We start from the raw sequence: 115,959 nt of genomic DNA, 5'->3' as shown, positions 1-115,959 counted from the left end.
TGTGCCCTTCCCACCCCTCTGCACCATGCTCACCTCCCAGTCCCTGCAGTAGATTTGCTGAGCTGTTTGGTACTGTTTGGAGCACACTTGACAGGACAGCCCTCAAGGCTGCTCCTAGCCCTCTTGCTTCCCCATTTGTATCCAAACTGCTGTGTTTTTTTCAGCTTTCCTGTTCTTTTGGCAGCCCTTCTGCTCTCCAGCATCAACATTTTCCCTGTGCTTCCTATTCTTCTTTCCTATCAGCTGTGTGTGGGCTTTATAAAATTGACCTATCCAGCCTTTGTTCCATGTTTTAATGAAGCGTTTAATAAGGGTCTCCAGGCAGCTTGGAGGCCTCAGGCTGATAGGTTTGGGATGGACCTGGTTTTTACCTTTTTTGACACATTTCCTCACTTTTAAATAATCTCCTGTATTGAAATCAGCTAAAGGCTACTTATTCAGTCTGTTCTTTCTTACAGTAAAATTAAAACCCAGTGGTGCAGCAGCTGGCCTAGACCCTCCTAAGCTAAGCCCCATGTACTGTGCAAGAGCAAATCCAGAAAAGCATCTTCTCCCGGTGGTTCTCAGACTGCTTCTGGGATGATGGCACTGTGTACTACATTCAAGGGTTTTCTCTTTATGTCTTCTGCCCTGACACCTCAATTCAGTCCACAAGTGGCTAGCTGAAGTGTCCCCCTAAAATTCCAAAGTATCTGGCTTTAGGTGTCTGGAGTTGGTGTGGAATTGGTAGGTTTGTCCAGTTGCCCAGACATGTGCTGGGCTGCTTTCCTGGCACTGCAGGGGATCTGATTTGCCTTCCTTATTTATTGCAGTTACCCTCTTTTTCTTCCTGATAGCGTTTTCAGAAGTGCACTGAACCTCAGCTGCATTCCCCATGTCAGACCCACCAGGACAGACCAGGTGCTCTCCCCCAGCCACCTGTTTCTGGATTAAATATTCTCTGGCACTGGAGTTATCAGTGCCATCAGCCTCCTTCTGTTATGATGAATGAACAGAACCTCAATCCTGCAGGTGTCCCTAGCATCCCCAGTGGTGCTCCAAGTCTTACCATAGCTAAACACCCCATCTCTGACCCACTGTCTCATCACCACCCTCAGATTCTAGCTCTCTGCATGTTTCCTGAGTCTCACCCTTGGGACTGGCAGGGTTTCTAGAGCACCACAGGCAGGTCCTGGGCACCAGCATCTGGCCAAGCATCCTGGGTGTAGCTGCCAGGTCACCTTCCTTCCAGCTCACCTAAGACAGGGCATGGTACTATCAGCTTCTCTGCTGTAGCTGGAACATGTCCTTGGTAGTGTGTGAAGGCAGGGAGTGTCAGGGTATCCTGGTGGTCTTGCTTATGGCATACAAAGTAACTGCCACCAGATACTGCTTTTCCCAAAGAGCCTGACCTGCTGTGTAACCCTGGTGATGAGAAAACGAGCCTTTTCATCCCAGCACTTAAGAGCTGGCTTTGGCTCGTCTTCACTTGCTCAGCAAACGCCCCCGAACAGGTCAGCACTTTATTCACAGCAAAACTATGTAAGGAATTTCTCCTAAGGCAGCTGGACCTTTTCCAAAGAGGGTGAGCTGTTCGAATTCCCGCCCCCCTCCCCACCCCCCTCACCCCCCCCACCCAACCCAGGCAGAGATACAAGGTGCAAACTTGGAGCCTGAAGGCTTGCTGTGCACTTCCACTTCTGCCCCTGTGTCTGCTGGAGCTGGGGAAGGGGCCCTCGCCACTCCCTTCCCATGCCTGGGCTGAGTGCTTCAGGGAAGGATTGGTCCTGCCTTGCCTCTCCCGGAAAGACCTTTGGGTATCACAGCTCTCCTCAAATGCAGCAGCTGGAAGACACAGGTGTGGGTTTGCAGCTCTCCACACTCCCCTCTCTGTTCTCAAGTGGTGCCTGGCACTGCTGGGGGATGGGAGTGAGGAAGCTTCTGATGTGTAGGCTGCATTGGGGTTAGAGGATCCTTGTTGGTGTCACTGCCTCCTGTGATTTATTTTTCTTTTTAATCACAGAATCATGGAATGCCAGGATGGAAGGGAGCCCAAGGACCATCTGGTCCAACCCATCTAGGGGATAATGTCGTTTCAATGTCAAACTGAGTCTTGAAACTGACCAGTGTAGGGGAATCCACGACTTCTCTTGGGGGGTGATTCCAATGTCTAACTGTTCTCATTATGAAAAATTTTCTTGTAGATTCCAATCAGCATCTCCCCAGGAGCAGCTTGTACCCATTGGCCCTTGTCATTTCCTCCTCATAGAAAGAGAGCCTTCATCATCCTGGTAGCCACCCTTTATGTACTGGTAAGTGGTAATAAGGTCTTCCTTAAGCATTCTCTTTTCAAGGCTGAACAAACCCAGTTCTCTCAGCCTTTCCTCACATGGCAGACCTTCCAGTCCTCAGATCATTCTTGTGGTCCTTCTCTGGACACTTTCCAGCCTGTCTGCATCTTTTTGGTACAGTGGGGACCAAAACCGCACACAGTACTCCAGCTGTGGTCTGACTAGCACCGAGTAGAGTGGGACAATAACTTCTTTATCTCTGCTGGTAATGCCCTTGTTGATGCAAACCAGTATCCTATTGGCCTTCTTTGCTGCTGCAGCACACTGTTCATTCATGCAGAGTGTGTTATCTGCCACCAGGTCCCTCCTGACAGGGCTGCTCTCCAGCCAGCTGGATCCCAGTCTGAGCTGCATTCCTGGGTTACTTATTCCCAGGTACAGGACCCTACATTTGTCCCTGTTGAACTTTATCAAGTTCTTGCTATCCCACTCATTCAGCCTGTGCAGGTATTCCTGGCTCTCCCTTCTGGAGTGTCAACCTCCCCACTCACTTTGGTGTCATCTGCAGACATCGTCAGGGTGCTCTTGATCCAGACCCAGATCCCCGCATCTAGATGACTTGTGAAGATATTAAGCAGCATTGAGCCCAATAGCAATCCCTGGCAGACTCCACTTGTAACTGGCTGCCAGGTTGAGAAAGGACAATTGACTACCACCCTCTGTCAGCCAGTTCCCCACCCACCACACAGACCACCTATCTAGGCCATAATGTGTCTGTTTCTTTAGGAGAAGGCTGTGGGAGACCATGTCAAAAGCCTTGGACAAGTCCAGGTAGACAATGTCAACTGCTTGTCCTGCATCAACTGAGTTACTTTGTCATAGGAGGCAATCAGGTTTGCCAAGCACAGTTTGCCCCTGGTGAATCCATGAATTCCCAGTCACATGATTCAGCTGACCTGTGACAGTTCCCAGGAAGATTTGTTCCCTAACTGTTGTAGGGATTGAAATGAGGCTAATGGGTCTGTAATTACCTGGGTCCTCCTTGGAACCCTTCTTATGGATGGGGATGGCAAACCTTCTTTCAGTCTTCAGGCATATCTCCTGATCTCCGTGACTTCTCACAGACTATGGAGAGTGGTCTTGCAACAACATCAGCCAGCTCTCTTAGCATCCTCGGGTGGATGGCATCTGGGCCCACTGACTTGTACAGATCAAGCTCCTGTAATAGCTGACACCCCAGCTCCTCCTTCACTGAAGGCAGGTCTTTGTCTGCAACAACCTGCATTGTTGTTCCCATGGCCTGGGGCCCAATAGCATTGATAAAGACAGAGGTGAAGAAGGTGTTGAGGACCTCTGCCTTTTCAGCACTGTTGGTTATTCCACCTCCCCTGTTTAAGAGTGTGCCTATTGCCTTTTTCTATTTCTGCTTGTTAATGTATCTGAAGAACCTTTTCTTGAGGTTTGAGACATCTTTGACCAATTCCAGTTCAAGCTGAGCTTTTGCTCTCATAACTGCATTTCTGCATACCAAGCTAATGCCCTTGTAATCTTCAACAGATAATGTTCCACTTTTCCATCTCTAGTACATTTCACTTTTGGTTCTGAGCAGACCCAGAAGCTCAGAGTTAAGCCAAGGGAGTCTCTTTTTCCACCTAATTCCCTTGCCTTTAGAGGACATGAACTGGTTTTGTGTATCTAGGAGTGTATTCTTGACAAACTCCCAGCACTTGCTAGCTCCTTTATCATCCATGGAAGCTTCCCAGAAGATCCCTTCCAACTGAGCCCTGAGAACACTGATGTTTGATCTTCTAAAATCAAAACCCTTTGTTTTGGAACTAATCTTTATTGTGCTCTGCAGTATCCCAAATTCCACAGGCTTGTGATTGCTGCAGCTGAGTCTGTCACTAACCAAGATACTACAAAGCAGGTTTCCTTGGTTAGTGAGCAGCAGGTCCAGCAGCTCCTCATTCCTGGTTGGCCCATCTAACTTTTGTGTCAGGAAGGAGTCCTCTATGCATTCCAGAAACTTGTTGGATGACAGGTGAAGTGCTGTGTGGTTCTTCCAGCAAATGTCTGGGTAGTTCAAGTCTTGCATAAGAACCAAGTTTTGATGACCTGAAGCTTTCTTAAGTGACTTATTGGTTGTACCATCTTGGTTTGGGGGTCAGTAACAGATACCTACTGTAAGGTCTCCCTTGAAAACAACCCCTCTGATTTTGACCCAGAGGCATTTGACAGGGCTTCCACAGTTACCATAGTTGACTTCAATACTTTCAAGCTTCTCCTTAATATAGAGTGCAACTCTACCATCTCTTCTACCCTGCCTGTCTATGAAACATCTATCATCATCTTCTAGTCACGTGAGTTGTCCCACCAGTTTTGGTTATTCCTATGATATAACTTCCTGACAGGGCAGAGAGCTCTTATTTTTTTCCCAGGCTTTATGCATTAGCCATGCTTCAGGTGGTTGCCTTTTTGTTTTTCATTTAGGCAGACAGCTGAGGCATGTTTTACACTACTCTGGTTGGCTTGGTTAATTCCCTGATTGGTTGTAGTGGTAATGGCAGCTTGAACATTGCCATTTTGAAGCCCTTCCCCCAAGTCCTTCAGTTTAAAACCTGCCTCAACAGGTTGGCCAGCTTGCTGCCAAAGATTCCTCTGCCTCTTTTAGACAGGTGGATTCCATCCTTTCCTAGCAGGTTGTAGTCCTCACAGGAGGTCCCATTATCATAAAAGACAAACCCCTCACAGTGGCATGACACCAGCTGCGCAGCCAAAAGCTGATCTGCATTATGTGTATGTTTCTGTCTGCCCCCAATCCTTGAACTGGTAATATGGAAAGAAAGATGATTTGGGCAGCAAGATTCTTCACTTTCTCAATCTCAAATTGCTTCTCAAAGATCCAGCTGCTGTACTCATGCTCAAGCTTTCCCATAAAAGCCCATCCCTAACCCTCCCATCATGAGAGACACTTGCAGATGTGTCCCTCTCAGACTCTCCTTCCACCTGCTCCTGCTTGACGAGTCCTGGGGAGCTTTTTCCAGCAAGGCAGGGAGCTTTGTGGAGTGTGGCGAGCACCCTGGCCTGGCAGAGGACAGACATGCTTGGCAAGCTGGAGAAGAAACACACCCTCCAGGCATAGATACCAAACCACCCTCTGCGGGTGGCAAAACCAACTGCAGCTGAAATTGCTTATCTGAAACTTCCTGCTATTTATGAGCATGGCTGTGGGCTGTAGAAAGAAGCTTGCTTATCTGTGTTGTGCTGTGGAATCTTTTTCCTCTACTTGTCCCCCCCATCCTCCCCAAGGCCCCTGGAGAAGGTGCAGCTTCCCCCTTCCTGGCCCCAGCCCCTGAAGGTGGCTTTTTGCCACATCATCCTAGCAGCACAGCTGGACCTTCGTCATCTGCTTCGTTTCTCTGGCTGCAATTCATGGGTAGGAAAATTGGCCTTTTTCTGCTGCCCATCTGCAACTCCTCTGTGCATTCCCTAGAAGAGTGTTGAGGACCCTTGAAAGCCAAGCACCCAGGAGAGCAAATGAGCAAGTCAGCCTTGGCCACCTAATGACCTTTTCCAAAGCCTGGTGACCCAGATGCACCTGGGATTTCACAGGAGCAAAGATAGCAAGTGTTGGAGCTACAGCCTCACCTCTGACCCCCAGGCATGCACCCTCCAGCAGTGGGCCCTGTGCTCACTTTAGATCAGGCCTGAGCACCTAGTCGTGGCCTGAACTCTCTGAGGGTGCATTTATTGTTGCTCTCTCTCCAGACAGACCTTGGACCTTGGGAATACATAGCTTATCTCAGGGGCTGTTTCCTGTGTGGACCTCATACTTGTGTGGTAGAGAGCCTGTGTTTAGCCCATCTACAGGATAGTGCCTGGATAAATGTTGAAGGCAGCTGGTCTTTGTGTCTGGCTCCATATCCTGGATGGAGTCCTCAGGTCCACATTGCACTCTTGCTCCCAGGGCTGCCTCCAGCTCCCTGTCCTGCTGCTCCTGCCCACACCTCAGCCCAAGTCTATCCCTCTGCTGTGGCTGCTGCTAGAACCTGTTACCTGTACAGAGTAGTCCAGCTGGGAGCGAGCTGCTGCAAGGCTGCTGGAGAGGCACTGGCTCTGCTGACTCGCTTGCGGAGCCTGCAGGGCCATGTCAGGGCCAGCTGCCAGAGCAGGGCTGCCCTGCCTGCCTCTTGAGAGCCCCGCCCGGGCTGGATCCCGGCCCCGCAAAGGAGGAGGTTTTAAGAAGTGTCTCTGGCACCTTCGAGAACACTTTTGTTGGTGCTCTGCCTATTTGCTGGCAGGGGCTGGCTGCATTCTCCTGGAGGAGGAGGCTGGCCAGGCAGCCTGGCCTCTTCCTTGGCAGCGACCATCGATGGTGCCGCGGTGGCACTCCCTGGCTTCAGAGAGCTGCCCTCGGCCACCCTTTGGTGGGGCTACTCTGCCCTCTGCCGATCTCTGCAGCACCAAGCCAGGAACTGAACAACCAGGCCGCGGCCAGCAGCCGCTCTGGGCTCCCAGCCAGGGGATGGAGGGGAGAAAACCTCTATAGGAACCCCTGGGGGGTACATATTCTGGCAGAAAGCCAGCAAGATGCACTCCCAGCTGCTCGCCTGTGTGGCACAAGCTGTACAGGGCAGCCCTGTGCGAAAGCAGCAGGCCTCAGCTGGGACTCCTGTGCCCTGGCTTGCTGCCTTCCTGGGAAATCAGATGGGTTTGAATCTGGGGAGGCAAACAGCAACAGAACCTGGCTAGCAACAGAGAAGGGTTTCTGCTGTTGTGTCTGGGCTGCTAATGTCTGCCCAGGGGAGCACCTTGCCTCACAGGAGGTGCAAGAGGCTTTGGGGGTGACCTGGATTAGGAGCTGTTGCCTCTCCTGGCAGCACCATGCAAGGCTGCAGGGCAGCAAGGCTGAGTCCTGCCAGCTTCCAAGAGTGGTTAGATGTTTTCTCAAGACCTCCTGGGAAAAAATGGCTGCATAGGGCAGTTACCTGGTGGATAAATAGTGAAGCTATGGGCTCCTCCAATCCTTGAGTCGTTCAGGACAGATCTCCAGGAGAGGAGAGGCCACCTAGTAGAACTATGGTCTGAGAGCCAACATCTCCATGCAAGGACAGGCACTCTGCTGTGCCATGTGAAAATGAGCACCTGAGGGTGTACATAACATCCCTGACATGGCACCTACCTGGTGAGGGCTGAGCTCCTTCATCTGCTGGAGTATAACTCAGAAGCTCTGTACCTCTTCAGCAAGGCATCATCACTAGTGATGATGACAAAATTTGGGATCCTGTGGGCACAACTGTACTATGGTTTAGGAATCCCAGTCAGCAACTAAGTGCCATGCTGTCCTTTGCTCTCTCATCCCCCCAGGTAGGACAGGGAGAAGAAAATATAACCAGATGCTCGAGGATCATGGCAAGGTCAGGGAGAGGTCATTCACCACTAATCATGGGCAAAAGACAGCCTCAACTTGTAGAACAAACATCAATTTAATTTAAACACCATCACAAACTTCCCTCAGAATATGATAATGAGAAATACACCCAGGTCTTAAAGTCACCTTCCTGCCACCCCTCCCTGCTTCCTGTGTTCAGCTCTGCTGCCAGGAGGTAGAAGCTTCCTTGCTGCAAGTGGTGCAGGTAGGCAGGGAATGGAAGTTGCTCTCAGTTCACCATCTGTTGTCTTTGTTGCTCCTTCCGCCTCAAGGGGAGGGCTCTTCACACTCTTCCCCTATTCTGACATGGGGTCCCTCCCACAAGAGACAGTCCTCCACAAGCTTCTCTAGTGTGAATGTTTCCCATGGGGCTGCAGCTTTTTCACCAGCTGCTCCAGTGTGGATTCCTTTCAGTTGGCAGCAGGCTTGGGGCTCCCTTTCCATTTCCCCCACCTTGGAGGGCAACAGCCATCAACATCACTGCATGTCAGGACAGACTGCAAGGAAACCCCAGCAAACAGGACGACTGGCCTGCTGACAAGGTTATTCATAAAAAATGGAGTTTGTAACTGCCTCTGGCAGCTGTTTGCCCAGGGTTTATTATAGACAAAAGAGATTTGTCCATGTCACAGTTTATTAAGTACTGCACCTTGTTAAGTGATAGCCACTTCACTCCTGGCTGTTGCTAGAGTTGCTGTGCTGTTTGCGTTGCAAGCTGAAGCCTGTAGATTGCTGCCTTCAACACACTGGGACCAGTGTAGCAGGGAAGCTTGTGGGAAAGCTTTGAATGCTACTATTAGTTTTATGTCTTACTGCTCCTGAAAGTTTTTAGGTCACTCAGTGGAGGTGTTTTGAGGGCACATACTGACTATTTTTTATTCTTTTTTTAATGTGGAAGTACTGAGCACAGACATCCTGGTACAGATCAGGAAACCAAGGGTCAAAACCTCTCCAGCTGCCAACTCACTGCCAGTGACTGGGGGTGAGGACGCTCTGCCCACATGGGTAATGGTAGGAGTTTTAGGGACTCTCAGCATGGTCGACCCAAATGTAGACTGAAGCGAGACATGATGGCTATGTCATCACATCAGTGTAGGGATCTGCAAGGGGACCTGCATTTCCGTGGGCTGGGAACACCTCTCATTTTGAGAAAGCTCCACTGGCTTTCCCAAATGATAAGCAGCCTCTTGCTAGAGGCTGATGCTACAGGAAGAAACAGAGACCTTCTTGTGTGGAATGAACCCTTCAGTTCTCCCTGGATGGGTCCTTAAGAGATAAGGAGCTGCAGAACAGTTGCACGTAAGACACTGCATGAAATGACAGGGGACAGCAAATGCTGCATTCATATAGCTCCAGCCTCACCACAGTGCTGATCTTGCAGCAATGCAATAAAGGCCAAGGCCAGGACACAGCAGGTAAGTAGCTGTTTTAGAAACTTCTGCAACAATAGCAACAGGCCTTGCAATGTGCTGCATCCAGCCAGGCACAGACCACCTCAGCTGTACTAAGACACCTTCATCAGCCTATTCCATACATATTGCTCTTGGTCTGTGCCAGAAGAAACCTTATCACCAAAGCAAGTCCTGCCCTTAAAGGGAGGGGAAATATCATCTGGATGAAATGAAGAACAAACCCTGTGCTGCCCAGACACCTCCCTTGTAGACTGGGTTCCCCCAGGCAGACTGTCAGCTCAAATCCCGGATACTTGAAGTGAGTGGCTTGTAAGAGCTACGGCAGCTTCTCTGGCTCACAGGCTCAGTAACACAGAGGATGGATTGAAAGCCCCCATTTTTTCTGGTTCACATTGTCAATGGTATTATTCTCATGACATGACTTTCTTAGTGCACCCAAAGCATTTCCCAAGCCAGCATGTATTTCTCTTGTGCAAAACATTGGGCTTAGAAGCAGACACTACCTTTCTAGGGAGACAAAGTCACACATGGGAGATAACACCAAGACATTAAACCAAATGGAGAATCTGGGTGTGATGGGTTTACTCTTGCCAGTAATCAAGCACGTGGCCACCTTTTCCTCCCTCCTCTAGGACAGGAGGGAAATAAAAAGAAGGCAAGAAGAGTTGATGATTTAGGTTAGTAAGAGCTTAACAGGGGAAAAAAAAAGCAGACACTGCTTTGGAAGCAGGGCCTTAGCATAACAGTTGTTTGGGAAAACAAACATCATAACCATGAATATCTTCCTTTCCTCCTCCTTTCCCTCAGCTTTTATCTCTGAGCAGGACATTATACAATATGGAACATCTCTTTGGTCAGTTTGGGTCATCTGTCCCTGACTGAGCAGTCAAGTTCATATTGCCCATACACAAAGAGCTCCTGGGCCATTCTAGGTTACACACCATCCACTGGACAGTGAAATGGTTTTCCATTTATTCTATCATTCTGATTAACTTAGAAACACTCAGCTGGATTCACTGTTTCTTGAATTCAGAAGCATTTGCTCCTTGAGGTCATACTTGAGGTTGTGATGTTGTTAACTCATGCAGATCCTGTTTCTTCCACATAGTCAGCAGCAAAACTTGCACACACAATGAGTTCTCAGCAGCTGGACTGAAAGACCATCATCTTGCCTTTTTTTCCCCCTAGCCACTTTCAGATAGGCTGGGAGGGGGGAAGTGCCTTTACTTTTCAGATGGAGGCTTTAAGATATTTCCTTTTCCTATTAAAAAATATCTGTTTATTGCATCCACTAAGAACTTGTAGTTCTGAGGACTGTGCCTTCTACCTTAGCAGAGCAAAGTCCCTTCCCCTCAAAAAGAAGATAATTTTTAAAAAAAGTCAGCCTTCCCCTTCATGGCAAACTCCATAACTGCTATTGCACCATTTCATCTTCCTTCTCCATAGATTAATCATGTTTGCTTTCCCAGTATTTGCATGCAGCAAACAGCACGGCCCAGGTGAGCTGTTACCACCCTTTGGAGAGCAGGTCCTGGATCATAGCAGCTGACTCACAGCAACTGTCAAAACACACCAAGAAACTACCCCCAATGACCAGGATGATTAGGATAACCAGGAACAGCAAAGTCAAGGGGGTGCCTCAGTGCCTGCTGCTTAGTGGCATCACCAGACAATTGGTGAGCCTCTCCCTGATGGCAAGCAAGCTTCTACATGGATCCAAGAATGCCACAAGCCACTGATGCTCAGGATCCCGAAGGCCAGCTCCTCAACCCCGCCTCAGCAGAGAGAAGGAGGACGCCCTGGAGAAGCCAGACAGGGTGTAGCCACCTCCTCTGTGTTTTGCCCTTTTGCAAATTGACTCGCTCTGTGCCCTCTGCTCTGCTTAATTGATCCACTGCCCATTGCCAGCAAACAAATTGTTCTCCTGTCTCATTCATAATATGCTTCAAATAAAGTGTGCTTCTGCCTGAGCGAATGCCCTTCAGGGGTACTTTAAATTGTCACAGCGCATAAGGCTTTCCCTGAAATCTGCATTTTTACAGTGCTGGGTCTCCACAATGGCCCCTGGAGCCACACTTAATGTATTTCAAGGGATGTAGAGACTTATCCTGCTTAAACAACTTGGCTAGGAAGGCAAAGCTTGCTTTAAACCAAGTCCTTTCCATCCTCTGTTTTCCCCCAAACCAGCTGAGTTTTTGCTTGCTGAAAACAAAGAAAACCAAACTTCAAAAAGCAGTTTGTGATCCAGCTCTGAGGATACACTGAATCAAAGCATAATGCAGTTGAAACTGGACAAGGGTTCAAACCCTTATGGGCCATTCAGTGAGATGTGGACAGTCTGGAGAGCTGGGCAAGGCGGAACCTTATGAAGTTTAACAAGGATAAGTGTAGAGTCCTGCACCTCGGGAGGAGCACCACCATGCACCAGTACAGATCAGGGGTTGACCTGCTGGAAAGCAGCTCTGCAGAGAAGGATCTTAGCATCCTAGTGGACAATAAGATATCCATGGAACAGCAATGTGCCCTTGTGGCCCAGAATATCCTGTAGTAGATTAACAAGAGTGTCAAGGGAGATTCTCTTGCTCCTCCTCTACTCTGCCCTAGTGAGACCACATCTGGAGTATTGTGTCTAGTTTTGAACTGTCCAGTTCAAGAGGGACAGGGATATACCAAAGCGAGTCCAATGGAGGCCTGCAAGGATGATTAAGGGACTGGGACATTTGTCTTATGAGGAAAGGCTGAGACACCTGGGGCTGGTTTAACCTGGAGAAGAGAAGGCTGAGAGGGGATCTGAAGAATGCTCACAAATATCTGAAGGGTGGGTGTCAAGAAAAAGGAGCCAGTCTCTTTTCAGTGGTGCCCTGTGATAGGATGAGGAGCAATGGACACAAACTGGAACACAGGAAGTTCCACCTCAATGTGAGGAATAAACTTTTTTCCTGTGAGGGTGATGGAGCATTGGAACAGGCTGCCCAGAGAGGTTGTAGAATCAACTTCTCTGAAGACTTTCAAGACCCATCTGGATGCATTCCTGTGTGACCTGTCAGAGGCGATCCTGCTTTGGCAGGAGGGTTGGACTCAACCTCCAGAGGTCCCTTCCAACCCCTACCATTCTAAGGTTCCATGGCACAGACCAAAAGGCAGCAGAAGGTGCTGAAATGACACCCAGTCTGCATTTCTTCAGTGATGCCAGACCCCTCTGAAAAGCTTGTGTGTGAAGGGTCTCAGTGAAAGACATTGAGACAAGGGGGCTGGATTTTGCTTGTGCTCACACACATTCAGAAAATTAACCTTGTGCACCACTTACATTAACAGTACAAGACAGACCTAAAATACTGGGTTTTGTCTGTCAGTCCTGGCAAGAAGCATTTCCCATGACAAGAAGCTCCCATGTTTGTGCAGAACGACTTTGGGGAGTGAGGAACTTCTCAGCATCAAGAAGCATGGATGTAACTGATCCATTTCTGTCTTTGAATCTGCATATCATGGGAGGAAAAAAGGACCAAGGGTCCCACAGCTTGTCCCCAGGAGCTCTGAGAAGGGCAGCAAGGCACAAATGCACACCCACTAGCATGGAGGAGTGCAAAGGTCTTTCACCACGATTGATGCTGGCAGCTCCTCAGTGTGCAGTCTGCCTTGCTCAGAGCCAGTGAGAGCAGATTTGGAGCATGGGCTTGGCAGGATATTGCAAAAGCTGGGATCAGAGCTGCTTCCCAGCTGGAGTCTAAAATAACTACAAGATTACCTCCATAGGGGCACAGCCAGCATGTATTATGTTCAGCCTGTTCCTCTCCCAGCTTGCCATGGTATTGCCTGCTTTCCCTTCTACCTTCCTTCAAAGCTTTCTTCACTACAGGAACTTTTTTTCCTGCCAAGGGGAAAGTCGGGACTCAGCTTCTCCGCAGCTGCCCCATTCCCGTTCTCTCTCTCTGGTGTCTCACAGGAGGGTGCTTTGCAGGCAACCTCCAGAGGGCCCCTCTGCATGCCTGGATGTCTGGCTGCCAGCGGCTTCCCAGTCCCCTTTGCACCTTCCCTACTCTACCATGCTCCCGGAAGTGCTCCTTTCCTGCCTGCACCAGGAAAATGATCCCCAGGTCAGCTGCTGGCCAGCGCAGGGACACCTTGGGAAAATGACTCTGAAATTAACTGCAGACAAAATACATGAAGGCCAGAACCATAGAACGGTTTGGATTGGAAACAACCTTAAACATCATCTAGTTCCAACCCCCCCCTGCCATGGGCAGGGACACCTTTCACTAGACCAGCTGTAACCTGTAATCAAGTCTGTAAACCCCATATCAAACCCATAAACCCTCTTCCTTCTCCAGGTGCAGGAGAGGAGAAGCCTGTTTCTGCAGAGACTCCTAGTCCAAGGTAAAGTTGGCCTGGCAAAATGCAGCTATTCTCCCTTTGGGGATGAACTGAACTGCATAGACCACTGTAACTTGGAGAGCACCTCAGAAGAATCCATCATGTCTGTTACACTGCACAAGTTAGCTCAAATAACTCCATCCACTGACCCTACAAAGAAGCAAAGAGATTTGAGCAAAACCAAGGATCTTCCAGAGACACTATGCACTGCACTAACCTCACCAGTAGCAGGGATTATATGCTGTCACTTCTGTGTCTAGGGTCGATACAGAGGCCAATCTGCCTCTGAGCTCCTCCGCCCTGTGTGCAGACCCTGCCTTGTTTGTTTGCTCAGTCTTTACTGCTGGGCTCTGCTTCCCTGCAGAAATAATTCCAGCAATTTACTTTTGCAGAGGGCCAATGTGCAAATGGATTTTCTTCTCCCTTATGAGCTGCAGTTCCTTTTCCCTTGTGTGGCCAGGCCACCATCAGCTTGGGCTAGGATTTTTAACACTAATGCTCTTTCACACACAAGCCAAGGATTTTTCTGGCGTGAACCATCCTGTGAAAAGGCAGCCAGTACAGAGATGTAAGCTGTGCTTGGGCAAGTTTGTGAGAGCTGTTTCCTCCCCTGGAGAGCCAAAGCCACTAGAGATGGCTGGAACAACTGGGGCTGGAGACACTGCAAGGTGGAGATGGTACTTGGTCCAGCTCTTCAGTTTGGAAATCCTCTCAGATGCATTTCAGGGCTTAGCAACCACTGTTAATAGCTGGCCAGGAAGAAGGAAAATAATGATTTGGAGAGAAGAGAAGCAGGAATTCAAGACAGACATGGGACACCATGACAGCAACTGCCCTGGAATACCTCTCTGCTCAGTGGAAAGACATCTGGGAGACATCAGCAACAAAACAACAGTACATCTGTTAGCAAAGGCAGGAGCTTCTCACAGTTGCAGGACAACAGCAGGCTGTCCACATGTCAGGAGAAGGGGGGGGGGAGGACAGAAATACGTGGTTACAGCCAAAGCTGTGCTAAGTAACCAGGCACTGCTGACTGCAGCACCAACAGAGGTTAGAATCATAGAACTGTCAGGGTTGGAAGGGACCTCAAGGATCTTCTAGTTCCAGCTTCCCTGCCATGGGCAGGGACACCTCACACTAGATCAGGTTTCAGAGCCACATCCAGCCTAGCTTTGAAAACCTCCAGGGATGAGGCTTCCACCATCTCCCTGGGCAACCTGTTCCAGTGTCTCACCACCCTCATGGGGAAGAACTTCTTCCTAACATCCAATCTGAGTCTACCCATTTTTATTTTTGCTCCATTCCCCCTAGTCCTATCATTACCTGATTAAAAAGTCCCTCCTCAGCTTTCTTGTAGGCCCCCTTCAGATACTGGAAGGCCACAATAAGATTTCCTCAGAGCCTTCTCCAGACTGAATAGCCCCAACTCCCTCAGTCTGTCCTCATAGGAGAGGTGCTCCAGCCCTCTGATCATCCTCGTGGCCCTCTGCTGGACATGCTCCAACACCTCCAGATCCTTCCTGTAATAGGGGCTCCAGAACTGGATGCAGTACTCCAGGTGGAATCTCACCAGAGCAGAGTAGAGGAGGAGAATCACCTCCCTCAACCTGCTGGCTATGCTTCTCTTGATGCAGCCCAGGATGTGATTGGCTTTCTGGGCTGCAAGTGCACACTAGTGGCTCATGTTGAGCTTCTCATCCACCAGCACCCTCAGGTCCTTTTCTTCAGGGCTGCTCTCAAGCCAGCTAGAGCTTAGCGTAAAGCCAATGCTGTTCTATCCTGAACAGCAAAGACTCAGGAGAAGGGATCTGACAGACACAACCTCAGTGAAGCTCTAAGGGAACAAATCATCAAAGTAATGCAGCCCCGCTCACTCCATGTTAAAAAACTTCTTCCTTGTATATAGTCTAAATCTACCTTCCTTGTCCTGTCACAACAGTCCTTGCTAAAAACCTCTTTCCTCATCTTATAGACTTCTTTAAGCACTGGAAGGCTGCAACAAGGTCTCTGAGGAGCCTTCTCTTCTCCAGGCTGAACAACCACAACTCTCTCAGCCATTTTCTACAGCAGAAATGTTCCAGCCCTCTGATTGGTTTTGTGGCCTTCTCTGGAGCCTCTCCAACATATCCACATCTTTCCTCTGCTGAGGACTCTAGAGCTAGACACAGTTCTGCATCTGAGATCTCACTACCTGGATGATGAGCAGGTACACCTTCTTGGCCTTCTTAGTCTCCTACTGCTCTGCTTGTGTCCAGCTAGACTGGCACAGGACAGGTTGACTTCATGCTTTTGCTATCTATGGTTACAGATATGTCAGTAGCTTGGGGCCTTGCTTGTCTCAGACACACTATTGCTGGTCCTGAGGTACCACTGGTGGTTCAGATCACTCCCATGCGGGTGTTCCTCCTGCCCATCTAAAATTAAAGTCTCCTCAAACTTTGCAGAAAGTAAGAAATAGAAGGTGAAAGCCATTGTGTTGAAATTAAATGTTTCACCAGAGGTGAAATAGAGGGATGAGTTTTGTCTCCAGCTTTCTGCAACACACCAAGTAAACTGAAGTTTCAACAGGAAATAATTAAACAAGGGAACCCAAAAGCATTTCCTTTAGAAAGACTGCACACTGAGCTTGAGATGATTTTTTGAGGCACACACATTTCTCACACAACATGACAAGGTTTAGACCTAGGTCCAGAGAATAATACTGATGAATAACAATAATCCTACCGTTCAAAAGTACCTCCTTGCCATGAGCTGGTCATTCCTTTCCAGGACAATGGCTGGTGTGTTCCATTATTCTTTATATCACCAGACAGGCTTGAAAAGTCTTTGGATCTATCAGAAGGACACACAAATGTATTTCTCTGGGCAGATGACTGGTATCTGAAGCCCATCATATGTGAAAATCATGGGGACGGAAAGTTGCGTATATGGTTGGCCACTCAGCTCAGTATTGGGCATAAATATTACACCTTCCAGATGTTCTGAACCACCCACATGTTAGAAATTTATTTAAAGCAAAATGGAAGGTGTCTCACCTGCTCCCCAGAAATGCAGCACTTAACTTTACACCCACTGTCCTAGGTCAGGACTCAGCACTGGCCTGTAGCTCTCCTGTCTCCTGCCATGGCTGCTCAGCATGGCTCTGGCACCAAGCTGTAGACAGTGAAGAGGACATTGGGCAGGCGTGAAGCAGCACCACCTCCCCACGCCTTCCTTCATCTCTATTTAATGCAAGAACCATCAGAAAGCATTCTGCTCTACTGCCCACGGCTCCAGCCCCCATCTATAATGGATGGTGTATGTAGGTGGTGTGGGCAAACATCAGGATAAGCTTTTACAGAAATATTTACCTTGCTCTCCACTGCCTTGGGGCCCTGGGAGACATCTGCTCCCAGCCTCCATGATGCCATCTGGGGACTGGTGTTTCCAGTCCATGAATGCAGGCAGCATCAGATGTTATCTCTCCCAGCTGGCTTGAGCCAGGAGCCTCTTTTGCTGCAGGCAGCAACTCACAGATGCCTGCACGGCTGGCATTTGCTGCAGCTTAGCAAAATGGTGGGCATGAAGGTAAAGAAGAAAGATGCAGAGAAACAACCATGAATCCACTTTTCTCTTCCCTTCTCCTGCATGCATGCCATTAGAAGTGTTAAATCTGCTGCATCCCCAGTTTTAACCCAGCAGGGGCACTAATAGAGCCCCAACACTCACCATTGCTTCCACACCAGCTGCATGCTCTGCTACAGGGGAGAAGACATCAGAAGCTGTTCCTTGGGATTGTGTGGGGCTCAAGTCCTCCATGTCACTGACCTCCAGCTCTCCACATGAGGAGGCTGCAACTCATCAGTCCCAGAGAGGCACCCAACTGGGCTGTTATTGGACTTAAAGTCTTTGCTTGGACTGCTCAAACATTAACTTGAATAAGTCCTCTTGGATCTATATAGAAGCAGTGTGGTTTTGGCTGCCCACTACCACACTGCAGTTGACAGCAGGCCCAGGGTATGGAGATAGAGTGCATGGAACTCTAGGACTAGGGGGGTATAGGCAGAGCAGAGCCTGAGTGTAGAGCTTTCACTTCCCCAGTACTGCTAGAGCAAGGCCACCCAAACACATTACCCTGCTGAGAAGGCTCAAGCCAGGAAACACCACAGCTCTTCCTGTCCTTCCATGGGAACTTAGCCCAGAACTACATAAGCATCCCAAATCCCTGTATTCTCTATTTTCACATCTTCCTTGGGCTCATCCAGCTCTTCAGGGGTGAATGCATCCCATGAGACAAAGCTCACTCCAGGTGTGTGAATAAAATCACAATAGCATATCTACCTGACTCCCCTTTTCTACTGCTGTGGCTCATGACAGGCTATAAATGATGGGATGCCAAATGGTGGCTTCTCCTTTGATGCTGATGCTCACACTGGAGGCTTTGCTCCAGCCAGGCTTCCCAGACTGGCTCAGAGTATTGCAAATTGTTGCCATAAGGCCCAGAAGAGGACAAATAGCAGTTGGTGTGAAGATGGACATAAATTATGGATGTATTAGCCTCCTTGGAGAGCTAAGGGTACCTGCTGCAGGGTACCTCCCACTGCAGAGATGATGGCTTTTGCTCCACTAACCTCACAGAAACAGCACCAAACTGACACTACGGTCAAGTAAAACAAAGTACCCTGGTGACAAAGCCAGGAGGGCTGCAGTCCTCCCTAGGTCACTTTGACTGCTAGGAAATTCTTGGGGCTGTAGATAGATGTGGCAACAAAGATGAGAAACTGACTTGTTGGGCATAGGCAAAGGCATGATTGCTCACACATCCAGGACCTGGCTCAAGGAGGAAGTTCGTTACCAGTCAGGTCTGTCTTAGTGCCCGAGATTCAACAGGCCATTGGAAGTCAGTGATGTGCTCTGGTGCCTGTGCCACAGTGCTGAGTGGCCATCCCTTCACCTCTATCCATGTGCATGGTGCTGTCCACAGGCAAATCCTCAGGAAGGAGAAAAAACAAGAACAAGCAGAGCAAGGCAAAGAAACTGTAAAAGATCTCCCTGAGCAGAGGGCTTCTTACAAGCAGGAGCCAGGGGCCTAGTACTCAAGAAAAACTGCACACCAAACTCACACAGAAGCTTAGCTGCCCCCTTCTGTAAACCTCAGCTAGTCACCAAAGGCGGTGGCCAGCACACCAAAAGCTGGGCTCTCTCCACTACTTGTTCCTGGGTGTACTCCCAGCAACAAGGAGAGGCAGGTACAAGCTGAAAAAACTCCTTTGAGGGTCTCTGTCTTCCTCTGGCAGGGTAAAAAAAATTAAAAAGGAAGAAAGCCACCTTGACTGTGCAGCTTGCAAGTGCCTCCAGCATGCAGGCCCTGCCTGCCTTGCTTGCATGCAGCTGTTCTCCCAGGTTGCCACCAGCAAGAATCAGGCTCCACCACTGTGGCCAGTCAAATCCTGACATGTTTGAGACAGGCAAGAGACACACAACCAGCAAGGGAGATGTCAGAGGCTGAGGGACAAAACCATTTATTGAAACAACAAGGATAGAAACTTCACATGAGACCAAAGCTGGATGCACAGGAGGAGGGATGATGTTTTGTTGGGTTTCTTAAAGGGTCACTGTGTTTCTGATCTTCTGAACAGCCTTTTTTGTCCCGTTCCATAGGATGCTTCTTTGGGAAGGGAAAAGGCTTTTTCTCTTCCATTGGAGGGGCATTCAAAACAAATCTGTCAACTCACATTATGTACATACATATGGGCTGTATTTATTTTCTGTGGCAAAATATCACTCTCTTAGTACTGAAAATTAAGTATCTTTATACTTATTTTCTTTATCTCCATGAAAACTTTTTTTGTGTGTACAGTAAAACTTGAAATCTTCTTAGGTTAGGCAGGTCCACTACTCATCTGCAATGTTCTTAGGCACAGATGCAAGGTATGGCCTATAGGCCAGCCTGCAGTTGTGTTTGAGAATGGCCCCTGCTGCCTGCTTGGGTACTTCAGACCCCACCACCCAGGGGAAAACTGCTTATCAGCTAACCTGGGCACGTCACCTACAGTACAGCAAAACCCCAGGGTGTTCACTACAGGAGCTCTAATGTAGATCCTAAGAAATGGGAACACCTGGGACATCAGGAAACTTGGGGTGGGGAAGGAGCAGTCCAACATAGGAATACAAGGCGGGGTTCATTTTCTTTATAAAACAGGCAATATCTGTACAACTTGGCCACAGCCACAGCTGCCTGGCTGGGGGGCAGGAAATTTAATACTGGAGGTGAAGAACCTTTCCTGTCTCTTTCTTTTGGACACGCAAGTCTTGCATCTATGTTGGATCACACATGCAATGGCAAAGCTTTGGTGAAGACCCTTAGAAGGCAAGGGCTGCCTTGCACAGGCACTGTCAGGGATCACTAAACTGTGGGAGCCAAGTGACAGTCATGAGAGCAGCCTGGGTTCCCAAAAGCATGGCAAAACACACCAAAAATGCACTCAGTTAACAGAACTACAAAGTCTGGTGTGATGGAGAGCTGACTCTCTGGCTTCAAGGCAGTGTGTGGGATTTGTTACACAAACACAGAATCATAGACTTGTTGTAAAAGAGATCATTGAACCCAACCACTCCCTAACTCTACCAAGTCTGGTGCTTAAACTGTGTCCCTTGGCACCCACATCTCTGTGTCTTTTAAACACCTCCAGGGATGGTGATTCAACCATCTCCTAAGGAGCCTATTTCAATGTCTGACAACTGTTTCGGTGCAGAAGTTTCCTCTGATACCCAGTGTAAACCACCTCTCAACATCACACCTTCAACACAGCAGCCTGACTGGTGACAGAGAGCAATCCTTCTTTTGTTTCCAGAGCAACAGTTAGTCTTAAAATGCCATTTAGAAAACAGCAGCAACCATAAAAGGCCCAAACATTTCAAAGCTGATGCTCAGCAAGATGTGCAGGCAGGATGTGTGGACACTCACCCCACCAGATGCAAAACCAAGGAGATTGGGTGGGTAGGATAAGAGACAGCAAGGGAAAAATGTGCTCTGAGATCCTCCAATAGACACAACTCTTGAACATCATGAGATAAAGATGAAGCTGCATGTGTTTGCTAACCCACATCGCAGCCCAGTTTGCTCTTGCGTCCTGGAGAAATATGCCTTCCAGCCCTGCTGCCTGCTACTGCTTTCCCCACACCAGGGACACCTGTACAGAACCACCACATGGAGCCTTGGCAGGAACAGGGTGGCAGGAAATTGATGAAAAAGTAATTAATAAAAATAACAAAGAAAAAACTCCCCAGCTGAGCCAAAGCAACCAAGATCAAAAGCAATGGCAGGACATGTGTGGCAGGGGGAAGGTTTGTCATCTGCAACTTGAAGGCAGCTCTTTCTCCAGGGCATAGTTCTGCTTTGTCCATTCCAGTCTTCCTCTCCTAGAGACAGAAGTCACTGCTGGAGGCATGAGGGTGATCTGGCAGCACTTCTGCTCGGGGCTGTGGTTGGCAGGAGGGAGCCAGGCTGCCCTCCAGCAGCAGGTGGTCTCCAGGGAGTCCCACGGAGGAGCTGGGCAAAACACAGCCACCTGCAGGCTAGGAGAAGAGAGAGAAAAGAGCATTGAGGCATTCTGCAGTGTTCTACTGGTTTCAGTTGGGCTCATGTCCAGAGGAGACTGCTGGCCCTGAGTGGCTTTGCAGCAGCCCCATACACATCCCCACACCTTCCCCTGTGTCCTTTTTTTGCCAATGCTGCTGCATCACTTCATTGACAAGAGGATGAAAGCACACAGAGGGCAAGTGCAGTCAAATTTACTGACACTGATTTCCACCTCCTAACCTTTAGCTAACTGACCTTTGCAAAGCCTGAGCAGTTACCACAGCACTGCAGCTCATTCATGAAATATATCTGTAAATCACAGGCACCCGGACCACATCTGAAGCAAACACCTGGGTTTTGCACCCTTGCTGGATGACTCCTGGCAAGTCAAAAGCACACCAGCCCTATGAGGTGGCCACCAAGTCCTAGAGAAGTGTCAGGGTTGTTCTGCATTGGTCCTACAAGCTTCCAAACCACTAGGCAGGACCAGAATCAAGCTATTTAACAGAGCTAGAAGGTGTCTGGTGTATTGAAGGAGATGGAAAATGGAAGGACCTGAGCTGCAGCCTTGAGGAAGCAGCAGAAAATGCTTCAGCAGCACTGAATGGCCCCAGAGTTAACATGGGGATCCCTGTGAGATAGCAGGGCACCTTTCCAGTAGCAGATGATGTCTTGGACTGAAGAACAAGCTGCCCTAGGGACAATAATCACCAGTTCATGGCAGGGTAAGCAGGGAGGCAGGACAGACCCACCCTAGACATCTCACATTGCCTGGTGATGCCATGGGGTGAGGAAGTATCACTGCAGAGAAGGGCTCCTCCAGTATGTAGTGACCAGCTTGCCATGCTACCAGCTCCAGCCCAGGAAGCTGATATCTTTACAGACATGCACATCTGCACCAGGGACAGGGGAAAGGGCCAGGTAGCTTTCACTCTCTCTGTCCTCCCCAGCAACCCTGGGTTGATCTGTAGGCCCCAGTTCCAGAGGAGTCACTTGCGAGGACAGCCCTGAAGGGCACCGTGGCATCACAATGCTGCAGACCCCTTTGTGAGGCTGGAGGGCTAGCAACAGCTGAACAAAGGAACGACCTTACAGGAAGGAAGCTCTTCATCTTACCCGTGCTTTGTAGCACCCATCAAAGCATACCAGTGCCTGGTTAGAATTACTCCCTATACAGAAATGACAATTAAACAAATCATATGGAAATCAGACCTTCTACAGCACCTTCTAAAGGCCAAACCCCACAGTCTGGTCTTTTGCTCTTCAACTCTTGGTGCAAAGAAAAACTCCTGAAGTTTTCCTTTCTGGCTATGCACCAGCTAGAGCACAGTGATTCCTGTTTACTGACCAGCCAGTGCATGCCCCTCTGTGTTGAGACACCCAGGAAACAGCAGCACAGAAAATACTGAGCATGATAGCAGAGAATAGCTCTTACCCTGTGCCTGCTCCCCTGGCTCAGCATGGAGGCATACGTCCCATAGGAGCCCACCAGACTCTCTGGCGGACTGCTGATGCTCCCAAAGCACCCTGCAGCTGAGGTCAGAAAAAGGTGCTGAGGAACAGATGAAACAGGGTTCAGCTGCTTCTCAGGAATAAGCTGGTATGAGGAGGGGGTGGAAAAGCTTGAGTATGGAGCCATCTTTTCCTGGGACCTACCACTACCACTGCCCCCAGTTTCCATGCTGCACACTCCGTTCAGGTTACAGTGCACTGCCGGCAGGCTGGGCCCTGTGCCCCAGCAGCCCTGGTGCTGGGAGATCAAGTCTTGGGTGACACCAGAAAAAGCAGGCTGAGGTGGGGACCCCAGGAGTGGGGAAACATAGTCCTGCCATGGGCTGGGGCTGCTGCTGGAAAGGTGATGTGGAGTGGAGTCAGAGCTGTGGCTGCACAACCCATTCATCTGCAGGTGATGGTGCTTTGGTTGGCTGGGTGGTCCCACATGGCCCTGGCACTGGTTGAGCCTGGAGAAAGACCAGCGAGTGTCATCTTGTGTGGGATACAGGGCTGGGAAGTCACTGTCCAGCTGCCGAGACCTGGGTGGCTCCTGCAGGCAGGGGAGTCCCGGTGATGGGCTGGGCACCTTTTCCCATGGGATGCCCCGTACTGGCTGGAGGAAATGGAGCAGACCCTCCTCCCCAGCCGGCCTCCACTGTGAGCCATCAGCAGGCTCTTCCTTAGCCAGTTCTGGCAGCAGCAGGTGTGGCTTCCCTGTCACAGAATGGAGGGGCTGTTCCCACAGAGAAGCAGGTAGCTGGCTCAGGGTGATGCCAGGCTGCAGAACATGTTGGGGCATGTACTGTGAGTCTTCATTCTCCACATGGGCCTGGTACGTAGAGGTGCCTCCGTGTGGACTCATGGATGTGCCTGGTAGGGGACAGGCCTGTTGTCCTCCCTCCTGGTTGCTCACTAGTGTGGTGTGGATATAGGAGAAAATCTCATTACTGGTGAGGCAGTCGTTGAGGGATGGGGTGTGGTCAGGGTCCATATTAACCATCACCATTTTCTCATCCAGCAGCAGGAGCTCCAGGTCCTCGGCGTTCAACCCCAGGCCCTCCAGCGCACTAAAGAGCTCATTGTTGGAACAGCTCTCATCACTCTTAATTGAGAGCGAGTCAAGGGTGGCCAAGAGAGGGTCCTCCTGCTGCAAATCCACCAGCTCCTCTTTGAGGCTGTCCCCCCTTGAAGCAAGTGGAGCAGTGCCCATACTCCAGGCATCGCTTTCTGCATCCAGCAAGGAGACATCCTGGATGTGCTCCACAAAGCTGCTGCTGAAGGAGTGGTCAGATGGGAGAGCTGGCTGGGAAGCATACACTGCCTTCTCCTGCTGCATCATGGCACCCAGCAGAGAACTTGGGTTGATGCCATTCTTCTGGGAGTGTCCTCCATGGTTATGGGCAGTCTTCTTGGACTTACTGGTTTTCCCTTTGTTCTGGAAAGGGTCAGGAAAGGCTGGAAGAGGGTAAGCACTGTGGTATAAGAGCGCCTCTCCTGTAGCAAATGTAAAGGGAAGATGCATGGACCGTTTCCGAAGGTGCTCCCCTCCTTCTTCATCTCTACAGGGCAGGAAGAGGAGACTGTGGCTTGCATGGGCACAAACACATCCAACAAAGTATTTCTGCTGTGGCTAATTATGATTCCTGCAAGCCAAAGCCCCTAGCTACAACCAGCATGCATATACTAAGCAGAACCACACACATTTACACACACACAGAGAAATGCATCTTCAGCATAACCAAGAGAATATTCGACATGCAGAGGGCAATACTGCTCTGCCAGGCAGAAGTCACACCTCTGCCGTGCTCATCTATGCTGCACCCATCCCTTAGGGCACGGGTGTCGGGCTGCTGCCGTATGGCAGTGATATTTGAAGTCTCTGCTGTCCCTGCACCCACATGTCCCTCCAGCTTCTGGAGAGGAGCCACCAGGTTTCCCAGGGTAAGTCTGGACCAGTGCCTGGGACATGGGACAAGGATGTCAGCTGCAGGACACTGCTCAGCTCTCTCCCATACTTGCAGAGTGACCTTGCAGAGGGGAATGTGGCTGAACAGCATGGAAGTGTGGTATACCATGGCTGCTTCTTTAAAAGGCACAAGAAGTAATGATGAACCGAACATCCTGCCCTGCTTGGGGCACCCCAGAGCCCACATGGACAGGAGATGCCAGCCTGTCCTGCCCCAACCTGCACTTACACAAGGGGCCTCTGTGTGACGATGATGTACTCGGGCTTGCCGCTCTTGTAGACGAGCCGCGCGTTGGCCTGCACCCACTTCCAGCGGTTCTCCTTTGTCAGCAGGCGGAAGACTGTCAGGCCGCTCTCACCTGTCTTCATCACTGCCAGGAGCAAGCACATCGGAGACTGTCAGCACAGCCTCCAAGGCAGGGCTGCCCCAGCGACGCTGCCACTTCCAGCTGGGATAAGCAGGTGGGGTCCCAGCAGCACCATGTCCAGCACCAGCACCATCTCAGCTAACCCCCCCCTCACTATGCTCTACCCCCAGCTACCTGCAGTGACAACGGCATCACAGCAAAGCATAAAGCAAAGCATCCTATGGGGAAAGAGCTTCTGGGCTCAACATGGTAGCCAACACAGCTGCTTACAGTCCCAGCCCACTCAGCAGCCTCAGAGGTGGGCACAAGCAGGCAGGGAAGCGTCTCTTACTCCTGACGTGGTTTTCAGCACAGTACAGCATGTCGGCAGCATGGATGAACTGGTAGCCGGTGCCGCGCATCCTCAGCTCTGCCTCCGTGTAGCCCAAAACAATCTTCCCCCTGAGGGAGACCAAGAATGCACCCAGCTCAGCAGCACAGCCAAGGCGGGACATGGAATGGCATACTAGAAAACTGGTGTGGCATGCTAGAAACCCACAGTATCATCCCTCAGATCAGCTCTGCTGCTTACTTGGCATCACAGGCCAAAGGGGTGAAGTCCAGCTTGTGCTTTGTCCTGAAGATCATGTTCTTGGTTCGGATCTGCAGGATGGATGGGGGCTGCAACGGGGTGGAGATAGCAAAGAGAGCAAGCTGGGGTGGCAGCACAGACCCATCCTCAGACTTTTTGTTCTGCCCATGAAGGAATTTCAGCCTGCCTTGAAGGTTTAAAGCCTGGGAAAAGAAGAAAAGTGCAATGTCACGCAGAAAATTGGGTAAAGAGAGAAGGAAGGAAGTGTCACAAAAAATAAGCTATCCTCCTGTAGAGTTGGTGCAAATAATCCTTCATGACTTGTCCCTTGTGACTCTCTACTAAAATAAAGCTGCCAGCCCGAGGCTTCGACATGGAGCAGCTGCAGGACAGAGCGCAGGCTGGAGCTGCATCAGGGCATCATACAACGCACGAGCTGCTTGCATTTTAACCAGGCTACATCACAGCCTCATCAAAGGATGGCTTCTGCAGAAGGGACTCTTTCCAGACTAAAGCAGGATGAGAGGGAGAAACAGGATCATTACATATGTGGTGGTGAAGGTAAGAATCCCACTAACTTGCAGTAGAGAGGAAGAGGGATGAACACCACTCTACTTGGTCTTAAGACACGCCTTTAACAGAAACGTGGAAGAAAAGCACTTTTGTTCAAGACTCGGCATCTCTGAGAGGAGAGGAACAAAACCCACATGGTGAAGCTGTAGGTACAAAGCCTGTGAAAAACAGCATAAATACCTTGTTGAGGCAGGCAGGTGCTGCATGTGCAGAAAGGAGTGCCAGGTCTTTCAAGGCCAACTTTTGTGATCCAGCAGTGGCGAACCTACACCTCTCCTGCTGTAAAAGTCACAGCATGGGCCTGTACTCACCAGGAAGCCAGAGGAATTATCCAGGAGGCAGCGAAAACGGCACACAAAGCTCCTTTCCAGAAAGGAGGAGTTTTCTGGGGGCAGCTGATCCAGCTTGTAGGTGACAGCACAAGAGCCGACGCTCTTCCCCTCTGTGGGAGAGAGGTACTGGGAAAGGAGCAAGCAGGGGTCCCCAGCAAGGCATCTCAAGCAAGGGCTAGAGATCCCCAGCATCAGGGATTGCAATAGTTTGCAGAGCACAGCAAGACACTGGTGGAAAGCCACAGTGTTATGGATGAAGCCATGGCTTGAGCCACAAGGATGTAAAGCCCCATGCAAGCAATGGTAGGAAGCTGGGCTGCCCAGCACACGTGGGGAGCTACACATCTTGTGCTAACCGGGATGCCTGCTCCCAGCCTGCCTTTACCTTCTGGGGAAAGCTCACCCTTGGGAGCATGGGGTGGGTTGAGGGCCCAGTGGAGGTTGCGTCTGAATTCCTGCTGGTCCTCAGTGTGGATCAGCTCAAAGACGCTCTGGTGCATGACGTCTGTCTAGAGGGAAAAAGAAACCTAAGAGCTCTGCAGCCTGTACCCAGGCACCAGTTTTCACACCCCACCTGGAAACAGCCTGTCACAGCCCCAGTGTACCTAATTTCCCTGGTGCTCAACTAAGTCCCTGGCTGAATGAGGTTGGACACCTTCCACCGGAGCTGATGCTGGTGGGAACAGACATCACATTTGACTCTAAGGACCCTTTGCTCATGCCTGGGCCAGACCTCCTCCCCAGCACCCAAAAGAGCCACTAAGCATCAGCCATACAGCTTCCCCCAGACACGTTCATCCCCATAACATGATGTCCTTCACTATCCTAGTGCTGTCTGAGGAACAAGATGAAAACACGGGGTTTGGAACAAAACTGCAGCAAAGCCACCTCATCCCTAAACCACTTGTGAGAGAACAAGGCATCCGCTCTGGGACTTGCTCCCTCTGCCCAGATGGACGGTCCACATCTACCCCAGATGTTGGGGCATAGACAGCTGTATGGAAGCAACACCAAACTACAGTAACTAAAGGACTGTAGGCAAGTCCCCTTCCCTGTAAATCTGACCTAGTGCCTCTCAGGTTACCTAGGTGCCCAGACAACCACAAAGTACTGGAGCTCTATGGGATTTACAAAGGGCTTACTCAGGAGTGTGTGTCCAAAGGCAAGCTGGGCAAGGAACCCCAGATGTCTTACCACGGCATTACATAATATGGCTATGAATGTGGCTGGTGGAAAGCATCTGTGGGGTAGCAAAGCTGCTTTGACACCTCCCAGTGACCACTTCTGGCAATATAGAACCCTGTGATCCCAGCAGAGATTAATCCCTGCTGGGACCTTGAGACTATTTTCCACCACCAAGGAAAAATCCACTCTGCAAACCCACCACAGTAAGTCAGAGGTGTCCCACCGACCTGATGAAATCCCAGATAGTCCTGAATTGTATGTGAGGAGTAAAATATTAGTCCTTCTGATGTCACCACCAGGACAAAGCCGTTGAGTGCCTGGGGAAGAGAGGAGATTAGCAGGTACATGTCATGCTCACATCACCCTTTTCTGTCAAAAACAGTGGGTTCCATTCTGCTCAAACAGTGGTCAACTAAGTCATCTCTGGTCCCAGATAGCAGGCATCTGAGCCACATCCCCACCAAGAGAAATGTATAGGGCAGGAGACAAAGCATGGGAAGCCATGTAAGGAAATGAAGCCTTCCCAATGGCATCTCACTGCCGTAACACTGGGTACTGTCTTGGCTCTCTGGTACCCCTGCATGTACCTTGCCACAGTTCCAGAGCACATCCACCTAAATTCACAGGTTTTCACAGCCTGGATAAGTCTGCTTTAGCCAGCAGAAGTCAAGGCCTGCAGCTCATTCTTAGATTTTCCTCTGCTCTGTCTTGCTTGAGTGAACTCCACCAACTGAAGGCTGGCTGAAGAAAAATAGAGATCAATACCAGCAGAGCTGTGCTCACCATGAAAACAGATGGTAGCTTCTGCTGAGTTTCTCTGCAGTCATGTGGTCAGGTAGCTCTTCTGCACTGTTGCCTGAGTATATCCTAACACAAATGGATGGAAAACCTTGCTTCCATCCCAGGAGCATTCATTCAAACTCAGATTTGGACATTGACACTTATCCTATGTGAAGAGCAAATAAAAATCTCAGAACTCCTAGCAGAACCAGCCTGGACACTATGAGGAACTGGTCCATTCTGGCGTTCTGGTGGAAGCAAGCCTTTCTGACAACAGGGAATCCAAACAGCAGCTCACATTGGCTGCACTTAACATTGACTTGCCTTTACCCAGGTGGCTCTGCTCACGTATTTCCCATCCTCCCCACAGACTGGGAGGCTCTGGGCAGTCATGCATGGCCTAGGACAATGTGGGGCTGGAAAAACTAGGGGATGTTCAGTGAAGAGCAAAACCCACCACAGATCATGCTGTGCTCACCAGCACTGGCTGGGCATTCCCTGTTGCTGCTTGGCCCCTGTAGATGGGGACAGTCCTACGGATTTGGGAAAAACCTGCCCTTGTTTGCTTGCCTCCTGTTCTCCCCAGGTGCCAGAGGAGAGGCCTGGAGAAGGATCATGGTGTGCCTGCCTGGAATGTCCATGGGCAAGGCATAAGGTCTGCAAACTGAAAAGGTGAAAGCTGAAGATAAGTCTGGTTTTCAAAACTGTAGTGAATGCATCTGATTTCTGAAAAGCCATTTTCTTCCAAAGCAGGAGTGAAGATAGGCTGAGTCTGGTCCCTGCACTTGGGGCAAAACCACAGAATCACTGGTTGGGATCAGAGTATCTTTTCCTTTCAGCAAATAAACCATAGAATCATAGTTTGGGTTGGAAGGGACCCTAAAAATCATATAGCTTCCAATGTCCCTGCCATGGACAGGGACACCTTCCACTAGATCAGATTGTTCAAATGATTCACCCCAAATTCACGTTTGGCAGCAACCTGTTGCAAGGCGCTCAAGCAGCCTGCACAGCACCACCTTTCCAAAGCATGACCTAGCAGCAAAAAAACCAAGCACCGGTGTTCACAGGAGAAAGGGATATCCCCAGCCACCGACACCTGGGATGCGCCATAGCCACAAGATGCTCCCAGCCATGCTCCTCTTCCTCTGGAGCAATCTCCCCAAGAGGTCTACAGAATTACATCAGGCTAACTGCCTGTCCTGGAGCACGAGCTCATGTGTGCACACTCTCCACCCACCCAGTGGGCAGGACACTCTGCTCTGCTTTCACAAAATAAATACCCAAGCTGCTTCGCTCATGCGAGTTTGAAGCACCAAGCCCCCCATGTAGAAAAGAGCAAATGCAGCCACACCAACCTGAAGCTTGCATTTTTAATGTTACACAACTTACATATATTACAGTTCCCTGGCTCTTCCATCCTTTCCTTGAGCTCCAGGACTGCAAAGTTGACATCCAAGGGAGCAATGTGATTCCCAGCAGGAATGGGCTGAGCTGCTGAGAGCCCATCCTCGTCAAGACGGGCACAATCCTAGCAGCTCAACAAATCTGGGAAATAATTTGGGTGTTTGATCTGAGCCAGCAGCCCCAGAGCTGGCAAAACAGGACTCTGGAGAAGAGATGAGGGTGCTGGCTGACAGTGTCCTTTATATGTGGATGTGGTGAAGGCACATTATGCCCTGATACTGAATCTTGTCCCAGCATGTGGGCAAGTTCCCCCTCCCTCCAGGAGGAAGACAAAAGCCAAGGCATTAGCCAGGCTTGCACGCACCCAGCGCATGCAGCGCTCGTGCTGACACCAAGTATGGGCATAATTATAGTTTCACGCTTTCTATAGGCTGAAGCCAGTTGTTTATGAGAGTGCCCATTCATTGGTCAAGCCCAGCCTCGAGGAATCTATAAGTATCACCCCAGTTGGTAAACACGTTGCCCCCTCATTCACTTTGTCTCGGTGCTTGCTCGAGAGAGTAACTCTCGAGCTGCAGCCTTTGCCATTGAGCTTATTGTTGTTAGCTTCTGTCATACCTGCACGCATACTGAAAGCCCGTGCATGGTGAGAAGCCCAGAGGGAGGACCTTCGCTGAGCCTGAGGAGTTCAGCGTTGCTGCAGCCAGCCGTGCCGACCGGGAGAGCCCATCATGCCACCGGAGGACTGGACTGACCCCCGAGGGTAAGATCTGCCCAGTTACCGGGGAGAAGGGACTTGATCGACACCGAGTCCACGTATGTCTAGCCCCGCCGTAGCGGGAGAGGAGCCGCCGAGTGCCGCTCTGAGCCCTGTGAATCTCAGGGAAAACCATTGTTCGTGCCTATACTGCATCGAACCCGGGACCACTATGAGAGTCCTGTTGCTCCTTTAAGCTCGGTAAAGAGAATCCGCCGCCTAACGCAGCCGCATTCTCTCCCGAGGCTGTTTGCATCAGCCCCGAGAACCGCCGTGATCGGGCCGACCCCCATAGCTTCGCCTGCTTCCGTCGTTCGAGCCCACCTACCGGCCACCGTCGTCCCGCCCTGCCGTGCGAGCCGACTTCTGAGGGCCACCCCACGGACCGACCCCAACCAGGACCGATCCCTGTTGTCTGAAGGGAATTGAATATCGTCCACGTGCTTTCCATCCACTAGCACTCAGTTCAAAGGATCCGCGTCTAGCAGAGTAAGCGCTGACGCATAGAAAGATTATAATACTGCTGTGCATAGCCAGAAGCCGCCCGCGTCCCGCCGAGTCTCCATCTAGTGGTCAAGCGGCAGAACTGCACCCTTCGTTATATAAATACAGAAAGGGTTTATAGATAGTTCAATTACGTTATAATCATAACACTGAGCCAGTTGTGGAATGTATTTCACGAACGTGCACTAGAACGTGTATATAAGTTGGTGATTAATCGGTTATTAATAGTTTGGTAATAAAATAACATTTTTCATAATTCATATTCATAAATTTAATAACCTCTTCACCACAGTGGAGATCTGTGAGGAGTATGAAGTAGAGAGGAGCTTCCGTACTACTTTGGGAATGCAGCTATTGCCCCAGGAGTGCTGGCTTTTTATTCCTGCTCTCTGGCACTAGGCAGCAGCTGATGTGCAGAAGAACATTGCTAAGACAGCCACTGGTGCAGGGTCCAGAGGAGCAGGCACCGCACCAGCCTTTGCCAATCACAGGGCGCAAGCCCCTGAGCCCTGGCTTTGCAGACCTCATCATCACCTTTCCAGAGCTGGGATTAAGCCCACAGGAGTCTCCTCCTGACTCCCAAGTGGTAGGCACCACTCTGTGACTCACTTACCACAGCTCTGAAATGATCCCAATAGATTTCCAGAAAACACCTTCAAGCTCATGGCGCTGCCTAAGAGCAAAGGCCATGGAAACCCAAGGAAATCACTGTCTTAGCTCCTCAGAAGCTAGACACATTTCACTGCCGTGACAGCACAAAGGAAGTAAGTCCCCACGTGGACATTCCTGACAACTCAAAGCAGGACCCTTCTAGAAGGCAGAGGTCCTCCTGCAGGAGCCCTTTGGCTGTCCAGATCCTGTACCACTAGCCTAGCTGCAGGCAGAAAAGCCACAAAGGCCAGCCCTGGCATGCCTCCCCCACTCTGTGAGGTATAGACATCAGGATTAATTAGGGTCTGGCGTGCAGGCGCAGCCAAGTCCAGCTATTGTTGCTGCCAACTCCTGTTTCATTGTCCAGGTCAGTGTTTCTCCCCCCTCACTTTCCCCTTTATTCTGGGCACAAACACACTCCCTATTTACTGGGGTTGATCTCAATGTGTGGGAATCTGCTGCAGAGGTTGATTAGAGCTACTAAATGCACTTTAACCCTTTGAGCAGCTTCAGAGGCATCAGGAGCAAGCAACATCTTGCAGCACTCTGTCCTTCCCTAACTGCACTGACCAGCAGGCAGATTTAATACTCAGCAGACAGCTATGTGTACCTGCACTGATGGGCAGCTGAGCAGAGGTGGTCAAGCCACATCTCAGCCTTTAGGGGGATTGTCATACTTAACCTCAGTTTCAGATACCTTCCTCTGTTGTGACTGCTGCTGGAAACAGCCTTGGTAGAAAAGGACAGACCAAAAAAAGTAAGGCCAGAAAATTAGGAGGGGATGGGAAGAATCAGGGTGGAACAAGAGGTAAGACAAAGGAGGTTTGAGTGTTCAAGGTGACACATTGGGTGGATGCAGTAAACATGTATGACCATTTCCTTGGGGCACGGAGGCAGGTCCTGAGCCTCTGGCACATCCAGCATCACACAGATACCAGGGCGAGCCAAACTTAAATGAAGAGCTTTAGTACCCAGCTTAGTACCTCTGAAAGGATGGCACCAAAGTCTGGGAGGAGTTGATAAGCAGGACATCAACCACTAGTATGCCCTGCTGAGCATCTTTTTTAATCTCTACAGCAGAAAACACTCAGGTTTGTGGTTACTAACCAGGCTGGCTTCAGCACTTCTCCCACTAGACACTGAGATCCTGGCTCCCTGACTCTCAAGCAGGAGAGCAGGACGGTAATTACAGCTGTTGCTGAGTGAGTTTTTGGATAGGAGACGGGACTGAGCAGAATGCTCACCCTACTCCAGACGACATCCAGGCAGGGAACAGGGCTGCAGCCCGTGCCTGGGTGCAAGGCAGAAATGGGAGTCCTACATCCTCACAGGACCTCATGCAGCTGTTGCTTGACCTCTTCCTATTCAATGTGTACCATGTCTAGACAACAGGTCATCTCCTGGTGTCTCTGAATAAACCATGGAAGCAGCAGGTTCAGCCCAACCATGCTGCAGCATGACCAGAATTGCCTCCAGCATTGCCAATTTTGTTTATTTCAGAAAGAGAAAAAGAAGGAACTGTAGAGAGGAAGTGTCTGTTTGGGGGCTTCTTTCTTTACAGAGGTGGTTTAGACATATAAATCAAAAAGAAACTTTCTGTGTTGAGAAATAGTCTCAAGTTTGCTAGGGATGGCTTGTGGCATTTTAATTGAACTGTATGCTTCTTGCAGAGCTCCTGGGATGCATCAGTGTGCCCTGTGTGCAGAGGCTGAGCACGTGGCCTGTCAGCACCCATCTATGTACTTGGTGTCAGGCTTGAAAAATCAAGGAAGGCTTCCATGACAACTTTTCCTCCCACTTTCACCAGGCTGTGGGCAACAGCCCTACATCGGGAGCAACAAGCCCATGTTGGAAACTACACTTCAGACATCTTATGGCATCCTGGCCTGTATCAAGAATAGTGTGGTCAGCAGTAGCAGGGAAGTCATTGTACCCCTGTACTCTGCACTGGTTAGGCCACACCTTGAGTACTGTGTCCAGTTCTGGGCCCCTCAGTTTAAGAAGGACATCAAGACACTTGAACGTGTCCAGAGAAGGGCAACAAGGCTGGTGAGAGACCTTGAGCACAAACCCTGTGAGGAGAGGCTGAGGGAGCTGGGATTGTTTAGCCTGGAGGAGAAGAGGCTCAGGGGAGGCCTTATTGCTGTCTACAACTACCTGAAGGGTGGTTGTAGCCAGGAAGGGGTTGGTCTCTTCTCTCAAGCAACCAGCATCAGAACAAGAGGACACAGTCTCAAGCTGCACCAGGGGAAGTTTAGGTTTGAGGTGAGGAGGAAGTTCTTCACTAAGAGTCATTCGCCATTGGAATGTGCTGCCCAGGGAGATGGTGGAGTCACCATCCCTGGAGGTGTTCAAGAGGGGATTGGATGTGACACTTGGTGCCATGGTTTAGTCATGAGGTCTGGGGTGACAAGTTGGACTTGATGATCTTTGAGGTCTCTTCCAACCTTGGTGATACTGTGATCTTGCTCCGCCTGGCTTCTGTGTTAGACTTACAGCCCATTTGCATATGAGGGCAGAGAAGCAGGAGAGATGAATCTCCATGCTCAGAAATTCAGTGCTGCTTCCTTCACATGGAGCATTTCTAACACACAGACAACTTATAGATGGCAATTTCCTCTAGAAGGGATGGAAAACAGAAGGGGAGAAGCAACAGTTTCTGCCTCAGGGACATGGAGAGATCTTAAACCTCTGCTCAATCAGAAGCACTATGATCTACACCACATGAAATCACTGCTTTACCAAAACATAAAATCACAGAATGTTTTGGGTTGGAAGGGACCTTTAAATGTCATCTAGCCCAACCCTCCTGCAGTAAGCAGGGACAGCTGTAACATGCTACAATCTATACCAGAACAGTAAGCTCTTTGGATAAAATTCAAAGGAGCTGCATGGGGTACAAGAGGAAAATCCCTTGAAGGCATCTGCCAGAGAGAGGTGGTCAGCAAGGGACACTAACCTGTAGAAGCATCTCACCCTCTGGCACCACTGCTGAGCCTGGAGCTGATCCCTTGCCATAGTCTTGATCCCTCTCCTCTTCTTTGGCACTGTGATTCTTTAGAGCAACTGCACAAAGGAAAAGGACTTCAGTGGTGTAGTTATGCATGCAAACCACCACCAGGAATACTGAAATGTGGACCTGGCTGGATGAAGAGTCAAAGCCTCACACCGCTCCTTGCAGACAACAAGAACCAGCCCCTGGTGCCACACCATGCGCACCCCACTGGCTCTTGGTGCCTGGCAGCAGCTCAGGGAGTCACTGCCCCCAGCATTTCTTTGTGATGCTGAACTGGAATGACTCTGCAAAGGGCAGTGGACTGACAGCAGCAGAAGTTTGCACTACATAATAGGCACTGGGGCAAATCCCAGTCTTATAGGCCCATGAACATGCCATTTTGAAGGGTACAATGCAGGTAGCCCAGTCAATGATGTCTCATTACAGTTCAGCCACATAGCAGGTTTGTTCAATCAAATTAAGGCAAGCTACAGCTCACAGTGGAAAAACAGCACGGGAGAACATACAGAGGATCCAAACACAGACACCCAAGACCACAGGCAATCCAGCAGTGATCAATGCATGACAAAGACAGATGAGGAAATCCATCACTCAGTTTAACTAACGAGGTGTTTAGAAGCGTTACACTGTGTTCCCCAAGAGCACAAATCCCTGGCATATTTTAGGGTGAATACTGTTTAAAAAGTAAGAAGACAACAGGCCTGTGCATGGCAAGCCTGTCCAGGAGACAGTGGAGATAGCAGCAAAGCCAGGAAACTTCTTGCAAAGCATGAAGACAGCATTTGGCTGCTGGTAGACCAGCTGCTCCCACCAGTACATGGGCCAAAAGGTGTAAGGCACCAGCAGCAGCTGTCACTGCAGCCTGCCCTAGGCACTCCTTTGCTCCTGCTTAGACAGAGAAAAGCTTTTCTGAATTTGCCTTTCCCAGCTTCTGTGCTACATGTGCCAAGGAGCTGCCAGGCTCAGATGTGACAAGAGCATCAAATGGACCCTGGCAGTAACTTAACACCCTCTAAAGCAGGAGCAAAGCTGCGAGCCGAGACAGAGCAGCAAGTCAGATGGCACAAAGCACCAGCCACAAACAAAATCAGGCTCTGTAATGCTTGGCTCACCTTGTGCCTTTGCCAAAGTGACTGCTGAAGCTCAGCTCCTCCATCTGCACCTGCATACAGGCACCCGTGGGTGAGCAGCTTCCCAGCCACTGTGAAAGGTGGCTGCTCCAGATGCATCCCTGAGCCATGAGGTCTGAAGCTGGACTGAGGAATGCCCACGTTCACAAAGCAGCCACCAGCAGGGGAACTGATTCAGTCTCCAAAGTGGAGCATCCCCATCTCTCTGCTGGGAAGATAAGCACACAGCAAAGGCACACCACCTGCTCTTCCACTCCCAGGGCTCACCTTCCATCCCAAAGTCCTCCACATCCTCAGCAGGTGTTTGCAGTGGGTGTGAATATATGAGGATGTTGTGATTTGCAGAGCCACACTGGTAGTCATGCCACAAAACTTTCTGCCACCAGATACAGGACCATCCCAAAGACTGACTCTACTCCATAATCAAATGCAAAACCATGTCCTGGTTCTAATACTGCTTTTATTTAATAGAAGAAAAAAACCCCACATCTTACATGGCAGCAAACCCCCTGCTCCTGGGAGGTCTGGGAAATTCCCCTCAGGCTCAGCCTGCACAGATTATTTCATAAGCTATTTGAACATGAAGGGGCCAGCAGCCTGGGATTAAGGTTACATGTTTGTACAATAGCAGGTCAGTACTGAGTGTGCTGGGGTGGACATTCACACACTGCTCTGTTCCAACGGCCCTGTCACCCTGAACACTCCTGCTGCAAGCGTGGCTGACCACATGGGGTCCCCAGCCTGGATCAGGGCCCAACAAGCCTGCACAAAGCCCCAGGCACAGGCATGCCATAGGTCAGAGCAGTGTGCAAAGCCCAGACAAGGTCTTGAGGTGTGGATGGGAGCAGGTTTCTGGCAGCACCCTTCCAGCAACTTGCTTTTCTGATCCCTGAGAGCAAATTGTAGAAGCTATGAATTATTAAAGCTCTTCACTCCTCCTCTGCTAGCTCCCAGACTGCTGCCCTGGAGATGCATGATAAAAATAAACCTGAATGATAGAAGAGAAGCTAAAGGGTGCTGCTCTCTACTCAGAAGTCTGGTTTAACGGTTTGATATTTCCTCATAAAAGGAAAATTTGATCACAAGTGCTGCCTAAAACCAGCATCTGGGCTGCTCCTCAGCTGTGGGGCCAGAGGAACCAAAACTTAAAATCAGAGCATGGCCCACTGTCCTGCAGGCAGATTCCTGCCACCAAACCGAGCCTGCTCCTGGAAACAGGAGAAGCCTGTTCTTGTATAAATCAGAATTCCCATGGGGGTTTTCCTTTGACCTTCACTAAACACCAAGTTTTCCATCTGATCCACCCAGGGAACCCCAAAGACTATCTGCTCTTGACTGCAGACATCTCAGGCTGGCCTCCTGCCTGGTGTCCCCCAGCTTTGTCTCTCCATAAATAGCCCCACGCAGCCCCTCGGGTCAGCAATTCAGCAGAACTGTCACAGCGCATCAGGCTGACAGAGCGGATGGAAGCGGGAGAGCTGCCACGGCATCCTCCCCACCTCAGCATCCTCTGCTCCCACCCAGCCACTGCACTGAAGGGCAAGGCAGGAATGGGCAAACTCGGCACCAGGGCACGAGGTGGCCTTCCCAACACAGCACCTGCCCTCCCCTTCAGGTGGGAAATGAGGTGCAGGCTTACAGGAAACAAGAGTGGCTTTTCCTGGGCTCCCTCACTGGCCACCAGCACCACCTTAGCTGCTGGCAGCTGTAGGAGGAGGAAGGTAAGGAGAGGGAAGTTGGTCACCCAAAAGCAGCAAGGCTTGCACATTTTCCCTGCTGTTTCTTCAGAGGGGAAAAAAAAAAAAAGAAAAAAAAAAAAAAGAAAAGAAAAAAAGGCAGGACCCACAGACCACAAAAAAGCCATTTAGTTGAAAATCTCTCCCCACCTTCACAGAATGAAGTCCCTGCCTGCACTGGCCTCCATAAAGGAGAAAGATGTTTTTTGTGCCACTGTGTTCCTCACACACAGTTGCCCACATTTCTCCCCAAGTCTCTGGTGCCTGGCCCTGTGCTGTCACCCTTTGGGAACAGGAGGGCTGGGGGACCAACAAGGGTGGGATTCCTCCCTCCATCTGCAGGACAGTGCTTCCTGTGGCACTCAGCCTGGGAAGCTGTTTCATGTGATGCTGGAGGGACACCTTGCCACCTACCAGGTTTGCCAGTGAACTCCTGAACCTGCCAAGGCTTTGCAGACCTGAGAAATCTCTGCTCCAACAAGTGGGTATTAACATTTTTGAGAGGATATCACCCAGCCCCCTTCCCTCCAGAGTAAAACCTCCCAAGTGGGAGCAGAGTTTTGCATTGGCCACTGACTGTAAAGGAGGAAAAAGAGATGAATTGGTCTCAAACCCAGTCCAGGAGTTGATGCAGGAGAAGCAACAGAAGGAAACCAAACTGCTCCATGGCTCTTCATGAGCAGTACAGGGGTTTGCCTCTGCACCACATTTAAAGGAGGTGAGGAAACACTGAACCCAGCAGCAAGTGATGATGGGGACATCTGAGTGGCAATTATCAGGCTAAAAAGGTCTTGCAGCCCATGGGATGTGAAGGAGAAGAGGGGTTTTGGTAGTACAGGGGTGCTCCCTGCAAGCATTCCACCATGGGTTTCAATGCCCTAGTGTGTATTTGTCATTTTTTGGGGAGAAGGAGAGATTGGTCAACTTATTTATTCATAAAATTGCCTTCTATCCACTTCTCTCTCTATCATTTGTGCTGATTTCCTAAAAAGCAGGTTTTCCACTCAAAATGGAAGTAAAATCCTTACCATGAGGTATTTCCAGGTCTTCCTTTCCCACCCACATCTCCAGCTCAGCTCACAGGCTGAGTGACCTGCAGCTCTGCTGTTTGGTACATGCATCCTCACATTAAAGGGTAGGAAAACAATTTCAAGGGGTTATTTATTACAAAGAAGCAGCAAAATACTTGAAATCTAGTAAAAACCCCCACAAACCTCTATAGGTTTCCTTTGAATAAACTGAGGTTGTTTCATTTTTAATCTGGAAGTGGCATTTAACAGAAAAGTGGTTTCCCTCCAGTCAGAATTACATTTACCTTTTAAAATAAATAAATGGGTTTCCCTGTCCTAAGAGAAAAGTTTTGCCAATGACCTCACGTGGTCCCAGGTAGAAGGCACAACACCCGTCACAACTCAGGTGCAGGGCAGCACAGGAGCAGGCCAGTTCCCTGCCCTACTGCAGGCCTCAGGTGGCCCCTATCAGACATCACTCATCCTCCTCCTCCCTCAGCTGGGCAGAGTAGCCCTTCCTAACAAAGACCTGGATTGCCAGTGGCACTGCTGGGGAGATCCTTCAAGACCCACAAAAGCCAAGGAAGAATGCAGCTTCCTCCATCATGATACAAGAATTCTGCAGTGCTCCAGTGAAACCAGCACAAGAGCTTTCATTTCCACTGGTGGGAGACACAAGCATGGCTCAGCAGGAGTTTGCAATGCAGAGAACAATGGCATGATGCTAAGGGAGCAAAATTTGGCCCAAATGCCTTCTTAATTGACACACTCAAAGCTAAATTGCTGTTGTGAAGGCAGGCAGCTTCCTCTCTGGTGTCTTTGATGGTATCTATGCTGTTAGCATGCCAAATCTGACATTTCACCCACATGTTTTACAACAATCTTACAAGTCTCCAGCTATTTTGAGAAGTAAAGAGGAGGAACATACACTTGGTAAAGTGTATCCCATTCTGGGAATATTTTTTTTCCTGAGCTCTTCCCAGCCAATGCAGAATTATTCCACCTTGACATACAAAGAAGACTCAGCAGAAGCAGCCAGCAGCTCCTCTGGTATAAAGTGTTTGAAATGCATTAGAAGGAGAAAGCATCATGACCAATTCCTCCCAGCTTGTAGAGTCATCAGTTTATTTCTCACCACTGAGCTGCATGGAGCCCATTCTCTAGCAACTGGCAAATACTTCTTGAGTTTCCCCTTCCTTATTCATGACAGATACTACAACTTCACTTACGATTTCACAATACCTGCCACAGCTCCCTGTTGACAGAAATTTCATTAAGTAGATGAATTATTTATCTGTTGCTTGAATGGTGCAGATACACCACCTTCTGTGAACATGTGCAGTGAATAATGGATGTCCTGTTAAAAGACCTAATAGCACTTTTAAAAGCAAGGAGGTTTTGACTATGTGGGGCTTTCTGTTGTGTCACCAATGGCACTTGAATCTCAATGTGCAGAGGTTTAATCAAGGCCAAAGACAACAAGGCAAAGCCAGTGCCAGGCTTTACCTTCTTCTTGCAGCATCAACAGCTGCTTGAACCTTCCTGCCTTCACCACTTGCACCCGAGGAGCTTGAGGTGTGCATCATCATTGTAGCCTTTCAGTATTAAAGGGGGCCTATAAGAAAGATGGGGACAGTCTTTTTAGCAGAACAAGGAGTGATGGCTTTAAATTAAAAGAGGGCAAACTTAGACTAGGTATAAGGAAGGCATTTTTTACATTGAGGGTGGTGAAAAGCTGGCACAGGCTGCACAGAGAGGTGCTAGAAAGCACATCCCTGGGAACGTTCTGGGTCAGGTTGGATGGGGCTCTGAGCAGCCTGATCTATAGTTAAAAATCTCCCTGATCATTGAAGAGGGTTTGGCCTAGATGACCTTTAAAGATCCCTTCCAATTCAAACCATTTTGTGATTCTCTCATTCTATGATCTCAGGCTGAAAACTGGAGTTCCCTGACAGCTCTGCTTCCTCTGCTTCCATGCTTGTGTCTGAAGGAGCCTTGGGAGGCAACTTATAGGCAGCAGTGCAGGCAGCCACCAAGAGCCCAGTGCAAACCTCAGAGACCTCTGACAGCTTCCTACCAGCCACTCTTATGAGAGCCAGGGAGAAATATTTGGCAAGGAAAACATGCATCAGGAAAAGTGCCTACCTAAGGGAAGTCATAAGACTTTCCCAGCTTAAATTGCTCTTCCAAGGCTAGCTCATTACCTAGGCAGAGAGTAGGGTGATCACAGGACTAGGCTTTATTTTCTTAAACCATCCCTTAGGCTGTATTGTTATGGCTATCTGCAATGAATGGCTGAACAGCTCATGAGGTGAGAGAGCAGACTAAGTGAACAAATGAGCAATGTTGGTCTTCTCTCAACAATCACACAAACACACATCCCAATCTCATGCTCTCATCCCTAAGCAGAGGTTTCAGAGGCATAGTTACATGGTCTAGAACAACTACATAGTTTAAAGCACTTTTCTAGGCTGACTCAACTACCAGGGAGCATCTTAGGCATTTTTGGGGCCACCACAGCTCTAGCAGGAACTGCCTGAATTTGTACAATAGACTTTAAGTGGACTCCATGGAAACCCTCAACTGCTGCAGGAATGTTATTTTTTAAAAACACATTGGAGAGGCAAACTGTTTAGGTCTTGCATGCATGACAATAACTTTCTGTCTAAAACATACCACGTATAGATCAAAAACACACACAGCCACAGACGAAGGCTACATCTACCCTCTGATCCATGATGATGGGCTGCAGCTGATAAACCATCTTGAGCCACAGATTTCCAGTGCCACAATACATGCCAGGGCATTTCCCTCCTCTCTCTAAGCCAGCAATGTTCTTCCCATAGTATGGCAACAAAGTTGGTGAGGGGCTTGGAACACAAGCCCTGTGAGGAGAGGCTGAGGGAGCTGGGGTTGCTCAGCCTGGAGAACAGGAGGCTCGGGGTGACCTTATTGCGCTCTACAACTACCTTAAGGGGAGTTGTAGACAGGCAGAGGTTGGTCTCTTCTCCCAGGCAACCAGCACCAGAACAAGAGGACACAGTCTCAGGCTGTGCCAGGGAAGGTTTAGGCTGGAGGTTAGGAGGAAGTTTTACACAGAGGGAGTGATTGCCCATTGGAATGGGCTGCCTGAGGAGGTGGTGGAGTCACCATCACTGGAGGTGTTCAGGAGGAGACTTGATAGGGTGCTTGGTTGCATGGTTTAGTTGATTAGGTGGTGTTGGATGATAGGTTGGACGCGATGATCTTGAAGGTCTCTTCCAACCTGGTTTATTCTATTCTATTCTATTCTATACAAACCCCAGACTTTACTAAGAGCCTCACATGAAATGAAGGCTGCAGGTCAGTTGCTCTATGTCAGTGCTACAGCAACCATGGCCACCTCAAGAGCATTTTGATTTAAGCTGAGCAAGCCAATGCTGTGCTCCCAGAAGCATGCTGCCCCATGCTGCCTCCTCCCCAGCTTCAGTTTGGGGACCAGATGGAAAAGCTGAGCTGTGTTATAGTTCTCCAAAATTGCATGAGCCCATGAAAGCCCAACAGACCTCTTGGGAACACCAAGCTGGCCTCCAAGGTCAAACAAATGCTCAGGGAGGGCTAGCTCTCACACCCTAGAAGAGCCAGACTCACTGTAGGGTAAGTGCAGCTTGGACAACCTTCCCAGCATGCTGCAGGAGCAAACGGTGAGAGATACTTCTTCAAACTGATCCCTTGCCTGTTTTCACAGAACTGTGCAGAATCACAGAATAGTAGAAGTTGGAAGGGAACTCTGGACACCATCCAGTCCAACCTCCATGCTAAAGCAGGTTCACCTAGGGAAGACTGCACAGGATCATATCCAGGCAGGTTTTGAATTTCTCCAGAGGACAATCCACAGCCTCTTTGGCCAGCCTGTTCCAATGAAGCTCTTCCTTATGTTCAGATGGTTTTCAGGTCTGCCAGATGACTTCCTACTAAGTATTTAAGTGGACAAAGCAATACAAATATTATCTGACAGCCACACCACAAAGTGCCTTGGAAGTATCTTCGATTGTGCTAATAAATCACCATCCAGGGTGAGATCCAGCAACAAACCTTCACCAGCTTCCTTCCCTGCTTCCAGAGTGAGGGAGGCAGAAGAAACAAGGACCCCTCACAAACCAGTGGCATTTGCCAGGCCCTCGTGTCAAGAGGATGAATGGGGAAGGATTAGAGGGGAGCAGCTTGCCAGGCACTGCTGGACTAAGCTGCCAGCACTCATGTCATGCCTCTGCAGATGCCAACATGGTGGCACTGGCCACCCAACAGCGGGACATGGGGTAGGGCTGGAGCAAGGTGGCTCAGTGGCTTAGCTTCACTACACCACTCAAGGATGGTCCTTAACATCAGTGGGTAGAGAGGAGGGGGGCCCTCAGGGGAGATGTAGACCACTGTGCCTGGCTCCTTCACTCTGGGCAGAGGCGGCCAGAACTGCAGCATACTCCTACCTCTACAAGCCACACATGCTGAAAGAGCTTCCTGCAATCCAGGACATTTCTCAGCTTTATGTCCTAGGAGCCAGAAGGTCCTTCAGATGGTCACAAAGAAAACCTTCTGTCTGCCATCAGGATGCCTGTCTGCACAGCTTGCAGCCTGACATTTGTTTAAACAGTCATACATCTTTATTGCTTGTATAAGGCAAAACGCAGCACTCCTTCCAAGAGGAGACCATGGCTAAGAGCTGTCATGGCCCAGAATTCTCCCTCCCCAGAGAAGCTGAACCTATATGGCAATCTTGTAGCATTAAACTGCTTCCTGCTTTGTTAAATCAGAAAGATTTGCCAGACTCCAGAACTGAACAGAATTAATAGATAAACACATACATAGATGCTGTTGCCCTCTTGACTTCCAAAGAAGACAAGACCACCACTTGACATCAGGGGTGAAAGTCTGAGGAACTGTTTGTTCAGATAAATAGCCCTGATTAACAAAGAACATTTGATGATTTCTGAGCCCCTCCTAAGATTAAACAAGATTAAAACACTGAGCAGCCTTAAATCCTCTCATTGTTGTCACCTAACAGGACTCTAGACATGCCCCCTGCCAGGCAGAAAGGAAGTGCAACAGTTTCACTCGAGGCCACTTAAATATGCAAATCCTCATGCATGAAGGAAAGCTCTAGAACCCACCTGCTTTTTAATCACTGAGGCCCATACAGACTTCCCCATACATCAGCAACACACAAATCAAGATGCCAAAAGGAAATGAAAAATAATTAACTTTCAAGTAGCCAGGAGGAGACATACAACAAATTATTTAATATGGGGGCTGGAGAAACAGATTAAACCTGCTGGGTGAATTGCCCTCGGCGAGCACTGGCACCATCCATGACATGCTGTGAAGATGTTTCTCCTCACAAGGCATGGCAGCCTTGGGAAGGCTTCTGTTTCTGCCTTTGCTTTTCCTTGGTCTTCTTTCAGGGAGCACTCAAGCAGGGGCATATTCAGGTGAGGGAGAATGTCAGCTCTTCCTTCCTCTCCCCTCAACACAAGGGGTTTGCACTCACTGTTTCTGAGCTGCCTTCCAACACAAAAAGACCCCAAACCACTCATGTTTTCTGATCCAGATCACACAGGACTTGTCAGCATTCAGCAGCTAAAATAGCCTCCCTGGGATCCTGTTCCACATTTTCAAGGGTGTTACACAGGAATTGAGCACAGGAGCTTGCCTGGCTCAGCAACAAGCCCCCAGCTGCCCCTCTAGTTCCCTGACAGAATGTGGCAAAACAAACCCCTTATGTGGATGACCAAAAAGAAAAAGGAAAAAGGAGAGGAAGAAATAAGCATAATATTCTGAACAGCAGCTTTCCTAAGGTGAACTTTATCTCAGCTCCAGCACAAATTATTAGCAACATCACTCTAACATTGACACCAAGAGCATTAAAATGATTTGATTTTGTAAAGAGAATCATAGAATTGTTTTGGCTGATAGGTTTGCCCAGAGCTCCTTTTAAAGATTTTATTTTTTAAAGCTGCAGAGACTCACCTAAGTCTGCAATCCCTATTTGCATCTAAAAGGAAGAGGCTTTCCCACTTCCCTCTCACACCTGGATTATTGTGACATGCCAGAAACCAGAGCGAGGTGGGTATCATCACATAGGTCTAGACACACCGATGCATTCAGTGGTTGGTAAGCTGAGATCACAAAATCAAATTAGACCAAATGCCAGAAAAAGAGAAAAAAAAAAAAAAAAATCAAGAGAATGTCAGGTAAGGGTACTCAAAGTAATCCTCCATGCTGGAGATGCAGGAGAGTCAAACCCCACAACACACAGCCCTTGCAGGATGCTCCTGAAGCAGGTGGCTCATGTCTCCCAGGTCATCCCATGCTCACCCTTCCCCAGCTGAGCTGGTGCAGCATCTTGGCACCTGGGAAAGGACAACAAGCCCAAGAGCAACTCCGGGTGTGATGCTTCCCAGCAAAGACCAGCCATTTCAAACTCATCATTACTCAATCACTACCACCTGTCTGTTTTATAAATTCTCTATATAGCAAATTTACAGTTATTAACGTTTTAGGGGCAGAGTGAAGCCTGCACTGCACTAGACCTCCACCCCACGCAAGAAACATGCATGCTTCAGAAACACCAGCAGCACACTGGTCCTCCCCTGCTTTGGAGCATCGTTGCAGACAATGGGTTTCAGGCATCACGTTTGGCATTGCAGAGGCTGACAGAGCAGAGCTCCTTTCCGGGGCAAAACCGAAGTGGAAAGCACAGCCGAGAGAGTCAAACAAACACATTGACCCGATGCTGTGAGGCAAACAACTGCCCTCCAAGACCACTCGTTTTTCATTTCACCCACTTACCAATTCTACAAGTGGGGCTACCGCAACACCATTCTGCATGCTCTAATTACAATTGCAATTACAGCCCAGTGGAACACAGACGTGTCTTTAACACGGGCTATTTTACAAGGTTCCCAAATAAACTGTAACCACATCCCTGGCAATTCATTGACAGCACACCGACTAAGTCACCGGACTATTATAATGAGGGTCAAAACCAGTCACTTGGACTGCGAAACTTTCCCTTGACTCCCGAAGCCTCCGTCCGGGACCACGCCGAGACCCTGCAGCCTAGACTTCAATTTTCTACTTTAGCAGAGCTCACGAACAAAATAAACTTCATCCGCCCGGATCTCTCTAATTCCAACCGAACGCGAGCTCTGCTTTCCATGCACCCTGAAGCCTTGCGGCTTGAGACTGCAAAGAAACAAAATCCGGTGTCAGAACGGAGAAAAAAAACATTTCGGGGTGAGGGCAGAAGCACTTTCAGGGGAAAGAGGAGGGCGGCTGCCGCGGGGTGCCCCTTACCGCTGAAGAAGCTCTTGGCGCGCAGGTAGCCGGCGCTGAGGCGCAGCACCGACAGCTTGTCCAGCCCGGCCACCACCTCCTGAGGGAAGGGCAGCAGCCCGGCCAGCCGCTCCAGCTCCCGGTTCAGTCGCTCCCTGTGCCGCTTCGAAGGGTTGGAGGTACCGCCTTCGGCCGGGCATGGCCGCACCCTGCGGGCAAAGCCGCGTTATCGGTGCGCCGCTCCAGGCCGGCCCCGCTCCCTCCCCGGGACCCTTCCCCTATACCCCCACTCACGCCCGGGGCACCGGCTTCCTCCGCTTGCGACCCGCGTACATGGCTAGGTCAGGGACCAGCAGAGCCCAGCGCGTCCCGGGGCACGACCCTCAGAGCCCCGAGCGGGCAAGAGCCCTACCGCCCCCTGCGAGCCCACGGGGAGAGCGGCCGGCAACGGCCCCGCCCCGGGAGAGGAGGGGCTGGGGAGGGGAGTGTGAGGTCTGGTCAGGGTTCGGAAAGGAGTGGGGTCTGGGGGCTAAGAGTGAGAGGTGAGAGAAGGGGTGTGGAAGGTGAACGAGGGGCACAAGCACTGGAACAGCTGCTCAAGGAGGCGGAGTCATTGTCCCTGGAGGTGCTCAAAAGGCGTGTAGACATGGCACCTGTGGGCATGGGTTACTGGGCATGGTGGTGTTTCATCAACTGTTGGAGCCAATGATCTTAAAGGTCTTTTACAACTAAAACAATTCTATGATTCTAGAACAAGCATGGCTGGAGCAGAACTGGGAGGTGGAGTGGTATGGATGAGGGAGTTAAGGGCAGTTGGAAGGGAACGGGGAGGTGTGTGTGGGATGATGGATAGACAGGGTTAAGAAGGGGTATAAGGGCAATGACAGGTGAATAGGGTAAAGGGGAATATGGGAGGATGATGTGTGGATGGAAATGAGTGGGGAATGTGGGTAGCTGAGGGGAGATTGACAGCAGGATGGGAGTGAAGGGGAGATGAGAACAATGATAGGCAGATGGGAGGGAGCTGGGGTTATGGGGGCAATGATGAGTGGGTAAGCAAGATGGGGAACTGGAGGGGGATTGGGAGGTAAGCAGGAATGGAGGAATGAGAAGTGGATGGAGGTGAGGTACAGTGAGAAGAAATGGGGCAGCAAGCCCTACCACCCACATGGGTGAGGGGTGTGAACACTCAGAAGCACAGAATCAGAGCTCTAAGCAGATCAAGGTCAGAGTGCAAATGCACAGGGCAGTGACAGGGATTTTCATTATCTGTAACATCAGAGAGCATCCATATAGCTGCATTTCTCTCCAAACCTGCCCTGTACAAAGCAAAGCACGGCCCTTCCCTAGCTATGATCCCAGCCTTGGGTGCAGGAGGAGGGGGTAAGCCATGATTGTCCTTCTCCTTCAGTCCAAAGAAATGAGGCTTGGGGCTAGGCTGAAAGGAGGCTTTTTCAAATACTTGCTCAGTCAAGAGGGAAATGGAGAGACATGGTTCCAGGTCAAAACAAACCATCGGCACTGTACAGAGCAAATTGCCTTTTAATATGTCATCAAATAGAGGGGGTGAGTTTCAGGACATCTTTTTCTCCTCAGGATCTACCAACAGCAATACAAAGAAATCACAAAGCATAAAATGAGATCCAGCCATGAAAACAGAGGTTGCATGCACACACACAACTTAGAAGACACAGAGCACCAGGGGTCTATCTCAGCCCCAGTCAGAACACTCTGGCAGGGTGTACCTTCCCCAAGGGCACCTCTGGCAGAACCAAGAGCACCTCCTGGCACCATTTCACATCATCTTACAGCTGCCAGGACCCTGAAGGCTCATGAGCAGTGTCCATTCTGCTGCTTTTTGGATCTGTTGATTTGTAAGGCTCCATTATCATGGCCAGTCGGCACTTTGTCCCATCCTAGATGCTCCACCAGGCCATTTCAAAGGGGTCTGACCTGTTGCCATCATCAGTCTGCTCACACTCAGGAGCTCAATCCTGCCCAAGCCCCATATTGCCCTGTAAGCAGCTCTGGGAGCCCTAGTACAGCAAGGCAAAGCAAAGCATGGAGGAATAGATCCAGAGAAACAAAGCCACCCCACACCAGGACACACAGAGACTCACTGCTGGGCTAGCCCTGCACCAGTTACCTGATTTTACTTGCATACCAACAGTACATGCTTAATACTGGTGTGAGAGGCTGACTTGCTGCTCACGGTGATGGGTGCAAGAGGGGATGTGGAGGTCCCCAAACAACTCTGACCTCTTTGACCAACCTGGTTTGCCACATTTGATCTTGAACCAAACTTTTTTCCTTCAGATTTTTCTGTTTTTCTCTTGAGGGATCCGGGAGAATTTGTCCCACGGTAGAATAAAATAAAATAAGATTCACATCCTAGCTTAAAATACAAAAGAAAGGGAATTCAAAGAGGTTGTACTGGTCTCCAGGATGACAGTTTGCAGGGCACAAAGTTGATCAGAAGTGGAGAGGCAGACAGCAGTCAGTGCATCCATCTCTGTGTTCCCTTTTTGCTGCTTTGGCAAAACCACACCACCCTGAAGCAGCAGGATGAGGAAATCCCACCGTTCCTCCATCTGATGGCACTGCTGAGCACAGGAGAGGAAAGCAAGGACACGTCAGCGACAAATCCAGCAGGAGCTTGCGGGACCTTCCCCACCTTGCTGTAAGGGAAAGTCACAACAGCCTGGTACCTGCTTCTCCCAAACTCACCAGGAAGGCTGCTGGGGAGCCCAAAACTCTGAGCTGCCACTACTCTCACCAACCCCACCTTCCACAGAGACCCTTCAGATGCTGCTGAGCTTCTCAAAGTGCTTGGAAACATCCCTTTTTCTAAAGGAACTGGGTCACCAGAGGCTCAGGAGGAAGAGATGAGATGAGAGAGCAGATCAGAGAGGCTCAGGCAGGCTGAGATGTATAAGGGGACCAAACAGCAACATGACTGTGGTCCACACACGAAGGTGATGAGGAGACCACACTGCATCAAGAAACAGCAATTCAGTGCTCCAAGGCTCAAAAGCATCAGGTCCATCTGCAAGGGGCTCCCATAAGCATGTGGGCCAGAACATCCTTCCTTGGATCCCAAGAGCATGTCAAACCTCCCCACTAGCATGGCTGCAGCTGCATGAAAGGCTTCTCATGAAAACAAAACAAAACCCAACCACAAAACTTCATCCTATAGACTGCTTGTAAGCTCTGCCAGGGCACCTAATTTCAGGTGCTGGAAGACAAATATCTTGAGTGACAGGTGTGCAGTCCAAAGAGCTCATCATTGGTGGTAGCTTTTAAAAATGTGGCTTCCACTTCATAGTGAGTCCACGCACTTCCCTGCATCCCCCATGAAAATTGTCTGCTCCACATATCACCTCAGTGCCTAGCCTCTCAACAACTTCCTGAGCTGGCAGCTCTTCCTCCTCTGCACCCAAGCTGAGCAGAGCCTCCTCCCACTGCTGCAGCTCTGTGTTGTCCATGTGGAGATTATGGAAAGTCTGTCAGGTGTTTCTGCCCACCTTGCTCTCCTCAAAGAGCAAGTACTGCACTAGATGGTAATTCCTGATCTTTGCTCTAGTCTGTAATAGATTTATTAGTGAGTAGGAGGAGAGAAATTAGGAAAATGAAACCTTAAGTGGAAGTCTGGGTTTGACCAGGATGCAGGCAGAAGTCTTAGCAGATCTCATAAGCATCAGGCCAGGACCTTCCACAAATATGGTCTCAGCCCTCCCTGCCCAACTTGGCTATGCTGAGCTGCACCTGGGCAGGGAGTGACCACAGGCATGTGCTATTTGCTTGAGACCAGGCTGGAGAGAAAGGTCTGGCCACCCATGCTTCTCCTTGCCCTGCTCCCCCTTTCCCTGCAGGAGGAGAAGCAGTCAGCTGACACCACTGGTGCATTTGCTCATTTATAACCACACTCAGGCTGCCTGGTGTGGGTTTTTTCGGTCACTTGGATTCCTTGAAAGGCTGCTGGATTGAGCACGTTGCTTCTAACCATACAGATCCAGCTTGCAGCAGGATGGGTCTCTTTGTGCACTGCAGCTCCCCAAGGGGCCCTGACTCAGAGTTTTCTGCAAATTACAGCATCTGAGTAAAATGCTTTTTGAGGGAAAAAACACAAGCCCATCAGGCAGCTCAGCTAGGGGATTTCTGTCACATTAACACCTCTTCAGCTTTCCAGATGCCATCAATCATCCTAGGCTGCCAAAGCTCTGGTGACTTAAATTGCCATCATATGGTCCAGCTCAAACCCCAGGAGCCCTTATGAGCATCTCCATCATGTGACTGGTGCAACTGTAGGCTCCCTCCTGGTATTGTGTCATTCCAGCTGTTCCTCCCTGACTAATCACACTTTCAGACAGCTGAGACCACTCCTGGGAGTGAAGTCTACATGGGAGACTTCATGTGGTCCAAGCTTTGCTGCCAAAAGTTACACTGGGCTTTCAGAAGGTACTGCCTCAGCAAAATCCTCCCCAGGGACTCCTCTGGAGGTTATGCTCACACCAACCTGCCTGTCCATAACAGTGAAGATTCATGTAAGGCTGCGCAGGAGCAGGCTTGTAGGAACCACTATCAGACTTCAAAGAACTAAGTGTCCATCTTGCTAGTGTTTGGAGAATCAGAAGGTAGAAGAGGGCTGAAGGCCCAGAAAGCACAAGCAATGTCAGGTGTATGCCATGGAATTAAAGGTCTTGCACACACTTGTCCCTGCAGACTCAAGGAGCAGCACATTCCTAAGTTGAAATGTTTAGATGTTTATTCAGAAACCAACCTTTCCATGTGACCTTTTCAGCTTACATTTATAAGTTGTAGCTCGAGTAAACAAGCATCCTGGCCAGCTGATTAACCAGCTCCTTGTCCTCTGAAATCCAGGGAGAGCTATTTCATATGACTCACACTGGCCTTTCTACAAAGAAAAGCTCCCATCACACTTTGAATTTGTCCACCACTGTCTTCCAAGATCCAGCTTCCCCTCTTTCCTCCCCCTCAACCTACAAACAGAACCACCAGAAACACCACTCAAGACTGAGAAGTCTTCATGTTAGGGCCTGGTACAGCTGGAGTTGGCTTCAAGTGACCCCATAGTCACAGTGTCTGTTCTCCTGCCCTTTAGGGCTGACGAAAGATGATGATTTGGGAAGGTTTTCCACCAAAGACGCCATCAAAAGACCCATAGTTTTTCTCCTTTTTAGCTTTGGTTACTCAGAAGCAGATCAGAGAGCTGGTGGCCATGGCACTTCCAGTGAGACACCTGAGTAGTTCTTGGCTTCCAGAACTTGCTGCCATGACCTCACCAGGCTGATTCACATGCTGCCTCATGGTTCCTCTCTAGATGTCTTTATGGCAAAGGCCATGGAGGCAGCCACTGTGAAACCTCCTGCCCTGGTCACAGGACCTCAAATGTCATGGGACACACAGATGGTTGTTCAGGGCACAGGAATGAGGATGGTGGCTTCAGAGGACAACCCCAGTATAGTACTTCATCTGCTGGGGAATTACTAGTGAAAAACAGAATCCAAACTCAGCTTCCATGAAAACGAAAATTTACAAGACACGTTTTAGTGCTGACTTGACCAAAAACCCACAGTAAAACTTCAAAGCAGCCCCTGTGTAGGAACCACCCCACCTCTGCCACCGCCACCAGCTCCTGCAGTGCCCTGAGGTCAGACAGAACTCACGTGTCTTGTGCACAGCCACATTCCAACACAGCATCAAGGCCTGCCCCACTGAACCCCAGGTTTCTGATGGTGTTGCATGACCTTGGCTGGATCCAAAGGGAAAAGGTATTCTGAGTTTGGGGGAATGGTAGGAAATAATGCAAAACTCTATACCATCCCAAGTCTGGCCATGCATTTTTTTCCATGGTAGCAGCTCCTACTTCCCTATGGAAAGGTTTGAATGATTTGTGCAGTGTGGGGTTTTTTTGCCTTCCCCCCAAAAAAAATATCCAAACCTAAAAAAGGTTCCATTTGAAACTGCTTATACTGGACATTTTGCTTTTCAAACAATCAATATGCAAAATATTCCAGTTGAAGACTATGACCAGTTTGAGGTCAAAACACCACTCACACCTACTTACATGTGCAGCCTGAGTGGCACGAAGTTCCTGCCCATGCAGGCTTTCAGCAACCAGGAACATGGTTACAGCTGAAGGTCTTGCATAAGGTGACACAGAGGAGCCACACAAGTTTAGTAAGAGCAGAGAGCAAGGATGTTAAGAGCCCATTAAGGAGAATTAGCCTCAATTGCTACTGCTGACAGAAGTGGGCTGCCTCAGCCTCCCCCAAACCTTGAGTGCTCCTTGGAGACGCTCAGGCCACAGATGCATCTTCTGCTCCTTTGCTGCCTCCACTTCAGATTTCTGCAGACAGCCCTATCATAGATTCATACAATGCTTGGGCACCTCGATGGACCTTCTGCACTGACGCTTCCCAAACCAGCAGGAGGTGAATCAGCCAGGCCAGGGGATGTGAGACCTCTGCAAAAGATGAGGTTCAATGTCAGGAAAGCAGTCACTGTACTCAGTTTAATCATCAGTCAAAGAAAGGCATGTCCCCAGGAGCTTCTAAAGGCAGATTTGAGGCAGTCACCAAGCAAAAAGCCTCCTCACATCACTGCCAAGCCATCCCCAAGGCAAAACATCCAAAGCCCATCTGGACCATGAGTATGGCTTCAATTTACACACGATGGAGAAGAATAGCTTCAAAATGAAACATAGATTCTTTCTCCAAATTTGAATTCTTTTGAAGGGCTGACTCTTCTCCAAGGCACTGAAATGAAGCAAGCTGGCAGGGAAATTATAGAAGAAACCAAGTTCTTCCAAAACAAAGCCCCAACAGGCCACAGAGCATTTTAAAAAGATGCATAGCCCAAGAGCCTATGGCATCCACCTCTCTCCCCATGTACACCAGAGGCAGCTGGAGGGAGAGCTGCAACAAGATGGGGAGACCTTTTGTAGGCTTATAGAATCCAACATGAAGCAGCTATTTTCTCATTTTGTGCTTTCCAGCAAAATGATTTCTTCCAACTCTCCCATCAGTCATAGCAAGGGACTTTTAATCTCCCATCAGAGATGGTCACCTCTGCTCTCAAACACAGGGTAGTCCATTTCTGCACAGCTGAGATGGAAAATTCCCCAGAAGCTATCTCTCATGGAACACACAGATGACTTGGCTTAGGGAAAAGGCCTGGAAGCACAGAGAAAAAGAGTAGGAAACCCAGGAGATAGTGCCTGCCAATTGTTTTGCCACCAAACATCACTGCACTGGGGTTGCAAGGTCCCAGCTGCAGGTCATGGATTAGTACTGATGCTTCTAAGTATTGATGGAGCCAGAGCTCCCATCCAGCCCATACTTGGCTAGAGATGCTGAGGCCAGTGTGTGAGGCAAAATGCATGGCTCTCTCCAACCAAAATAGTTCATCAATGCATGACACAAGCTCCCCTTACTTTCATCATCACTTCAGCACCTGCAGCCTGGTCTTGTTCTTCCAGGTCTGTGCTTCAAGAGACAGCCACTCAGCTAGGGATGACCAGCAGCAGAGTGGGCATCCAGCAGACAGGCAGAGCTGAATCTGCTGAGAAGCCACAAGCATTCTTCAGTGCTCTAGATGATCTGCAGACCTCCTACACACATTTTCAGGTAGTGATCCTCCCAATGTTCAAACACATGACTGCATGTCCTTCTCAACCAACAAGTAAGAAGCAAAGTGTCCCTGTGGGCCCTCTCCTCCAAAAAGATCTCTAAACTTATCCTTGCTCAAACTACCAAGAACTGCAGGGGTTGGGAACAATACCAAGAGATGCCTGAGCACATCCAGACAGAGGACTCCAGGCCCATGGAACTGCCAGGGGTACAAAGGCTATTTCCAGTCACTTTTTGACTTGGAAAGGGGAGAAATAAGTAAAAATCCTTTTATTCAAATTTATTCAAATTGCGGGGGGGTGGGGTGGTGGGGGTGGGTGGGAATTATCCATGTTGCAGATGTGTGGAATTATCTCATGGGAAGGAGGGATCACTCCTAAAATATCCCCCATTTACTTGAGACAAGTTATCAGTCTCTGGGGGACTTCACCAGTACATAAATTCATGCTCACCAGAAACAACTTGCAGGATGATCACTCTAAGACAGGCAACCTTGGATCCCTCTCCAGATGACATGGGGTAGTGGCTTGGAGCCTTTCCACTGCTGCTGGCTCCTCAATAGTCCTTCACCCCTTACTGGGTGAAGGAGATGCAGAGAGCATCTCTGAAACATGCTATGACTCAAGAGTAGAGCCTGTGGCAAGGTCAAGCTGGAGCCAGCACTACTGGGAGCAAAGAGGACTGACAACCAGAGTTCTTCACCCCAGCAGAGAAGGCTGCATGATGAGGAGATGCCATTCCTCAGCGTCCAACCAAGAGCCCTGGTCCCTCACCCTGCTGAAGTCATGTCTCCAAGGGGCTGCAGGTTAAGATACACTGACAACAATTGATAGCAAGAAGAGGAGATCCCTGTCTGCTGCAAGGCAGAGGAAAGCAACTGCCAAGTCCCATTAAAAGCTAGCTAATTCATCCTCTGTTTAAAATACTCACTGTAATTGACCACTTCATGTTGAGGCACAGTTCCACTCAAAGCAGCTGAGACCTCAAAGTTAACAGGACTAGAAGAAACAGATGTAATGTGTACAAACTACAACATACCCACAGCACATGAGATCGTTACAGATAAAAGGAAAGTGCACATTTGAGGTCTGTGCCCAGCTTTTCCAGTCTCCTGCTTGTGCATCTGTAGGAATGGATGTGAATTAGTGCAGGATTAAAAAGACCATGACGAAAGTGATCTGCAGTTCAAGACAAGTTCTAGACAGTCGCTGAAGCAATGTGGTGATCAATCCTATTTCTGAAGTGCTGCAACAGAAGCTATTGGAGTGCAATGTTTAAAACTGGAGGAGGAAATCCAGCTCTGCCCTGGATCCCCACACCAGCTAAGAGTATTGGAGAGGTCTCCTGATGCTGGTGTGATCCTCAAAGCCTTAAAGGCTTTCATTCAACAGGAAGACAGGGGAGATGTCAGCCCAGATCAGCAACATTTTTAGCATTAATGAGTTAGGTGTCTTGTACATCTTCAGGAGCATCCCTTTGGGTTGGCTTTATTGCCTCTGCAAGGAGTTTTCTAAGCCCTGCAGTGTGCAGGAAAGACCTCAAGCATGAGGAAAAGAGAAAGGACTGAAGCAATCTAATCTCTTTTTGTTCATCACCTTCACAAAGGAAAACACAGCAATGCAGTTGTGGAAGCTAACACACCCCTTGCCTCTGGCATAGTTTTGTCACTAAAACAAAAGTTATTGCTATAACATCCTGGAGTCAGTTCTGCTCTCACGGACTGACTGAGAGTCACGGGAGATGACAGACTTCGCCCACGATAAACATTTCTCTTTGAACAGACTCCAGAGCTGCCTGGCATCAAGAAACCAGGAGCTCACAGCAACACCAAGCTGTGCACCACCATTTTTCTTTTGAATCTGAACCCAAACCCCACCAAGTCAGTACCAGCCTTTGCCTCAGCTGTTCAACAAAGGCATTGTGCCAAGCAACGCAGCCTCATGCCATGCAAGGTCAATGCCAAACCCACAGGCTATAAACCTATCAGGAAGGAATGTAAGCTTGTCTCTTTTCACTGTATCACTTAACTGCAAGTCCAGACCCCTGCAGCTTTCACCTATGCTAAGAGCAAACAAGGTGATGAATAAGAAAAGCTAATTGAATGCTGACTGCAGTGAAATTGCCCAGTCAAACCTGCTGCCAGCTGCTCTGCAGCACAGCATTGCAGAGTTACATGGAGAACAGCTAAGGTGGGAAGGCACCCAGTGAGATCTCCTGGGCCAGCTAGAAGGGGCTTTCCTGGACCATGAGCAGTCCCTGGCACAGATGGCAGATAGAAATTTTGGATCTAAACTCCATAACTGTATCAATGCAGGGACAGGGAATGCCTGAGACTGTTGGTGGGAAGCACAAACCTTGGAGGACTCATCCTGCCCTCCTCCATGTACAGAAGAATGGAGAACCACTTGCACTCCAGCTGCTGTGGTGGCAGAAGCATGCCACCCAGTAGGCCATTGTGGGATCCATCTCTTTACTGGTACCTGCTGGTGCTCAAAAGCTCACCTGAAAAACGGAGGTCTGGACCTTGCTGTGAAGCTAAGAGGCTGCCATTACAGCTGAAAGGTGGCAGCCAAGACCACTTAGACCTAGCACTCAGTACAGACAGAGCAAAAATTCCCATCATGGATGTCTGAAGAGCCTTAGGTGCCCAGGGGAAAGGTTGCATCATGCAAAACCATCCCCCATATTCATCCTAAGTGTGTTGCAACACTGAAATGGAAGCAGTCTAAAAATGTATCCACATTTAAGTATCAGATGCAAAACGAATTCACAGCCTGTGACTTGCTATCTCTGGTGCATCAGCATGAAGCACAGCCCTTGAAGCTCATCCCGCCTGGCCAGCCTCTATCTGCAGCTTTAGCTACTTGTCTCCAACAAGCCAAAATGCCCTATAGCCTTGTAGGTGTAATTCTATGTCTCTAACCATGCTTACAAGGTGCAGAGTGAATTCTGCAAAGGAGATAGGCTTGCCACATATTGGTTGGGTCACAGCCCCTGCAGGACCCTATCCTACCCTCCCTTACACTTGGGCAGTAGCCTAGACTGGGTACTCAGCACAGGTTTGGCAGCAGAGGAAACAGAACAAGGCCACACATGTGGACCACACCTTCTCAAAAACACACATGTGGAAAAAGGCATCTCCTGCCCCAGGTTGACACTGGAATGGGTGCAGGCCAGGGGGTTGCACAGGGAAGGTACCCCATTATTTCCCATTTATTATAAGCTCTTATCCGTCACAAGATCTGACACCAGGAGAGAGGTTTTTCTCTGGTCCTTTCTATTGTAGGCCCCACCACCCAGGTGATGTTAATGTATGAAGAGGACACTCAGCACATACCCTAAAAAGCACATCTTCTCCACCTCATAATATATTTTGAGCCCCATTTTCTTGCTGCTCTCACTCTTGGCAGAGCCACATCCACAACCCCCAGCATCTCCATTGTTCCACAAACCCTACAAAATGAACCCCAGCACAGATCTCCAGCTAGCTGGAGGTTTTCCAAGCCACTCAACACAAAACAAAACCATCCAAGCTTTCATGAGATCTCACTGCTTACAGCAAATAGAGCTCCCAACACACCAGAGACCAGAACATCACAGCAGCTAGCAGCATTGTGAACACAGAACTTTTCTCCTTGGGCACTTACTCTCAGAAAAACAGGGACCAGCAAAATCTATCCAGATTCATCTGGAGACCAAGTGGCAACCACTGCAAATCAGTTTGCAGACAGAAGTTTGATGCAGGTTTTGTGGTGAGGTTCAGCCATTTTTTGTACAAGTGTGTCTACATTTAGCCTGTATTTGAAGCTAAACTACAGCAGATGTTCTATCACTCAATGATCCCTCCCCAGCAGAGAAGGGGAACCAAGAAAAGAAGATGCAGAGGTTGTAATGAAAGGAGATTTAATGGTGTCAAGCTGACACCAATGTCAGTATCAAGTATATAAAGTACCAGCAGAGGTACAGTAAACAGGAAGACAGTCGCCAGGAGCAGGGGAAAGAAGAGCAGGGTAAGAAGAAACCCCACCAAAAACTTCCCTTTTCTATAGCAGATTTCCCCCTTTATACTGAGTGTGATGTGCATGGTGTGAGACACACCTGTGAGTCAACCCAGGTCAGCTGCCCTGGCTGACTCAGAACTGCTGATGGCCTGCAGCCCATGGCTGGCTTGTGATTCTGTTCCAGCAAAACCAGGATACATGGGCAGAAGACAGAGAACATTTCAAAGTGAAGCAGATTTAAAAGATGATCCAGTGAGTCATTACCCTGTGATAGCATGTTCCAGTTTCCAAATAGCCCCCTGCTCCAGAACCAGCTTCAAATCCCCAAAGGGTTTTCTTTCAACTTTCAAAAATTAAGTCATTGTGAGCTTCCAGCCATGATCCAGCTGCAGATTCTAAGCATAAATCATAACCAGGATCCTGCCCAGCTAGGAGAGAGGAGGGTGTAGAAGCTTCTGTGTACTTGCTGCTGTCCCACAGCTCTCATGACCATCCCTCACTTTGGCCATTCCCCCTACTATGCCCACCAACCAGCTCTTCCTTAAATGCCAAGAAAGGTGATGGTGAGCTAAAACCAGCATTATGGAGGAATCACACAGTGATTCAATATTGCACTGATTTCCTGGAGATAAGGCAACAGACTTGGGCTGTTGATAGAGAGATGGAGTAAGCAGAGGACAAGGATGCTCACCGGGTGATGCCACACCCTCCTGCTACAGGAGGGGAGCCTGCACAAAGCAGAAAGCAGAGGACAGCAACACTGAACCAGAAAGTACAGCATGAGGGCTTTCATCATGAGTAGGCTGCTGTGGCTTGCAGCTGACAGAGGTCCTCATCAGGCAGGGCTCGGATTGAGGTCAGTCTTGATGAATCGGTAAAATGATCTGAAGTCAAACAAGATGAACTTCAGGGCAGACACAGGCAAAGCAAGTGGGAGGTGTAAATCAAAGGTGTAGTGGCCAAATGGCAGTAATTGGCCTGGCAGAACAGGTCTCCAAGGAGTGGACAAGGCTGCCACAGAGCATGAATCCATACAACATTGCTTTTCCAAAGCAATTTTCCCACTGGGAAACACATGGTGAGTGCATCCTGAGAGAACACCTCCTTCTCTGAGGCAATGGGTCCCAGGTCCCAGCTGGACAGCTGGGCATAGCGCTCTTCTTCTGGGGCCTAGCATCCCTAGCTGGAGAGGACCCTGGGAGAGCCCCAAGAGACTGAGCAAGGGGCAAAAGCTAAGGGAGCCAAGTTTGTTCAGTGTAGGGGGAAGAAGATGCAATAGGAGCTTCTAAGTATGGAGAGATGCTGATGGCTTCCAAGCATGTCCAATAGGTGCCTTCCAAACCCAGTGCTGACTTTGGTGCAGCCACAACAGTAAAACACCAGGTGGCCAAGGTAAGGCCATGTGGCAGCAAGAGCAAGCTCCAGAAAGCCCACAAGGCGATGGCTGGAGGAGACATGGACATCCCATGGCTACCATGTGCAGCCCCAGGCATGATGTTCTTCATCAGGAGTGTGGGGTGATAATCATCTGAGTATATGAGTGTGCAGCCTGGTTGAGACAGCTCAGCAGGATACCACTCACCACGGAGTCCTTGCAGGGAAAGGGATACCAACACAGAGACCTACAAGCCAGCTAAGCATCTGTTGGAGGTCTGGTTAGACTTTTCCATCCACAGGGTGCTCTGCCTGTCCTTTATCTTCTTCTGACTTATCCCATACCTTTCCCTCAATGTAGCATGTCTCTCCCTGGCCACACTCCACATGCTCACACCAGACCCTCACCATGGGAAGTGCTACCTTGAATTGCTCAGAAGACTCACATCAGCAGGACTGAGCAGCTCTCAGTGAGGCTTTTGCAATGAATATGCTAACAAAGAGGAAGAATGGAAAGCAGGAAGGTCCAAAAAATACTTTTAATTTATTTCAGTTAGCTTCTTTTAAGATTCCTCTAACCCCTCAGATTCTGAACCCACTGCTTTAATATTACAAAGAGGAGTGTATGTGGAAGTTAATGACAGGGCTGGGACAAAGAGACACCACATAGGGTGGTTTAGGGCACAGCACTTCAAAAACAAAATAAAACAAGACTTATAAAAATTACAATTGTTCTCTTCCAATATTATGATTTCTGATTTTCTTAGCTGGGGATTTCCAACCTAAAGCAGCATCTCATGCTAAACTTAGGCTCTGTGATGAAGCCATAGTCTGCAGAAGGATTAAGGTCCAGGAGAGCAGATCCCGTCTGCCTTAAGCCATCGTGGGAACCCTCTATCAGCTGCAGCTATTTCACACACTGCAGCTGAAGTCCCAGCCATAGTAGTAAGAGGTTAGTTAATAACTTTGTCTTGGATGCCACCTTGTCTCCTTTGGTTTTTAATGCTGATTTGAATTTTCTAGCTTGAAGAAGAACCCTTCAGATCCTCCCCTCTGTATTTGCTTTGACTGCACCCTGTAACAAGCAACTCACGTTGTTTTGATGTAATTTGTCTAACCACAGCCTCCCTCTCTGCAGGCATCCTTACTGCATCAAGTAGGTTTGGATAACAGGATATGCCAGTACTTAGCAGCAATTTCAGCTCTCCCCTCGACTCTTGAATCTCATCTGGCAGGACTGCTTGCATGTGTGACAAGAGAGGAAATGAGGATTAAGTGAGATGCAGTTAGGTGCCTGTTGAGTTTTCTTTGCAGGGAGCTCCCAAGCATGACTTCTCCAGAAAAGCTGTGTCATGCTATTTTGTAACATAAGCATCAGGAGGGACATACCCTGCTTCTCAGAGAGGCTGGGTATAACTCAGGACCAAAGCAGTCCATATAAGCTGGGCAAAACAAACTGGCACCAGTGCTTTCAGGTACTCCAGTACCCAGTGGTTGAGTCACTTCTGAACTCACTCATTCATCATGAAGGAAAAAATAAAATAGTTTTCCTTTGACTCTGTCTATGACTAAGAAAAAAACAGAGAGGTGAAGAAGGTTATTCTGATTTTCCTCAGGTATCCTTTAGAGAAAAGTCCTCTGCCTAGTCACTATCCAAAAATCTAGATCACAAACAGCCAGAAAGAAGAGAAAATGAGCCTTCAGCTGCTCTGTATGGGAGGGGGTGAAATGCAGAGTTGTAATGGGTTCTCTTGGACAGTCTGGCCAAGAGTTGACAGTGCCCTGGCTGAGATAGATGTGCCAGTATTGAAGCCCCACAAGGCTAAAGGAGGACACCTCAATGTCTCTGTTTCTGCACATCCCCAGCTGCAGCACACAGAATGCTTCACAACCACTCCTAAAAGGGGACATGACAAAGAGAAAACCGGCTCTGGTGATGCTGGGTGGCTCTTTCAGCAGCCTGTTTCCCTGGGCAAATGCTATACCCTGCACCCAGGAACTCCCAGAGCCAGAAGCTTCAATCCTTGGGGATGCCACAGCAAAACAGCTTCCAGGTGCTCAGTGCTGACAAATCTGATTTTTTTTCTTCGCTAAGAGAACAATCAGCCATTGGAACCATCTGCCCAGGGAAGTGGAGTCCTTGACACTGGACACTTTTAAGACTCATCTGATTGTGTGCTGGGCTATCCTGTCTAGATCATACTTTTGCCAAGAAAGGTTAGACCAGATGACCCTTGAGGTTCTTTCCAATCTGGTATTCTATGATTTTCTGCCAGGCAGTTATGAAGATCCTAAGAGCTCTGTGCCAGCCAGCAGGCAGGACCAGGAGAAATATCAGCGCCCATCACATATACCAAGGGAAAGGCAGTGGCTTGGATACAACCACATTATTAGCCACCAGAACATCTGCACAGGAGAAAACTGCATGAAAAGACATTTCCCCCCACAGAAACAGTGAAGCATGGTCTGGATGTTTAAAATACCTTTTCATTTCCTGACTTTAGGAATCTCTTCATCCTCACATCAGGGCAAAGCCCTCGCTGCCTCTTCCAGCCCTGGGCATGATGTGAGGCTGTCCTGGATAGTACTGCTATACAATCACAACCCTGGAGTTCAATGAAGCAGCTCAACACTTACACAGCAAGCAAGGAAAGAGCATTTTAAAGAGGTCTGAGCCCCCACTCTGTTTGCAGGGGCTCTAATGAGGCAGTCTTATGAAATATATCCAATGCAAAGCTCAGTGTGGTGATGCCATACAGTTTATAATGAAGCTGCTGAGAAAAGCTGCTAAACCCTGTGTAGAGAGGCTGGAGCAGAGCCACAGGGAAAGCTCTGCTCCCAGCGGGGCAAAGGCTGTGCCACTGCTGCAGTGTTGTTTTTCCCCAGCTGCCCTTTGAATGGGGAACCCAGCAGGAAGTTTATCACTTTTGCAAACTGGTGAGTACCAAGTGACATTAACTACTAGCAACAGCTGAGGTCGCCTGAGCTGATCTATTGTCTCCTCATTTTTATTAAATTTTAATAAGTACAAAGCTCTGAGAGAACTGCAAAAGGACTAGAGAACCCTCTAACCCCATTCTTCCCTCCCCACCTCCCTGGTTGCACATCCCACCACCTCCAGACCAGCTCTGCCTGACCTCTCCCAGCGGGACCCTGCTGCAAGATCTGCCCAGTCACAGGGGGAAAAAAAATCCCTTCTGATTCCCAGGGTCAGCCCTGCAGTACCAGGGATTGAGGTCCATTCTGCTCCAAAAGGATGCCTTCTCCTGCACCCTGAACCACACAAATCCAGCCCAAAACATCAGTCTGGCTACACCAGCCCCACAGGAGGGCTGAAATCGCCACTCCAAGGTGAGCAGGCAGAAGGTTTGAGGCAGAACTACCCTTCACGTTTTCACACTTCTTTAGGACTCCCTAATAAACACCCAAGAGAGGCTCTTCTCACCGTAGGTTTAGAATGTGGATTCTTCCTCCCTTCATCCCAGGTTTGGGCTCAGTTCATCTATTTCCCCTGTACTACCTCCCAGAAACACATATATGTGTCTATACACCATTATTTCCCAGGCACCTGGCAACCTGAGGTAAACAGTCTGAAGTGACTTTGGAGCTGGTATGGGGGCAGGCACAGGGATCTGGTTTTAAAGCCTGGCTTCTACCACTTGCATTGCCATATGGATTTTTGATTGTCCTTGCTTGTCCTTCTTTTCCACCACATCCTTTCTGAGACAAAAAGAACAAGAAAACTGTGAATTCATATCAGTGTCAGATGATGTCCTTTATATTCTTTCCATGTTTCCTCACAGCTTTCTGTTTTTCATCCTTGCTGAGCTGACAATTTCAGGGACAAGGGCCTGGCCTTGAGCAGCAAGACTCAGCGCAGAGCCCATGTGTTATGTGTCCATGTGAAAGCATATTCCTACTTACATCACTTTTACAGATGCTTACACTGAATAGGACCTGCTATTCTACTGCTCCATCTTCTAAGCCCCCTTTGATGTCATCCTTAGGATGAGTAACCATCACCAAACATTCTCCTCAGCATTCACAGCCCATTTAAGATGCTGGTGTCAAACAAGTTTCCAGCTCGACCTCCTGGTGCTGTGGGAACATCTCTCATTCCCACATGGGTAGAGAGCAACATAATGCAATGGTCCCTGAGAGCCTGCTGGGGTTACCCCTTCAGTCTCCACTGGATGAGCTTTTCCTGTCATCCTGCTGGAAAGAACTGACATCACATTGCAGAGCCTAACAGCTTACGGAGCTGTTAAGGACAGCCAGCCAGACACATTGTATGGGGGTTGTGTTTTTTAAACCGTTTGCAAATTCCTGGGATAACTTCTTGAAATGAAATGTGATCACTTCTTGCCAAGGGGCAAAGCAGAAGGAGCTAATAGTATAAAAAAATGTCTCAGGTCAGCAGAGCTGATGTCAGTTTGATGGGAAGTATGTATGACCTTCCTGGATTGTATGTAGGGAACCAGTAATTGAGCTGTGCTTTTGAGTATGGCAGGGAAGGATTCTAGCTCAGCCCTGGAAATTGTGTTTCCATCAAGTGGAGAAGGGAAGCTAGGGGAGGAGGGTGGTGAGGCATGGGAGAAGGTTGTCCACAGAGGTTTGGGGTACCCCATTCCTGGAGGTATTGAAAGCAATCTTAGAAGAGGTTTTGAGCAATGTGGTCTAGTGGAAAGTATCCCTGCCCATGGCAGGGAGGCTGGAACTAGAGGATCTTTAAGGTCCCTTCCAGCCCAAATCATGCTGTGAAAATGTCCCAGCTGCCAGCACCATGGGATGCCAAGCTCTCAGATGTCTCAGTGGCAGGCAGGGCTATGGGAAGGCATTTTCCAGAGCCACTGGGACACCTCCAGATTTGGAAAGCACACAAATGATCTCTCGTTCAGCCAAAGCAATCCAGTCCCTCTTTTCCAGCAATGCACTCCTTCCAGACTTCTCCTCCCCAGCTCCTACAAACCACAGCATATCTCCAAAGCACCTCTACACTTCTCTCCTACATCTACTGCCAACTCTCCTCTGGGGAAAACCCACTTAATTTACCTTTTTCCACCCACTGGGGGTGGACTTTGTGTCAGAGGTGGAGCAAGGAACTGCTGAAGAGAGTTCAGTGGAGGGTTACAAAGATGATGAGGGATCTGGAACATCTGTCTTAATGGGAAAAGGTTGAGAGACCTCAGCTGTTTAGCCTGGAGAAGACTGAGCGGGGATCTTAGTAATGCTTATCAATATCTAAAGTGAGTGTCAATAGGATGAGGCCAGACTGTTTTAAGTGCTGCCCAGGAACAAAGGTCAGTGGGCATAAACTGGAACACAGGACATTCCATCTGACCATGAGGAAAAACTTCTTTCCTTTGAGGATAACTAAGCACTGGAACGGGCTGCCCAGAGAGGTTGTAGATTCTCTTTCTCTGAAGATGTTCAAAACACTCCTGGAAACAATCCTGTGCAGCCTTCTGTAGGTGAACCTGCTTTAGCATGGGGGGTGGACTAAGTGATCTCCAGGGGTCCCTTCCAACCCCCACCGTTCTGTGATTCTGTGAAGACCTATAGCAGCATTGAGCAAACAGGCATTGCAAGGCAGAGTCAGGCCTGCAGCACTGCACATGATTCAAGCTGAAAACCCAGGAACCCTTCATGGGTGTCTCTGGCACTGCTGAATGCAGGAAGGAGGGAGATGTGAACATCCCACCTGAGATCCAGGCCCCTAAATCAGATGCCTGGAGCTGTTTTCTCACTGCTCATATTCCTTGGATCACTGCTGTACACAGACTCACAGGAGTCTTGGTGGGAAGGGACCTCTGCAAGTTTCCAGTACCACTTCTCACCTGGAACAGGAAAGGCACAAGGCATGAAAGTGGATCATCAAGGAGGTTGTATGAAGTATGCAATCCTGTAGGTTAACAAGGCAGGATGTCCCAGGGCTGTCCCTTCCTGTTCATGTGGGCTTACCTGCTGGCAGCTTCCCAGTTGGCCAAGTTTGCAGCTGGGAGATTATTTTATGGGCTGCTGTCTTTTTCAGTATCTGTACACTCAGTTGTCCATGTTCAAGCTGCACCCTGCTTTGAGTGCCTCAACTTCCCTTCTCCACTTGATAGAAACATGGAAGCACAATTTCCAGAGCTGCCCTGATGTCAGCAGTGTCAGAAGCCTTTCCAGTGGGCAGTGAGAAGGCAGCTTCCCTTCAGCATTACCCAGCTCCATCTTGTGGCAAGGATCAGTAAAACCTCCAAGGGCAGCAGACAAGTTTCACCACCACCAAGTCTGCCTGGTATATGGGATCCGTTTTCCTGCCCTGTGCAAGATGTGTCTTGTCCCGCCCTGAAGCTAAGGCATCCCCTCTCCTCTAGCGCCCACAGTCCCAATCACAGACAAGAGTGGTGGGGTTGGTCTGAGCTGCAACTGGCCATCTCCAGTGCAGGCATGAAGATCTTGTCTTTGTCTGCTGTCACCTGAACCTCCTGTGGGGTTTGTGCAAACAGGCTGGGCACATCTTGGCTGCAGAAGCACTTGTTGGTGAGCTATGCCCTCCCTTTGCCATCTCATTGTGGTCCCCATTCCCAGTCCAACTTTAACTTCTGGAAGCAATCAATCTAGTTCACCCCCAACCCTGATGAAGGAGACCCAGGGAGCTCTGCTACAAGCAGAGTGTGCAACAGCAAGAAGCACCATACAGATGCTCTTCTCTCTACAGAGTGATGGGAATCTTCGAATCTTCTCTCCATGGTGGCTGAGCAACCCAAGGCTGGGAGCAGCTGGTGGCATTGTGAAGTGACAAATGTGTACAAGTGTTGGTGGATCTTTGCCATCCTTTTCTCCAGGGATAATAGAAAGACAGGTAAGGATGCAGATGAGGATGCCATCACTTAGAAGTGGCAGTATGGAAGGTACCATGCTGTCCCCAGCTAGCAAGGGCTAGCAAACACAACCCAAATCAAAGGCCCAAAGTATGAGGGCAGAAAGTGTTTTAGTTGGGGGACTGGAAGCTGAGCTAGATCATGGGCTTCCACACAGATGGAGAAGGAGCTTGATCTTTATTTCATTTCATTAATAGAATGGATTGGGTTGGAAGGGACCTCAGACAACATCTAGTTCAAATCCCTTTGCTATGGGGCATGGACACCTTGTATTAGACCAGATTGCTCAAGGCCCCTTTGAACACTTCCACAGTTGGAACCTCCACAGCTTCTCTGGGCAACCTGTTCCAATGCCTCACCACCCTTATGGGGAAGAGTTTCCTCCTAACATCTAATCTAACTCCAGCTTCTTCCAGTTTGAAGCCACTGGCCCTCATCATGTCACTACATGCTTTTGTAAAAAGTCCCTCTCCATCTGTCTCGCAGGCTTCAAGTACTGGAAGGCTGCAATAAGGTTTCCCCAGAGCCTTTTATTCTCCAAGATGAACAACCCCAACTCTCTCAGCCTGTCTTCATAGCAGAAGTGCTCCTGCCACCCGATCGTGGCCTTTTCCCCCTTTTCCAAATCTTGAGTGGGGCCTTTGTTCTAAAAGAGAGGTACCCACCACTCTGGAACAACGAGTGGTGGTCTTGCCTACCTTCTGTCAGCTAAGAGGAGGAACACTGGGACAGAAGCTGCCTTTGATGTCTCTGGCTAGCAGTGAGAAGGCAGTGGGGGCACGAGCTGCATCCTCCACATCCAATTGTGTGATCCACCGTGCCAGCTGATGGAAAGTGGCATGATGGCAGAACATGGCCGGTGTGCAGTGGCCCTGAACATCCCACTCGACTCACAGAGCCAGTGGGCAGGAGCAGCGTGAGAGGCTTTCGCAGGAGTCCTCCTGTCTGTTTCGGCCAAGGGATCCACACTTGAGAAGCCAACAGGGACACCAGTGCAGAAATGTCATTTTCCTATCTCTAGTTCTTCTCAGGGAGCCTTAGCACTGGCCAAGGGAACAACATTCGCGGGAGATCCTCACCGCCTTCCGGCGGCGGGCCCGGCTAACGCCGGCGGGGCGGTGCCCGGGCGAGGGGCAGGGCGGAGGGCGGAGCGCGGAGCGGCCTCGCGCTCTCACGGCGGCTCCGCACGGGCGCCAGCCCCTCCCTCCGCCAGGCGTCATCTTCCCGCGCCCGTCCTTCCGGCGCTTCGGGGTCGGCCGCGTCTCCTCGGTGCCGCTATGTCCTTGTGGGTGGCCAAGGTGGTCCCGGCTGCGGCCGCCGCCGCTCGGGGCCACCTGAGGAGTGGCATCGTGCCGGCGGTGAGCGGGGCCGGGGAAAAGGGAGGTCTCTGCGCCCAGCCACGGTCGCCCGGACTGCCGCGGCCGGCGGGCTCACCTTGGGGTGCCCGGGCTCCTGCGGCCTCCCCGTGGGGCTGGCGGCTGGGACCTGACCGGTTGCATGGCGGAGGGCTGTGCTGGCAGCGCGTTCTTCGCACCTCTCAGGAGCGGGGTCGGGCTCCCGAGCCGGCCTCTGCTAGCTCCTAGCAGCGTTCCTGGGCTCGGGGGCGCCGTGTCTCGGGGAGTGCTGAGGAAAGCTTCACGGCGGGGTGGGGGGGAGGTGAGCTTGGCTGGGCCTAGTTGTTCCTTAGAAAGTGACATTCCCGGTGGCTTCGTAGAGAACATTTATGATAGAAGCACAAGTGAATACCCGAGACGGGAATATGGTGACCCAGTGGCCTTCAGTTTGTGAATGCCATGTCTGGCTGTGCAAGCAGAAGAATAGCATATAAAAATAAAATCTTACTTGTGCAAGTGAGGTCACATCATTGTTCAAACTAAGCCTTATTCTGCTTATATCAGCCTCTCGGTGGTTTTGTTGAGGGGAGCTTATTACGATAATGCCTTGAACTTTAAAGGCCAGGTGCTGTTTCTTCACACCTTTGACCAGGAACAGTTTTGTGCAGAAACAAAGCTGTAACTCGACTGAGAGACTGGAGAGGTCCTTGAGACAAGGAGAACGTTTAACGTTAATCTCAGCAACAAACAAACAAATGCAAGGAAAATCCCACTGTTGGATGTGCCGTGGGAATGCAGGGCACATCGTCTGTCTGTCCTTCAGTAAGTCTGGAAAGCTTCAGTCATTGTGCAGGTTCAGAGCAGAGTTCAGGCAGAGCAGTCCTGCTTTAAATGCACTGAGAATTGTTTTGTCATCTCTGTTCTTTCAGCCTTCTATTTCTTAAACAGCTTCTCAGGTGCAGTCATTAGGCTGAAATGTCAGCACTAATTTAACGGTGTGAAAATTCCTTGTGCTAGGTGTGCGACTGTGTGTCCTGCGTGTGCAGAAGCTGCTGAAAAAGTTGCCTTTTGAGCGTGCCTGGCTCAGCTAAGAGAGATAAAATGTGTGAATTTTGTTGTGTTTTCTTTCAGGCAAGAATTCATATCAGCCCTGAGCGGAATTTGGAGTATGGTTGGTTGGCTTATATGTTGGGAGAAAGAACTACAAAAAAATTCACCGAGTACAGCAAAATCTTCACTGTGGAGGGAAACTTGTCTTGTGGGAAGGGCAAGCTTGCAGAAAAAATAGCAGAAAAGCTAGGTAAATATTACTATTTCTCTAATAGCTAACAGAATTTAACACTGGAATTGTGATTCTTGAGTAAAGAAAGTTAGCTCACCAAATCAGCAATTCTTTGACTTAGCAATTTGTTAGTTCAGCAGTGCCACAGTTCATGTGGAGGGCTTATAGGAAGAAAAGAATAAAATGTCAGTGAGGTGTGAAATGATGGTTAGAACACTTGTCAGATCTGTGGGATGCTTGAGTAGGTATGATTTGTTGTGAATGAAATTTCAGTTCTAATGAGTTACTTTGCTCACTGAGCTCCTGGCTCTGATAAAGTGACCAAGCACCTTGAAAGCTAGGATCTTCTGCATGTTTGTATGCAGAGCATCGAGGTGCTTAGAGATTGGTGGCATTAAGGTTCTACTTAGAACCAGCTCTCACTGGGAAGATGAAAGGTGGCAATACTTCAAATTCATGGTATCATAGTATCAGTCAGGGTTGGAAGGGACCACAAGGATCATCTAGTTCCAACCCCCCTGCCGTGGACAGGGACACCCCACACTAGATCATCTGCCCTTTGTGATGTGATTGACCAAAGAATTTTGTGCTGTTTGTAAGAGTTGCTTAAAGTGCAGCTATATGGAAAAGTATAAATGAACAAAACTTATTATTTTTATTTGTGCTCTCTTGTGGCTTTCTTTTTTCTCAGGAATGAAATATTTCCCAGAAGCAGACATCTATTATCTAAACAGAATCACAGGGGATGGATCACTGCTGCCTGAGAAATTTAATGGTTTCTGTAACCTTGAGAGGTTTTACAATGATCCAAAATGTGCCGATGGACATTCTTATCGAATGCAGTCTTGGCTGTTTGGTAACCGTGTTTTGCAGTATGCTGATGCTCTGGAGCATCTGCTCTCCACAGGTTAGGTTTCACAGTAAATACATTTAATTTCTAAGTGAACAGCTTCTGAGTATAAGCTGTGAGTGAGCTGTTTAGAAGTGCTTTGCTGGTATCTGTGTTTTCATATAAAAAGCTTTTTTTATTGTTAAGCCTTTTATCTTTTTTCCTCCTTAGTACAGGACAAAAACCTATTTAGAAAACTCTCTTGCACATTTTTCTGTTAGAACTGTATCTTGTATCATTTCCAGCAAAGGCAAGATGTACCAGATGTACCTTGACTTTTGTCCTGATGGTGTCTTTTGTTCAGACTTCATTGTATTAAATACTGTTTTGTGGTGCTTGTGTTAACGTTTGAGTGTCTTCTGGTGAGAAAAGTTCTCCTTTACCAACACTGATTTAACTGTTGTTTGTTTAGTATTTTCCAAGAAAGATGGAAAGATGTGAGTGCTAGAAAGTTCCAGATACAAATTTATATGTACTCCATAGGTATAGTAATGCTTTGCTGCTGTAGTGGTAGGCACAGTAGGAGAATATATGTTCAGGCATGTTCACCAATATACATCCAGTATGTTTGTGCAAGCTAAAACTTAGCTTTTTTTCACTTTATTTAAAGTTGCTAGAAAAGCATTCAGAAAATTGACCACAAGTGTGGTATTGTCTTAAATTTGAAATGTTGCTGCCAGCAGTCTCTGGACCTTGCTGACTGGGACCTACTTCTTGTTGCAGGACAAGGTGTGGTGATGGAGCGCTCTCCCTACAGCGACTTTGTGTTTCTGGATGCAATGTTTAAACAAGGCTATATCCACAAGCGGTGTAAGTTACTGGCATGTAAAAGGAAGGTTTTTTGCCATAATCTTAACCAGAAGTGTGGTAGTTTAGTTTTAAACAAAACTCTCTGCCCTGGTGCAGCTGCATCTGGAATATGTGGAGATCGCCCGCAGCCAAAATATGCAAACTAACAGCTGCAGGAAAGTGTGAAAGTCTGGAGAAAACAGCAGTAAATTGCAGTCATTAGGTGACCTTTTAATAAGTTGCTGCAGAATCTGTTGTTTCTGCCTGTTCTTGGCAAATCTGGTATTGTGGCTATTCCTGAAGTGAAGGTAGTTTCCCTGACTGCTTCCTGTTCCTTCTCTCCTTTGATTTCTCTTTAGATTTAGGAGATATGCGTTTGCATTTTTAACTCCTGCTATATGTTGCAACTTCTTGGTGATGAGTGCTGGTTACAATGAGCTGTATCTTGCTGCTCTGCATTTGGGGAGGCAAGAAAAGTCCATCAACCCACAATTTATAGGTAATATAAAATCCTGACAACAAATAGTGGAGTGTGCCGAAATCCTTAAACAGTGAACAGACATGCTGACTGCTGTTTACTGTGCTGCCAAGCACAGCAGGCTTTAAACTTTTCACAAACTGTTTGAACTTGAAAACCTGGTGACTACATTTCTGGTTAAGCCAGTGAGTCTCACTAGGCAAGCTTGCATTTGAGCTAGGTTAAAGGGACCCTGTGCTAGTCGTGCTACTTAAATGTTGAGTAGGTGCTTCCCCTGAATCTGTGTGGCTTGCTAATAACCAGTTATCACCTCCAAGATGTTTAGGTTAAAGATTTGGTAGGGGATGTGGTAGAATAATCCAGCTGCACAGAAGTGACCGGTTTCTCTTTAGATACGTTGTTCTGTGTGGCAAGGTGAGGTCCTCCCGTTCTGTTCTCCTAAGTGGAGCCTGGTGGTTGTATTTTTGAAGAGGTCTGCTATTGCTTTTGCAGCACACAGAGCTCTTGAGTAGCAGTGACTGGAGGCACACTCAGTGTGGGTGAGGGAGGGCTGCTGTTGGGTTGGTGATCTCTTCAAATATTTGCTTCACCTAAGAACGATTTTTGTATGCATTGGAAGGTAGGGCAAATGCCTGGCTGTTCTGTGATGTTTTCCTCCCATTTGGGAAATAAAAGTCTTGTTGAATCATTACTTTTTTTTTTTTTTTTTTTTTCCCATTACCACCTTTCCCTCACTATTGTCTTTGTGGTAGGGCCATTTATTTAACATGTGAGGCTGTGGCAGAAGGCACTTTCAGTTAGGTAACCTGAGTGCTGGAATCTCTATGATGTTGTGAGAGGCTGTTTCTAAATGATAGAGGAGGAACCTAGGTTTCTCTAAACTTTGGTCACAAATAAATCCCCACTTTGATACAACCATGCTAATGTTCTTATATCTCAGTCTTGTGGCTTAATTGTTTTACTTTTTTGTTGAGGTTTGTTTATTCTAGGAACTGAATTCTATCTGAGGAAAAGTCTGCCCTTTGTTTTTGTGCAGGCCTTGATCACTACAAGGAGATCAAAGAGATCAGCATTTGTGAATTTCTGCCACCTCACTTGGTTATCTATATAGATATACCTGTCCAAGAGGTGCAGAAGAGGATTCAAGAGAAAGGAGAGGTAATTTTATCTTGCCACTGTTACTTGCTATTAATGTGTGTTGAAATCATGCCATTATGCATGGTTTCTGAAACCGTCTGGGTACTCTGCTATGCTTGCTCTGAAAAAACCCTCAACAAACAAAAAAACAAACAGCAACATTAAAAAAAAACCCAACAGAACCAACAACTTTTTTTGACTGCATCAGCATGCTGTCATTTCTGTAATGAGAAGTTCTATAAAATTCACCTGCTTTTAAAACCCAGCCTTCGTAGCTGCCATTTCAGGAGTCACGGCCAGGAAACAGGCTTCTTGCAATAAAATCTCTCTACTTCCTGAGTGCCAGAATCCCCTGTCAGCTTCCCTAGCTAATTGCTCTTTTATACATGTTGTTAGAGTGGGTCACTTGTGATCAGCAATTTCAGTTGCCTTTGTGAAAATTGATAGAATTACAAAAGCTTGATGCTTTTGTGCTAACACAGTGAAACCACCACTTTAAGCTGAAAACTGATTTTGTATAGATGTTCCATGAAAAATAAAATATCTGGGAAGCTCTTTGACTAATGTGACATAAAATTGATAAGAAAAACAGTCACTTCTTGTCACTAGTGCAACTGCAGTGTAGTCTGAGATGCTATGTGACTTGCCTTTTGACATCCAACAGCTGTGGGACATGGCAACATTTGCTCTTAAAACTCCCTCGTTGAGGGGTGCCATGATTTCTCTTCAAGATGTCTTTTTTGAAGTCATAGAATTGGATGGAGGCTATAGGTAGTGATAGGACTAGGGGGAATGGAATGAAGCTGGAGGTGAGGAGATTCAGGCTGGACATGAGGAGGAAGTTCTTCACCATGAGAGTGGTGAAGCCCTGGAATAATGGGCTGTCCAGGGAGGTGGTTGGGGTGCCATCCCTGGGGGTGTTTAAGACCAGGCTGGATGAGGCTCTGGCCAGCCTGATCTAGTGTGGGGTGTCCCTGCCCATGGCAGGGGGGTTGGAACTAGATGATCCTTGTGGTCCCTTCCAACCCTGACTGATACTATGATACTGTTAAAATTAACTTACTTCTATAGCATTGTCTTCAAATTACCACTTGTTATACCAATTTATGGGATTATTGAGATAGTCTTGGATCAGAAGAGCTGTAGAATATCTCATATACTGACTAACCTGAAGTTGTGGGTTTTTGATTCCCTCCTATATTTGGACATGTGCTTCTAACTGTTCTTAGATGTATAATGAGGATTAACTTATGTTTACCTTGTACCTTGCTCAAAGGCTGAGAGAAATTGTAGACAAAGCACGTAGCAGCAGAATGCTTGGAAGATTCAAAGACGACTTTGATTTATTACTTAAAAATTCTGATCTCTGAAACATTTGGTGATGCCTGCTTCCTGGGGCATGTATGTTTGTGTGCCAGGGTTAGCTAACAGTATTTCATTTTGCAGTTTCCTGCTCATTTAAGAGAGACTGCTGAAGGGCAGTGACTTCAGAGCCATAAATGAAATACTGCCCTTGCTCCTTTGTGATTTGTGTGGCCTGAATTTTGCACTCTACTGGACGAGTAACTTTTGCTTTCTGCCCTCCAGCGGTTTAGGCCTCTGCATTTTAATCAACAGGATTCTTTCATGTAGGAAAACTATAGCTATTTTGTTTTAGCAACTTCAGTGACAGAATTAGAAGGTTCTTAATACATTGTGGGAAACAGTGAGTTCCTTGCCCTTGGAATCATAAAGGTTAGTAGCTATTTTGAGACCTTATGGAGAAACAGCTGCTATAACTTCCTTAGGGCAATAGCTACTGAATAGTTCTGGGAATTCTGCCTCCTTTGGTGGATGGAGTGTCTGGTGTTCAGTATGCTGTTGCAGGGCACTGGCAAAAGAAAACCTCTCCAGTGGGTGCAACTAGCAGAAATGCCCATTACATTGGAAGGATCTGCATCTTAGATGAACACTGTAAGCAGGAAATGCATTTTAGATTTGGACTGAAGGCACCACACGGTAGATAAGAGAAATTTTTGTAGTATTTTTCTTTTGTGGAATTGAAGTCCACCATGTGGCAGATGCAGCTGATGGTAAACTGCTTTAAGAGCAGGTAAAATAGCCATAAAATCCCAGAGATTTTTGGAATGGATGATGCCCATGCACCTAGCTGAAACTGGAGAAATGGGTACGTTTTGGCACTGTCACGAAAAGGCAGGCTTGGACAATCTTCCAGTCTGTGATTCTTTTTGGTTTTTTTTTCTGGATTATTTGTGTAATGTGAATATGCAGGTCTTTGCAGAGTTAAACCTTTCGAGTCTCCTGGGTACTCTTAGTTTCTGTGAGCTCAAGGAGAACAAGATGATTGCTGTAGCACACTGAAATAAGTTGCAAGAAAGTTAATTTTGCTTTTTCTTTCTGCTTTTGAACTCGCTTTTCCCTTTCTTTGTAGACTCACTAGTGCATCAGAAGCTTACTCATATGGCTAATTCTTAAAACAATGGATGTAGTAGTATGTGCCAAAGCAACAGTTAATGCAGTCTGACTTGATTCTTGGGGAACTCTAGATACTTAGTGTCACATAAGAAATTCGAAGCGTTCCTAACGTTTTAAATCTTAAAATTTTCATTGATGTTTGTGGTTCGCTGGAGATTTGGTGCTACTACAACAGTGAGCTCTGGACAGATGGTGTAACACAACCTTCTGCTTAGACTGGAATCTGTGCTGTGGGGGATTAAAAATAAAGCTCACTTCACAGTATTGTTCTCTGTTTGTCTTTTAGCCATATGAGAAAAAGGTGTCTCCCTTGTATCTCCAGAACATTGAGGATGCTTACAAGAAAACCTTCTTGCCAGAGATCAGGTTAGCAAACCAAACTGTTTTCATTGAATCTTTGAATAAGAATGCGTGAAAATCATAAAATCTCTGCCAATAAGCAAATAAAATCATGTCAAGTGAGAAATCCTCTTTGTGCTGTGTGGTTACAATATTATGTCAATATTATATCAAATAATACGTATAATATTATGGGGTATTGCAACCATGGCATGACTGTGTATACTTGTTTGTAGTTGCTCCTTGTATTTGAGAAGCCTGATGCCAGTGTTATAATGTTGGAATAGTATAAATGAAGATATTTTAGGTGTGAGGTTTAATAAAGCAGTGCTGTTTCACTCTTAAGAGCGTCAGAGTGGATGAAGTGTTGTGCACTATTACATTAAGTGGATTTCATTATTTGAACTACCTATGTTGCAAAGCTGATGGGCCCTGATCCGTTCTATGTTTTTCTGTCCTGCTGTCTTGAACTAAAACACACATTTCTCTGTAATGAAGTCAGATGTAGGAAAGCATAAACTTTTTCCTAGCTCAAAGAGCACTTCATCAACAAAGCTAGGAATCTGCACTATTTGATCTGCAAAGCCAAGTTCTGCCTCCCTTTATGACAGTACTGTGTGTGTGGTTGGTGTGGACACCTGCTTCTCTTTCTGCTAACTTGTGACTGTGGCTGGAGTGCTTTGTAGATGTCCAGAATGTAGTAAGACATAGCAGTGTTTGCATGATTTGAGGAGCATGTGATGCAATACAAAGTTTTCTCAGGCCATTTTGGAGGGTTTGGGATTTTTCCTTTTGTGAAACCACCTCTCAGTTGTCCTGACTTTGACTAGTTTCTTGGTAGTTGTACAGAGTGAGAGGAGAAGGAAATTTCCAGGTTTTTTTGTTTCCTCTTCTGTTTCTTGACCTCATGAGGTGTACACCTGACAGCCTTCCACATTTGAAAAGGGTTTGATGGCCTTTGTGCTCTTAAGTAATGTCTGAACAGCTGCCTCCTACAGGTGCTCTTCTCTGGGCTCCCTTGACTCTCTCTAGCTGGGAAGCAAGAATGTGTCCACTGTAGACCTGAGATGAGTAGACCGTTACAGTTTCAGCTGTCCCAGTTCTCTAAGAAGTAGTATATTAAAAATCAGACTGTTTCAATCTAAAAGCATGTGAATGTAAGCAGTCTCAGTCCCTCATAAATAACTTTCTGGAAAGAAAACTCTTGAAGGTCATAGAGCCAGACACACTTTAGATCAAAATGATCTGTAATCCAGTGTGTGGATAAAGCTAAATGAAAGGAGATCTTCAGGTATATTGTGGCCTGCTTGTTTCCCCTTGCTTTCTTGCTCCATTTCCCAGGGTAAATCAATGTAATTGTGCTGTCAGCAGCTGAACTAACTCCATACTGACCTTGTAATTCATACAGGGTGGAAGTTGTCGGTGTGATGTATGGTCAGATGCCTCCCAGTGCATCCCCCACGGGTTAGTGGCCGGCACATGGCTCCTAGAAGGCAACTGGCTCAGGATGTAGAGGGAGTGTGGGAAGCCTTGGGACTGGCATCTCCCCAGAGGGCAGAACTGTTTTGAATTTACTGGTGAAGAGAAAAATGCTGCTTGTTCTCTGGCTCAAATTGAGCCCCAGAAATATACCATGGTGTTTAGTGAGGCTAAATCCTAGATCTGGTCCTGCTGTGATTTCAACTCCTTGCCCTTTGTTTGTGCATGGTCAGTACACTCGTTAAGCAAACACCCTCCAGTTGGCATCCTTGTCAGTGTATGGGCTTACAATGGCTTGTCAGATCAATCTTAGTGCTCAGGTCTGAAGGACATCTCTGTACCCTTGGTGTGGGGGAGTTCTGAATGTGTGAAACTTCAGCTTTCCATATCTCCAGTCCTCACTGATGGCTTGTATGTTGAATAAATGCACAGGAGTTCATCTGTCTTTAACTGTTTGTTTGCTAGCTTGCAGCGTGATATAGTGAACTACATTCACACTTAGATGTTAGTCTTTAGGCAGACTAACATATTTGATTCCCTAACTAACCTTGAGGATGGCCAAAATCTGGTTCAGATAGACTAGAAAGAGTTGTTACAGACTGTTGAACAAACTCATGCATACTTTCCACGTTTGAACTTATGTTTGCTTGTCCTCTTGCTCCTCTTGAAGTGCAGCAGAGAAACTGTTTGTTACTTAGTAAAATTCTTATCTTGTTTCATTTGTTTGGAACAACTTGATGCTGCTTGGCGTGTTTCATAGTGAACATCGAACTGACTTAAAATTGGTGCTTCTTTTGTAGTTTGACATGTTCATTAGCATCTTTTAAGGCTTCTTTTGATAGTGATTTGTGAGTCAGCTGCGGTGGTAGCTTCTACGCTGTGATTTTGAACAGACGGCTTTTGTTTTTAATTTGATTTGTCTTTTCCTGGACCAGAGCCCTAAGATTGCTAATGTTCTCCTTCATACCAGTACTGTTTCTGTTGAGCAGCTGTTTTTTCTTAATGAAAGCCCTAATAATCTTCAGAGCAGTGATTTGATCTGCATTCTTACAGCAGTCGCCAGTATTGAGATTCTGGTGAAGTATGGCCCCTCCCTTTGATTACACAAAGTTGGTATGGAAGATGTGAGTATGTGCTACACTGTCACAGCAGCTCCCTCTGAGAGGAGGATGCTTCTTTTCTTCCTGTGACAGAAGAGTCCTTGTGAGGCTTTCTGCTTTGTTCTCAAGTTGAGAGCAAACTCCTTAAGTAGTTCCCCTGCTAGGATGACTGTAAGAACTTGGGAGCTCACAGGAATTAAAGGCATTTTATAAATTAACTTTTTATACCAGAGCTGTTTTAACTGACCAGTGTTAGTGCAGTCCAGAAACTAGTTTGGACTGCTGCAGTTAAAAGTTATTTTTATGTTGTGACTATTTAGGACAGCTTAGATGCCAGCCTTAATGCTGATTAAACTCAAAAGTGGTTGTCTGAACAGTCTGCAAATTCTTCTCCATGCTCTTCAGCTTTGCTGTGTATTTTTTGACATAACATCTACATTGGGCTTCCAGTTTTTTGTCTCTGATGTTTCTGTTAGCTAAAGGAAAGGTCTTCCAGAGCAGCTGGAGCAGGTTTGGCAACAAGTATTACAGAGGGTGGCTGTGCCTATGTAGTATTAAAATGTGTTCATCTAGGAGCTCCTGTCATGGCCCTACTCTGCAGGTGCCTTTTCTGTGATGGTTGCTATATGAATAAGAAAGTGTTGGAACCAGGAAACTATTACCTGTTTTAAATGTTTTTATACTTATAGACCCAGGTACCTGCATTGTATTGCTTCAGTCAGCTCAGTGCTAGAACACAATGAATGTATTCTTCTCTTAAAAATAAAGCATTAATGTATTTGTTATAAAATAAAAGGTGTATGGAAGTTTTGGGTTAGGCTGGTTGAACATTCCACTTGGCTTCCAATAGATTGGGTTAAGTATCTACCTTAGAGAAATGGAAACAAATTCATAGTTAGGACTTTTAAATTTGTTTTCTTCTAACTGAAACTCTGTAGCTACCACAGGCCATTAGCCCTTTAAAACCAAATTTCCATCAGGAGAGGAGCAACTTACAGGCCTACTTGGAATTGTATTGCAAAAATTCTAAAGCATTTTAAAAACCTGTAATAATTCTGGTTCGGTGTTTCTGCCTTTTAACTTGATTTCTGCTTCATTTTGAAGCAGCAGGGAGAGGATGGGTAGAGCAGTTGTCAGGGAAATTGATTTGTTGCTCTCTTTTCAGTGAGACCACCGAAATTCTGCAGTACACAGGAAGTGAGGCAGAGGACATAGAGAAGGTAAGAGTTTGCTGCATATATTGAACTTGTTTTCCCCTCAAACTTCCAAGACTGCAATGTAAAGGAAACATTGTCCTAGACAACAAACTTAGATGCATTATGTATGTTGCTATGGCAAAGAGCTGGGCTGGGTCTGAACTAGAATATTTCAGTGAGTGAGTGCCACTTTGTCAGGAGAGTGGAAATGTCACTTTTCATCCCTGTTGTGAAAATTTCTTTCTGGCTGCACAAGCAAAGTTTTCTATAGACCACATGATTATCACGGATTTTTTAGTGTATTAGATGTCCATCTTTAGATGTAACTTGTGCCTGGTGTTTCCAAATTCAGTTTGTTTCTCCATGCAGATCCTTTGAGGGAGATGAAAACATCATTCCCTCAGAACCTGCTGGGCTGTGCAGTGTTTGGCTGTTCAGTCATCATCCCTGTTTGAAGTGCTGGTGGGATAGGTAAGGCTTTGCATAGCTCAGTTTGGGAACTGATGGCATTAACTAAGTTAAGTCAACCCCAACATTCAGCTGTGACTTGGCTGCCCATGTAAGGTTGGTCTGTTGGCTTTTGCCATTAAGCAGTGTCCTGTGCTGAAATTTGGCACACAAATTCCTATGTGGTAAAAGAGCTGCTGTTTTCTAAAAGCCTGTCACTACTTGCATGTAGCAAAGAGCTGGGTGTTACAAGTGTTGTAACTGGGTTATTCATCTACATGAGCTAGCAGGTGGTATTTAAACTGCAGTTTTCCCTCCCGATGGTTTTATTAGCCTTGGACCAAGCCAGATAAATTGTGTTCTCATTTCCAGAAATAAACCTGCTCTTATTATGTGATAGGATTAACATGAGATCACTGCTTCCTCCTACTCCACTGTGTAATTTTTTGGAGTAGGTGTAATGTATTTGCCTTATTTCAGCAGACGTACTTGCTCACAGTGGACTAGTGGGACAAGAAGCCTTTCGCTTCTCTATTATTAACTTTTCTGTCCCCTGTTGGGAAGAGCAACAAGCTTTTTGTAATGCTGGACAGGTCTGTATTGGGTCTGTTTTAGTTCTAGGAATGGAAGCTATACAGTGAGTCCCTCAAAGCTCACTTGAATTCAGTAGTAGCAATAAGGATCTCAACTGCACTAAAAACATCTTTTCAGATGTGTCCTGCTGATGTTAATATTTTCATCCTGTTTTTCTTCTCTGAAAGCTCTGACAAAATTCCACTTAATGCTCTGTTTTCCTCTGACAGAGTGGAAAAGAAATATGAGGTTTGTTATATTACTTTTTGCTTCAAGAAGTAAGTCCAGGCATTTGCACAGCAGCTTGTGATTAATTCCTGAATCAGCTGGGAAGAGAGAAGCAGCAGAGTGATTACTCTGAGATGGAAAACTTAGTAGTTTGGGAAAGGGAGCAGCTTGGAGGAGTGTAACAGGCAAAAGGAAACCCACATTTGTTTCAGTATACCAGCCCCTGTCCACCCACCTGCACGAAGTATGATATTCAGCAGATTGTTGGCAGACTTGCTGCAGATGTTTGCATGTAGTTCTGGGGGCACAATTCCATCTGGCCATGGGCAAATGTCTTACAGCCATTCCTAGATAAGCCTCCACACCAGTGCTTCACTGAAGATCTGTAAGCCCAACCTTGTTCATAGCAAGGGGGTTTTCTGACTGCTTACTGCCTCTGTGGAGCTCTTTTTACAAGACAAAACAAGTTCTATGAACATTTGTGGGTGTTGCAGGTGGCACCCTATTACTGCTGTGCTCACTTGCGAGTGGTCTGGGTTTGACTGGACTTAAGGTAATTTTCTTTGCAAGAGCCCATATGGTGCTGTCCTTTAGATCTCCCCAGAACAGTGCTGCAAATGCACCACTTATTTCGGCTGTTACTGAGCAGTGTTTGCACAGTGCCAAGTCTGTCTTTCACACTGCTCCCTGCCATTAGGCTGGGGGTGTGCAGAGAGGTTTGGGGAGGGGCACAGCTGAGGCAATCTGACTTGGACTGACCAAATGGATATTCCACACCATGTAATGTCACTATTAGCAAGAAAACTGGGGGAAGGCTTTTTTCCAAACTAGTAGTTGCTGAGGACAATCTTGGGAGCAAGGGGCTGGAAAACCTTCCAAATCTTTGAACTTGTATCACCTGTTTCACTTGGAGTCTGCAGTAAACCCCCCTGTTAAGCCTGACTTTGTTCAAAGGAACAATGTGTGGATTTTAGTTGTCCTTCTGTGTTACAATACTCTGCACCTAATATCCTTCTATTCCCTTACAAAAACTTTGTGAAGCAGAAAATAATAACTTTCCTGGTCCTAAAATTTGTACCTGCTGTTGACTGCACTGCTGTGCATTTCTACATGTCTTAGTTTCCTTTATGAGAATGTGGTTGTGTGCCACATTTTGTGTCCTGCCCTGTTGTGGCTGGATTTCTGGACACTCATGCACTTGATAACAGAGGTTATCATTATTAACCAGTAAACTTCTGAGGCAGTTTGAGTTTATAGCCACAAAAAGGACTGATAGCTTTAATGTCTACAACTATCTGAAGGGTGGTTGTAGCCAGGAGAGGCTTGGTCTCTTCTCACAGGCAACCAGCACCAGAATGAGAGGACACAGTCTCAGGCTGCACCAGGGGAAGTTTAGGCTCGAGGTGAGGAGAAAGCTCTTCACAGAGAGTCCTTAGCTGTTGGAATGTGCTGCCCAGGGAGGTGGTGGAGTCGCCATCCCTGGAGGTGTTCAAGAGGGGATTGGACGTGGCACTTGGCGCCGTGGTCTAGTGACGAGAACGGAGACAGGGATGACAGCACTCAATGTGAGTGATAGAAATCATCCAACTTTATTGTTCCACGCTTCATTATTTATAGTCTTATACATAGTTTATTCTAATTTAACACATACTATTGGTTTATCTCTAAAAGGTTATGTCATTATTTTTCACTACTCTGTGGTTTTTTCTACTCAGTCTAATTGCTCTTTTTCCCAGATCTTGACTCCTCCTTATCTTGTTTGCCTCTTCTCGGGGCAGCTTGACCTCAGCATACCAAGCAATCAGCACTTTTCCACAGCTCCTACTCCATTGCTATATTATCAACAGAGAATCCTTCAAGGCCTGAATTGCACAGGTGTTCCTGGGACCCATGTCCCCTTTTCCCTAAGCCAATCCTCAACAGTCTAGTAGGCATGAGGTCTTGGGTGACAGGTGGGACTTGATGATCTTTGAGGTCTTTTCCAACCTCGTTGATTCTATGAATGCGGCAGCAAATAAATAGAAGTTCACGGTGAAATCACACTTCAAGGAGGCAACTGTGTGCATTGGAGTAGTGCAGAATTTCTGAGCTCTCTGGAAATGAGGTGATTTTTGGAAGCTTTAAAAAAAAAAAAAATCCAAAGGCATTTCCCTCTTTTGTAAGATCAACTGTATATATGTAAATAGCTACTTGCAACCTTTACCAGCTGATAGTTCTGATGTGAATCCTTCTGTATCATTATTGGCACTGGCACTGGTGAGGCTACACCTTCAATACTCTCTTTGGTTTTGGATCCCTCACTGCAAAAAAGACATCAAGGTGTTAGAGAAAAGGAGGCCAAGGGGAGGGAATCTTGCTCTCTAGAGCTACCTGAGCGGTTTCAGAGATGTGGGGATCAGTCTCTTTTCCCCGAGTAATGAATGAGGAACAAGAAGAAACAGCATCCAGTTGCACCAGGGGAGGTTTAAGTTGGCTATTTCCTCAGTGGAAGAATTGCAAAGCACTGGTAGAGGCTGCCTGGGGCAGTGGTGGAGTCACCATCCATGGAGGGATTTAAAAGACATACAGGTGTGGTGCTGAGGCACACAGTTTACTGATGGACTTGGCAGTGCAGGGTTAATAGTTGAACTTGATCATAAAGGTCTTTTATAACCTAAATGATTTGTGATTTTTCAGGAAGGGGGCGGGGGAAAGACTGAAGAGGATAAACTTTCACATTTTGTCTTTCATCCTGGAGTTACTATTTCTAAATAGATCTGGAGTCTCAGATTGCAGTCTTGCAAGCAGCCCTGTGAAAAATGGAGAGCACAGCCTCATTTTTCTTGTGCATAAAAAAATAGAGCATTGCTGTCCTGCTTGCAGGGTGCCCTTGTTTCTGTGGTGGGCATATTGCAGCTGGAAGGCACTGCTTGTTAAAGTTCACACACCTTCAGCCACAGTGATTTGCAGTGAGAAGCATCCTCTCTGTCAAGAAGGATCAGCATCCCAGGAATCATGTGTTTATGTGTGTTCTGCCATGTTTTTAGATGTTGGTTGTGGTGGGTTTTTTTGTTCTTGAGGGACATACATAATGAAATAGGAAGAAGCTGAAATGAACAAAAAGCCAAGGTCAGGGTGTGGATGGGAATATTGAGCAATTGCAGTTATATATTTCCCCCCCATGTAACAAAGGATTAGATTTGAGAACCATGATATTTCAAGAAGGTAGCCATGGATGTTTGGTAGCAGAAATGAGAGAGAGAGAGGATGTTATTTACTTGTTTTCTCCCTTTCCTCCTCTCTAAGCATGTCTTGAAGTGGGCAGAATAAAGCAGCTTGTTCCCTTCCTTGCATTTTTTTTTTTTAAGTAAACTCCATTGCTAGAGATTTTACTTTAATCCTTTCAATCAGGGTTTAAAGTCACTCCAAAGCTCTTACTGCTCAAGCAGAGTCTTCTTGTGTCATCACTGTACATAGGGTCATCAGTATGCACTGATTGTACTTCTTAATTTGGTTGGACCAATCTGGACTAGAGGAATGATTACCATTTAAGTACAAGATGATATAATTTTCATTGTTAGGAGTTACATATAGAGTGTGGTACTCTTTCCACTCCAAAGAATAAACTTTTTTTACCCTTCTGATTCAGTTTACCTTGGAATGGAGTAGTTGAAATTTGGAAAGAAGGGTTAGCAGGAGGGATTTGGCTTTGGCTTGTAGGGTGTATTCTGCTGACAGATAGCTTAGCTGCTAGATGGCTGCAATCTACAGACTATTTGCTATATGATTTGGGAACTTTTTTGTTTAATCACCTTATAGTTGAATGGCTTCTGATTTGCTTATAGCAGAACTGAGAAATTACTTCTGTTTCTGAAGTGTGTTTTGAAAAGATCACTTGGGGCGTCATATTGTGATTAACATCAGTTGTAGTGGCCAAAGGAGTGATGAGTGCTGAAATGAGCTTCATTAGCATAGAATCATAGAATTGGTAAGGTTGGAAAAGACCTCAAAGATCATCAAGTCCAACCTGTCACCCAAGACCTCATGACTACTAAACCATGGCATCAAGTGCCATGTTCACTCCCCTCTTGAACACCTCCAGAGACAGTGCCTCCACCACCTCCCTGGGCAGCACATTCCAATGGCTAACAGCTCTCTCAGTGAAGAACTTTCTCCTCACCTCGAGCCAAACCCCACCTGCTGCAGCTTGAGACTGTGTCCTCTTGTTCTGATGCTGGTTGCCTGGGAGAAGAGACCAAGTTCCTCCTGGCTACAACCTCCCTTCAGATAGTCGTAGACAGCAATAAGGTCTCCCCTGAGCCTTCTCTTGTCCAAGCATAGCTCAGACTGCTTTTACTTGAGAATAAAGCTGAGAATAAGTAGTAAGCTATATATTATTTTTTTTTCCCATGCTCTGGATATTAAAAAAGGGCTGGAGGTAGAAAGAAAGTGGCTTGGAAACCTGAATTGTTTCATTTTTTGTGTGCTTGTGAATAGTGTTTTTCATCTTATATATCAATTTTATTCAGTGTCACCAGCTTGTGCTGGAGAGAATGATGAAAGTAAGAGGCTACTGAGCGACCAGATCTGTGCTGTGTCCTTTGCTAGTGCAGCAGTGAAATGCCCCAGTTAGCCTTCACAAACTTTCCACTTGTAGGTGCTGTATGTGTACTGAGCTCCTTTCTGCAAGCTGTGGTCTGAACTTTGTAGCCTGTATTGCTCCCTGTGTCCCTCTCTTGCTTAAAGAACCTGAGAAGGAGGAGGCTGGGGAGAAATCAGCTGACAGAGCACCCTTTTGAGGTTTGATGTCTTTGTCCTCAGAAATTATATGAACAGGAACAGTGTCACCTGCTGCTGCTTGCCCCCCCCTGCCTTACTCTTCCAGAAACAGCATTCACCAGATCGTTGTGAAACAGGCTCAGAAGCTTAGTTGCAAAGATGATGGAAAGGGAAAGGGATCTCATTACTGAAACAGTAGTGATGGTTTGGTTGGGTTTTTTTCCTCCTTTTTTCCCTCCATAATCCTTCAATTCTCTGCAATTTATTAAGTTGTCATCTCTCTTGGATATTATTGCAAGTTGTGCTGTGATCAGGTTTAAATCATTCATTTGCTGCTAATTCCCAGGGGATGCTAGGATATTTCTCTTAAATTAGCAAGCTGTTAAGAAGCTGCTGGGAGAGAAGCTTTCTGGTATGATAATAGGAATGCACAAAACAAATTTGGATACAGTTTTGTTTTTTCCTTGCAATAAATTCTGAGCCCTGTTAGTAACTATTATTAGTCCTGTTGTGAGCCATGGCAGGGTGTTTCCAAAGCTTTGCTGTGGAGTAGAATAGAATAAACCAGGTTGGAAGAGACCTTCAAGATCATCGCATCCAACCTATCATCCCACACCACCTAATCAACTAAACCATGCAACCAAGCACCCTATCAAGTCTCCTCCTAAACACCTCCAATGATGGTGATTCCACCACCTCCCTGGGCAGCCCATTCCAATGGACAATCACTCTCTCTGTAGAATTTCTTTCTAACGTCCAGTTTGAACCTCCCCTGGTGCAGCTTGAGACTGTGTCCTCTTGTTCTGGTGCTGGGTGCCTGGGAGAAGGGACCAACCCCCACCTGGCTACAACCTCCCTTCAGGTAGTTGTAGACAGCAATAAGGTCTCCTCTGAGCCTCCTCTTCTCCTGGCTAATCAATCCCAGCTCCCTCAGCCTCTCCTCATAGGGCTTGTGTTTCAAACCCCTCCCCAGCTTTGTTGCCCTTCTCTGGACATGTTCCAGCAAGTCAACATCTTTCCTAAACTGGGGGGCCCAGAACTGGACACAGGACTCAAGGTGTGGCCTAACCAGTGCTGAGTACAGGGGCACAATGACCTCCCTGTCATTTCTTTTGCGTAGCTAAGAGGAAGTATGGTGGAAATTCAGTGTTGACATTAATTAAAATAAATAATAGCTATTTGAACCAAATAATCTTTCTTTGCATCCTTGAATGCTGTTCTTGGGGAAGTGTGTTACAGCAGTTTGGTAGGAAGAAGCAGTTTCTAAATGTAGTTCTGAAAACCCTTACAGATGCCTGTGGCACAGTTGCTTTTTTTTTTTTTAAGATTGAAATGTTTTTTCCATCAACAGATGAATTTGTCATTGGCTTTTTCTGGGTGGGAAACACAGGTTTCTCATGCTTTCAGCTGCAGCATCTGGCTTTGCCACCATGGCCTCTTTCAGACATAAAAATAAAGTGCATCTAAACTTGCTTGAAGTTTTACATGCTTTGGTGGTATCATCCAAAGATGTTTAGAGTCCTGATCAGCAAAATCAGTTTTAAATATATATGCCTGAAGGATATGACCATGCAGTCATATCTATAAGCCATTATTTCTTGTCATAAAAACACCATAATACTGGTAACAGAGTGGACCTTTGTAGTTGAAACTGCTTTGTAATTAACATTTGTTACTGCTTTTTAAGTGGTAGTAGATGGGATTTAGTGTTTACTGTGATTGCAGGGAATAATTATAGGGAATTTAATGTACAGTAAGGAACAGAAGTATTTTTCATTTACCATTCTGTTCCTCATGGTGTCACTGATGGCCTGCCTACTTGTTGTCAGTGGACCGAGAGTGTATCGACAGGATTTTGTTCCTGACCTCACAGCTTTATCCTTTACTTCTGGGAAAGGCCCCTAAAAAAGTGATGTTTGGAGTGGTAACAATCCACTTCACTCCAGCTTGCTTCAAGGTACTATATCCACTTCATCATGTACCGTAAGTGCATATTTCTGCCGCTACTTCAGGTTTCCTTCAGGTCTAGTCAGTCATGAATGATAAGCTCAGGCTTGTGTTAAGCAATTACCTATTGGACCAGCAAATATCTGTTTTCTGGTGAAGCCAGGCTGTAAATGAAGCTCAAATGTGGGACTGGTAAGTTTGGGGATGCTGAGGAAATAATCAGCTGAGCTGATGTTACTGGTTTGAATGGTTCTGGGTGCTCAGCTGTGAGTTTTACCTTTCTGCTTGGGGTCTGTGCTTGTGTAGGTAGCTGCTCTGCATGCATGTGTTGGTTGCCTGATGAAATGATGAGCCTTTGGACTTCTCTCAGGGCGACTGCTTCAAGTGTTTTGAGTCTTTTAGACTGAAACATGCATCAGTTTCTGTGATATAAACCTCACAGAGCAACACCAAGAGGACTGCAACTTCTCCTCACTGTGCATAACTGATCCTTTTTGGAACAAACCAATCCAGCAAATCAACAGGCTTCCTATGTAGCTTGATACTTTTGTTTGCAACAAAATGGGGTTAAATTTAGACTTGGTTCCATTTTGTCCTTGTTCTGCCTTAGATGGGATTGTAGTTTCTTTGCTTCCTTTGAACTTCAGTAGTAGGTTGAAGAGTGTCTTGGAGCAGAGAAGAATTTGCAAATAAGGCATCTCTCAGCCAGGTTATTACCTGCCGTCTTCTGCTCACCAAGGCTGAAAGCGTGAAGGACTTTGGGGCTGGCCCCTGTGGGTCTGCCCAGTGCCAATAGCAGGCCCATGACCTCCAGAAATGTGAGGGAGAGATGTTACCTCTAAATATTTGCATTGCTAACAGTTTTAGCAGCGAGGCCTTTTTACTGGGTGATTGTTCAATAACCCATTTTGATTATTTCATTGATTTGCAGACTGTGTCCATTGTGGGTTTTTTTGGTTTTGTTTTGGATGTTCTGATCAGACTGTTTTTTGTCTTCTGATTCCAGGTAATTGAAGACATTGAGTACCTGAAGTTTGACAAGGGGCCATGGCCGGAGCAGGATGATGTTTCTTTCCATCATTTGAGACTCTAGTAAGTGTGATGTCTTCCAGTAACTGAACATTACTTAGCATCAGATCTGAGAATATGGTTAAAGCCTTGAGGTTTTCAAGGTACATTTGTATTTGCACTCTGACTTGTTGTTCTATCAGAAGTCAGCAGCAGTAGTAGGCTTTTGTAATGCTGGTGCTTGGCACTGTAATACGGTGTGGCATTTTGCTGCTGCTGATAATTGATTAGATGAGAAACTCTAGACTAACAGATTCCATTCCATTAATGAAGCACAAGATCTCTCCAGGCATTTCCTAAGTGCTGTGACCTGTGGCCCTTAGAGAGGTATTTTTTGTGAGTGCTTCTTTTCCTGGGTAATAAAAGAAAAAAGCATTTTACTTTAAACCAGCATTTATGCAGTTGGCGTGGTGGTTTCTCTTCTGTCCTGGCAGCATGACATCCTTCAACAAAACTCATTGACAGAGCTTGTAGCAAGTTTTGTGTGTGATGCTGCTTAGATTGGCTGTGTTTAGAGTGTGTTGTGTTTTGGTTTTTAATTTCTAGAACCAGGCTGACTTCTTATCCTGTCTGCTGGTCAATAAATCCTTATTTACTCCTTTCCCCTGACTCCCAGTAAATAACTCTAAATAGAAACTTTAATTCTAATTCATAGAATCATTAAGATTGGAAAAGACCTCCAAGATCATCTAGTCCAACTGTCAACCCAACACTGCCAACCATGTCCTGAAGGGCCACATCTCCACATTTTTTAACATCTCCAGGGAAGGTGACTCTGCCACTTCCCTGGGCATCCTGTTCCAATGCCTGACCATTCTTTCAGTAAAGAAAACTGGAATGAATCATAGAATTAATTATTGCAGTTCTGTTGTTTGTTCTCTATAATAGCAAGGGGGATTGTAAAGTGGTACAGCTTAAGGATTGGATTTTGGGGATTTGTTTGTTTTGGGGTCTTTTTTTCGGTTAAAGGTCCTTATCTGTTTAGTTCTTTGTGAAAAGATCAGACTCAAATAGTGAACTAAAATGCTTTGCAAGTACTCCATGATGATCTGTCCTCCAGTTCAGCTGTGGAGTACTACTGGTGGGCCTGCATGTGTCCTCATTGCAGTACTGAAAAGAGGTAGCCTTCTAAACTCCGAATATGTTGACCCAAGCCATGTTACAGATGCTGTAGCAACACTTACAGATGAAGTATGAAGAGTACGACTCTGAAGTCATGTTGATGAACAAAAGGTTCTCCGCATAACCCTGTGTAAAGAATAAATCTATGCTTGTAAGACTATAAACAGAGATAACCTTGCACTAAAGTGAGACAGACCTCTCATTTTGCTAGATCGTTAGACTGAAGGTGCAGATAGGAAGTGCAGGGTAGTTGCTGTTCCTTTTTAAACAAAATTTGAGAATTATGTTCTTTCCCTATTTCTGGTTACTTTGAGTTAATAGAAACATCTTTGAAATTGAATGGCTGCCCTTGAATTTCTACCTTTATTGTGACAAGCATTGGAGGAGTTAGTTAAACATTCTTACAGGTTTCTGATATTCTTTTGCCTTTTACATTTTTGTGCTGTTACTTCAAATGTTCCTAAAATGAGAGATGATGCTCCTTTTCTACAGCCTTTCTATCAGGGGGTGAAGATGCATCACAGAAGAGCAGCGTTGGGTGGCATCTAAGAAATAAGTTATGATTTGGGTGCCCTTGAAATATCTGAGAAGTGGTTTCCTTGTGTAGTAATTGAAGAACAGCACCTGGTAACTTTAAGCCTGCTAAACTATCAATATCAGTTTTTCTTTGAAAGAAAACAGTTACTTGTTTTCCTATAGCTTCACACTGGTACAGTTATTAAGAAAGGCTCGTTAATTGCAGAGTGTAGGAGGCAGTCGAAAGAAAGCATAGAATTAAGGAGCAGTATATTGTTATATGAAAATTCTACTTTGTCACTGTAGAAAGGGAATAAATTGCATTGTTAAGGGCTCCACAAGGCTTTTGGCATTGTAGGTAATATGAAATGATTTCTTCTGTTGACAGAGGTCAGCTGTTTTAAGATCTTGCAGTGCAACAAGCTGCTGATTTAAATGTTCTTATGTTTTGAGTTTTGCTGTTCCCTTTGCCTTCAGAACAGCATTGTTCAGGTAGCATTCATATTTGGATGTCTTTACTGGGATGTTGCTGAGACACTGGAACAGGTTGTCCAGGGAGGTCATGGATGTACCCTTCCTGGAGGTGTTTGAGGCCTTGTGCAACCTGTTCTTGAGGAAGGTGTCACTGTCCATGGCAGCGAGGCTGGAACTAGATGGCTCCTCAAGGTCCCTTCCAACCTAAACCATTCTGTGCCTTGCTCAGCTCAATGAGGGAAATCATGTTGAGCAGGCTGGGTAGAGCACCTTTATAACTTTTAGTAAAAACATGTAGGTTTGGACATAATCTTTTCTCATGCTAACTCCAGAAGTGCAGGACAGACATGAGTCTCCTGTCACAGCTTTAACAAACCTCACTTATATAAATGTCAGGGCTGGTGCCAAACAGGACAGTTGTGGAAGGACAAAACAAACAGTGCAGGGAGTCAGCTGCTTGTCTTCGGGGTCGGAATTGCATCCCAAAGCATCAAATGCCAAACTCAGGTGGCAGTTCATGGTTGTTAATGCTGATGCATTCTTCGCTTTTTCCAACGTCCCAAGTAGAAAAGAGCTTGTGGTATGTATCCAGCCACAGTGTCCCATGTCTACAGTAATTTTTCCTTTGGGGAAGAGGTTTGGAATTGTTTGATCATGTTGCTGGTGGGCTGCCTGTTCTGTACGCTGGCACATGCTGCCCCCTTGTGGGTGTTTCTGGGAGGCTGCAGCAGGTATTTCTCTGCTTTTCCATCAGTTTCTTCACTGACCTCGCATCATTTTGCGCTCATTCTAATTTGGGCCATTTCAGCTGATGCTGTTGCAGGGGCAGCATGCTCTGACGGGGCACCGCAGCGATGGTCACGCCACTCTGGTGCTGGTTTGGCTGGGTAGGCAGTTTTGCCTTTTAAATTTTCAGCTTGTAGCAGCATGTCTGGGGAAAGGGAACTGCGAGGGTAACTTTTTAATTGCACATATATAGGGTCTGAGGCACAGAAACCCCAGCAGGGCTTTTGACTGCTTTGGTAATGCAATCAAGCTAATCAAACCAGTGAGCCACACCCATACAAAATCAGCTGCATAATGATACCTTTTATCTCCTGGCCTTGCCCTAGAGTCTTCTCTTCTTTGCCCTAATGAAGAGTAAGTAGTGTGATTGTGGGGCTGAGGTGTGTCTTGGTAAAAGGTTAAAAATGTGTATACTTGTGTTTGGAAGCTGGAGAGATCTCCAAGAAGATACTCTTCACTGCTTTACTCTTCTGCAAGTGCCAAGTCTAACAGAAAGTGTTGTGTTGGCTTTTTCAAATGTCTCAAGGATTTCCTCTGTGGCCACTGCACTGTCTCAAGTGTGGTTTTATCCATGCCCTACCCTGTATAATTGTATGACTGTCTACATGCACTGCAAAATATGTATTGGAAGGAGGAGCTGTAGTTTGTGTTATGTTGCCTGTGTTACTTTATCAGCTGGTGTGGGGGAGCTTACAGCATTTGACTTGTTTCATCAGACAGGTCTCTAGTTAAATCATTCCAGCAGTTCCTTCATAATTTGCTAGAGCAGAACATACTTTGTATGGGCAAATTGTTGGCTTTCTAAAGCTACCACTGATTTCATGTTTAAAAAAAAAAAAAAAAGATACTGGCATTCTGTTTAGCCTGATGAAGAGGGGATCTATTTCCATTTAATCTAGCCATGAAACAGTTTGCTACTCTCATCTGTTCAATTTTTTTCATTAATAACTCAATGTGCCACAAACCCTGTGTAGTCAATCCTCCAGTGTTGCATTTGATGGGACATCAGATGCTTTGAAGTTGCTACAAGTACCTTGTAGGTGTAGTAACTGGTCATTCCTAACTTCTCTGAATGTTTGTTTACCACCTTGGAGCTATTGCTAACCCCTTGTTCCTTTCTGTAGCTTTTGCTCTGGTTAGATGAAATGTTGCAGCAAGAAGCACTGGAGTTGAATGGATGAGAGCAACCCTTCAGCTCTGTGATTACCTTCACAGTGTAGTTGAGCATGCTTAGCAAAGGGAAGAAAGGTCCATGTGTGAACACTTGTCCTATTTCAAACAGCAGGGCTGGAAATGCTTCCAGGAGGTGTATTGGTTTTAAACCTTTTTGTCAGGAAGATTCCAAAAATCACAAACTCTTCCATTTAAAACTTCTGGCACTATTAAAAACTGCTTCCTTTAGCACCTGCTCTCTTGCTTTGCGTGAAGCAGTTCTTTGTAACTTCCTCTTTACAGTGGCTTTTTATAGATTTCAAGGGCCGTTGGTGCACCTTCTCACCTTCTCTTGCAGACCTGCCTTTCTTGGCAAACTCTTTGTCCTTTCTTGGTGCTGATGATGGCTGTTTGCTCACCAAGGGAGTGGCCATGTTTCACCTTGGCCATGGTATTCTTGTTCTGCCTTGGCCAGAAGGAGGTCTGTATGTCATTGCCCTGCCCTTGCTAAGTTCTGGAGGGAATTGGTTGAGGAAAAAATGACAGGCAAGGAAGGGTACATGGTGTGGGGGGACAGCTTACAGCTGTGCTGTATACCCGCTGAATGAGCACAGGAGTAGAGGAGGTCAGTACAGTTAGGAGTTGGATGCAGAAACCATCTCTCCCACTCAGCTCTGTGGCCATGGTATGAATCAGGAGCATTTCTCCTTTCCCCTCTTACAGGCATGGGCGAAATCATGAGTGTCTGAAACAATTGCAGGTCCACTCATATGTGTTGATTTCAAGGCAAGTGACAAAATGCTCTGTTTTCTGGTGGGTTCCAACTGCTTGTTCTCAAGTTACTTTCATCTTGCAAGTGCATAATTTAACTTGATACGCTTTTGTGTTGCTGGTTCTAAGCCTCTTAGGCAAGTGAGTGCTTCTAGGTAAGAAGCATTGTTTTCTAATACTGTGTATTATCATGTCACTTCAGCTTTTGTGGCTGTGCCAGCATGATTTGTTGAGAAATCATGGCTCAGACTATGCAAACTGGGTTTTCATTTGGTTGGCTTCTTTGTGGGTTTTTTTCCAAACAATCTACTTACTCTACCCTACTTTACACCTTTAGCAAATATGTTCATAGGACTTTATCATGTTCACTGTGGTAGGCAATCTTAAGGCTTTGTTTTATACAGTAGGTGGGGGGTGGAAGCCAAGTTACTTGTGTATCATCAGGCTTCTGCAGATTCCCTGAAAAAATGTGTCCCCTTGCTGGTTGGACCAGATGATCCATGGAGTCTCTTCCTGCCTTGCATTTTGTGATTCTGTGAACTGAATCTAAGGGGAAAAGTATTTCCTCCTCCAGAAAGAGGCATGAATGTCCCAGTTCCTCAGTACGTGCTCATGCATGTCATGCTGGACAGAGCACGTGTAAAAGGTGCCCTGGGAGCAGAGATTATCGGCCCCTTGCTGTAGTATAGTTGGAAGTGTGATTCCTGTGTAGCTGTGAGAAGAGCTCTAGCTGATGGGGTTATGGATGGTTGCATCTTAATGAGTTGAAATCTTAAGTTCTTGCAGTTTTAGGACCACACAGCCACTTGCATGCTCTCAGTTAAGTTGAAGTGTCACATAATCTTATGGGTAGGTAAAGCACGCTTGGGGAAAGCTGTGCTACTGCATGATGAAAGCTGCTTCAAGAAAATATGGTGGAGTGCCAGAAAATAGTAAATAGTGATAATTTTGTGCTGGAGGAGAGCGAGTACTAAGGGAACATAAAAGGTGCATTTAAATGCTTCCTGCTGAGCAGTGAATTAGTTCTGGCAAGCAAATGCAGTTTTGTGGTTAAAGACGTTGTGGCAGGTGGCTTTGGGTGGTGCTTTTAGTTAGCATTCATAGTTTGTTTTTTTCTGAAGGTGCGGAGCTGAAGCTGGAGAAGCCATCTTTGGTAGCATTAAACTTGCCTTTTTGTTTTGTTGTTGCTGTGCAGTGGTTTCTTTGGAGGCAGGAGTTGTGAGAGCAAAGATGATTTAAGAGCAGCAGGTTTTCCATCTTGGCCACTAACTAAAACAAGTCGTGCCTGGGAATTGTTCTCTGCTGTTGCCATTTGGCTGAGATTCACGAAGGAACGGATTGACTGCAGATGGGTTAACTACTGGACACAGTTTGCGTGGCAAATTATACTTCACATATGCCTGGACTAATATTATCTGCTCTCTCCTGCAGACTTGTAAGGTCCAGAACATCTGCTGCTACTTGTCAGAGTGCGGACTCTCCCATTTCAGTGGGAGCTGCAGGATGAGCTGTACTTAAGGAGTGAAGAGCTGCTATCTGAAGGCCTGCTTTTTGCCAGGGCCTCTCTTTGGGGTTTTTTTGGGGGTTGGTTTGTTGTGGTTTTGTCTGGGTTGTTTTTGCCTTTTCTAGTTGTGGGTTAATTAGCAGTGAGTAGTAGAGCCAATCCCTTCTCAACAGAACCTCCAGAGAGGAGACTTAGCAGATGTGAAGGTCCTCTTCTTAAGGTATACCAAGATTCAAAAATAAACCTGGTTGCATTATCATACCACCATTTGGGGCAAGCTATTCCATCCCAGCTTGGTTATTCCAGGCTGTCCTGGAGTGGGAGGGCTAGGACTGGCCCACAAGAGGGCTAGTGCTAGCATGTTATGAGAAGAAATCCTGCTGTGTTGGTGAGGAGGCAAAGGAGGGCTCCTTTTCCCAGTTTCCAGCATGCAAAATATACATTTAGTGTACATGAAGACAGATAATGTAGTAGTTTGTAGGAAGCATTTTTGGTGCTCGTCCTGGTCTTGTAAAAGGACATTTATCCTTGCCTTCTCCCAGCTCCACTTTTACTCAGTTATTGCATTTCCTTACTAATTTGTCTGTACTGGGATAATTTAGAGTGTGCATGTCAGGACACATTAGCAGACTAGTTTACCTGCAGAAATTATTCAGTGCTATGAAGTAAGGTCCCAAAATTTGTCATTTAGGGAAAAGAATTAATTGCTTAAAGGAGATTAACTGCTTTGCTCAGGGCACATGCTTTGTATATCTAGATATTTTAAAAGAAATGCAATTAACTGAGAACATCCCAATTTGCAGAGTTTCCAGTGTTAATGTAAGTTTGGTCACTGTTAACTACAAATGGATATATTTTTCCCCAAATACGTGTAGGTGGCACTGTTGGTCTGTATATAATACCAGAGTGCAGAAGGTGGCTTTCTAGCAGTTTCTGAGACATTTTAAATGTGGGGTATTTGACAGTGCTGGTGCTGTGCAGCATGGAATTTTGGTGGATCCTGGTATTTGTCATTCCATCTCTCAGGCAGGATGCTAGAGGCACTGCTTGCTTCCAAACATTGTGATTGCCTCAGTGCCCGTCCATTTAGGATGGGAATTCAGGGAAGAGCACTACCACCTTACTTTAATTCTTGTGAGGGTTCATTTGTGAAAACTAACAAAGCAGCAGGCAATTAAATGAAGTTGGTATAACAAGATAGTTGTGGGAGTCAGTAAAACCACTGGGTTTACCCTGCTTGCATAGGAAAGCAAAGTGCTAGAGGTGGCTTGTGGAGAAGGCTTTTGGGAATGACAGAGCATCTCCAGGGAGGAAGAACTTGGAGTGGGAATGGAAAAGCAGGGAGAAGTTGGAGCAGAAGCAAGTGGAGGCAAGGGGAGGAAAAGAATTGTGTGAGGAGAACAACTGTGTATTCACAATAGCTGCAAAATAGCCCAGACCTGTGGAAGTAGTGTTTACCGGGGAAGTAGCTCTTCAGTGCTTGGTCAAACTCAGAATTGCTGTTGCTCTCTTTGGGGCAGCCTGTGGACTAACTGTTCCTTTGTCTTTCTTTTCCTTCTTTCTTTCTCCTCAGTGTTCAGGACAAACGTCAAGTGCTGGATCCTGTGTCCATCCCTCGCTTCATTCCAGAAATCACAATTGGAGGCATTGAACATGATAAAACTTACTACGAATATCGTTCGGTAAGTACCGCTGGAAGGGCTGGGGCTGTGTGACAGCCAGGCAGTGGAAGTGCCTTCATAACTGTCCTGTGCATAGCCAGAGTGTCTATCTCATGCACGAGGATACACATTCCTCAGAGTAAGTTCTGGATTTTGCCCAGGTTCCCACCTTTTTTGAAGTCTAGCTTCCCCACGAGGAATAATGAAGCAAATGGTTTGTTTCGTAAGCTGATTTTCTTTCTTGATCTTTAGATGTGGACTAAAGGATAAGTGTTTTCTGTTTGTTTTTGTTTCTCCTGCCCTGCTTAGTCTTTGACCTCTGAAATCTAAAATAATCCTTTGAGTCAAACAAGAAAATTGGAAACCCATGGTGGCTCCTATAAAGGAGACTGCTTATAAAACACTGAGGGAAGGGGTGTTTTTTTCTGGAGTAGGCTGAGGAGGTTTGAATGTTACATTGCTTCTCAAAACTGTTGTTGCTTTAAATAGTGTGTTTCTGTATGTGGGCACACATCCAAAGCCTGTTGTGGCCCAGCGCTCTCTTACACCTCATGCGGGCTCCCACACAATGTTTTAATTAGCTGCTTGCCTTTCTGGTTCTGGAGACAACGGCTTCCAGTTGACTTCGCACTTTGCCCTACCACTTATTGTTATTTAGCTGGCATGAGGTCCTCTTGCATCATGCAGATTTTTTTCTGAAGGACCAGGTATTGTAAATTTTGTGAACTGTGGAGCTGATGACAATTAACACTGATTGGGCAAACTGCAGTTTCAGATGATGGTATATTTTCAAATTGGATTGAAATCTTTACTGCCAACATTTTCAAACACTCACTGAAGACAAAGAAGGGTCTGTCTGTATAAATTGTTGTAAACCATGATTTTCATAGCAAAACCACCATCATTTTTCTGGACCTGTTAGTATACAGTCTCTTACTGAAATTAAAATGCAGGACACAGGTTTGTGGACTTGTTTGAGAATGCTGAACTTCAAATGTTTTTTTTTCTGGACTAGTGAGTTCAGAAGTCCCTGTGAATATTCAACATAATTTGTTCCTCCTTAGCTAGCTATGCAGTGGAGAGGCTTCTGGGTTCATGCTGTTCTGCCTCATTTGAGATGTCTTTCTGGCTTGTAAAAGAGAGCTAAAGATTGAAGCAACAGGAAGCATCTTGGTGGTACTTGAGACCATCTACCAGGTTTGAAAGCTCTCTGGTCCATGTGAAGAATTCCTATCAGAATTTTGTGCTCCTTTGGATCACATTTTTTAAGTCCAAAACTTCAAGCTCAGCCTAAGGATTTTTGGAGTCGTTCACTCCAAGAGATGTCTGTGCTTGTGCAGCACATATGCAGCAGATCCTTCTGAAATGACTTGTTGCCAGCATGCAACATCCATCTGGACTGACAGTGCCTTTCTTCTTGAAGATGATAAGGTTTTTTTGGCTGAAATGTCACTTTGCAGTAGAGCTGGGAATTACTGAGGCTGCCTGACACACAGCTAGATGTGACCTCAGAGCTGCATGCTGAGAACCAGGGGTAATACTTCTGAAAGCCTTCCCTCTCTAGCTGTACAGCAGCACATTCCTCTTTGTGCTGGCAAGAAACTGACAATGCCCTGGCTCATCAAATGGCTTCCAGGAAAAATTGTGATTTGCCTTGCAGAGGGTACTTAGGAGTGGGAATATGGATACCTGGGAAGGAAAACTGGGCTCTTCAGTTGCTCTGCTCAATGCCAGTTAGTTGACAGCAGAAGCTGAGTACTGTTAGTGCAAAAAAAAAAAAAAAAAACATTGCCAAAATCTCTCTCCCATTCCACAGCCATGTGGTTTTTTTCTTGATCAGTACTCTGGAAATGGACAGTGTTCTTTGGAATAAGGAAAAGTTGCATATTTCATGAAACCTGTTACATTCAGGCAATATTAGCTACTTTCTTTCTTCTGGATTCTTGTAATCCTTCAGGAATGGAGCAGAGGTCTATAGGGATGGTGCACAATACAAAAGATGCTGAGTTTTCTGGCTTCCTGTAAGCTGCTGGAAGGGGAAGCACAAAGCCAGCCCCACCCATTGTTTTATCTTCTAAGAATTAAATTCTTTGTGTTGAAGCTTTGAAGATCTGTGTTTTTTCCATCAGAATTTGTTTAGCAAATGAAGATGTGAATTTCTTAGTTAGGCAAGGCTTACATTCATAGGGGATACAGCATGAGACCAATCAGTGCAGGCAGAAAAAGCAGATAAACTTACAGATACCTGAATGTTGACTACAAGTTTTCTGGGTCGCATGAGGGAACTGTAAGCCATTACCTTGCCCATGTCTATACAGCCATGGTTGCAGCTGGGCTACCACATGCATGATGAGGACATAAAAATTTTAGGCTCACATGACTTGTAAGTAAAGACTTAATTATGGTATAATTACAGAACTTTTCCTTGTGGGAATTATGTGCCTTTAAAGTTAGTGTACTGATGTTTACCACATAAATACAATGATTTGCATAGGGGAATTTTTTCCTCAGCAGTCCTCTAACTAGTCACAAATCCTTGGTCGTACCAATAAGCAGCTAGCTGCTGTGCTTTTCAGAGTTGCATGCACACAATTCATGCTGCCTAATAATGGTGGTTTTCAGGGATTTGCAAACTCCAGGCAGAAGCTGGGCTTTGTGCAAAATATTCATTAGTCAGAAGCAACTGAGAAAGGAGGAGGAGGAAATACTCTACAGAGCCCAATATTTTAGTAGTGCCTGTCGTTCTGCAGAGTAACAAGGTAGCCACATAGAGCTCTGATACTAGAAACTTGGGGGCATATGTATATCCTCTAAACTACTTCTGTAAGCATTCTTTTCACATAAGGGAGGTGGCTTTCTGCCTCCTTCTCTTACTGTAAAGTCGTCTGATGAGGATCAGCCATTCTGTTCAGACATTCATAAACTTCTAAAGATGCTTTTCTGGCAAGGGAAAAGTAACCTTTTAGTCAAGTTATGTAGATCAGAGATAAGCATGTTCATTCTTAAGTGAAGCAACATTATTTTAGGAACTGTCAGACTAGTAAAGACTTGACTACTCTCTTTTTCTTAACTGCTATATCTCTCTGCTCTCTTCCAACCTCACACAGTCCCCACAGATAATGCTCCAAACTCCATGTGCTGTTTGTGAAGCTGGAGCACTTAGGCAGATGTGTTTGCAGAGAAGACAAAAACAAATGGTTCTGTTTAATAGAATCAGTGTACTTCAATAATGTGCTGATGTGCTTCACACTCCTAAATGATGTTGGCAAGTCCTGCTGAATCTCCTAGGGCTGGTGAGAAAAAGGCTGCTTCTACGTGCATGTTCTTTGCTATATGTATAAAGGTGCAGCTGTCATAAGATTTATGCTCAAGTCATCACCTATGTCTTTAATTCTGAAAGCGAAGCAGGAGAACCTGCAAATACTCTTTGCCACCTCTCCCTTCATTGCAGATCATAGGGAAATGATCAGCATTTAATTTATGGAAACTTCCTGCTTAAAAATACCAAAAAAACCCAACTATTAGGCTTGCTTATCACAAAATGTACCAGACCCTGGAGTCCAGTCCTTGCTGGTGTTCACTTTGCCAGTGGAATGGAGAATACCTCCACTAGAACAGGTCAAAGCAAAATGGTTAAAGTGTAGTCTCCTTTCTCTTGTCATCAGCCCCAACAGACTGCGTTTGTGCTGTCCTGCTCACTCACCTCTGTAACCTGTGTTACATCTGGTGAATGATCCTCAGCTTGCCCCAACATATTTAAACACAAGTCTAAGAAATACTGAAGGAGAAAAGGGCTATTTTTTTACTAGCATGTGGCTAAAAACTGTGGCTGGCATCTAGTGCTTTAAGACTTGGTTGGGTTTTTTCCATCTTTTCAGAGGGATAAAATTGTGCAGTGGGAGGAGTATCCCCTCCTCTTTATAGCTTTCTGAGATTCTTTAAGTGTATGTGCTGGTGTGTATATTAAAGAAAATGACCAAATGCTTGAGCACAGAGGTTCTTTTTCAGACAATACAAGCCTAGGCACCTAGAAGTGCCTTTTGTACTAAGGCAAATCCCATATGGAAGTGGTGTATCTTTTGTTAGCCTCACACAATCAGACAAAAGGAGGTTGGGGATATGTTCCTTACTCTTGAAGCAGACAATGTATGATGAATTCTCTGAAGAATTTATTCTACTCTCTTGAACTACCTTCAAAGACACTTCCTATCCCAATATGAGCTCCAGCTCTAGTGAGTGCATGTGCTTGTGTGTAAGGCTTTCTTACATGAGTTTTAGTTGTCATCTTTCAGTCTGAAGTGCCCTTTTGCTCTTGCAATGAAATCATGAACCTCATGCTTCTCTTCTCTTCTTCACCCTTTTGCTTTTCCCCTCCATGTACTGACTGTTGCTGATGCTGGCATACTCCAGCTTCCATCCCTTGGTTCCTTTCTTTGATAGTTCTCATTGTCTTCCTCTGAACCATTGTGTGGTGTCGCTTTCTGTGGTGAGAAACTCTGCACTTTTGCACCACATGAGGAAAACAGAAGCTTACTTGGCAGTGGTCATGATTCTGCTGTGTTCACCCATGTCAGTGCAGCTCCATGTTAAGCAGAGACAAAACTAGTTCCTCAGAATGTTCTGCCTAACATTTAACTCAAGAAAGCAAATAAATATGCTACTGAAAGGTAAGACAAGGCTCTCATTTTATTTTACCCACACTCTTGCCTTGGCGGAAGACTGCTTTTGGAATGTGGGAATGCTGACCATGAGGAAAGGAAAGCTTGAGCTAGTCAAAGACCCAGCTACTGCTATCAGGTGCAATCTGGCTCCTATAACTGTGTCTCTGGCAGGTCCCTTCAGCTTGCATCTATAGCAAGGATTTATCTTTCTTATTCGTGGACTACTCGTACACTAGATTACAAAACTGAATGGGTTGCTGGAGCTAGGTGAATACTGGAGCTATGGAAGAGAAGTAGCAGCAGCGTGTTTCTGGGGTGGAGTGGCTGCCTTTCCCACAGCAGCTGCACCAGCTCAGCTGCCTTGTCAAGCTGTATTTTGGTATCCAGCTCTTCTGCCTCAGGACCTGGGTGTGTGGCTGGCAGTCCTCTTCTGTAGCAGCAACTGGAGAAAAGGCAACAGATTGGAGGGGTGGGGCATCCCATGTTTTCCCCCTAGGCTCTTCATTTCCCTCATTTTCATAAGGATACAACCTTGGGAGGGGAAATCCTCAAGTGTGTGATGTGCCTCCAGCTATTTAGGTGGTTGCAGGGAAATAGCTATAACACAGTGAGCTTTTGAGTGATGGGAAGGTGAGCTTGCAAAAGTAGTCAACTCTCAGCCTCATGACCTAGGAAGAACGTTACAATTGCGATGTTAAGATCATAATGAGCCCAAAAGGGAGAACATTAAGGGAAGACTTTTCTCCAGGTATGACATGGCTCAATTTGCTTGCGAAGTGCAGTCCTGACAATTTGTGGCAGTTGTGGTTGTAAAGGGCTCAGGATAACTGCTGGCAAATGGGGGATTAGGAAATCCTTTAGCTTTCCCTCTCCTATGAATGTGCTGAACACTCCTGCCTTACACACAAATCCTTCATTTAAAATGCCCTGAATTACGAAAGAAATACTTGAGCATTCAGGAGTCTGGCTCAACAGCAGGGAATGTTTCTGTCAAAATTAAGCACTGAAGTTTAATGTGGTGATACTTAGGTGGTGAGGTCCTTAATATCTTGGCCTTTGATTGCAGATTCTGCATTTCAGGCTTCTAAAAATACCCATTTGACCAATTCTGCTTGTATGTACGAAGGACACTGCCCATGCATGCATATAAAGTGCAACTGTAGCAATAAGCCTTATCTAAGCCAGGAACTGCCCTTCGTGTTGCTCTAGCCTCTGCAGAAGCAAGGAGTTTAAGATACCTTTTTGTTTGTCATTGTTGCTGTAGTGGCTGTTGTTTTCTCTTCTGGCATTTTTTCTTGGCTTGATGAAGTTTTAATTTTTTTAGGATCAAGGTCTCCCTTCCTAATTCTTATTTTAATGGAGGTATTTGACAGCTGTTATGCCCAGCTGTGTCTCCCTGTCTGCTCTTGGATCCAGGAAGGAATGAAAGCAGACACACAATAAATTAAGAGAGGCTTAGGTTATTATTTTTTTTCCCTTTATCTCTGCAAAATATTTTTGGCCCTTTCTAAAACAAGATGTTGCCTGGCTAAATATTGGGAACACCAGAACCTGAAGAACAGCTAAAACCTAGGAATGATGTTTTTCCTGAAGGATACCTGGAAGGGAGTGGGAACAGGCATGTGATCTTCTCTTCCCACCTTTCCACTCCTTTACTCTCACCAGTATTGCATGTATGGAGAGAGCATGAAAGCAGCCCCTCTGCTGCTTTAGAAACACATATTTTCTACCCTACTCCCTATGAAAAATGTCATGGGCAGCTGGCAAGGGATATCTATCCCAGATGCAGGGAAGGAGGAAACTAAGAGACCATGGGACTATCTCAAATCTTGTTCTTAGTGGTTGTGTCTGTTCAGTTTTAGATGACAGGCCATGCTGTCCCAGGCAGTGGGCACCTATGTAAATCAAAAGGCATGAAAATAATACGTTCCAATGTTAACTCTGCCACTGACCCCTGTGAGTAAAAACACTTTTTCACTTGGGAGCAGGGGGCAATGAGTGGAATTTGAGGCATAGGAAGTTTCATGGAAACATGAAGAAAAAATTTTTCAGTGTGAGGGTAACAGAACACTGGAACAGGCTGCCCAAGGGGGTTGTGGAGTCTCCCTCTCTGGAGATACTCAAAACCCGCCTGTATGTGTTTTTGTGTGATCTGGTATGGGTGATCCTGCTGTGGTAAGGGGATTGGACTAGATGATCATTTGAGGTCCTCAAACAGCCTCTAACATTCTGTGATTGGCAGCATATCCTCCCTGTCCCAAACCCTTCTCTTAATCCCATCCCCATGTAGGGATGTGATCCCCAGGGTAGATATCTATTAAATTAAAAAAAAATAATTAAAGGAACTAAAGCTTGGAAGAAGAATCTTTTGTTAATGATTAAGTGAAAGGGAGAAAAATTGCAGGTGAACTGCTCCCACTCCACTCTTCTGTATCTCCTAGGAAACTTTAATTAAAATAAAATAAATCCAACCCTCAGAGGACAGTTTCATTGTCATATCTTATATCAAAGAATCATGCTTTAGAATAGGAAAAGGTTTTGGCAAATCTGTTAAAAATAAGAATTTACTCTATTTCTCAATCTCCTTGCTTTTTGCTCCAGCTTCTTGGGGTAATATTTTCATGGGTATTAAACTGGGAAGTAGTGTCAGTTGGAGGTGTTTAACTGTGGTGGTACAGTTTTGGTTGGGATGACATTAGCGTACCAGCTTTCTTGTTTCCCAATAGCATTCTTCTGCTGAGAAAGAAATGCTCTGGGGCTTTTTGGTATGGAACTGGCATTGCCAAAACTTGCTGTTACCTTCAGAAATCTAACATAAGGAAAGCCATTTTAAGATGCATTTTGTGTTTTACCTGTCCAGTTAGAAAAGTCAACCTACAGTTAGTAGTATAACACTTTACAGGCTTGGATGGAGTTACTTGGCTCTTTTTCTGTGGTAGGTTTGCACTCTGTAGTGGATAATTGGCATTTCTAGCAAATTTTCTGAGGAAAAATAAAAGCAGATAGTTATTCTGCCACTGTGGAGAACAGTCACTAGGGCAGGTAGGTGCTGAAGGGGAAAAAGCTTCAACAAAATATTTGAGGCATACCCTGTTGCTTATTCTTTACTGTTCTGTGAAAGCCAGGCTGGAGATACACATTGCTTGGTGGTGTTCATAGTCATTCAAACTGTGACTTACAAATTAATTTCTACCAATCACATTCCTCCTTCTTATGGACAGTTCTCTTTACAAAAGATTTCTGCTTTCTTGCCTCTCATATTATAATGAGTGGCAAGACCACATTCATTGAACAATTCCAGCAAACAAAAACCTCAGTTCAATAAAGCTCTTGAGTACCTCTTACTTGGGCTGTAATGAACGTTAACAGCATTAAGAATTCTGAGTAAAGAACATCAGGAATCAAACTGCAATCAAGGATCTGTTTATGATAGTCCTTTGGAAACAAAGCTGTGTGCACCACAAATATATGTTTTGGGGGTATCATAGAATAGTCTGGGCTGAAAGGGACCTTTGAAGGTCATCTAGTCCAACCCCTGCTGCTGTAAGCAGGGGCATCCTCAACTAGACCAGGCTGTCCAGAGCCCTGTCGAGTCTCACTTTGAATATCTCCAGGGATGGGGCCCCAACCACCTCCTTGGGCAACCTGTTTCAGTGTCCCACCGCCTTTGTGGTAAAGAACTTGTTACTAACATTCAATCCAAATTTGCTCTTTTCTGCTTTGAAGCCATTGCTGTTGTAAATAGTCTCTCCCCATCCTTCTTGCAGGCTCCCTTCAGGTACTGGAGGGCTGCTATTAGGTCTCCCCAGAGCCTCCTCTTCTCCAGTCTGAACAATGCCAACTCCCTCAGCCTGTCCTCATAGCAGAGCTGCTCCAGCCCCCTGATAATTTTCATGGCCCTTGTCTGGACCTGCTGCATATTACACTCCTCTACCTTTTTTTTGTTTTGTGTTTTGATTGCTCTGGAACAGAAAACTCAAAACCTTCAGCAAACACCCAGTATATGAAACTGCATCTTCCTGTATTCTCTGAGATTGTAGCTGCATGCCAACAACACTGACAGTACACTTCCAGAAGTGAGGATTTTTAATAGGGGTGGGAAAAAAAAAAGTATTAGGCCTTGCTAACAGTAGTGATGGAAGGTGCTATTATTATGCTTGTTATAAACAGCTACTAAATGACAAGGTTTGGATATTGATGAATGAGCCCATGCTTGCAGAGTAATGACTCTGTTGTTGAGTGCTCTTTGATCAGCGCTGCTCAAAACATGCTATTTATAGATCTCTTCTAGCTGCGAAGCTCAGCCATTAGTAGAAAGCAGCACAGGAATAGAAGGCAAAACAATAATTCTTTTTGCTCCTGAAATGTTGGAAAACAAGACGGGCTCTGAACTGATGGATGCAGACCATTCCAGATTGTTAAAACTCTCCAGAGCTCTACCTGTACATGTCTGGTTTGAAATGATTTTGAAGAGCTATGAAATGCAGTCGCAGGGCATAGCAAACAGCTGGCTGAAGCTGTTTGTTGCTGCTCTGCAGACTGTATCACTTTATATGGCTTTTCATCATGTTTATAGTTTTGACAGACACTTCTGTAGCAGAGTTCTTAATTTAACTGATGAGATGATCTTGTTTTCATCTTTTTACTGATGCTCTTTTAAAGTTGAGCAGTTTCATTCCTTTGAGGTGGCTCTGCCTTTGGTTACAGCTCATTTCATTAGTTCCATGCTCTGTGTGGTGGATTTTATCTTGTACTTCTTGAAGTAATCCTTGCTGCCAGCTTTAAGTTCTGCACAGTATAATGCAGCAGACCGAGACTTGATTCTTAGTCTTCTGTTTCCATGGAGTGGAAAAATCTGTTAGTTGACTTGGCAGTGACCTGGCAGGGGCTCACGCTTATCTCCTGCCTCAGGGATGCGAGAGAGCTGTTTGGATTGTCTAGTGAGATCTATTTTCCTGTTTGCTTGTCCAGTGCTGCTTCGAGTGTAAGCTTTTAAGGGTAGAGACTTAATTCTTGTATTGCAAAGCATGTCTCTAGATGGCTGCAGTGATAACATGGCTTTTCCTGGGAAAGATGGTTCAGCTTTGGAGTGGTTAATGTTGTCATCTGCCACCGTTGGTGGATCTTTAGGTCTCTTTGAGCTGATGTCAGTGAAGGACCTAAGAGGGTTTGAAGGGATTTGTTTGACCCAATATGCCACTTTCCTGTGGAAATGTGTTGTTAATAATTTATCATATGTAATAGGTTGTACTACTATTATTTTTTAATGTGACCATTAAGTCGCACATTCTGTTTGGTCTCACTGAAGTGCAGTTTGGAGGTTCCATGTGTTGAGTGTTGCTACGAATGTTGCAGCCTCTTGCAATACTTCTGACCAGAAAAGTTGATAGTATTGATCTTGTGAAAAAATGCCACTTTCAAGTACTTGCCTGGATTCCCATCAAGGCCATCAAAATGTCAGCAGTATCCTTCAGCAAGGAGTCCTTCAAGCCATTGTTTTCATTTAATGGCACCTGTATTGTGTACTGGAAAAGGCATTGAATATTCAGTCCCTCTGTTCCTTCAGCTACTGGCAAGTTCTGTAGAGCTTTGTCCTATCTCTTTCATCATCTGTTTTCTAGGCTGGACGGTTCACCTCATCTGGCTGCAGTACCAGCAGCCTCAGGGCTGGCTGCTTGTTCCCATCCCTGCCCCTGTGCTAGCTAAGCAGCTGTGGGCAGAACAGGCTGGGAGCTTAAGTGGGGTGCCGTTTGGGGCACCAACTCGTCAACTTCTCACCAAAGGGATATTATTGCACTACTTGCCCTGTATCCCCAGATCTTCCCTCGTGCTCCCACTGCTCTTTGCAGTGGTCTGTTATGTGGTTGGCTGACTGAGCTTGCAGAGTCACAGAAATCTAACCCAGCCAGGAGGACTGAGTAACTTCTTGCTGTGCAGGAGTGTTGATTGAGCTTGTGGAATGATCCAACCAAACTGCAGAGCTTTGAGCTTGTGGAATGATCCAGCAAAGCTGCAGCAGAGAAATTAACTGTTGGCATCATGCTATTCAGTCTATTCAGCCATGCTGTGCAACATTACTCTAATACTTTTTATTTGACTATTATAATCCAGGCTCCTCATGACATTGAGCAAATGCTTGTTCTGGCAGGAGGTGGGCATGAAGGGAGCTGGAGGGGCAGCAGAAGACTGCATGAAGAGGAACATTTCCTGTTCCAGTATTTTTCCAAATGCTCAATAAATGCTAAAAGATCACCATCATCTTCCCCTCTGGGACAGACCTACCTCATTCCTAGTTGTGCAGCTTTATTGCTGTGGTCACAGCTGTGAAATGGGAGCTTTGAAGAGCCTGTTCTCAGGAAGTCATCTTTGTTACATATACCTGGTGGAGATAGCGTGCAGAACATAAATTCACATTCACATCATTCTGTATCATTGCTAGGTGATACAGGGTTTGTTTACTCTGCCTTTGTCTTCTTCCCTCTTCCCTCCCCTTGGTTTTTTGGCTCTTTTGAAAGCTTGGCTGTAACATATCCCAAAGCTCAACTGCTCTTGCCAAGGCCCACTGTGAATGATGGAGTATGGATGAGTACTTATTATAAAATTTGCTTTGATGTATTGCATGTCTTTAACCAAAGGCACATGGGGAATTTGTTTTGGGCAATGAATTTGAATTCTGTTGGGATTGATATTCTATCTCTTACAGGGCAGATTTAGCCAGAAATGAAACTGTAAATGCCTGCATTTTCCCAGAGAGTTCCTGTTGCTTTAATAATCCAGTTATCTGGGAATCTCTGGAAGTATCAAAGGGCTAATTATATGCTGCCTGGAGAGGACCAGGGAGAGCTGTTTTTATGCTAGAGTTAATAGATACAGGCTGGTCACAGCAGGTCTGATGTCCCTTGCTCACCACTGTAAATTTGTGGGGCAGAGGTAGTAATCATTTATTTTCATCTCACATCTCCTCTTTGCTCAGCAGGAGTAACTCTTAACATAGTTTTGTCTGATATTTAGACAAGACACTAAAGACAACCTTAGATGAAAAACCTTCCAAAAAACTGATCACAAGTGGCTTGTGACAAGGCAGGGTGGGGATTGTCTCACAAAGGAGGTAAAGTCTTCTGTTAGTTTGGTATTTTAAAGAGATGTCTTATTTTCTGACCTTCAAATAAAAGAAACCAAACAAATACCTCCTCCCTCCTCCAAATACAGACTTCATCCTGGATTCAATAGCTGGTTTTGTGGCCTGAGTATAGATTTCATCAAGACTGGGTCTTTCTTCTCTCTGCAAGGGCAGCTGTCTCAAACAGGATACTCTTAAGAGTTTTTTTGAAAGGAGAAGTCATCAGGATAATTCAGGGGGTCCTGTGTGAAACTGGAGTTTGTGTGGAGATGAGCAGATGATCTCTGCTTAGTTATTTGTAAAGGCTGGCAGCAGACAAATTGCTTTTAAAGGAAGAGTTTTATTCTAGTGCCTTTGCTTGCTTCAGACTGTCACAACTCATTTGTTGTTTCGGGTTTACTTCTTGATTCCAGTGTTGTATTTCAAAGATGGAAGTTGGATTCTGTCTCTTTCATTCCTGGGGTTAGGAAGAGAGGTTCTGGAGGTAGACTCTGCTTTTAGAACTAGGTCCTAACTATCTCTGGCATTCTGAGTTGTAGTCAGTACTTTCTAAAGAGGAATGCTTTAACACCAGAGACTTAGAGGCTGAGATGTATCTGCCATCTGTTTCTTTCACAGGATCAGTCAGTTTAGAGTAATTGCCAAAATATTACAGAATTACAACATGGTAGGTGTTGAACAGCACTTCTGGGGATTTAGTCCAACACCCTTGCTAAAGAAGGTTCACCCAGAGCAGATTGCACAGGATTGTGTCCAGGCAGGTTTTGAATCTCCCCAGAGAAGGAGATACCACATCCTCTCTGGGCAGCGTGTTCCAGTACCTTGAAATCCTCAAAGTCTTTCCTTGTGTTCAGATAGAACCTCCTGTGTTCCAGTTTGTGCCTATTGCCCCTTGTCCTGTTCCTGGGCCTTTAGATATTGATAAGCATTACTAATGTGCCCTCTCCGTCTTCTCCAGGCTAAACAGTCCCAGGTCTTTCAGCCTTTTTTGGGGAAGCTATTCCAACCCAATCTTAGTGGCTTTCTGCTGGACTATCTCCAGTAGTTCCTTGTCTGTCTTGAGTTGGGGAGCTGAGAACTGGACAGTGTACTCCAGATGTGGCCTCACTATGGCATAGCAGAGGGAGAGGAGAACTTACTTTGACCTGCTGGACATGCTCTTCTTAATGCACCCCAAGAGGCCATTGTCCTTCTTGGCCACAAGGGCACATTGCTGGCTCATGGTGAACTTGTCATCCACCAGGATTCCTGGGTCTTTTTCTGTAGAGCTGCTTTCCAGCAGTGTGACCATTTGAGGCTGTGCCTTTAAGAAAAGAGACAGTGCTGGGACACCCACCACAAGCAGATCAACCCCTATGCTGTACTGGTGCATAGGATTATTCCTGCCTAGGTGCCGGACTCTACACTTGACTTTGAACCTTTAAAGCAGCTACTGTACGCACTGGTAGGTTTTGTTCCATGGCTTAGTTATCTAGCAAGTGCAGAGCCTGGTTTATGTTTATTCAGGCTGGAACTGTGCTAAAAATTTGTGTTGCATTTGCAAAGTTAGTAGTTTGGAGATGATTTTGATGACAGCTTTGTTGGCACACTTGTGGTGAGTATCACATAAGCATGCTTCTACTGACCTGATGTATCCTGCTTGGCCTGGAGGAGAACTGTCCTTGCCTGTGCAGAAAGCATGTACTCCCTGTAAGGATCATTTACTACTTGAACTGTACTGGCAGGCTGTCTTGTGGTCCTCTGTTGCATCTGTAATCCCTTAAAGCAGCTTCTACTTAAACAGCCTCTTTTCCCAAATCTTTAAAGCCGAAGGTAGAATGGGTTGGCCACCGGGGTTTTGTCTGTAATGCTGCCTGAGTGATTTTTGGAATCTGGCCGAGAGGGACAGGCTTTGCTTTCCACCCCAATGCATAGTGTGCACAGGTCTGTGTGTCCTCTTCCTCCTGAGCACTTGTTGAAAGGTTTGGGTTGTGAGACATCTGTTTTGCTGGCTAGATGAACTGCCAGGAAGAGGACTGTGTACTTCAGTTCATGGACTTGGAGGCAACACATCCTTGTCTCTTGATCTAGGCACAACTACTTCAACTTCCAATTGCCAGGACTCTGCTTAGGCTACTGCTATTCTCTTCCATTTTTTCTCACCCCAGTGATAATTTGCTTTCCCTGGTGAGAGTGCAGACCCTTCTGTTTCCCTGGTACATCTGATGTCTCCCTGTCCAGCCTTTCCCTCTGCAATGTATATCTTGGTTCACTAGGCTCAAACTACTATTTGCACAATCCTCTTGTGGTCTGTACAGCCAGCCCAAGCTCTTCTGCCAGAAGTGAAGGCTTCCTGCTCTGCTCTGTAGTAGTACTCTGCCCTCTTGCATACAGTGGTGTAACAGACTGCATGGAGGAGTGTCTTCATGCAGCAGCACCATGGTTCCTTGAGCCCTGGTTTGGGGACCACAGGTACAGGAAGGTTGGTCATGCTAACCTGTGTCTAGAGTTGCCTGGGTGGAGGCTGCTCCCAGCAGCAATCAGGGTCTATGCAGAAGAGATGCAGCCTGAAAGACCAGTGAGGTTCAGAGGCAGCAAGTGAAAGCTGTTGCGTAGCTCCCAGTGTACTGGTGAAATTTGGGTTGGGGGGTTTAAGAAACTTCTTTGTTTTCAAATGAGTCAATGGCTCCTGGCTTGGTTTCTGAAGACAAGCAGATATTACTTCTGCTTTAATGAAGTTAAGTTTAGCTGTTGAAGGCTAAATATGCAGTTTCATTTGAATGTTTTAATGTGGTAATTAACTCAGTATTTCATGCATTAAATATTCATTGTATTTAATAATGTGTGCCTATTTTGGCATAAGATTCTACTGACTGATTCAGATCCCCTACTGCAAGCTGCAGTTAGAGGGGTCATCCCTTACTAAAACTGAGAATAAGGGTGAAGAGAAAATTTGGGTGAATCCAGGTGGAGTATGCTGTTGTGCTGTTGAGATTATTGGCCTAGTTTTATATATATATATATGTTATAGCATATTGGTTTTTTTGGGTCCCTCCTTCACAGCAGCACAGCTCAGTGTTTTCAAAGGGATTGATTTTTCTCTAAGTTTTAATCATTAGGTTGTAAAAACACACTGCACTTCTGCAGATACCACAATGCACTTCATAAAGAATCTAAATGTTTCTGTAGAGAGTGAAAAGATAAATGTTTCTGACTGAACTTTCTGCTTTCTCTAGCTTCCTGGTCGCAATTTTAGGCCAGGCTACAACTCTGAAGTTGGTGACAAGTGGATCTGGCTGAAATGAATCTGTTCCCTTCAGAGCCCAAACCATGATGGACCACAGAACTTGAATGAAGAGTTCAGTGTGCCTGCTCCACGCCAGTTGTGTACTCTGAAGAAAATGCTGATTAAATCATCTTTTAGCTACTGCATAAAAGAATAGACTCCTAGAAAGGAAATCACTTTATTCTGGTTTGTTCTTCCCTGATGAATTCAGGATACTTTGTCTTGGGATGTTGAATATAGTCAGTGTGTGATAGCAAAGTGTTCTAGGGGCAGACTTAAGATCAGTGCTGAACTTTGTCTTCATTAAGACTGTGGCATATTATTGTACAGGATTATTGTTGTTTTACTGAATCAAGAGAAATTAAACCTGTATCCTCTTGGCTCTCACTGAGTTAATTTCTTGCTCTGTCATGCATGGTGTTTTATTAGTTTCATTAGAAGAGTGCACATTCTGGGGGGAAAAAAAATGGTGTTTGCATCGTTTTTCTGAAAGCCTCTTGCTGAACATCAGCATCAAAGCAGGCAGGCATAAAATAGTTGATTGAGAGAAGGAAATAAGTGTTGATCTCAATTTAAACAGCAAAACCATCTGTGCTTAGAAGTATAAAGAAATATTCAAAATAATTGCCAGCAGTTGTACTCATAGCTTCTTCCTTTGGCTTTGGGTGTTACAGATCAAAATGTTTGTTGGGTATGAAAGACAAGCATACTTATTATTTTTGCAAGTCCCTGAAAGTCCCAAGTTGGAGTTCTTTTTAAAGAAATGATTCATTTGGTATTAGTTAGTCACAGAAATGAGGCACCTTGGCACTGGTTCAAGCAATGCTGTTCAGATTTAGTCTGTGGTAATTCTGCATTTCCAGTAAGGGGCTAAGTACTTCAATCACTGAGCAGAAGTGCTGCCAGGCATTCCAGCGTTCAGAGCATTGCCTTTGAATTAAGCAGCCAAGTCTTGCCCAAGCCCCTGCCCGTATCAAAACTGGTATGGAAATGCTCCTTGGGGGCCTGCTTAGATAAAGAAAGAAATGAGCAGTGGTATAGAAATGTGGCTGTTCCCACTGTTCTCTGCTCTGTTTTCATGTTTTATGGCTTTATATAGTTCCAGCTGTGGTCACAAGAGGACTGAGTCTGCCTTGGTACCACTGTGCCACTCTGCTAACATGGCTGGTGGCAGTGGTGGGGTGCACCTGTGTGAAAATGCGGCAGATCTGATGTCAGTCCTGTGGGACTGTGTTTTGTTGAGCTGCTGCAAGGTCTTGGTGCGTTTTCCTCTTCTAGAGGATGGTCACTGAGGCACCGGACCTATGCATGTTGCAGCTCAGCTGTGCCCTGCAGCTCCTTGTGCCACATCTCCTTCCTTAGGAAGGTGTATCTTGATACTCTCATACCTGTGGACGATGAGATCCTGAGCGATTACCTGCTCTTTACCTGTCCAGAGTGCCATCTCACAGCAGTCAGTAATGCTTATGGAGATGAAAAGAACTTCTGCTGTGGCTTTTGGTTCCCTTTGGGGTAGTCCAGATCTGTTTTTACAGGTGTTCTTCATCTTGGTGTTGCTGCGTTCTCCAGATGCTGTAATTCACTTGGCACTCTGCATGCAACCTGATGTTGGATCTCCTAGGAAGGCCTCGTGTTGTCTGTAGTGCTGATAAAGCTGTTGTGTTCAGCTGTGCCATAGTAGGGCACAGTGGGGTGCAGAGCATTGCTGAGAGCTGTTCCCTGCCTGCTCCAGGAGCATACAGAGCTGAGCTGAGCTTTGGATGTAAAGGAGTTTAATTCCAGTCAGGAAAAGCAGTGTTGGCTTGTATGGCAAGCAGTGTGGTATGACAAAATGTGTTGAGCATACTTTTTTTGTCCTGATTTTAACTCTGCTTTAAAAGTAAAACTGTTTATAAACTAAATCTGTGAAGGAAATAACTTTCTTTCCCTTTGCTGTAGGAAGGAGCTTTAAATGTGTTTTTTCTCTTCACTTCTTCCCACTCCCAACACCTCAAAAAATTTCTCTTAGCAAACCAGCTGTAAAGTTTGTGGCTTTCAGAGACTGTTTTACACCTGTTGGATCAATTTATCTCCTGTTCTTTGTTAGATTGGGAAAGATAGAATGACTCAGGTCCTCTCCATGCTTCTGTGTAGGTGCTCATGTGATGTCATCTGCAGTATGTCCTCTTATCCTGAGTTCCCATTGCCTATGTTAATGTATGGGGAAATTTGCTTCTGGCCTGTCATGATGTGTTGCACTTGATCCTGCCTGCTTTACAAAGGGGATGGTGGTGTTTTGCTTAAGCACATTTGCCATGTTTTATGGGCAGAACCACCAGCTTTCCCAATAGCTGCCTTTGGCCAGTGCAGTAGTCCAGTGACTGACTTCCCCTTGGGTGCACTCCTTGGTTGCACAGGATGAGGGAAAGGAAAGAGGAGGTTGGTGGGAATGGGTCCTGTCATCCAAATAAAGGCTTGACAAGGTGCACCTTCAGATGAGGTTGTGTGGATTGCCTCTTTGTCTCGGGAATCTATGATTTCATGCCAACACCTGCTCAAGGTCTCTGCAGAATGGTGGGGACTGGGAGGGACCTCCAGAGATCATCTAGTCCAACCTTCCTGCTAAAGCAGGGGCACCCAGAGGAGGTTACACAGGATCACATCCAGGCAGGTTTTGAGTCTCTTTAGAGACAGAGACTCCACAACCTCTCTGGGCAGCCTGTTCCAGTGCTCAGTCATCCTCAAAGTAAGTTTCTCCTCATGTTCAGATGGAGTCTCTTGTGTTCCAGTTTGTGCCTATTGGCCATTGTCCTGTTGCTGGACTCCACTGAAGTGAGTTGGTCTCAATCCTCTTGACACCCATCCTTTGGATACTGAGACGCATTGCTAAGATCTCCTCTTCTCCAGGATAAGCAGCCTCAGGTCTCTCGGCCTTTCCTCACTGAGAGATGCTCCAGTCCCCTTGTCTTTGTAGCTTTTGGCTGGACTCTTTCCAGTAGTTCCTTGTTTCTCTTGAACTGGGGAGCATTTAATATTTTAATGGCAGTGAGGTTTGGACATTAACCATGCTGCTTCAGTTCTGTGAAAGGCAAGAGCCTCTGCTGCTGCAGGGAGGAAAAATGATGTGTATTGCTGTGGCCCTACCACAGGCAAAGATTGGAATAAATCCCTTCTGTGGAAGAGCTTGCTGAGCAAGTGTAATTTAGGTGTACAGCAAATTCCAGCTGGCTTTGAATGGTGTTTACAAAAGACTGGGCAAAATGAATCATTTGTGCAAAAGTTGATGGAAGCAACTGGAGCAGAGAGGAGGTGGGATGGCACACCATAACCTGACAGGCTGCTCTCAGGGTTAATACAAGCTGAGCATTTGTGGAGAACCTCAGAAGCTATCTGCATTTGGGGAGGTCTTGGAGGAAAAGAATGCCCAAAGATCAGTGAAAATGACTGATATTCCTGGCCTTCTCTTGACTTGTGTGTGATACTGAGTGAGCTTCTTAGAAGTGAGTGACCCAGGCAGCTCTCGTCTGTTTGTCACAAAGGGAGCTGACCTGACAGTGTTGCTTCCCATAGCCCTGCTTAACTTACGTGTGAACTGAGTGCTTTATAAAACATTGGTTGAAAGGTGGGATAGGCCTTCAGACTGTGTTCTGTGATGCTTTTCTCAGGGCTGCAGGGTGGCAGAGCCAACACTTCCCTGGCAGAAAGGTGCAACTCTGTGGTCCCAGCTTCTCCTTCCTGCTGCACTGCTGAGAAGGTGCCATGGCTCAGTCTTGCTGCAGTGATGACCAAAGCCCTGGCCAGCCAGGAGACTGCTTTGCTCCACTTTTGATGTCATAGGTTGGAGCTAATCTATCATGCTAGAGAAGGGAGTTCATGCTGGAGGGCTTTCCAGAGAAAGGGAAATTATTTGCCCTTGCAGTCACTCAGAAGCACTTAAATGCTCTAACCCTTTTAACTCTGATAAGAGAACAACATTCTTGACATAGCTGCTGCTCAGAGAACGTCATCCTGTGAGCATCGCAGGTGGCAGGATGCCATGAGACTTGCAGGTTCTACTCCAGTTCCCAGGTCTAAGTCTTCCTTTGCCAAATACATATTCACAGTGAGATTAGAAAAAAAAGAAGGCAGGTTGCCTGCTGGTGGTGTGTAATTCCTCTGCAGGTGCTGGAGCCCAGCCTAGCTGCTTCTATCTGATGGGAGCACTCCTTACTATTTGATTCCTGCTGGTGTTCTCCACCCTCCCAGAATAAAACTCCAGGTACAAATGATGCCTAGATCTTGCCTGCCTGAGAACTTCATCTTCAAAGATAGCTGGGCATTGAAATCCACAGCAGCAGCCGTGCTTCCCTCCAGGAGAGGCAGACACCACACCTCATTCCTCCACTTGCTCTTGGATTAGCAGTTAACAGAGCATGGCCTGGAGACACAATCGCAGACAGTGGTGCTGCATGGGGGGGAGAGGCTGCATTTGTTGGTTGAGCTCCTGTTCCTACAGGAGAGTGTTCTCAGCCCTCAGCAGCGTCTCTGCACGCAGGTGTGAGGTGGAGAAACGTGAGCACGTGGCCAAGGAAGGATCACTGGTATATCTGGCTGGGTGTGGGGTCACAGGTGTGTCAAATGAGAACATGCTGCTCCCAACTGTAGGCTAGAAGTTGTGGCAGAGTAAGAGTTTTGGTTTCTCCTGGTTCCAAGTTTTGCTGCTGCAGGTGTCCTCCTTTCAGTGCTTGTAGGGCTCTGGCAGAAAGCGGAAGACCAGCTTTTGGTGGGGACAGGGTTGTGCTGCAAGAATGGTGCAGTGATGCCACTCTGCACTTCAAGGAAGGGGATGTACGCATGACTTAGCAAGTCACTGATACACAGGTTTGGCCTTTTCTGGTTGCTCTTGCTTACAAGAAGGCTGATCCAAACAGTTTGCTACTTTGTGTGGAAGCACTTCTTGTTGGTAATCAAATCCTTACATGTAAAGTTCACAGCAGAGTTTCTGGTGTGTAAAAGGTGTTGATGAGTGCAAAAGTTTGAACAAAACAGTGCTAAGGTAAAGCAGGCATTGCCTCCCCAGCCCTGTCATGGCCTGAGTTGGTGCCCAGACTGTGCCCATTTACTGGCGCCTGAAGTCATCTTCGGCTGTTTTGGGGGTCGAGGTGCATTTTTATCAACCCATAAAAGGTGCTGAGGGTGTTCAGAGACTGGTGAGGCTCGCTGCTGAGCAAGGTGGGATTTCCCATTGTGATAGAGACTCCATTTGCTGCATTCAGGTTATGCTTTCTGCCTGTAGGGGGAAAGGAGAGAAACAAGGGGACTTGACAAAATCCTTTGCTACTTTTGTCTTTGGGTGCAGCTAAAAATCAGCCTCCTGACATCCTCAGTGGCTGAGACAGGTGTGTGGACTCTTGACTGTCCTGGCTTTGCCTTCCTGACAGCCCTGGCTGCTGCAGAATCTGTTTCCTACTCCCAGAACAAAATCCTGCTTGCAACACTTAAAGCTGCAGGCACTCAACTGTTTTCCTTTTGAGGATTAATGCTGATACCTAGACATGGTCTTGATCTTCCGTTCCAATAGACTGCATGCTGCTGGGATCATTGCTAGCAACTGGGGGAGAGGAAGGCATCTTGACATCTTGTCATAGTTTGTGCCATCTTCTGGGGTTTGCCTGAGGTGGCCCAAGTTACTCCTCAGGAAGACAGGGTGGAAACAAAATG

At 46.7% G+C, this 115,959-nt stretch overlaps 2 protein-coding genes across 2 annotated transcripts; one reads left to right on the top strand and one right to left on the bottom strand.

Annotated features, from left to right (window-relative positions):
• Positions 1 to 18,988: 18,988 nt before the first annotated feature.
• LOC137441162 (aryl hydrocarbon receptor-like) lies at positions 18,989 to 46,206 on the bottom strand. Its single transcript, XM_068138161.1, has 11 exons — positions 46,131 to 46,206; positions 45,858 to 46,045; positions 34,593 to 34,699; positions 27,762 to 27,851; positions 26,753 to 26,858; positions 26,329 to 26,459; positions 25,445 to 25,647; positions 25,205 to 25,314; positions 24,735 to 24,876; positions 22,481 to 24,098; positions 18,989 to 21,041 (listed from the first exon to the last, which is right to left on the bottom strand). The coding sequence occupies exons 1-11, from the start codon at positions 46,169 to 46,171 to the stop codon at positions 20,886 to 20,888; spliced, it is 2,892 nt and encodes a 963-aa protein (XP_067994262.1). The 5' UTR covers positions 46,172 to 46,206; the 3' UTR covers positions 18,989 to 20,885.
• Positions 46,207 to 66,947: 20,741 nt separating this feature from the next.
• On the top strand, positions 66,948 to 110,676 carry NDUFA10 (NADH:ubiquinone oxidoreductase subunit A10). The gene is made up of 10 exons (XM_068138160.1): positions 66,948 to 67,087; positions 68,195 to 68,363; positions 69,037 to 69,252; positions 69,958 to 70,044; positions 71,538 to 71,659; positions 74,400 to 74,479; positions 78,197 to 78,251; positions 87,187 to 87,272; positions 95,147 to 95,255; positions 110,231 to 110,676. The coding sequence occupies exons 1-10, from the start codon at positions 67,007 to 67,009 to the stop codon at positions 110,297 to 110,299; spliced, it is 1,074 nt and encodes a 357-aa protein (XP_067994261.1). The 5' UTR covers positions 66,948 to 67,006; the 3' UTR covers positions 110,300 to 110,676.
• The last annotated feature ends 5,283 nt before the right edge of the window (positions 110,677 to 115,959 follow it).

The sequence above is a fragment of the Melanerpes formicivorus genome, unplaced genomic scaffold (genome assembly GCF_026170545.1).
Source record: "Melanerpes formicivorus ecotype bairdi unplaced genomic scaffold, bMelFor1.0.p_v2 SCAF_5, whole genome shotgun sequence".
Taxonomy (NCBI): domain Eukaryota; kingdom Metazoa; phylum Chordata; class Aves; order Piciformes; family Picidae; genus Melanerpes; species Melanerpes formicivorus.
This window is presented reverse-complemented; position numbering and strand designations above follow the sequence as displayed.

Excerpts from the sequence above, each read along its gene's own strand:
- LOC137441162 (XM_068138161.1), bottom strand. The coding sequence starts at position 46,171 with ATGTACGCGGGTCGCAAGCGGAGGAAGCCGGTGCCCCGGGC. Across the intron at positions 34,700-45,857 it reads CGCCAAGAGCTTCTTCAGCG|TTGCTCTAAAGAATCACAGT; the intron begins GTAAGGGGCACC and ends TCCTTTGTGCAG. Across the intron at positions 27,852-34,592 it reads AGGGTGAGATGCTTCTACAG|GCACTCAACGGCTTTGTCCT; the intron begins GTTAGTGTCCCT and ends TCTCTTCCCCAG.
- NDUFA10 (XM_068138160.1), top strand. The coding sequence starts at position 67,007 with ATGTCCTTGTGGGTGGCCAAGGTGGTCCCGGCTGCGGCCGCCGCCGCT. Across the intron at positions 71,660-74,399 it reads GGATTCAAGAGAAAGGAGAG|CCATATGAGAAAAAGGTGTC; the intron begins GTAATTTTATCT and ends TTTGTCTTTTAG. Across the intron at positions 74,480-78,196 it reads ACCTTCTTGCCAGAGATCAG|TGAGACCACCGAAATTCTGC; the intron begins GTTAGCAAACCA and ends CTCTCTTTTCAG.